The sequence below is a fragment of the Alosa sapidissima genome, chromosome 2, assembly GCF_018492685.1.
Source record: "Alosa sapidissima isolate fAloSap1 chromosome 2, fAloSap1.pri, whole genome shotgun sequence".
NCBI classification, from domain to species: domain Eukaryota; kingdom Metazoa; phylum Chordata; class Actinopteri; order Clupeiformes; family Clupeidae; genus Alosa; species Alosa sapidissima.
This window is the reverse complement of record NC_055958.1, coordinates 23,197,856-23,342,034: the sequence shown is the minus strand read 5'-3', so window position 1 is coordinate 23,342,034 and position 144,179 is coordinate 23,197,856. Positions and strand designations below refer to the sequence as shown.

At 41.3% G+C, this 144,179-nt stretch overlaps 6 protein-coding genes across 24 annotated transcripts in view; 5 read left to right on the top strand and 1 right to left on the bottom strand.

The window, feature by feature from the left end:
- Window positions 1-13,500, top strand: part of LOC121685268 (GRIP and coiled-coil domain-containing protein 2) — a 23,158-nt gene extending 9,658 nt beyond the window's left edge. The window contains exons 10-23 of the mRNA XM_042065708.1: window positions 3,831-3,950; window positions 4,346-4,510; window positions 4,777-4,881; window positions 5,214-5,376; window positions 5,562-5,662; window positions 5,801-5,878; window positions 5,997-6,134; window positions 7,968-8,089; window positions 8,204-8,380; window positions 8,553-8,767; window positions 11,015-11,209; window positions 11,439-11,578; window positions 11,985-12,186; window positions 12,400-13,500. Coding sequence (XP_041921642.1) covers window positions 3,831-3,950; window positions 4,346-4,510; window positions 4,777-4,881; window positions 5,214-5,376; window positions 5,562-5,662; window positions 5,801-5,878; window positions 5,997-6,134; window positions 7,968-8,089; window positions 8,204-8,380; window positions 8,553-8,767; window positions 11,015-11,209; window positions 11,439-11,578; window positions 11,985-12,186; window positions 12,400-12,473 — 1,995 coding nt within the window. The 3' untranslated portion in view covers window positions 12,474-13,500. The remainder of the gene's footprint in view (window positions 1-3,830; window positions 3,951-4,345; window positions 4,511-4,776; window positions 4,882-5,213; window positions 5,377-5,561; window positions 5,663-5,800; window positions 5,879-5,996; window positions 6,135-7,967; window positions 8,090-8,203; window positions 8,381-8,552; window positions 8,768-11,014; window positions 11,210-11,438; window positions 11,579-11,984; window positions 12,187-12,399) is intronic.
- Window positions 13,501-14,009: 509 nt separating this feature from the next.
- On the top strand, window positions 14,010-38,916 carry LOC121685274 (LIM and senescent cell antigen-like-containing domain protein 1). Of its 14 annotated transcripts, XM_042065778.1 has the most exons (12): window positions 14,011-14,143; window positions 17,022-17,208; window positions 30,268-30,427; window positions 31,222-31,288; window positions 31,535-31,655; window positions 31,764-31,913; window positions 32,911-33,061; window positions 33,796-33,888; window positions 36,652-36,700; window positions 37,043-37,118; window positions 37,452-37,630; window positions 38,116-38,183. In XM_042065778.1, the coding sequence occupies exons 3-11, from the start codon at window positions 30,272-30,274 to the stop codon at window positions 37,588-37,590; spliced, it is 1,002 nt and encodes a 333-aa protein (XP_041921712.1). In that variant the 5' UTR covers window positions 14,011-14,143; window positions 17,022-17,208; window positions 30,268-30,271; the 3' UTR covers window positions 37,591-37,630; window positions 38,116-38,183. The 14 variants fall into 14 exon arrangements, with proteins under 14 accessions (XP_041921695.1, XP_041921712.1, XP_041921704.1 ...); XM_042065761.1 differs by lacking the exon at window positions 17,022-17,208 and having other exon boundaries at window positions 14,010-14,143; XM_042065770.1 differs by lacking the exon at window positions 14,011-14,143 and having other exon boundaries at window positions 16,949-17,208.
- Window positions 38,917-42,787: 3,871 nt separating this feature from the next.
- On the top strand, window positions 42,788-67,412 carry ranbp2 (RAN binding protein 2). 4 transcript variants are annotated; one of them, XM_042067389.1, is made up of 29 exons: window positions 42,788-42,979; window positions 43,776-43,843; window positions 44,015-44,126; window positions 44,304-44,456; window positions 44,602-44,832; window positions 45,021-45,163; window positions 45,261-45,456; window positions 45,553-45,853; window positions 46,634-46,812; window positions 47,064-47,245; window positions 47,391-47,514; window positions 48,044-48,205; window positions 48,525-48,662; window positions 48,788-48,937; window positions 49,501-49,707; window positions 49,800-49,883; window positions 53,123-53,264; window positions 54,604-54,698; window positions 54,800-56,474; window positions 56,640-59,585; window positions 61,727-61,933; window positions 62,028-62,114; window positions 62,263-62,459; window positions 65,237-65,468; window positions 65,576-65,668; window positions 65,770-65,924; window positions 66,052-66,325; window positions 66,418-66,755; window positions 66,876-67,412. In XM_042067389.1, exons 1-29 carry the CDS (start codon window positions 42,908-42,910, stop codon window positions 67,179-67,181), a joined length of 9,249 nt encoding a protein of 3,082 aa, XP_041923323.1. In that variant the 5' UTR covers window positions 42,788-42,907; the 3' UTR covers window positions 67,182-67,412. The 4 variants fall into 4 exon arrangements, with proteins under 4 accessions (XP_041923323.1, XP_041923314.1, XP_041923309.1 ...); XM_042067380.1 differs by having other exon boundaries at window positions 48,788-48,919; window positions 54,800-59,585; XM_042067375.1 differs by having other exon boundaries at window positions 54,607-54,698; window positions 54,800-59,585.
- Window positions 67,413-67,674: 262 nt separating this feature from the next.
- Window positions 67,675-87,175, top strand: LOC121703924 (coiled-coil domain-containing protein 138-like). Of its 3 annotated transcripts, XM_042084393.1 has the most exons (15): window positions 67,675-67,839; window positions 68,038-68,104; window positions 68,276-68,375; window positions 68,456-68,553; window positions 68,656-68,822; window positions 68,975-69,133; window positions 69,932-70,051; window positions 70,204-70,281; window positions 70,399-70,518; window positions 70,894-71,052; window positions 71,341-71,457; window positions 71,793-71,955; window positions 79,983-80,159; window positions 86,040-86,178; window positions 86,712-87,175. In XM_042084393.1, the coding sequence occupies exons 1-15, from the start codon at window positions 67,768-67,770 to the stop codon at window positions 86,851-86,853; spliced, it is 1,878 nt and encodes a 625-aa protein (XP_041940327.1). In that variant the 5' UTR covers window positions 67,675-67,767; the 3' UTR covers window positions 86,854-87,175. The 3 variants fall into 3 exon arrangements, with proteins under 3 accessions (XP_041940327.1, XP_041940329.1, XP_041940328.1); XM_042084395.1 differs by lacking the exons at window positions 68,038-68,104; window positions 68,276-68,375 and having other exon boundaries at window positions 67,729-67,839; XM_042084394.1 differs by lacking the exons at window positions 67,675-67,839; window positions 68,276-68,375 and having other exon boundaries at window positions 68,044-68,104.
- A 4,364-nt stretch (window positions 87,176-91,539) lies between these two features.
- Window positions 91,540-125,598, bottom strand: edar (ectodysplasin A receptor). Its single transcript, XM_042084418.1, has 12 exons — window positions 125,311-125,598; window positions 110,191-110,253; window positions 108,293-108,409; window positions 105,526-105,707; window positions 102,547-102,632; window positions 98,671-98,751; window positions 98,384-98,509; window positions 98,177-98,251; window positions 96,578-96,650; window positions 95,085-95,271; window positions 94,748-94,808; window positions 91,540-93,766 (listed from the first exon to the last, which is right to left on the bottom strand). The coding sequence occupies exons 2-12, from the start codon at window positions 110,239-110,241 to the stop codon at window positions 93,426-93,428; spliced, it is 1,380 nt and encodes a 459-aa protein (XP_041940352.1). The 5' UTR covers window positions 110,242-110,253; window positions 125,311-125,598; the 3' UTR covers window positions 91,540-93,425.
- Window positions 125,599-129,682: 4,084 nt separating this feature from the next.
- Window positions 129,683-144,179, top strand: part of LOC121702446 (E3 ubiquitin-protein ligase SH3RF3-like) — a 100,291-nt gene continuing 85,794 nt past the window's right edge. Inside the window, 1 exon segment of the mRNA XM_042084196.1 lies at window positions 129,683-130,404. Coding sequence (XP_041940130.1) covers window positions 130,042-130,404 — 363 coding nt within the window. The 5' untranslated portion in view covers window positions 129,683-130,041.

Genomic DNA, 144,179 nt, shown 5'->3' with positions numbered 1-144,179 from the left:
AGCATTTCTCAAAATATGGGTCCGCAACATGGGGACTGCTGGTCCGCGGAGTCGTGGAGTGAAATTAGGCCCGGTGTACGGTGTTCATTTTAGGACATCCTCAGACTCAGGTGTCAGACTCAGAAAAACATCGGTCATCTTCAGACAAAACTGCCTCAGCGTCAGAAAAACCAGACTCAGGTGTCAGACTCAGAAAAACATCTGTCATTTTCAGACAAAACTGCCTCAGCGTCAGAAAAACCAGACTCAGGTGTCAGACTCAGAAAAACATCTGTCATTTTCAGACAAAACTGCCTCAGCTTCAGAAAAACTTCTGTCATCTTCAAACCAATCTGCCTCAGAAAAACATCTCTAAGGAGTCAGGTCTCAGAAAAAACGCTATCAGAAAAAGTGGAGTCAGGTTGGGTCCGCAACATGGAGACTGCTGGTCCGCGGAGTTGTGGAGTGAAATTAGGCCCGGTGTACGGTGTTCATTTTAGGACATCCTCAGACTCAGGTGTCAGACTCAGAAAAACATCGGTCATCTTCAGACAAAACTGCCTCAGCGTCAGAAAAACCTGTCATCTTCAGACAAAACTGCCTCAGCGTCAGAAAAACCAGACTCAGGTGTCAGACTCAGAAAAACATCTGTCATTTTCAGACAAAACTACCTCAGCGTCAGAAAAACCAGACTCAGGTGTCAGACTCAGAAAAACATCTGTCATTTTCAGACAAAACTGCCTCAGCTTCAGAAAAACTTCTGTCATCTTCAAACCAATCTGCCTCAGAAAAACATCTCTAAGGAGTCAGGTCTCAGAAAAAACGCTGTCAGAAAAAGTGGAGTCAGGTCTCAGAAAAAACGCTGTCAGAAAAAGTGGAGTCAGGTCTCAGAAAATCAGGTCTCAGAAAAGTATTAAGTATTAAATAAAGACAAATGTGCTATGCCATGATGTAATACCATATAATACAATTTTAAAACGTTAGCAGTTGTCATTGTCATTGCACAACAATAATAGACAGACATAAAGATAGACAGGTACTTGAAATGTAATCCCCAGGGGACAATAACTGCAGCGTTGTTGAATTAATTTGATATGAGATGTTATCTTAACTTATTTAGAGAAATGTGCCTTGTTGTTGGTACCTGCTATTTCATGTATTATCATAATGGTATTATATGGTATTACATCATGACATAGCACATTTGTCTTTATGGGGGTTTGGGAATAATGATGTGATGATAATGATGCAGGTTTCTTACTGGTAGGTAGTGTACAACTGGGAAACGGTTAGCAAAAGTAAGAAATAATGGTCCAGTAGTAGGCTATAAAAATGATCAAAGTTGTATTTAGCCTATTCACTGCAGTAGACCTGCATCATTGTATGAAACATTACAAAAACATGAAACATGACATATTACATATAACTGTAAATCATCTGATCATCTAATAAAAACAGATATCTAGGCTATATATAACATTTATTTTATATTTGGCCTGCTATGAAATCATGTATTGAACAATTTAAATTTAAGCACAGCTCATCTTTAAGAAACTCAAATAGCCTAGATGCATGCTTAGCATTTTGTGATCAGGCTACTTTCACAAACTCTTAGTCAGCTGTCCTCTGATTTACCAATATCTAGGCGATATTTGTAACATTTATTTTGTATTTGGCCCGTTATGAAATCATGTGGAACAATTTAAACACATTGTAAAACTTAAAGCCCAAATTTGTAGACATCAGTGCATGTCGAAATTTACTGCAAATTCAGAACTGGATTACTCTGGAACGGCTAACTGTACAGGGGACTGCTTTACACCTTTATGTTTGGTAAGGTCTGCTGTTTATTCTGATATGTGGTTTGTCATGTGTTAAAAGAAGGGTTGGTAAAGTATTCCACCGAGATGAATGGGTAGGGAGATCATGGACGCAAAACCTTCAGTAGAATGTATGATTAAATTTAATTATATTATTTACTTTTCTCGCGAACCGTTCAACACAGCAATTATCGGCTAACATCGTTTAAAAGCTGAGAAAAAGCTCTTTCATGTGACATCACTTGTGATGTCTGTGTGATGAATAGGCTACTTCGCGAGTAGTTCAACTGAGAAGAATGGGTGAATTTGGACGCACTTTCTTGCGATGTCACTTTCTCCACTGCGTAAAAGACTAAATTAATTTGCGCTGTGAATGCTAAGATTATTTTGACAGCGTAAATAAAAAATATTATTATAATAAAAAGATTATTTTTATTCGTAAATAAAAATCGCTATTAGTAGGACACAAAGCAGAATATTGAAAGAAGGGGGCACCAAGGCCACCGTGGCCTGTAAACCTATGATTTTCAAAGGGGCTTCACGGCCAACGCAAGGGGCTACCACGGCCGTCGTGGCCGCCGTGAAATTCCTACCCTGCCAGTGACAGAATAATGTAGGCCTATACTCACCGTTCTGTATCCGTCGTCTTCTTCTGTACCCACAATAACTTTTCATTTGAGACTTTTTCGTCTGACTCAGACAGAGGTTTTTCTTATGCTGAGGCAGTTTTGTCTGAAGATGACAGAAGTTTTTCTGACGCTGATGCAGTTTTGTCTGAAGATGATAGAAGTTTTTCTGAAGCTGATGCAGTTTTGTCTGAAAATGACAGATGTTTTTCTGAGTCTGACACCTGAGTCTGTTTTTTCTGACGCTGATGCAGTTTTGTCTGAAGATGACAGAAGTTTTTCTGACGCTGAGGCTGTTTTGTCTGAAGATGACCGATGTTTTTCTGAGTCTGACACCTGAGTCTGAGGATGTCCTAAAATGAACACCGTACCGGTGCTTCATCTGATAATTTGCTGCGCAGTTGATCAAGAAACCGTGGATCGACGAAAAAAGAAAACAAACGTTTCTGCTATCGATGTCATTAAACATGGAGCCCTACAATTAAGTGGTGGTATGAGCATTCATTCAATGAAACTAATCGATAACGTTGGTATCAAAGCTCCGCTTCAACCTGTTGGAAGGCTATTTATTTATTTAACGAAACTTAATAGAACGACGTTGTTTTTTGGAACTTCCTTAGAAACAGAGCAGAGACTGTATAATACACTGTATAGCATTGAGTATTGTATAGTCAAATTTCAATATAACGTGGCCAAGAGCTATTGTAGCCTTCTTTCTGGGTACATGTAGATGAGCCCTATGACCCAAAAGTCTGCCATGACCGGGCCTCAGGTCAAAGAAGTTTGAGAAAGGCTGGTCTATATAACCTGCATCAGAATGAGGTTTGCAATGGTGCGCCTGAAGGCACGGATTGAAGACCCAGTCAGTTACGTCACGATATGCACATTTGTGTAAATTAATTCCTAGGTAATCACCATGACCAAAATTGAACTTTTTTTTTTACTTTGAATCTTGAAAAAAAAAAAATATTGACCTACCTACCGACCCATTTTTAATTTTTTTTGGCTGTTACTGCAAACAAAAATATTTTTAAGGATGGCCTTAAGGAGTACAGCCAATCTGTGGTAGTCAGTTACACTAGCACTACTTGGTATTGGCCAATGTTCAGGTTAGTTCTGATTTATTAGCCAATAAAGATCAGATATTGGAATTCTTATTAGGAGATACGTAGATGTTGGATCCCTAATTATGAGGCTTAATGCGTTGTCTGTAGTAGAAGAAATATCGTATTCCAGCAACACCTATCAATGAAAGGAATCCATGCAAGCCACACTTTAGTTCTGCAGGTTGATGCTTATTCCGCTGCTATTAAACAAACATGTATTGGTTGCCTCATTTTTGCCTCTATTCACATCCAGTCATACTGTATGGATAACATGAATACTTCATGAATTTAATTTCCAGAACCTCATGATGGATTATGATAAGCAGACTGAGCTATTGGATAAGGAGCGAGAGAAGCTTGAGGGGGCGGAGAAACAAATTGGAGATTTGACCAAACGTCTGCAAACTGCCATGCAGCAGGTATTTCTTATAACTCGACCCACAGCTCTTGTTAAGAATAAACCGAGATGGAATAAGTACCTTTTTACTTTTGTTTTACACAAGCTATGAATTTATCTTCTTGACATTGGTTAACATAATGTTTCAGACAGTGGCACAGTAGTTCCTAATTTGAGTGTTTAATACAGGAACACTATTTACAGAGTGGAATCGATGTGTTGTGTTGAATATGCCACTATATGGCTGTTATTTGATCCAAGATCTCCCTAGATAAGGACGGTTGCTGAAACGCACACCAAACATGCTCTGGTCACAAGTCTTTTTGTTTTCAGATAGTTTGTCATTTTGGTTTTCTATGGTGGCTTTTTTCTTGTGCCTTGTGCTTGTCACGTAATCTTTCCCTTTCGCTCCCTCAGCATGAGCAGTTTGAGTCGGAGAGAGAGGACTTGAAGGCTCGATTGGAGACTCTGCAGACTAACGTCAGGCAGCTGGAGGCTCAAGCTTTAGAAATGCACAAAGTCAAATGTGCACTTGAAAAGGACCTGGAGGGAGAAAGGCTCTTAAAAGAACAAAAAGTCAAGGTACCACAATAACAGTGGGGCCAGAGGGGAGATGAGTGGGACAGTCTGTGACACTGAATGCATCTTCAATTTGTCTGTGAGGGCCTCTCAAAATATAAAGCTGCTGGTGGCCCTGCATCCACTTTGTGTGTTTGTTTATTTTTCTCGGTTTTCTGGTTACTGTGCTGAAAACTTTTAAGAGTACTCTATGTAATTCCAGAAATAACATTGAATCCAAAGTAGCTTTTAAGGATTAAATACAGTAAAACTCTTTTCTTTTGCAACAGGAGCACGTGTCTGCTGTTAAGGAGGTGGAGGAGCTCCAGAGTCAGCTGCGTAGACAGAAGCAGCAGCTGCAGCAGACTGCACAGGAACTCGAGCAGCTTCGCAGGGCAAGTCCTGTTATCATAACACACACCTGCTAGTCTGTGTTGATGTTCATAATTTATAGCTTAGGTGTGCATGAACGGAATAGTTTGCAGTTTGATGTTTGGCTTTTGCAAAATAATACATGAAGTGAAATGCGTTTGTTTAGGAATAAGCAAATGCTGCGGTGAAGCATCTTATGGATTCTTTCTTTATGGACTCCCCCCTTTAAGTGCACCTGTTTATGAATGCGAATAAATCAGTTCCTTTGTAGTACTTGCAGTACACAGTTCCAAATGGCTAAATCCACAAATTACAAAAAAACGTTTTGATAAACCTCCCTCTCTGATCACCACAGGATGCTCAGCAGAGCACTCTCCTGGACATGGAAATGGCCGACTATGAGCGCCTGGTTAAAGAGCTCAACACTAAGATCACAGAGAAAGACACCAAGATTGAGGATCTGGGAAGGCAGCTACAGACCCAGAAAAAGAGAGAGGAAAGCCTGAGCGAGGAGATCGGTGAGGCAGCCTCAAATCTCAGAACTCCTCATTGATCATTTTTACTGAACAGTCTGTCATCACCTATGAAGTTTGCATTTGCCAAGAACACAGTGCAATCTGAATGGGTTATGTGACCTGGACATGAGATCAAAAGCTTTCTATAATGTGTCAGATGCATTTTACTCTGTTAATGGCTCCCCTAGAATCCCTGAAGTCCCAGGTAGACCAAGGGGAAGAGAAATCATCCAAGATGAAACAGCTGCTGGTGAAAACAAAGAAGGATTTGGCTGATGCCAAGAAAAATGTGAGTCGCTCGCTCTACTACGTAGCCCAAGCTCCCTCCACAGATCTCTCCACACCTCCATTCATGTGCTTATTATTAATGAGGTTTGATCTGTGTCACGGCCCAGTTGCACTGATGCTGATGTATGTATTGTTGCAGGAAGCTTCTCAGATGCTTTCCAATGCTGCTTTGAAGGGAGAACTGGAGGCACACCAACAACAACTGGAAGGCTATAAAGTAAAGTACAGACCACACTCCCACTTGGTTTTAGAGATTTCATCAAGACCGTTGAATCCTTCTGAACTATACAGGGACTATGGATGAGTGTTTTATGCATGCACCTGTCTGATTGCAGATTCAGTGCAGTGAGCTAACAGCTGAGCGTCACCGACTGCAGGGGCAGCTGAAGGCTTCGGCTGAGCAGCATCAGAGGACGTCAGGATCCTATCAGCTGAGACTGACCACCCTACAGGAGGAGTGCAGCACAGCTAAGGTAGTGAAGTCCAGTCCTCCCATCTGCCCTGGCCTCTCAGGTGCCTCCACAGAGTGTACAGTGGAGTAAACTGTGTTTTATCTTTTCACATAACACATGCATTTGTGAGTGGTGGAGCATCAATATTTAGATATGTGTGATGTCTTTATTTTTTTTAAAATCTTTTTCCTTTTTTTTTTAACCTTATTTCATATTTATATACGGCTGGATTAACAAACATTTTGCTACCTTGTAGGGGTGTACTAGAAATGACTACGCCTGACTTCAGCCATATTTCATATTGCAATACTTTTTCGGTTTTTCAAAAACACAATATATATCCTATACTGTAGCAGCCTAGCAGTACTGCTACACTTTAGTTGTTGCCGCTACCCATAAGAAACTGCCGCTATGCTTTCATGAGCCACCTACACTTTTGTTCTTGCACCGCATACTGCAAAAATAGGAGTTGTGGATATGCATTGTCTGCATATATTAGTTTGCATAGCCTACACTTTGTTTAGGGGTTATAGTTGTGCGCTGGGGTGTCATTGTAACTCCTGACTTCACCATGCTAGCTGGAGAAAAGTAAGCAAACTCTGTGGAGAGACATCTCAGTAGATAAATCTAATTTGTATAGCATTTTGTTGGCTTAGATTTTCTAAATGTTACTGAGAAATATGTTAACCTTTCTTGGTTCAGCTCCAGAGCTTAGATGGATCATTAGGATGCTCCAGGACTGAAAGTATCAGGGACAGAAACTTCGGGGTTTCGGCCCTTCCCTTTAACTTGCGAGCAACAGGGAGACGCAAGATACAGGTTCAGTCCGAGTAGTTGCAGCTTTATTTTAGTGGCCAACAGTTCATACTATAAGTCTGCTTCAGCAATTCTGTGTTAGTCACCAGTTTCCCTCTTCCAGCTCCTAGATTATAATCAGCTGTATTTTCTCTTCCTGTCTACCACTCACACTCTATGGACTGAGCTGTCATTAAGGAAGCCACACCACTTTTATAACAAGACACTATGAATGTTATTTTGTTGACTTGTGGTTTTGCTGCTCCTGTACCATGGAGGACAGATCTAGTATGAGTTCTGTCCATCATTGGAAAAATGTTGCCATTTTCCTCCCAGTGCCATAAGTGGCTGTGGCGTTTTGTATAGCAGATGTTTGGCTCATGGGTATGATGTCCCACCAGATCTCTCCATGAAATCTGTTTGGAACTGACCATTGGATGGACCTGTATGTTCTCTCACCCTCTTGAGTCGCATATCTCTGCTGTAAAACCCCCAGCAGGCTCGGTGGCCGCCGGCTCAACTCTCCGCCCCATTACGTGTGTGACACGCGAGTGCTCCCACTCTGAGTGCTCTGGCCTGCCTACCCCCCCCATCTCCTCTCCACTCCACAGACCGAGCCCTGCACTCAAGAGTCCTGGTGCCTTCCAAATAGCTGTATAGATTTTCCATTCCAGTGGTCTGCAAGTCGGCACCATTGCTAAATGGCTTAAACAAAACTTAATTATAGAGTGACACTCCTGAGTGATTTCCCCCACAGGCCTAATGCCTGGTGATGAATAGCGCGCTTCAGCCCAGAGAAAAAGGGAAGAGCCTGCATCACTCCCACTGCTGGGACTGCTGCAATCATTTGTATTAATTAATTGTCTGAGGATTTGACAGTGAAAAAACCCCATAAAAATAAAACATAAAAACATGTACCAGAGGTAAGACAACTCACAAGAGATACATGTTTGCAGTTTCCTTGTTTTGTGTTTGGTCATTATGATATTCATCCTGGAATAGTTCTGCTGGGGAATGGCAGTCTCATTTGCTGGTCCTCTGTGTGACTTGATCCCTCAGGCTGAACTGGCTGCAACCACATCAGAATTTGAGAGCTACAAAGTGCGTGTGCATAATGTTCTAAAGCAGCAGAAAAACAAGAGCTCGGCCCAAAATGACAGTGATGTCACTAAGCAGGAAAGGTCAGTCTTGTTACCTGTTGAGAATTTCTATGTGTGTGTGTGATTGTGTCACTTACAACATAATATAATTTTTTTTTTTTGTTTGTTTTGTACCTGTGTGTGTGTGCGCATTAGGGAGCACATGGAGAGCATGCTGGAGCAGCTGACGTCTCGGTTACAGGACACGCAGCACAACCTCCAGGCCAGCAGTGCAGAGCTGCAGCAGCTGCAGACGGAGCACGACACACTGCTGGAGCGCCACAACAAGATCCTGCAGGAGACCGTTGTCAAAGAGGCCGAACTCCGTGAGAGGTGTGTGTGTGAGAGAAAGAGAGATGCTACCTAGAGACGATGTCATTCATCCGATAAATGGGGATGTTTTTGGATAAGGAACCCCTGTTGTATAAATTTTATACGTTGATGACGTTACTGTTCCATCTTTAAGGTTCTGACGTGCTGAGGCCTTCTGTTGTGTGTCCGACAGGCTCTTGACACTGCAGTCTGAGAACATGGCTCTGAAAGCGGAGCATGCCCAGACGGTCAGTCAGCTGAGCTCGCAGGCCGACGTCCTTCGCAGCAGCTTCCGGGAGCAGTTGCGCCACGCGCAGGACGAGCATCGCGGCACGGTGGAGACGCTGCAGCAGCAGCTCGGCCGCCTGGAGAACCAGCTCTTCCAGCTGCAGAAGGAGTCCAGCGCCAGTAAGGGCCTCTCCGCCGCAGCCACAGTGGTCATATGGGTCACTCTGTCATTAGTCATATGGGCCACTCTGTCATAGTGGTCATATGGGCCACTCTGTCATTAGCCACCAAGAACATTCTCATGTGGAACACCTACATTACAACAGAGGTTGAATTGAAGCAATAAGCCCTGAGAGGCCGTAGGTTCCACTGATTTTAGAACAGCTAAGGGGCATTGTTGGGCACAATGTGCAGCGGAGTAAAACCCCTATTAGCTGGTCTAAAATCAGTGGAACCTACGGTGGAACCTCGAGTGGTTTATTGCTTTTCTAAAATGGTTACTACATTTATCTGGCAAGATTTCATAAAATAAAGACACCGCATTGAGAAATGTAACAATTTATTAATAGATAATCATTCTTCTGCCAAGAAATATACTGTATTTCCTCTATATGAATGGTTGCCAAGCAACATCGACACACAGCTACTCTTGTATGAAGTGGTAGTGCAGCACTATAGAGCGAAATGCGGTCAAGGTGTATGCTTGTGTTGGATTTTATAACATTTAACGTGATTCAGCCAATCATAATCAAGGACCGGAACTATCCGTTTTAGTATTTAGAACTATCGTAACTAAGATACTGTAGCTAGTGCTGAACCAGAAACTGTAGCTTTTGTAGACCAGGTACACATCAATCAGTTCATTCTGTTACTCTGTTGTTGCTTAACCCAGCCCAACTCAAAAGGTACAGCACTCGCAGATTTCTCAGGCAGCTACAGTTTACCGAGAGTGCAATAGCTGTCTGAATGTTTAGTTTGTGTCTGCTCACCCAGCTGTCAGAAATACAGTACCCGTCATGGCGTTTGGATTGTGTTCGCTTTGTCACAGCTGCTGTAATGTGCCAAGTTCAAGTTAGCCTGATAATTCAATAGACAGACAGGCCTGTGGAAAAGAGTTAAAGCGTGTCAACACTTGAATGAGTTATATGTCTGTGTGTGTGTTTGTGGTAACTACCTTGGGTAGTACAATCTGGTGGCTGTAATATAGGGTCTTAATTTGTGAGATCAGGGTGGTGTTTGTGTTGGGATCCGTGTGAAGCTGAGCTGCTGCTGGCGCCAACCTCGGGCTCCTTTATGTTGGCTGCTCAGGGCACAGCTGTGCAGGCGTGTGCTGGAGCGTCGAGCCCAGCTGCCGCGCTGCCTAATGATGCCCGGTGCACAGCGTCTCAGCCCCCTTCATCGCTCCGCAGCCAGGTGCTCGTTCCAGCGCGGGAGGGAGCGCCTCCAGCCTGGCGCTCTCTCTCGTCTGTAGGGACAGCGGCATCAGGGCAGGATCACTGAGCTGGAGACGGGCATAGTATTTATGCACACGCAGGGGCCGCGTCCTTTAAAACAGCACCCCACACTGTGGCAGACACGCGGTAGCCCCCTCTCAGAGCATCCATCAAATCAGGGTGCCCCTATTGACTGGCAGCTCTTGACAAACGATTTGTTCTCTTATGTCTTCATGCTTGTTTGTTTCTCCTACGTCAGCTGTCCAGCAAACAAGCAATATGCGGGAGTGTTAAATAGCTGCATTTGGGGCTGATAAATAGATGGCAGTGTGAGCTTATTTAGTCTCTGTGGAGAGTGTGCTGTTGGGGTTTTGGGCTGTGAATGACAGGCTATTGACTGGGCACCCCATGTGTGAAGGGCAATTTTGGCAAGATGCAGCAGATGTGAGAATTCCTCTTCCCACACTGCTCTCACTTAACACATCAGTCACAACATGTCCGCCTACCTTTGAATGGCTACCACACTGTTGAAAATGAGCTAGAGCTGGCACACAACAACTATACTTGCAAGACTTGCTTAGTCATTTCATCGTGTAAAACCAGAACTTAAATCCCGTTATGACTCATGTTGGTTGTTGCTAAATGATAATACATCAAATGAAATACTGTACAGTGTAATCTTGAGCATCCGATATGTCTTTTATACCACCTACGCAATGAAGAAGCACACTGTACCACAACACAAATTACACAGTAAAATCATAGTATGCTATGACTTCTGAGTTGCCCATGACTGCCCTCTGCTGGTACGTTAAAGTAAACCTCAATCTACAGGCTCAGCTATACTTTGCCTAAGAGAACCTAGAGCCAATGTTTCACTGAAATGACTTCTGTTGTGTTTGTTGAGCGATAACCCCTCCCTGCATGACAATCTCCTTAACGGCCAGTCTCCTTTTTTCTCTCTCTCTTTGTCTCTCTGTCTCCCTCCTGCCAGGCTCAACCCCCCTGCAGCAGGGTAAGAAATTGATGCAGGAGCGGAGGCCCACGGACCTGCCTCTGTTAGAGCTGCAGTCCATGGCACGAGAGGAGGGAGAGGGCATGGAGACGACCGAGACCGAGTCCGTGTCCTCTGCAGGCACACCACTGCCCTCCCTGGAGCAGCTCCTCTCCTCTCCAGATCCCAAACATGGTGAGACCCCCCCCCCCCAAAAGTCAACTTTCACCTGAATGACTTTTGTCAGAGTGTCAACAGTGGTCTATATCATCTGGTCATTTGATTATGTCACTATAATAGGAACCAGGCCATTTTGTCACTGCTACAAAAGCTATCAACTTTTGTCTATTGTTATTTGGTCGAATTTGTTCACCCCTTGATATAAAACTGGCATGGAATGAACTGAGATGTGTGCTGTGTGCAGAGCCATTTGTGTGGCAGGTGGAGCCCACGAAAGAAGAGCTGACTCAAAAACTGAACACAGCTACGCGTAGCATGGAACACGTGAATGGGCTGCTGCATGAAACCGAGGCTACAAACGCCATCCTCATGGAACAGATCACGGTAAACACACACAAACACACACTGCCTTTCTCAGTGGAAGAATAAGATCACGGTAAACACACACGGCCTTTCTCAGTGGAAGAATAAGTGAAGTACACCATGGTCATTATGAAACACTAATTAAATTGCAAAATATAAACGGATATCTATTATTGTATTATTGTGTATATACTCTCAATCACTCCAATGCACAATTGTCTCCCTGAGACACACACATCAACACCAGACATTCTCCTGTCCAGTTATAATGCTGTCTGTTAAGGCTGGATCTACCGCCCTCCCACGCCCACCATGATCCATGCCTCCTCTCACTGACCCCTCTCAGTGAGGCAGGGCTGAGTGATGGCTTGTCAGACTGCTGTTTCCACCCGCTCATGCCCCCCTCCCCTGCCTCTGCCCCCCACAGCTGCTGAAGAGCGAGGTGCGGCGACTGGAGAGGAACCAGGAGCGGGAGAAGTCGGTGGCCAACCTGGAGTACCTGAAGAACGTGCTCCTGCAGTTCATCTTCCTGCGCTCGGGCAGTGAGAGGCAGGCCCTGCTGCCCGTCATCCACACCATGCTGCAGCTCAGCCCTGAGGAGAAGAGCAAGCTAGCCGCCATCGCTCAGGGTACCACCACATCTCTGCTCACTCACATCCAAACGCCAATAAAGAAATTGGGCATCTTTGCAGAAGCATGACAGTCACTGCCGTTGTGATTGAATCTATTTCCTTGTGTAAATTTGCAAAGATACTGTATGTCAGTGTACCAGTATGTTCACCTGTTTGTTTAGTATCTTTTTGTGTTCATATAAAAATGTAAATGCTATCTGTTGTCATCAGGTGAAGAGGAAGCAGACCGGTCCCGAGGCTCTGGGTGGTCCTCCTACCTGCACAGCTGGTCTGGGATCCGATGAGAGTTGCAGCCGCCGCGGGCTCCTCTTACTGTGACCTCACCTCAGCTCGCCATCATCTTTTAAATAACTCAAAGTACAACCCATATGCCTTTTCCACAAAAATAGATCTGTTTTTATATTTTGATAAAGATTCCTTTATTGCAGTTCTACATTATTTATAAATGACTTGAATATTAGCTAGACCTTCATATAAGCTGATGGGCTCGTTATTACCCATTACTTATAGCTGACACTGTTATCCATGTTTCTTGTTTTTCCAATGTATAGCATACTGTATGTTCCTTCACTTAAATATTTTGCATCTGTGAGTCAAAAAACTGTTACTGAAACATTCACATTCCTTACCCTTTGTTGATTTTAACACTTTAACTGTAATTGATCTCAAAAGGGATAATATACTTTTTACAGGTATGGCTATTATTGTTGCACACTGTAGAATATCAAGGATATTGTGGAACTATACTGCACATTATTTTCAGTTTTCAATTTGTTTAATTTCAATATAATGATTCATATCAAGGTATCTTTATTAACTGAAATAATACATATGTTCAGACACTCAACAGAGGCTCATGAGATTATACTGAAATAAATGACCCACTGTCAAACATAACATGAGGGGGACCAAATGGAATTAAATGGGTGTTACTGCTATGATTTTCCACCTTGTATGGAAAGCTAATGGAGAGCTTAAGCTAAGGAGAAATTATTGACAAATGAATGAAATATCTTAACTGAATGTATTGCATTTTATAATATTATTGTACATAATGAGTATTGATCAGTCATGCAAGGAATATATTTAACATTTTGCTCTTGATAAATATCCGTTCAACTCGGTCAGTAGCCTGATGATGGTCTCCTCAAAAAGGGTATGAACCCGTAAAACTCCCCTCCCCTTTATAGAAAGGTTTAGAGATTTACTCGGAAATGTGCAATTTGACCACACTGATTCATTACATGCTTCAACTGCGAGTAATAAAATTGCTGTTTCGAAATAAATCTGTCCATTCATTGGTGAACTGAACCAGTCCGTCTTTGACTCTTACTTTGGTGAATGGGACATAGAATGATGCAATTAGGATTTGTGTTCTCTATTTTGGAGGAAAGACTTTATTCATCGAAGTAGAACAGTGACATTTTTTTAAAAGAGCCTTAACTGGCTGCTACTTTGTGTTCACTTCAGCCTACTATTGTCTTTCTCTTTTGATATAGTTTGCCAAATCCATCGCAGTCTGAATCCACCTCGCAGACAGTAACAGGTTAAGGCCTGTCGTGGAGTACAGATGCAAGTAAAAGCAAGTACAATCCATTCTTAGTAATTCATGGCAAGATCAAGCTTCGTCAACATGTGGGCAACTTAAAATATTTGCGGATAATGTGGACACGTCGAACCATCCCCACCTAAGACAGGCTTGCAGTGATTCCCAGCTTTTCTCGCAATGTTGAGCAAAGTTCTGCGGGGCGGGTCTATCTCGGTTGGATTAGCCAACAGTTTTGATGCAGTCAAATCCACAGGAACCGAGGTTTCTCTAGCCGTTACAGGCAGAAGGATTTAACTGTTAAATTGATAAGACTACACTTTTTAACCGACGAGCATCTTGAAAGAACGGACGGCAATCAACAAATTGTTCACTAGGGATGCTGGCTTTGGCGGAAATGACCGGCAGGTAAATGCATATTTTTGGAATGAAAGTAATCATAGTTAAAGGACGTAGCTACTGATTCGTATAATGCACTATATTTATTATTATTAGTAGTAGTAGTATTGCATTGACGTATGACGTAAATTTCCTAGTAGCCTAACTGCGTTGATAGGCTAGTGACTGTAGTGCGTCTTCTATCTTTTAAGGGCTCAACATGCTTCTGCGTCAACTCCACACCGCTGCTGCACCAACACAAAATTAGGGCTATTCCAAGGCTTTCACTGATAATTCACGTGTAAACTACATTAGCGACGATAAGCCTTCTGTTTCAAGGTTTTGTTCAATGTCCTTTTAACTCTTTTCCGAGCTCAGACCAGCAACTAGACTAGACCTAAGCCAATTTTATTTACGTATAGCCTAGGCTAAAGTCATACATTGAATGAAATGTCTGTTGCCTGCAAATGTCTTCAACCCCCAGCACCCCCAGCAGATCTAGAATAATTGCATTTTCTGAGTGCTATCGTTACAGCAACTCCCAAGGAAGTGTGGTTATTAACCCTCATATGAACACTTAGTCAAGTCAACAGAAGAGCTTTGCATGCGGTGTGTGATATGAGGAGTGGAACCTCACTGGAATAGTACAGTAAGTTGCCAGTCACAAGTGAACACACTACCTCACATTAATTTACAGTTTAATACCAAGCAGCATGCTTCCAGCCGTGCCCACTGGTTAGCACTCTGGACTTGTAACCGGAGGGTTGCTGGTTCGAGCCCCGACCAGTGGGCCGCGGCTGAAGTGCCCTTGAGCAAGGCACCTAACCCCTCACTGCTCCCCGAGCGCCGCCGTCGTAGCAGGCAGCTCACTGCGCCGGGATTAGTGTGTGCTTCACCTCACTGTGTGTTCACTGTGTGCTGTTTGTGTTTCACTAATTCACCGATTGGGTTAAATGCAGATACCAAATTTCCCTCACGGGATCAAAAAAGTGTATACTTATATATATAAACTTATATATACTTTCCATGATTGTCAGTAAATTTGAATCAACATGTTGATACAACTTTCCACACTCTTGATAGTTTGTGTCCAGATGCAGAGTTGTTGGGCATAGCCCCAAAGTAAAAAAAATCAAACAAACAAAAGACTTGCCCATCTGCCAAATATTTAGTTCAGAATATTTAGCCCTTTAGTTCATATCTGCACTGAGGTTCTATCATTTTTGGTTTCAATGTCATGTGCACATATTACATAGGCCTACTTATTAGTACCTGAAACAATTATGACACTTGACTGAAAACTTGTCCTGTTCTGGTTGCATGTTGCCAATCTAGGGGGCACCTTCTGCATATCTGCATCAGGTTTCATAAAATTACTCGGCCGAAGTTGTTGCACCCATGTAAAGAAACATGGAACCTGACTGCATATTTGAGATAAAAGTATGGAATGAGATAGCTGTCAAAATATTCGTGTCCATAGATTTGATACACGTGCGTATTTGTCTGTAAAATAAATATTTGTGAATTCTCGAATGAGTCCAGTCGTGCATAAAATATATTGTGTGTATTTTATCCATCAGAATACGGATAAAAAAAAATATGAATTCAAAAATTACAAGTACGAAATCAAACTTTACAGTTGGCTTTCTTTGGTATGAGTACAACCAGAGCCCGTTTACATATAAAAGGGTCTGAAATTGTATGGTGCCACAAGTGCCCATTTATTTAACATGAATGAATATTTGTATTTGACTATGACAGTCATGCATTATAGTTCATTTAACTCTGGTTACAAGTCCGAAGCGCTAACCAGTAGGCCACGGCTGCCCCTGTTGTATATCTGGCAGACCAGCCAAATATAGGAACCTTGCTGAGAAATTGAGTGTCTATTGATGGATGTACAATTACTGAAAGTCCAACTTAGTTACTATCAAGAATTTTGGAGTCATTTTGACTCATCTAACATTCCAGTCTTACATCAAGGCTATCACCAAGACAGCATCTTACCATCTAAGCAATATTGCTAACATTAGAATTTCATGCTTTGCAATTATTGTAAGGCCCTGTTTTCTGGTCTTCCTGATTGATGAAGTGCTATATACTGTAAATGTCCCCTAAATGCTCCCTAAATATTTATATTCAGAGTAAATTGTGTATTGAGATGATCTCTATTGCACTTTAGTTCAGTTATAGTGACCTCCACTGGGTGGAATTGGGTTTGCCCAAGATTTTTTTTAATGAGTTAACTCTCCACTGTAACACTGTTGTCTTGGAGGTGTACAGACAGGGATTGATTGTGTTATGGCATTCACTGACAGAGTTGTGACTGACATGTACTTAGGTAAAGTTGTTCTACTAATAAGTAAATTCATGTGTGTGTGTGTAACATCAGTGACACTGATTAAAGTTCAACATTGCCATCTTACCACTTACATCAGCAGTACATTACATGTTTGTATAGGTGTAACGCACATAAATCGACCCTGCTTATTTTATTGTAGCACCATCTAGTGTTCATAGTTAGTAGTACAATGTGGGATTGTGGTAGGGCCTTCTTACTCTATAAATAGCTTCTGAACTGTAGTGTGGCCATTGGAGGATTAGCACTGTATCTTCATCACATCTAACAACATCTAGTATGTGTTGTTTGTGTCAGAGGTGTTCGTGTTTGACAGATGCGATATGTTCAGTGAGTGTGCAATGGTGAACCACCAGTAAGCCACATCAGGAAGTTCAGAGAAAGAGGAAGTTATGGTCTTATAGTTAAGAGATGAAGTGTGAGATGAAACCTGCTACTTAAGAGAGCGCCTGTAGCACTAATGGGTTCATTGAGGACTATGTGACTGCTTTTCCAGACTATTTGACTGAAAACCTTATGAACACTTCTCTGATTGATCCTGTTTTTTAGGGCTTCTAATAACTTCATTATGTATGAAACCATCAACTAAGGGAAATGCCATCCCGTTGTACAGGAAGTGATGTGGCTTTTCTATTAGAGGAGCAGTGACAGACAGGCAGTCTGTAAAGTAGCTGAACAGAGAGATATGAGGACTTTACTCTTTAACTTCAGCATACAAATTCTGCATACACATTTGGTAAGATTTTCTTTACTTTTCTGTACTCATCTGCATATAATTTTAGTGTGAACAACACACACACACACACACACACACAGCTTGTCACTGATAGAGGCAAATAAGTATCTTAGACATTTCCTCTTTTAAATCATTTCTGTGCAAACATCACCTCTGACTCAAGCTGATGGAGACCATCTAAAATGTACAGATTTATGGATATTACCATTTATTTATCAAAATCTAATCTAAAAATTGTTTTTCTTGTATTTTCTTTGATTTTCTTTGATAGCCTTGCAACTTGTTCTCCTCATCCTGGAGAATCATGAATTGCTTTACAGCAATTGTGCATAGCTTACTATTTTATAAAATCGATATTACCTTGAAAGTTGACATGGCTTTTCAGAGATGACATTTGCCAGCCATGTAGGCTGCCATGTCCAGGGGGGTGGTTCTAGGCATGAGTGGTATTTATGACAGTTGTGCAATATACAAATACTCTGCAACTGCAGGGGAGCCCGGTAGCAAAAAAAGAAAGAAAATGAAACTGCATTGGATACCTCTACGGATGCTGGCAATCCATGCCCTAGAGGTGAGGTCAGTTGACTGCAGTTCATTTCAGGCTCAAAGGAGGGCAGCACATGTACTGCTAATCTCATGGATCTGCATGGTGTCCGTTAGTCACCCTGTGGCAGCCTATGTACCAATATCCGACAACAAACCCAAATACAAAACTGCTATGTGATATAAAATAATCTATGGTAGTATCTTAATGGGTTCAACTCTGCATATGTGTACATTTCTATTTAACATCAGGCATAACAATTTATGTCCACTCATTGTCATATAGTCTGTTATTACTGACAGATGCTACCTACTGCACATTGTATTTTTCATTGAGTAAACATTGATCTAGTTTAGATCAAAATATGCTTTATGTTTTACAAATTAAGTTTGTTAACCTACAGTAAATGACATTCAGTTAACCACTTTTATAATTAATCTTCCACTTTGAATGGTGATAATGTTAGGGTGAAATGTTTGCCCTCTGTTTACAAGCCCCACTGTGATGGTTCAGCTCTTTTATTCAGCCCATAAACTGATGACAGTGGCCCTTTGTTGGAGTTGTTGAGCGGGTTGCATTTTCTGTGCAGTAAACAGTGAGGCTCCACACTGTGTTGTGTGTGCACATAGAGGGGTCATGGTGTAAGTGCAGCTAGTTGAGGTGGAATTTCGGCAGGTTAAGGCAGGAGCAGACGAGAGACTGGTGCGGTGCTGACACTCCAAACACTCTTAAGGACAGACATCTCCTCAGGGCATTCATATCTCCAGAGCACTGCATGCACATACCTCACCTCCACTACCCCCCTATAAAGCTCCTGCGCCAGAGAGGAGCTCTGTGGGAGTATGTTTTACACCACTGCACTCACTATGGTGTGGCCATCAATAATATATTGTTTCTCTTCTTTCTTTTCATTGTATGTGCAACTGAATGATGGTTTGTAGAAGACATATGTTCTACTGAATAGCGTTCCTGTGCAGTTCATTTATGTGCTATTCTCTTTTGAAACTGTTTGCCAGAGCGTGCTTGAGGGTTGTACTTTTTCACTCAATCCATAATAGTTTCTATTCAGGTAGAAATCCAAGCAACATGTTTGGACTGTTCTATCTTCCATTTGATGATGAGTCTGTCATTCGTGTTGATGAGCTGTGTGGGGGTGCGGGGGCAGGGCTCCAGCTGTGAGCCAGGGCTGTGCCTCTCTCTGTTGGGTTCTGCTTCAGGTGGTTGCAGTGCAGCAGGTTCTCTGAGGAATGCGGACACTGTGGCCCTTGTACAGGCATCTCTTCATCTCTCTCTGATCCCTTGGAGGTCCTGACATGGTCAGTGATTTACACATTACTGAGATTAAACAAGGCTTGTTGAAGCATTTTACCATGGGCATTTCTTACCCTTGTTATCTACGTTTTTAGTTCATTGAATAACAGGAAGTAAGAAATGACTAAGTTGTCTTTCTGACATGTCTGATCTTTTATGCACTGTGATTCTTGGAAAGTTTTTGCTAGAAAAAAAAGAAAGAGAGAGTTTTGGGTAGTATACAAAGAGGTTAGCAGTTTTATCTTAAATATTTGCTTTTTGTGGTTGTGGCATATGTAGTTCAGTCCGAATACTTTTTTTCTTTAAGATGGCTTCGGACTGGGCTCAGTGAATGTGCATTGTGCAATGGCTCAGTCAGTTTCCTGTGTGGGTCACCCATGGGTGTGAACTTGCAGTAGTACAGCAGCATATCAGGAGTCAGCTGTGTGTTCTCTACACACATGACCCAACAGGCAGCTATGATCCGGGTGTGAAGAATGCAGTCAAAAGTTTGGAAATGTGTGCTGTTAGGGGGCCTACTTGGATTTTGGGGGCCCAAGAAGGTGTGGTTTTTTGCCAGACATTCATAAAATGGTGCTGTTAAAAATGTAGTGTTGGAAAAGACAAATGGCTATCCACTTGTTATGTGTTGTTTAAGTGTTGTTTATATGCTTTTATTAACAAGACAATTGACAGGAAATAAACATTCATCTGAGTGCACTGATAGTGTTTGGCTTTGGAAAGCCCCTCCACCCTCTTTTTTTCTCTACTCACACACACACACACACACACACACACACACACACACAAAAGCTCACACACTCGACACTATGCAACTAGTGAGATAGGGCTGCTTATCAGCCAAAGGGCAGTGGCCATCTTGGACTGAGACCTGTGGTGGGAGGCTCATTGTTCCTCCTGCTGTTTCTTTCCACTTGCGGTCGGAGTGGTGAGAGTGCGGAAACCGATATCCTATCGGGGAGAAGCGGCCCGTCACTGAGGCGTCCTGGCTCAGTGACACGGAGAACGGAAGAGGGAGTGAAACAGCGGGGACTTCGCCATGTCCGAGCACAAGGACACGGAGGGACGACTAGAACGCCACATGCTGCCCAAAGGCCCTCTGTACCTGCACCACCACAGGGCAGGCAGAGAGGGGAGGAGGGCCAAGCAGCTGATAGGTAACCTGCAGCTGAGCCACTCCCCACCGCGGGTCATTCCACAGGGTGTGTGCCCTGGAGGTGTGTGTGTAAGTGTGTGTGTTTGAGGCAGACAGGCTGGGAGGGAGGGAGTGTGGAATGTTGCAGTCTGCTGCTCGGTCAGAGAGTGAAGGGGAGCTCGCTTGGAGGGGTTTGCCCAGGTGTGATCGGTCCTCTGTTCTCTGGCCTGTCTGACTGTGACTGGGAAGCCTGTGTGGATCAGTGCACTTGGACTAGGGAGCCGTGATAGGAGCCCATACACAGGGCTGTCAGACTGGCCAAGGTGTGGCCGTCTTCTCCAGGTGGATATGAATTCGTTGCGGCTAAAGGAGCTATCGAACTCTGACCTGTACAGGCGCAGGCAGGAGAGGCCAGACAGTTATGCAGGGAGCCTTGCTCCGGAGCGGCTCAGGTGAGCTATATTCCCAGAGTATTTGCCTCTGCAGGTGTAGGAGACACTAGGTCAGGGCTGTGTTACATGCTTACTTAGAAAACCATTGAAGTCATTGTTGTTTATAATGCTGATGTGTGAGAATGTTGAGGTGAACTTCGGTCTCGAGTAATTTCATGTACACTGGCCTCAGCAGTTTACATAGTCCCCCACATTGTTGACTGCACCAGGATTTGAAGGTGAAAGGTTCCCTCGGGCATGGTGGTCGTGCGAGTGTGCGTCTTGCGGCAGTGTCTGAGCAGTGATCCTGCAGTGATTAGAGCTGCCTGAAATGCCAGGAATGCAGCGTAAGCGGCTGGAGGTGACTTTAGTGTGACGGGGCACTTTGTTGCATGTGACAGTCGAGTATAGACAGCCCCTGTGTCTCTCCTGAGGGTGACCCAGCTAAACCTTGTGATGCTTACTCAATTTGTTAGTAAGTTTGTCCTCTGATGGGAAGGTTTTTGTTTAATATTTGGATGTGTTAGAATTAGTTCATTATATGTCTGTGCCCCACATTTACTGATAGGTCTTCTTGGTTACTTCTTCAGCAACTGTAGAGACAGTACAATGCCACTTGTAATTGCCACTGGCAAAAGCAGGTACTATTCCCTGTTTTAATGTGACTTTTCTGGCACATAAAAATTATCTCCAAAATCATGGTCATGTCCACTTTCCCCGTACCTCCTCCCATGCCCTGCTTCCCTTTCTGCTTCAGAAGGAAATGGAAAAATGTGCTCAGAACTGTAATGGAGTAGAAGTGTCCACTGTAATGGAGTATTTTGTTTTGTTTTGCTGAAGGCAATGAATTGAATAAGATTTAGATCTCAATGGGACTTGCCTGGTAAAAGGATACATGTTTTTACACATTCAACGTAGTTCTTGAGAAGGATGTGAAATCTATTTGCATGTTTTTTATCCTCTTATTTCATTTTATTTGAAACCCTTTAACTGTGTTTGACCTGTGCCTCTTGTATACAAAATCATCCTGAAACCATTCTGACTCCATAACCATTCATATGTTTTTCATATTTTTTCACCAAGAACATTTTGCAATAAGACTTGATGTAGTTCCCCTTTCCACAGTTACTATAGTTACTGTTTACTTAGTTGACGGAGCATGCAGGGTTTGTTTGGCCAGGCTGTCATGTTCCTGGGCCTTACTGAAGCACTCCAGCCCCTTTGTTTACCCAAGGCCAGTTAAGATGAGTTGGTTTGTGTACAGAAACCACTGCATTGTACTGTGTGTGATGCAGGCTATCATCTGTACGTGTTAGCCTCGCCTGTTTTTTAGAGTTTGTGCACACAACTCCAGAAGGGTTCCAGTTCAGTAGTCATTCCATAGTAAAATCGCTCATTACACCTGTGCCAGAGGGTTTTTTTATGTCAGTCTGATGACATTGGTAATTGGAATTGGCAAGGTAGTGTAGAGTAGATCTTGATTCTAGATGCATTTGCTGATGGCTTCACTTCATGGCTGTCCATCACCAGCTTGGTTCTAAGGAATTCTGAGGGCACATGGGAGGGTGTACTGAAACCTGCTGTTTCCTCCACCACAGTCTGAATAGTTATATCGGAATTCATACGACTTTTAGGCCTATGTCAATCTTGTTTGACATTCGTCAGAATTTTGTACTGGCGGAAGTTATTCCAAACATTTCACTGGAACTCCAGAGAAGTTGGGAGCACGCTCACTGATTAGCGTTTATAGCATCAGTCGGTGGAAATGGAGGAGAGCTACAAAGCTAGTCAGTCAGTCAGTCAGTCAGTCAGTCAGTCAGTCAGGCTAGCTGTGTGCTGTGGGTGTGGGCTTGTTTGTTGTTGTTTTGTGCATGCGGGTCAGTTCAGACTGTCACCATTCAACTCTGGGGTATGAGTCTGATATTGGCCTCATTTGATAACAACTACAACAGCCAAAACAAAAAAAATGCGAATTTGAGCAAAAAATTAAATAAAAACGTAGCTTACGTTTTTATGTTACACATGCTTCCTTGTCACTTCATGTTTCCTTTGTCCCTTGTAATGTTCATTAGTTGTATTACTACTACTATTACTATTTTTTGTCCAAACCTCGGAAGCCAACCTGTGACCACTTCATTTTGAAGTCAGTCACTGCCTTTTGCATAGTGAATAATATGACTTTGTGATGACAGTGGAAGGGGAAGTTGTTGCTTGTTCCACCTCTGCTTGTCTCAGCACAAGATCTCATCTGAAGATCTCATGTATGGCTTAACATCTTACCTCATGCCATTTCAACTTCCCCGGAATCACCAGCTTTATTCAAAGGGTTTTGATAAGCATTCATTATAAAGCAGATTACTGTGAAGGATTTTTCGTTTCCTCGGTTTTCCAATGAATCTCAGTGGAATGAAGACACTTGGATCGGTGTTTCGTCATGTTCATGTTTTGCATTGCGTTGTGCAACTCACAACTCAAAGATGTGTAAAAAAAACAAAGACAAGCATGAGTGCTGCCAATATTTTGCTCACTTGATTTATTGAGTTTCGTAAGATGTTCTATACAGGTGTTCAGAGAAAGATGATTAAGAACAAACACTTTTAATTATATTGTATCTGAGTGTCCATACATTTCAAACTGCATACAATGTAGTTAATTAACCTTAACCCAAATAAACTTACCTGGACAATGGTTGCAATCCTTTACGTGCTTGTCCCAAAAAAAATTCTGCTTTCATTCACAATACAGCTATACAGCCCTTTTCCCTGAAATGTTACTAGGTCTTGAGCTGAGAAATCTGCTTCACTATGAATACTTCACTGCAACATCATTGCATCACCCTCACTGGTCGCTGATTAGGCCACCTCAAAAGTGGCTTAACGAAGCTTTATGCAAACAGGTTTTCCTAAATTTTTAACCGCAGCAGAAAACTGAGTTGGGTGGCGCCAGACTAATTCACACATGACCCTGTTGCTGAATATTTCAGGGATAGACTGCATGTGTGAAAACTGCTTTAGTTTAATATCTTATACATTTAAGTGGCAGGATGTCTTTTTCATACAAATGGGGTGTGCGTGTGTGTGTGTGCGTGCGTCTGCTTGCCTGCATGTGTGTGTGTGCGTGTGTATGTTCGCTTGTGAGTGTGTGTGTGGGGGTAATGGAGTGTGTGTGTGTGTGTGCATGTGCATGTGCATGGGTGCGTGTGCATGCATATGCCATATGTCAACTGTGTGTGTATGTGTGTGTCTTTATGTGCGTGTGTGTGTGTGTTTGCCTGCTTGCCTACATGTGTGTGTTTTTATGTGTGTGTGGGTGTGTTTATGTCTATGTGTGTGCGTGTGTCTTTGTGTGTGTGTGTGTTTAAGCGTGTGTGTGTTTGTGTGTGTGTGTTTATGTGTGTGTGCATGTGTCCGCGTAACTCTGTGTGCGTGTGTGTGCCCACTTGAGTGTGTGTGTGTGCCTGCATGTGTGTGCATGTATATTTATGTGCGTGTGTTTGCGTCCATATGCCATATGTCTACGTGTGTGTATGTGTGTGCGTGTGTCTTTATGTGTGTGTGTGTGTGTGTGTGTGCGTGTTTAAGCGTGTGTGTGTTTATGTGTGTGTGCATGCGTGCGTGTAACTGTGTGCGTGTGTGTGCACGCTTGACTGTGTGTGTGTGTGTGTGTGTGCGTGCCTGCATGTGTGTGCATGTATATTTATGTGCGTGTGTTTGCGTGTGTTTGCGTGTGTTCATGAGTGTGTGTGTGTGTGTGTGTGCATGAGTATAGTACAGTCACTAAATGTACACATATAGTAATTTATTGTATGGTTCTCCAAGTATTGAATTCCATGAAACTTGGCATGCATTCAGAGGGTCATAATGATCCTACATTTCAAATTCTGTGCAGTTTTGAACCTGTCAGCTAAAGATACCTGCGATTGCAATGCCTCGTTTCTGCTTTTTCATTTTTAACTAGGTGGCGCTATACATCGAATGAGTGGATATGGGATGGGTTGGCATGGCCCCTGGAGGCCAACATACAAAAAAATGGTCATCCTAGGCTCTACGGTTCTCAAGATATTCGCAGAAAACTGTGTCCGGCCATCTACAGGCCAGTTGGTGTACAGTCACTAAATGTACACATAAATTATTTTATTGTATGGCCCCCCATGAACAGAATTCCACAAAACATGGCATGCATTCAGAGGGTGTCATGATGATCCTACACATCCAATTTCGTGCAGTTTTGACCATTTCAACTAGAGATATCTGTGATTACAACACCATTCTTGCTTTTTCATTTTTAACTTGTGGCGCAATACATCAAATGAGTGGTTATGGGATGGGTTGACATGGCCCTTGAGGCCAACATACAAAAAATATGGTCCTCCTAGGTCCTACGGTTCTCGAGATTCATAGAAAACTGTGTCCGTCCTACCCTAGGAGGTCCAGTCCAGGTCCAGCTTCGCTGCGCAGCGGTCATAATAATGATTAAGTGATGCGTGGTGGAGAGAAAAGGTCTAGACCTCTACTGGTCTCAGCACACTGGTCTCAGCACAGCAGCTTCCAAATTCAGAACTCCAGACTTACATTTGCTTATTTAGCAAAAGCAAAGCAACTTATGTCAATTATATTACAAGGGCATTGTTACATTGTCCCCGGAGCAACTCAGAGTTAAGTGCCTTACTCAAGGACACAACGGTGGAAGCCAGGAATTGAACCCACACATTTTCTGGCTACTGCATGATAGCCCAGCTCCTTAACCACTATGCTACCACCGCCCTCTTATGGCCACTCCATCTGCTGAGAGCAGCCCAATGATTGTATACATCTGTGATGTCACATCTTGATGCTGTAGTCCCAGAGTAGGCTTGTAGAACGATAACAGATCAGTAAAAGTGAGTAGAGGTGCAGACTCTACTACTGGGCAATTTTGGATAAAACATTATTCATATTATTTTGGGACTACAGGGAGCTGAGTATGATGAATGAATAGTAAAGGTTGTGTCATCTGTTTCTACTTGTATGTGTACATCTTATGACCGTGTGGCACTGAGATGTTAATGGACTGATTTATTTTTACCTCATCAATATCAGTTGTCTCCAGCCATAAAGCTGAGTGGGTAGATGTAGCTCATCCTGCCGTAGCAGGGTAGTATGTCTATGGAACCGTATGCAGTTTGTTACAACTGAGCACTTTTTCGTGCAGCTTTAGTTGTTGCCAGAGTAAGATTTTTTTTTTTTGTGGAAAAGTGTTTTTATTAGGTAAATTCTAGTAAATGAGCCTGAATTACCATTAAGTCTGTGTCCAGTTCTTTTATTTACATAACATTACACCTGATATGTGTTGACTTTGATATCCCTCTAATCAGTGGCCTCCAAAGCCTACTTAAAGGCTTAGTACTTGTGCCCAAAAGAAAGCTGGGTGAATAGACCATAACACAGAGACAATAACACCATGTTTCTGTGGCTACACCTGTTGTTGTGGAATGTCAACACTGGCCAATAATAGGCCCTGCATTTATGGCAGTGCCAGCAGCTACTTCAGTAGAATCCATTTGAGTGTTAGTCAAGTTCCACAACACATAAGTTTTCTTCTCTTCTAGGCATACGGATCCATGAGGGAGACTACTTCAGATTCACTCAGAATTACTCATTTGGACTATGTCGGCTAATCATGGCTTTTACTGTGGGTGGAGATGTCTGTCTTTGGATCTGATTGCACTGTTTGCAATCAATAATTTGCTTCCTTCTCATTTCAGTTGCTATCGCCAGAATCTTTTTTAATCAAGGACGCTTGGCTCATGCACATCCTGTGTGCACACTGTTTTCTTTTTTAGTCTGCACATGTTTTGTGATTGTGTCAGTGTCTGGAACCTAGCCTGCAAATGTATGGGCCTGTTCTTACAGCCACAATAGGCAGGAGCAGGCACACAGGCAGGATGTGTCGATGCCTGTGACAGGGCAGTCACTTTCCAGAAGTAGAGGAGGGGGGAGGGGGCTGTGCAGAGCACCTACTGTGCACAGTTACATGCACACACACACACACACACACACACACACACACACACACACACGCACACACACACACACTTACACACAGTGGCAGCTGCCAGCACCTAGTTTGGAGATGAGACTACTGGGCGTCTATTTGTGGAATGATGAAAACATGCTGAAGTCTGGAATAGGAGAGTAGGTCCTCCCTCCTTTCTGTTTAAAAGTCCCCTGTGGAGCAAGATTGTACAGGGACAAAGTAGTTACACATGTTTCACTTTCATTCATCACTTTTTTTTCTAGTACTTGTCACAAATTAAATAGAGATTTCCTCGAGATTTGGAATGCTGTGCTCATATGCTTTGGTGCTGTTGAAACAAATCTTGAAACAGGATCTGTCATTTATATGAGTGCCACTGAGATGTTGAGCAGTCTCATAAACAACTGTCATTTACTTTCATGAAGCCAGTGACTTACAGTTTGGACAGCAGCTGTAATCTTTAACCATTTGCGTGTCTCTGTTGGCAGTAACATTCATGCACATTTGTTTGCAAATTAAAAAGTATATATTTTTTTATTTGTTTAATTCTTAACTTAATATATTAGCAAGTATTGCCCCACCCCTATGCACACACATACTGTAAACCTATAGTGTAAACATATACTAGGCTATATTTTGTCATGCTTCATGCTCTTTCCTCACAGTGTATTTGATTTACATCTCATCCTCAAGTGTTTTGTTTCTCAACACAACAAAAGCATTACAGATTTCACAATCCAGTCCTTGCAGCCTATGGATCCACTTGTGCTGGATGTTTTTGAGACCACAGTTTATATCCCCCAGCTGCTGAACAGTCGCTAGATTCCTCTCTAGAAGGGCCAAACACTCTCGGCGCTTCCCTTGGACGGTTGTGCTCGTGGGAATTTGCTTCACCTCTCCCATGATCTGATGTGACAAGTCACGCTCGAGAGCATGTTATCCACGCAGGTGCAGGGGTCTCGCACAAGCCCTCTTGCAGACCCTTAGAGCAGCTCTAATCATGTGGCACAGTGAACTCTCCCTGCTCCAGGCTGTGCCAAGGGGTGGGCTCTTAATTTGACAGAGTGACCTAGCCTGTAGCCATCTCTGAAGAGGGGGTGGGGGAAAGGGCAGAGCCAGCACTGGCCGAGGCAGAGAGACTAGCCGACTCCAGGATTAGGGAAGTCCCTCTCTCCCACTGTCTCAGAGTCTGGGCAGCCCTGTGCACTTCACCTGCTTGCGCTGAGGACGCGTAAGGGTCTGTTCTCTGCCGTGTGTTTGTTGTTCTAAATGGAGGTCCAGGGCAGAATGCTTCCTCCAGTGATTCCTGAGGACGGTGAGCCGCAGGTGGAGATGAATGGAGTTGGACATGTAAACGGCGGAGATGCCGAGGTGCCCATCTCCAAGTCTCAGAGGAGGCAGAGTGATGTCAAGGTGTACAAGGAGTTCTGTGACTTCTACGCACGCTTGTAAGTGTTTGACTGTTTGAGGAAAGTGTGCTGTGCCAATATGTATGCTGCACAAATGTTGAGGTTTGATTTATGATAATGGGCACTTGGTATTAAGCTGTGTGCTTTTAATGTTTTCAATGACATTAAATGTTAAATCCTGTACAAATATTTGCTGTGTAACTGAGTGACAGACTTGTGAGACTTTTTAAACAACATATCAGTGACTATTCTGTAATTAATGCCAAACAGAAATTGTCTGTTAAATGCATCTTTTTCTTTGTTGAAAAAAATAAGTAAGTCTGTCTCAAGTGTTTACTTTTTGCCAACAATGTGCATATAACAACACCCTTGTTTCACCTTGTTGAGTCTATGCTGCGCCTATCGCTGTGGCGTTCCTGCTGACAACAGTGGAATTGAAGTCAAGGTCTGTCTTTTATTTCTGTGGTGTCTTTACAGTCTGCCTCCTTTTATAGGCATCGCAGTGCAAAGCACCCTGGGTCTGGGGCCATCAGCATCTTGGCAGCATGTCTGTATGTTTATGCTACTGGTGCGTTTCGTTTGGAGCCAGATTTTGGGTGTAGCTGCCAGGGGTTTGGCGTGAAGATCGTATTTTTGGCCTGTCAGTCCACACGTCCCCTTTGTTTGCTGCTGTGGAGTCACAGCCAGGAGAGGTGGAAATGCTCTGGGGATTTGTCATTTCCTCCCAGTGTTCCCAGATCCAGGGAGTGTCTGCCATATTTATCATGTCTGATGTCACAGAAGAATGACTAGTCTGCCTGTTTGTTAATGAGTTGCACTGAGCCATGAGAGCAAGTTTACCTTCCCGCTGACAGCTGACAGAACAATGTCTTTAAGGGTCACATCCCATGAATTGCAGTGGGATACCGCTAACTACAGGGTGGTGCTCTTGGCTTTCATTATTTATATAAAGTTTGAGGTAATAGTGATCAGCTGAAAAGGCTGGAGTCATGAAGGAGGAATGTATTGTGCTAAGCATCACAGCAGCGCTGCTTTTAAATGTGCCTTCAGCCCCAGCGCTGGATGAGATGATGCAGTAGTCTTACTATGTGTTGAAATGGGAGCATGAGTAGTTTCCTGGCACCTCTTGGCTTTTACTAGAGCAGGGCCATACATGGATCTTTGGGCTACGTGTTTTAAATGCTCCATGAGATATGCTGGAATTCTGACCTTTTAAACTGACCAGCGTGTTATTCTCACACCAAACATCTGATGAAAGGCATTTTCTTTCTCTTACATGTCTTTCTTTTAAAATCCTTTATTTGACTTGATTCTAGGTTTTAGTATTAGCTGCTGCTTAGGTTTTAGTATTAGCTGCTGCTTGGTGAATTTGAGGTAGTTGTCTGTGAACAATACCCTCCGTTGCCTCCATCTGAATTTGATCAGAAAATGGCAAGTGTGTGAGATTTGGAAAGTCTCATTGTGATAAAGTTCACAGAGATTAGGTGCAAACCTACATCACTCGTATATGTTTTCACAAAGGATAAAATGAGTCATGCTCTTATTGAGCCTGGCATGCCCATTGTGTCTCCGAGTTTGATCTTGTCTTAGGAAAACTCTAAATCCCAGGCCAGAGATTGACATGTCAGGCCAATATTTGCTTCTGCAGATCAAAACAAATAACCCTAACCTTGCTTGTTTAAGAAACTTGGGTCAAACTGATATAACAGCACTATGAATTCCACACAAATGGACAAATATCCCACCCTTGTTGACAACACACGCCTTTGATTTGTTAACATAGTCAGATGGGTTTTCAATGTTTCAATATTTCTTTGAAAGACATCCAGAGGCTTCACAGAAAGTTATGACTACAGTGGTTCTAATCCTCCATCGCTCTGAATTCCTGCTCTGTTTCATTTCACAATTACCGGTATGTTTAGAGAACATGGGTCACTTTTCTCTTTTTCTCAGAAAAGCAAACCTGATGGATACCCATTCAATGCTTATTTATGTAGATTACTCAACATTCCTCTTTAGTTCACTACTGTAGGCAATGGCAACATCATGGGGGTCAAATAGCACAGACACTGATTAAATATGTGCCTGCTCTGTCTTTTAGGAAGACTTGGAGAGGTCTTTTAAGAAAAGACTGAATGTAATTGCACTGGATCACTATAGTCTCCTACCCAGCCATAGCGTGATGCTAACGGTTTCATTGTGTTGTTTCTACAGCAACATGGCAAATGCTTTGGCAAATGCCATCTGTGAGCGCTGCAAGAGTGGGTTTGCTCCGGCGGAGAAGATTGTGAACAGCAATGGGGAGCTGTACCATGAGCAGTGCTTTGTGTGCGCTCAGTGCTTCCAACAGTTCCCCCAGGGTCTCTTCTATGAGGTAGGCTTCTGCAACGAGAACAACAACAGATACAGTGAAAGCTCTACCACCGTGTACATATATGTGTCACTCACTGCATCATGAGAACTATAGGCATGTTTGGGGTTTTATCCAGTACTGAAAATATTTTATCAATAGATACATTATGCCTTATTCAATTAAGATATGCTATATTTGTGGAGAGTAACATCATTTTCATAAATTATTTCATGAAAACACCTCTGCACAAAATGGTATGTGTACACTTGGTAAATGCAGATCTAACAATCTATGCTCACTGGGGGTCACAGTAATAATCACATAATTAATATTCATTTGAATGTTTCTGCTGACCAAGCCCTCTGTCTACCGTTGGTTGCTCTGGTCCCCACGCTGAGTCAGAATTGAACACAAGAATAGCAAGGTGGCCAGCAGCCACTACTGCTAGACCCATGAGAGCATCATATCCTTTCTTGCATCTAACATCAAAGTATTGCCTTAGGAGCAGTGAGTGCACTTCCAAACCCACCAGAGGAAATAAAGTCAGTTTGTCTTTGAAGTGTGCTGTAGTGCTTATGTTCTCTCTAAGTTGAGAGATCAAACCATGTCCTTAGCCTAAAGGAGAGCTTTGACAACTAGGTGATGAATAGATATAGAGTACTGATGGCTTTGAAAAGAATAGCTGTCCCTTTGTGTTGTTCCAGTGACATCTAAACATACAGGTCAAACAATGATTATGCAATACATATGCTGTTCAGGTAGGCATCAACATTTACAAATGATCACAACCCCTCTCCCCCTTCTCTCCCCTTTAGTTTGAAGGCCGTAAATACTGTGAGCATGATTTCCAGATGCTGTTTGCTCCATGCTGTCATCAGTGTGGTGAGGAATATACATTACATTACAACCTACAGAAAAATCTGTTTCTGTATGAAGGAAGATCTATTTTAACAATGCCTATAGTTCATCCACCCTTGATATGTATTGTGTATTGTTCAGTGTTCATAACCTGTTTTAATTTATATGTAACGTATAATATTTAACAATACATTTGACAATAATCTTGTTTTCCTGGTAAAATTATTTTTATTTATTCTACACAAATGTAACAGTGCTGTATGCTTGCAGGCGAGTTCATTATTGGCCGTGTTATTAAGGCCATGAACAACAGCTGGCATCCTGAGTGTTTCTGCTGTGATATTTGCAGTGCTGTCCTAGCTGATGTAGGCTTTGTGAAGAATGCCGGAAGGTGAGTTCAGACAAGCTAACTATACAGTAGATTTGCTTTCACCTTTTTACTTAAATGAATGAATTCATTTCCATGACAAATAACTGCTCAACCCCTTTTTTTTGATAGACACTTATGCCGGCCTTGTCATAATCGAGAGAAGGCTCGTGGCCTAGGCAAGTACATTTGTCAGAAGTGTCATGCCATAATTGAAGAGCTGCCTCTGATCTTCAAGAATGATCCATACCATCCAGACCACTTCAACTGTAATAACTGTGGGTCAGTAAAAGCCTTTTCTAATGGCCACATACTTTCCCTCTTTTGCATTGTTGACATTCACCTGAAGAACTAGATGTAGCAAAATTGTATAGAAGCAACCTTAGATGTAGCAACCTAGAGTCAGTAGATGGATTGGTTATAGTGGAAATTCCACAAGTTCACAAGTTAACCTTTCATGTTCTCTTTTGGGTCATAACATCTGTCAAATGTATTACCAGGAAAACTTTGATTTAGCCAATACTTTCTTAAGACTTTTCTTAATTTTATAAAGAATTAATGTCTCTTGTGGTACTAAATTCCCCAAATTGAAAACTTACTCAGAAATATAGGCCTGTGTATCTACTATTAGAGCCAACGGAAGCAATAACTTAAGACACTTAACATATTTGAATGTTTTTTCATTGTCTACTTGTAATTTGATCGGTCATCCGTCTGCACTGTCAGTATGACGTTTTACTCATGAAAGTCAGCTGGAGTTCTTTGCCTTATAAGTGATGGAACAGTTTATGTGGTAAAGCCAGAGCACGTTCTCATATGCCAATTCCTCTCCTAAATAAGAAACAACACGAGGGGCAAGAGTTTGTATTGGCAGAGAGCTAAGTTAAACAGCATGTTACAAGACAGAAAATTCTTATTCACTGGAATCACTAGCTGTTTCTCTCACTGTAGTGGACTTTAAATGACTAAATACTGGCCTTTAAATGTAGGCTAAATGCCTGTCGTGAAATATCTTCCTGAATGACATGTAATATCTCTTTACTTTACTACATTGATATATTCAGCAATATACAACGGTTGGTGATGTCCAGCTCTGGCCTATGTTTGTGGATTCTCTGACCCAAAGCACATGACCACACTGAATTACTGAATAGCCGATATGGCTGTCTAAAACATAATTAAATTATATAGGCATGGCATAATGTGGCTTTAAACATTATAGTGCCTATTTTAAAAAATGAAGATAGTTTTGTTGAGTTGTATGTTTTTCTCTGTGTAGTAAAGAGCTGACTGCAGAGGCCCGTGAGCTCAAGGGTGAACTGTATTGCCTACCATGCCATGATAAGATGGGTGTTCCTATCTGTGGTGCCTGCCGCAGACCCATCGAGGGCCGTGTGGTGAATGCCATGGGCAAGCAGTGGCATGTGGAGGTATGTTATCTCATGTCATTCGATCACTGTTATACTTGCCAATGATAGAAGCCTTAAAATGGTCATACGATGTTATTATGAGCTTTTCTGTATGAAACCTAAATAGTATTTCAAATATGCAGTGCTTCATAATGTTCCTCAAATCAAAGCTATGTTCATCTATTTCCATCTTGTTGTGTTTCTGTTCCCATCAGTACTGTGTTCTTTTCTTCTGTCTCCTGTCCATGCTATTTCTCTCTCTCTCTTCTTTCCACTTCTCTCCACTGCTTCCATCCTCCAGCACTTTGTTTGTGCAGTGTGTGAGAGGCCCTTTCAGGGCCACCCATACTATGAGCGCAAGGGCCATGCCTATTGCGAAAGACACTTTGATATGGTGAGGTGGGGAGGGACTGTCTCTTGCCATACGCTCGTCTGCATTCTGCCTGGCTTCCTTTAAGCACAGCCCTGCTCATTGCCAACTCTTCCCCCTTAGTTTCACAGAACACCCTCTTCAGCGATGAGACTGACAGGACCAATATTAAAATATTTCTGTATTTTGTAATGAGTGATCGCCTTCTTCTGCTAGCTCAGCATAGGGGTTAGTGTTTGCTCTGAGCAGTCCTGGTATGGTGCTGTCCTCCTCTCTTTCTCCTCTGCCATCCTGTCTGCAGCTGAGTGTACGCTGCAAGTCCTAATATGACTAGTCTGAGAATGAAGGTGACCTAACCTATTGGGCTGGGCCTGTGTACTTTCAGCATTTTGTGTGCGCTAAGTGTGAAAAGCCCTTCCTGGGACACCGCCATTATGAGCGCAAGGGCCTGGCATATTGTGAGACACACTACAATCAGGTAATGTTGTAATACCATCTTAGAGGTGTCCAGAATCAAGGAACATTTTTTTTCTCTGTTGAGGGTTATTTGGGTCCCTGTCTTTCTTATAATAATTCCCAAAAAGTCTGATAATGCTGCCATGCCTATTGAGTCATTCAAATCAGAATCCAGGAAAATGGTTGCTGCACTATCTCCGAATTTTACTCAAAGTTTGTCTACATAATGTTTAAGTCCTAAAAGACCTGTAAAATATGTTTGATCAATTCCAGTGGTTTATTTTTTTTAATTTTGCCTTGGATTTTTTACACTTTAATTACATTCTTATACTTTGGTTTCTTCATTCTTGCTCCCGAGGAACTATATCTAATATAGTTAGATATAGTTAGACATTGTTACTTTGTGCTTTGTCCATACATTGAGCTAGTTCCACATACAGTAGATCTTCTCTCAGGGAGAGCTCGTCTGGAACACCATTCATAACCATTTCCCTCAGACAAGAAAAATGTCAGGCCAATCAGCGACGAGAGGGGAAGACGAAACCGTAACTTAGTGTGATAAACAAAAGCAGCAACACCTGCAAACATTAAAAAAATGTATTTATAGCAAAGGTAGACCCACATACATTGTTTCCCACATACAAAGTTAGTGCCCGTTGCGATGCAAGTGTTGGAAACGAATCCCAATCATGAATCACCAGGCTCTATTTACATCGTGAATGAGTTTGGATTTTTCTAGGCTAACCCCATATACCATTTTAGACTGACTGAAAAACACATCCTTTCTTTGTTTTACCCTTAAACCCTTTGTGCCCATTATATGTTAGTTAACATAAAATATTGTAGGCTACTTCAAGAAAAACATTGATACTAAATGTTTACAAAAACATGTTTAATGGTTCACGAAAACATGTTTGTCTTCCATCCTACAAACTTTGGGCTGGCTATGAATAATACTTTTTAAGTATAAGTATAAGTAGATACAGTAGATAGATAGATAGATAGATAGATAGATAGATATTTATTGATCCCCAGGGGAAATTCAAGGTCTCAGTAGCATACAGACAACACACACACATTCACTAACAGCAGAACAAGTAATTAAAAGTATATAATATAAAAACACAACTAAGCAATAAGGACAGTAGAAGATAAAGAATCTACTAAATATACTAAAATACAAATTATACTAACTAACACTTAATCTAAATCAATTCTAAAAACAGTATCCAAGTATGATCCCGTGAGGGAAATTTGGTCTCTGCATTTATCCCAATCCGTGAATTAGTGAAACACACTCAGCACACAGTGAACACAAAGTGAGGTGCACACACTAATCCCGGCACAGTGAGCTGCCTGCTACAACAGCGGCGCTCGGGGAGCAGTGAGGGGTTAGGTGCCTTGCTCAAGGGCACTTCAGCCGTTCCTACTGGTCGGGGTTGGAACCGGCAACCCTCCGGTTACAAGTCTGAAGCGCTAACCAGTAGGCCACGGCTGCTCCCTTTTAAGATATTATTGGCCAAACATTGCATCCCAGATAATGTGTTTTTCCAGCTTATCAAACTAAAAAACTAAAAAGTCAGGGGCTAAAAGAGTATGAAGGCCTAGGATTTGAACAGAAATATTTTACAGGACTTGGTTTTGGGACCCATTCATAATATTGACTAGCCTGGAAATCCAGACCCAAATTTATTTTAGGGTCTGGCTATGAGTAATGAAAATGGCCCAACTCAAGGGGCGGCACCAAGCATGCATTTGAAAATATCACTGCACGCAACTGGATAACACTTAGGCCTACCCTGACAATCCAGAGTTCTCGCAAGAGCAAAATTTGAATTTGCTCAGCGAGCCGTCTTCTGTTTCTCTTTTAAGGCCAAGGCTAAGTTGTTCATTGTAGCGGCCAAAGCCGTTTCAAACAACTGGTGTTCATCCGCAGCCATCTTGCAATGTTTACTGACTGATTCCGGACTTTGACGTCGCAAAACTGTCGTCATCTGTTTAGCTTGCCTCTGGCCCGCCTGTATCAGATTCACCGGTGTAATTGGTGCAGCTTGGCTCCAACGGCATGGGTAATGAGCATCATTACTGATTGCCAGAGAGACTCGCTGAGCAAATTCAAATTGTGCTCTCGCGAGAACTCTGGATTTCATGGTAGGTATACTAGGTTTGAATAAATTCGGAAATAGTGCAGCAACCTTATCTAGTTTGATGTGGAATGAACCTATTGGAACTTTGCATGTAGTGCTGAGTGCAACACTGGCTAAACATATGTAAATGTGAATGGCTAAAAGTGTGTGATATTGGTACATAGAGCACAACCAGCCATGCTTTTAGTATTGCATCTGTTAAACTGCCATTTGAAATAGAGTATGTTTTGAAAGTGCAAGCTTTTACTAGTGTAATAGCACCATCTGTTGGAAGAAATGGGCATGTGCATGTTTTTGTAGACTGAAGGACATATAGAGCCCTGATTGAAATGGCAGGCAAGGTGCAATGTCTGTCAAAAAGTTCACATCCTTGAATTATAGCTATCATGTAGCATATGGGAGTATTAAGCTGACTCATCAATGTGTTCAGTTAAAGTCTTGCCCCTGGTGTTAAATTAGCAAGTCAATTTTGCCCTGTTATTCAATTAGCTTAATAGACCTAAGACTTTGCACCTTGCCCATCATTCAAATTAGGGTCCATACGTGTCTCCATTTTCTGCCAGTACAAATGCAACTTACTGACACAATCAGACAAATTGCCAAATGCCTCATGATTTCTCTCTATATACATCTGACAGTTGTTTGGTGATGTGTGCTACCACTGCAACCGTGTAATTGAAGGAGATGGTGAGTGTTCTGGTTTACAATTCATTCGTATTGGAAATGCCTCTATGATGTGTTTTATCCATACATACATACATACATCACATCTATTCATGCTGATTTCAATTCATTCATATTGGAACTGACAACTGTATATGATGTGTTTTAATCTACATACATCCAACAGCATTGAGCATTAACCTTGTTGAGTTGTTATGTTTTTTTCTACACTTAGTCAGCAATTAGATGCAACTTCCAAAATAACTACCTCTATTGTATTCCCTGAACACTCCGCAGGCAAACATGAAACACCTAAATCTAATATTAAAACTGTTGTATGATTATTTTTTCTGGTTCCCTTTTTAGTTGTTTCTGCCTTGAATAAAGCATGGTGCGTCAACTGCTTTGCCTGCTCAACCTGCAACACCAAGTTGACCCTCAAGTAAGTTTTTAAGTCTCACGCACACACACACACACACACACATTCATAATATATGGAATAAATGTGTAAATTGCATATTATTAAGTGATCTGTATGGACTACGATGTGACGGTGGCTATCCTGTCCAATGTATGTTTCTTTTCTTTGTGGGTAATTAGCTCATTTTCTCAGCTGTTGTGCTGCATTCTCTCTCTCTGTAATTATAATAATTTCATGCCTTTCTCTCTCTCTTTCCTGTGGCTGCCCTCATCATCTTCTGCACTTCTGTGCTTTCTGCTGTTCTCCCTGTACTTCCCCTTTCTGTGTGTTGGGCCTTGGGTTGTACTCGCTCAGGGATAAGTTTGTGGAGATTGATCTGAGGCCCGTGTGTAAACACTGTTATGAGCGCATGCCAGAGGAGTTTAAGCGACGCTTGGCTAAGCGTGAGCGCGACTCCAAGGAAAAGAAAAAGAAAATGGCTACCTGTCTGTAATTACTATTTATCTTCCCTATCTGCTTCTTTCCATTCATTGGTTAGTGCCATTTCCTCTCATCTTTCTCTACCTGTGTTGCATCTTTCAGTTTGGTTGTGTTGAAGAATTTTCCATCTTTTATCATCTCCAGTGTATGTTTCTCTATTTCACACATAAGAAGTTATAACCTTAGTAATAACCTTTTTCTTTAAGCATTTTTATACATTTGAATGTTAATCTAGCCTCATTTTGGATTGCATACTCTCATCCCCCACACCTTATAGTGAAGTATGACCACTATGTATGAGTCCTCAGCCCATGATTGATTTCAGAATATTGAGGCATAACTACAAATATTAGTTGCACGGACAAACATAGTAAAAGAGTAGTAGTAGTAGTAGGAGATAGCTTTTTAAATAGCTGTGATTGTAGGCTTCAGCGTGATCTGGTATACATTTATGCCACTCTTGATAAATGTACACAAATTTACTGTTAATCAAAAATAGGTATTGTTTTTTACATACAATTTAACTGTGTTTTTACAGGAGCAAATTTGTTGAATTTGATATGAAACCGGTGTGCAAGAAGTGTTATGAGAAGTTCCCGCTGGAACTGAAGAAGCGGCTTAAGAAGCTTGCTGATACGCCTGGACGAAAGTAGACAGCAGCATGCATTTAGAGGAAATGGACACATCTGCTGTAGAGGACAGGATCTGCTTCTTTATGTTTTATGTATGGCTCATTTATTTTCACTATGACCTTTAATGAAAATGTGTGTATTATGTAATGTATTGCATTAGTTGACCTGAAATTGGAGACTACTGAAATGTTCCTCGAATACTCTCTTTTTTCATAAAGTCTAACCATTTCATGAAATGCTGTTACATGTTGGGATGAAAACATAAAGTGGAAATATAAAAAAGTAAGAATTAAGAGGAAACACTTGCTCTCTCATAAACTTTATTGAGATTATAAACAATCAAATCAGTATAAAATAATGCCTCAGGTACAATAACCAAAGTATGAATGGCTTTTTTACATTTACTCTGTCTCCTGGTTCAGTTACAAGTCACTTAAGTTTGCCATTGATGAGATTTATTTGTTAATTATAGCTTGCATTTTGTATTGTATAACAAAAACAATGCACATTCCTGTTTATGATGTGACTGATGCAACGTTCACAGCTTTCATTATCATTATTAATATTTTGCTTTTATTTATTTGCCAATATTAAAATGAAGATATGTGCCATTGCAAATAGACAACTTGTTGGCATGATTTGCCTCCTGATTTTAGCCGCATGTGACATTTAAAAACAATTGTTATCCAATAAAAAATATAATTTCACCTCCTTAGTGTCACAGATCTATTATTATTAGATTGCATGGCTTTTGCACATTTGAAGACTGGTTGCATGTTTAGTACCCTGGAGACCATGGTTCAAGGCCAGGTGGGGTGTTCTCTCCCTTTGCTACATATGGTGTCAGGAGTGGGGTGGCATGCCGTGAAGCCATCAGAAGCATGTCCAAGGTGTCAGCCATAGGAGGTACACCTAGGATAGCTCAGCCCTATGAGAGCATAGACATGTCTATGTATGAGAGACCCCTGAGATGGGTGAACGCGGGAGGTGTTGGTATAGAATGCATGTTCAACCGTAGTGACGCTACTCCGCCACACTGCACTTCCATTCCGGAAACGCATCCATGCTTCATATAGCCTAGAAATCTAGACGCGCCCCTAGCGGCAGCAAATTACATTTGCTGGCAGGGCTAGTCTAGCAACTCTCCGTTGGCTTGTGAGCTGCGGAAACCTTATTCCATATAGCCAAAGAGGTCTAAGATTTTTTTAAATTATGCATGATTTACTTTTTTTTTATAAAATTCGTAGGCTGATGCCTGGCAGCAACAATTGTGTTTAAATGTAGGTTTTTGCTTCAGCCTCTAGCTCAGAAAGGGGCCTGCGTGCGACTGGTAGCTTGAGAGCAACGTGTTGGAGACTCATGGTGTAGGATGATGACTTTTTATTGGCAACAATATTAAACCAACCAACAATATAAATTATTAAGAAGAGCTCTTTTATGAGTTAAATTGAAGCAAAATTATACTGGCTTTTATTTGTCCGAATCTGAGGGCCGGCTATAAATAGAATCCCGGCCATAATTTGAGCATTTAAGTATGCACATGTGTTTCAGGCATAGCAAGCACTAATCTCTGACTGAAAGTGCACAGGACTTGTGCATGTGAGAGCGCTCTCTCGAGGCTGTAGACGGTAATGTTTCATGAAGGGTTCATGTCAGTTAATATAAATTAACATTTAAAAACATGTTCAATTATATAATTTTTTTCATATATAAGTCGCACCTGACTATAAGTCGCAGGACCAGCCAAACTATGAAAAAAAGTGCGACTTATAGTCCGGAAAATACGGTATACTACTTAAACGGCACAGACAATCAAAAAATCCAGTGGAAACTAGATGGCAGAAGTGTGTAGGCCAATCTGCCCACCAGCTTTTTCTACTTTGTCACCTACAGAGTTTGACAGGTACGATCTTTCAAAACGCCATGTTATTTCCCATAGACATTTGACGACCGAAGGTTGGATGGATACGGAAGTTAGGAGGCGGGACTTACTCTGGAGAGGTCTATGCAAGTCAAGAAATATTTGTGGATGTCGCCATCCTCGATTGCGATTTATGTGTGCCGGTGAATTAAAGTAGGCCTATTTACATGTGGATTTGTGTGACTTTTATGTGAAGAACGTCTCAAAAACACGCAACTTTGGAAAGCGAAGAATGCATGTGCTGGTGATCCACAAATGCAGACTCACATTTCACAAATGAAATTTTCGTTTTTTCAAATGGCATTTTATTTACAAATTGTAAATTGTAAAAATCAATATACGAGTTACAAATATGATTTTTTTTATTTGTAGATATCAAAACACACATGCAAATCAAGAAATATTTGTGGATCCCCCTCTGCGCATACAAATATTATTGAGACCTATATATCACCTAGCCAGGAGCAAAAGTATCGTCACTCGTAGAAGCAGATTCGAGCACTTGTATCAATTGACTTGTAGTCGTGCAAGAAAATCAAAGCGATCTGTAGAATTTTATTAATGAGAAATTATTTCACAGATGCACAACTTCGGATGCATTAGTTCACATTTGGGTTTACAACAGTGTTGTGCGTGAACGCGTTCATTGAACACGCTCATTTTTTCGTGAACGTTGAACTGAACGCAACACATTTTTTAATTAAGAACTTGAACGTGAATTAGTTCACATTATGTGTCATGAACGGCAGACATCACTGTAAATGAACGTTGGAATTTGTTAACTGAGTGACATCTGTTTTCTCTTTTGAAACGCAACGAGAGAAAGTTCCTCCTTCCTGTATTCTCGCTGGTGCCGCTTAAATCATGCATCACCAGACAGAAATGGTTTTTGACATGTGTGCGCAATGCATTGCGGGCAACGTAGTGTCCAGGTGAGAATAGTTGAATAGCATACTGGCTTCCGCACAACGTTACCCGTTTCTTCCAGTAGCAGCAACTGGAATCCATGCATTTCCACGGAATTATTTTTGGAATCTGATCCCTTATCATACCTGTTCATTCTTACTCGTAGCTCGACTTATTGTGAATAAATCCAAGATGGCTGCAAACGCTAAACTTCGTGAAGATACTGTCTGCATAAATCGTTTTGTAAGTAAACTACCAGTGCTTTTTCAAAGTTCTCAATGTCTCGTTTTAAATGTCAGGGCCCTCGGAAGTCTACCAATGAAGTGTGGAGATACATTGAGCCTCGTAAATGGTGTAAAACAGTGATTTATTTGCATGGCTAGCCCGATGCCGAAGCACCACCATTGAAAAAGCTGTTGGTAGCATCGGCTAACTAGCGCCAGATTTTGAAGTGCAGGGGACAAGCCGAGATGGGCTATGAGACATACGTTCACACTTGGTATCATGTTTCAACACACTTTAGGTCAATATCACACCGGAATTCTCCTTTAATGTGCTCGCCACTTTTGCACCCAATGTACCTTCATAGGACTTCTGGCTGCAGTGTAGCTGCAGCACCATAAGTAGATGCAACATATTGGGTACTGAAATATTCACAAGAATCCATAGAAATTGAATCTTTATGTTGTATTATCCAATATTAGTTGTACAGATGTATAGTTTATCTTATACACACTCATTGAACCAACAAAGTAAATGCAAAAATAGAGACTTTTTTGTAATTATTCCATATTTTGTGTAGTCAGTCTATATCAGAACACCTGACATACAATCTAAATAGTCCACAAGAAACCTCAAAGTGTTACCTTTCATTTGAGACCAGGATTATGCTTCTACACAAAGGGGTTCACGTGCAGTAAGCATTTGAGAGTCAGTATGCATTTTGGATAACAACAAGTCCTATGGGGAGTTTTCATAGGCATTTTACAAAATGCATGAGCATACCTTGGCAAATAATGGTCTAAAGCACTCATATTTTCATTCTATATTGATCTACAGCCTCACAATACCTGGTGCTAAGGCTCAGTTGTGTTTCTAAGGGATATCAAGTGACCCAGAGGGCTGAAATGTGGTCAGTTCAGAGATGCTTGTACTCACACAGTTATGTTGACTGTTTCCTACGAAAACTACAGGTTCTCAGCTTTCTATAGAGGTCCAACATTTGATGGTAGGCCCCAAAAGAGTGAACTTAATGCTCTTGTAAATAGGCACAGTGCAATTTCAGGCAAAAACTTGACATTTGTATTGAGATCTATGTGACCTAGGCCATGCTGTGTGGATTTCCACATTCCTATGAAATTAAAACAGATTAAAAACGAGAAATTTCAGAAATCGGTTAACTTGTAAAGGCTTAAGGTGAAAGCAGTTTTAAAAATAAAACTATTCATCTAGCCTACAGGATTCGCAGGAGTGGCCTCCTGTGGAGTGCCTCAGTGAAAGCTCCTTTACGTTACTGCTTAACCCCCTCTACCATCGAAGTCGTTACACCAGCGATGAAAGGACATAGCTAGATAATTATCTAGATATTTAAATACGACAGTTGTCTTATTGCATGCTAACTTGATGATAAAATAAAGAATGTAAAACAACTCATACCAAATAACGCCCTCCTGCAAGAACCATGCAGCTTTAAGAACCACAGCCAATCAAAATGACAAGAACGTCACAGCTGCCATCTTTTGAACTTGCGTCACGGGTTGACGCACTAACGTTACCCACAGCAAGGTTACATGCGACTGGACTTAATGGATGAAGTTCGACAACACACGTTGTCCCGTTTTTGGAATTGATATTGATTTCCCCTGGTAACCATGCGGCGTAGTAAGGCCGATGTGGATCGCTACATTTCTTCAGTACAAAGCGCTTCTCCTTCAGTGAAAGAGGTAAGTTAGCCGGTTCGAGTCTGCGTGGTAGGAAGCTAACTTAGCTAACAGTTACAATAACGTGGCTAGCTAGCTAATATTAACTAGCTAGTAATTTGCACCCAGGCCTTTCATTTTGTTCTTGTTTGATGGTGGAAGAAAACGTATGTAACTTAAACTCACCTGCAGGCATATGGTAACGTTAAATCACTAGGCAGCACTGTAAGTGTCTCCTGATATTCATTCGGTCTGGTTTTGGCCAAAATTCTCCTCCACTTCCTTATGGAAAACGCGGCAAACCGGTTTCTATTTTGAACATCGTGTTAGGATTGTGTCAGTGATGTTATGCACATTGTTTTGCTTGTTTGTCTATAGATTTTAATTGATTATGACTACGAATATATAACAGCTAGTCTATAAGTTACTGTCTACTTCGTTTGAGAACGATAACTGCACCCGCAACATTACCGTTAGCTACCTAAGGTTAGCTGTTACCGTGATTGCAAAGTTGTCAAGTTTATCAGCAACATTCAGTCGTGGACAGTGGCACGTGTGACTCACTTGTTGATCCCTAACTTACCTGTGTTAAATGCATAACTACAGAATACTGCCTCTTTATCCGTGACTCAACTTTACAGCTCTTTGACACAAGCTAACAACGTAATAACGTCCTACAATAATACTTAGCCTAGTTAAGTAATGTTGTAAAAGATTACTTAACGTCACTAAGATTGGATCAACTTCTATCAGTCAGTGTTTGCAATGACAAGGGAGCATCTCCTTTTTTTTTCTTTAAAATTCTTACATCTGTTTGCAGAAACCCTTGAAAGGCTTCTTGTTCGCAAAATTGTACTTCGAAGCAAAAGAATATGAGCTTGCAAAGAGGTAAGGAGAATAACGTAACATGCGGAACAACACATGGCTAGCTAACTTGTTTTTAAATAGTCTCTGAATGTTTGTACATGTTGGCTGTCACGTTTTGGTTGTTTCAAATCTGATATCCTGATTTTTTTTTATTTTAATTTTATTTTTTTTATTTATTTTTTCCCCCCAAAGACATGTATCAGCCTATTTATCAGTCCAGGAGAGAGATCCCAAAGCGCACAAATTCCTTGGTCAGCTCTATGAACGTGACGGTGATGTCAACAAAGCAGTGGGCTGCTATAAGGTTTGCATTCTATAAGAATGCTGCTGCAAGCAGCAGGCTACATCCATCATTCTTTGTCAACCATTTGTCTTGCTTCATGTAGTGCAACAACTATTTTCAATATGGAACAATGTTTGGGTAGATGGCACTAAGAAACAATTCTGTTTTAAGAATCCAATGCTGATCCTTTGTTTACAGCGCTCAGTCGATCTTAACCCAGCTCAGCGAGATCTTGTACTTAAAGTGGCGGAGCTGTTGTGCAGTAAAGATGAACGAGACAGCCGAGCAGAATTTTGGGTTGAAAAGGCATCCAAGCTTATGCCTGGCAGCCCTGCTGTTTTTAAGCTAAAGGTCAGTCATTTCTCATAAGAGTATAATATTGATGGCTCATATTGTGATTTAGGTCTTGAAGGCTGAATCACACATTGACATGAAAGTGCTATGATGCAACAAGTGATTCTTTATACAAGTCATGCTTAATTCTGCCCGTGAACAGGAGAAGCTGCTGAGCAGACAAGGACAGCAGGGCTGGAACCAGCTGTTTGATCTCTTGCAGTCGGAGCTACAGTTGCGTCCAGGAGATGCTCATGTGAATATAAAACTTGTTGAGTTGCACTGCTCCGACGGAAGGTTGGAGGAAGCCGTCAAGCATTGCTTGTCTGTTGAGAAGGCAGGAGTCCTTTGTAACAGCTTGGACTGGTACACCACTGTTGTGTGTACATTGCAGGTTTGTTGCAGTTCCTCTTCATTTATTGTAATTAATGTAATTTAAGTGTGTATCAGTTCATTAGTGTAGATTTCTGTCCTCTTTTGAGGTTGCGTCTCTGATGTGTGTTGAACCATTTTGCATTTAATTGTATACACTGTAAGGCTGAGATGGAGGCCTTTTATTTTTCTTTTGGAATTGTTCTGCAGGACTACCTAAGCCAACCAAGTGTGTCCATAAATGACAAGTCTTGCCGCAAGTTTCAAAAGGAGCTTCTCCTGGCCCACTGTAATCTGTTGAGATGTACACTTTCTGAGAAGGGAGTTGCACTGTGCGCAGAAGCCTTGCAGAAGTATGTGGATTTAATTTTACTGCAGAAATATATAAAATCGTAGAAAACATTTCTCCATAAGTAGCATGATGTCTAATTGGTCTTCCCTTATTTTCAGTTTTGATCATGCAATGCAGTCTCTGAAGAACACTGCCACCAACACTACAGATGAGCTTGCAGAGATGTTCACTGAGCTAAAGGGTCACTTGTACCTTTATGCTGGAACGTTGTTACTAAAGATGGCCCTAGACCGTGAACAACAATGGAGAGCTGTGGTGGACTTGGCTGCCCTTTGTTACCTCTTGGCATATCAGGTGAGACCTGCAGGGTTCTTGGTTATATTAAAAAAAGAGCTTTTTTACATACATTAACTGACAGTATTGTAAATTCTACACACTGTGTTTCCTCAGGTTCCTAGACCAAAGATAAAAAGTTCTAAAGGTGACCACCCCCCTCAGCACCCACTGGAACTTCTAGCTTGTGACCGACAGAGCCAGGCTGGCCACATGCTGCTGAATCTGAGTCAGGATGTTGACCAGCTTGTGAAGGATGTTGTTGAAGCATTTGGAAACAGAAGTGGCCAGGGGACCCTTTTTGACATGCTGTTTGGTGCCGAAGCCCCAGCTTCTCTGTCCTTCATTGGCAATGACGACATCCGTTCCATCAGTGCCCAAGCTCCTGAGATTGCAGATCTCATCAAAGCTGATAATGGTGAGTTATTCACATACTGATTTTTATGTTAAGTAAGGGATAGAGTACAGAACACCGGTCAATATCAGAAAATAAATCCCGACAGGGCGAACAGGACTTGCTTCGTCCTGAAGGGACTTATTTTCCGATAACGACCGGTGTTCTATACAATCCCGCTTATTACACGGCTACTTGCCAAAACGAAAAAAACTCTGCATGATATGACTCTTTACATTTCTTTGTTACCGTTTCATCGTGGCTTTTGCTGAGAAACAAATAGTTTGCAACACACGCTGAGCTTGAATCCAACATTCTTTAGAACATAGCTGATTAGATAGATAGATAGATAGATAGATAGATAGATACTTTATTGATACCCAGGGGAAATTTAAGGAAGGATTAACCGCCTGCTTTTACGTTTGAATGAAGTTCCATTGTAAGAAGTGACCGGACTACTTGCGTAGTGATATGAAAGACGTGAATAAAAAGCACAAAACCCATTTTCCTTGACAGTGGTCTGTTATTCTTAGCAACAGTCTGTTATCGAGAAATATCAGACCTCCAAAGGTTGGGAAGGTCCATTCAAGTGAATGGAACATTCTGCAGCATTATCAAGAGCTGTGTAATAATGTTTCATACACACATTAGACATGCATTTGACAAGCATGTGAAATGAACTATATAGAGTTACAACACATTTTTTCTCTATTGTGGTTATAGAGCATAAATTATTTGTGTATTTGAGCACTGATTGTGTGCAGTGTAGCCTGGGAAACATTGTCCTTGAACTCATGTAAACAGGTGCAATTCTATGCGGCGGAGACTTGCAGCGTCTTACCTGGCTGGGATTGCAGTGGTATTTTATGGCTCAAAGACCGGCTCTTCGAGAATGGCTGAAGCAGCTTTTTCCTCGCCTCACCCTTGAAACCTCCAAGCTGGATACAAACACACCAGAGTCTATCTGTCTGCTTGACTTGGAGGTGAATTGTCTTAATATATGATCACAGGACAGTTTCCTGCACACGGGTTAAGCCTAGTCATAGGATAAACGCAAGCTTTGAAATCTCTTTTGGAGAAAAAAGCAGTTATTCCACAAAAGGAATTAATCCATGTGCGGGAAATTGGCCACAGTACTTTTAACAATCCCACTCTGTGTGGTTGTAACGGTAAATAACCTAGGCAATGAAAATGAGTGCATGATAATTTTGTTGTATTCAATCTGATGTTGCAGGTCTTTCTGTCTGGAGTGGTGTTTACGAGTCACACTCAACTTCAAGAGACTGCCAAGATCTCTGCCAGCTCACAGCTACATGAGCCCAGATGCTTGCCCTTGCAGGTCATGAAGCTTTTGTCCACAGACAGACAAAGACAGTGGTGGGACGCCGTGTACACACTCATCCATAAAAAGGCCCTGTGAGTCACCTAGTCTTCAAGTAGATGAGATTGAATTAAAGAATGTTCAGAGAAGAATCAAACAAACACACATATTGGCGTCATGAGTTTATTTCACATTGTATTCACTACCCTCAAAGTCTTATTATTGTGCTTATCCTTGTAGACCTGGAACATCAGCAAAACTGCGAATGGTTGTTCAACACGGATTAAGCACTCTTCGAGCTGGGGAGAAACATGGTTTGCAGCCAGCACTGCTCATACACTGGGCCCAACACCTCAGCGAAACGGTACACCTGCTGCTGCCCGTCTGTAGAACACTAACGCGTGCTGTCACACAACTTGATCCGCACTGCCATTTGTTACTTTTCTATATAGACTTAGAAGTCTTCAGTTACTCAAAGCCTCAAATTGTACAGATGGTAAAGTAATTACCACACATGCAGGCCAAAGCCCTGTGGTCCAAAGTCCTCTTGTTCGCTATTGTTACTCTACATGTTTGTAGTTATTGGAGATTGGCAAAAATAATCCAGGGTACTTCTGATATTTTAGTTTAACCTATCTTACTGTATCCGATCTAGTCTGATTTGTAAATAAATAAAGGACATCTCTCATTTACAACATGAACTGTTCCTGTGAAGGTGTTTGCCTGGTCTTAGAAAACCTGCATACAATGACCACTTAAGTAATTTTATGCAGGCTTTGATTCAGTCTATTTACATATTTACTTTACTACTCTGTTGTGGTGGTGTACTACTTAACGATTATTAGAGATCTGTCTAATGAGTCATGCTATTATGATGTAATGTCATTTTTCAGGGTGTTGGTGTAAACTCTTACTATGACCAGAAAGACTACACTAGCCGTAGTGTGCACTATTGGAAAGTGGTGCTCACTCTCCTGGAAAAGGTTAAAAAGCGAAGAGGCATCCCTGAACCTCTTGATCCACTGTTCCTGCATTTTCCCAGTAAAGACATACAGGTAATTGAATTGTTGACATGCTCCTGTTGTTACTGCTGTAAACGTCAGTGTTGAAAGGACTGAAGGGACATTGTTGGTACAGATAAGAAAACATAAAAACATATATTTTTTGGGATGCATTGTAGTGTCCTTGTGTTCATTGTTAAGGCTTTTGAAACTTTTTTACTTTTCATAAAAATAATTGTCTTGATGAAGGATGTTTTTCTGTAATAAATAACCACAAAAACACTGCTTTATTGTACTGCATTATATTATAAACATAACATAAATGTTCCATCATAAAATGAAATATAAATGTCTTATCAACTTGCAATTGTAGGTTTTGGAGGTTAAAGGCTATGAAGAAGAAGCCATGATTGCCTTTGCTACACTTCTAGATATTGAGGGCAAAACCGAAGAGGCAATTGCCACTCTTGAGGGTATTAATAGCATCTCCTCTAATTGGCAACTTGCAAGGGTATGTTTTTTTTATTTTTTATTATTCATTGTTTAAGATTATTGTTCACCTGTAGCCTGTTATTTTGCTGAACTCTAATGGTGTTTATTTTGGCATATGGGTTCGTATTTCATTTGCCAATACAGATATTTCAGAGACTTTCAGAGGAGGCTGGTAATGGTGTTGAGGAAACACAAGATCGTTGTATGACATTCCTGAAGAAGTTCCGGAAGCATCTGATGAAAATTTACAATGCCAATGCAACTGAAGTTGACAAGGTTTGGACTGTTGTGAAGGTTGGCTTTATTGCTTTATTGTTGCCTTTGTTGATTTATTGATTGAAGCGTGGGATAGTGAGATGGGTTGGGATCGGGAAATAATCTGGTTGCACCACAGCACCCTCAGAATTATTATTGTATCTTGAATTACCATACTGCTGCACAGATATATGGGTTGCGTTCGTAAATTCAATCTGACACTCTGAAAATAGAATAATGTTCTGAAGAGACAGTTAAAAAGTTTCAGAGTGTGCGTGCTTGGAGTGCTCAGAGTGGCAATTTGTGAACGCACCATGATTGGTCATATTCACTCATTTGTTTCAAGTCAAGTGGCATACTACTAGCTTGGCTTTTCCTTCAGCCACCAGGATATGGACTAAACAGTGACCACTGGGTTTTTAACACATTAATAATAATACTTATTATATTAGGCAATATTTAGCCTTCATTTCCAATTACATACTCAATCAGTATCATCTGAAAGCATATTTTCCCCTCTTTTGATAGTTTGGGCCAGAAACAAACTGGAACAAACATACTAGACTATTTCAGTATTTGTGAATGTGTATATTTTTCTGAAGCTTCCAGTATCAATGGAGGAAGTTATGGACCTGCTAGAAGAAGTAAATCAACAGCTGGGTGAAAATGGTGATGTCATGGATGAGGACGAAAGCCGTCCCCTCCACTCTAGCCCACACCAACTCTCAGAACCAGCCGCTGCAAGTTCACAGATAAAATTCTCTCCATCACCATCAAAGAATATATCTTCTCCTTCCAGGAGACACATGGTATGTTCTCGGATTAACTATTCTGTGGGTAGATATTAAAATCAGTACATTACACAGATTTTATTATTTTAAAATTATGTTTATTTTTTAAGTTCTCTCCGAAGACGCCACCTCATTGGGCAGAGGACCAGAAATCTCTTCTTCAAATGCTGTGTCAGACAGTTGAAGCACTAAAAGTAAGTTAAGTAAGGGTTGTAGGGGTGTGAATCTCACATGTAAAATACGATACGATTCGCATCTAGATACATGGGCACGATTCGATACAAGAAAAGATGCATGTTAATAAAAAACGATTCAGTACAATTCGATGCGATTCGATTTGGTGCAGTTCAAGAATGAAAAGCATTCTGAAAGATTTTTTTATCATTTGCTCAAGGTGCACATTCATTTTATATTATCAATTATCATGGTTGTCAATTAGGCAAAAAAAAAATGTGTGAATATGATTATCTAAACTGAGGTTTGTATCATATACTGTATTGAAAATGAAAAAATAATAGTCTACATTTCAGTCAAACACAGTAGCCAAATACAACATAAAAATACATTTTTAGAGACTTTATAGATTTTATAGAGTTATATCTGATTGCTTTCAAGGAGCTGTAGCCTATTGTTGAGGTAAGACAATACCGAAATAAAATAAAACAGTGCTTAAGACACTCTTGGCCTTTTCTCATATAGCCTACAAGAATAAAATAGGCCTACATGTCCATGAACTCTCTGGGCTTATTTTGTTCCAACGGTAAACCTAATATGCAGAAACCTATAATGCCACAAGTCTGAGTGAATATGAACAAAATAATAATAATTTGTGTTTGTTTTAGCAGCAAGGGCCAAATTATTCTTTAACATTAAGGAAATCCCTTCATCAAACGTAAGGCTACTCTACAGACTATCATTGCTTTTTAGGAATGCTATAGTAAGTGTAACTTTGAAAAACAAAAGAGTAAAATTGTCAAACAAACGACCGAGTGCGAGTTGTCACGTGCTTATGTTGCAGTAGATGTATGGGTAATGAGGTCCTTTGACAATTTTGGGCAATGAATGTAGCCAAAAACGAACTGCATTACCCACAAATCCATGCCACGTGTAGCTTCAAAACAGGAAGTGGGATGAATGCGCTGCTTGCAACGTAAATGAGAGTGAGCGAGCAGAAAAGGTTGTGAACCGATTCGTAACAAGTCGATTTAGCGACCGGTTCATTTCAGTTTTATTCCGATACGGGGCTTCACATATCGATGTAGCCGTATCTTACACGTTAAAAACGGATACCGATAATATCGGTTAATCTTTACACCCCTAAAGGGTTGGATAATGTATTGTCCAAAACAGTAGCCTACACTAGCGAACTCGGAAAGGCATAACCACAAGCCTAATTAAAATTAAATTACTCGCATTTGCGTTCATACCGCACTCATCATATCTAATTTGCATATCATGATGTCACTGAATGGCAACCACCTTAAATGATGCACCTCTCAGTAAATACTGGCTGTTGAACATACTTGAACAGATTCCCATAACAAATGAAAAAGAAAACAGTAAATCAACATTAGTAAACTATTACTATAACCACAAAGCCTATATACTAGCCTATACCATAAAAGCCTAGGGAGTCAAATCTGATCCTGTTTCAGGTAACTTTGTAATTCTTTAGAGCCCTATTTTTACTACTCCTGCTGTCTGTACATCACGTTTACCACTGCCACCTCCAGCTATGTTGGACAAAGGGTCGAAATAAACATTGTATGCTTGGTGGACAATGTCGTACATAAAGACGCACCTTCATTCACAGACGTGACTGTCAGTGAAGAGACGATCGATTGTCATGCTTAATGGTGTTTTATGCCCCCAACGTTGTCTTCCAGGCAGCGTTGCCACCGCTGACTTAAAGGCACCTAATCCTAACCCTAACCCTAACCGTAACCCATGCCTAACCCTAGTGCCTTCCAGGCAGTGCCACCTTGAAGACAACGTGAAATGGAGGACGAATACAAATACTGCGCCATGCAGCAGCCAGCAGGAGGTTCACAGTAGCGCAACGCAGTAACCAGCGGTAGATGTAATGTTTCGGCGCGCAGCATCAGGCACGAATGGGCTAGTATCTACACCCACAATGGCAGCAGAGCTTAAGCGCCAATTTAAGATAACCTTCTCCTACGTAATATGGCGCGTTTGTGGGCGGGAGAGGCATATTTAGGACCCTGCTTAAAATGGGTACACTTTCTTCTGAAATATTGTCCATAGGTTTTGTAACATATTCATTTGTACATATACATTTGTAAAAAAAAAAAAAAAATGTCTAACATTTTCATACAAGATATAAATTCAGTTTTGAAATTAACCAGCAAGTTGATCTTTAAGCCTTAAAGGTGTAGGTTTTTGAACGTTCTAAGTTCCGCAACAATTGAAGGTTCTAAAATTCTATGTTGAATTCAATGAACCCAGATATTCTTTAGAATGTTCATTTCTCAACATTCCCGTCACACCGGTGTGACGGTACTCCTTTAAGGGTTAAGCCCTAGCAAACAAGTAAGGGATAACGGCCGCCCAGGTGTCCCGTTATTCGGAATGAGGTGGAGGTAAAAATCTCCATGACTCACAGCGTAACTAGAAAGTTGCTAGGTCAGTAATGGCCTATAGAGGGCCGCTCACTCAATGGCAGAAATGCCATTTGTCATGTTATGAGGTTATGTGCCATCAAAATGATTTTGGAAACGTTATGTTAAGGTCAAAAAAATGTTAAGGGTGCCTTTATATATACCAGGGGTATACAGCGAAACCGCTGTTATTTCTTGCTTTCTGACCGCGATAAGAAAACATCCATACTGTCCCAGCCCTAATGGCAACTCTTTGAAACCGCTGTGAAAAGTAAACAAAAGATGGTGGATGATACTTGTAACGGCTGCTGAAATGTGATTTGTTTGAAATGAGTTGCTTACATTTGTCAAAATCTAGCGCGAAATAAACACCGCACTATCTGATTATACCGTTATTGTAACCATTGATTAAGTCTGGTTTGATGCTACGTATGTTAAATCAAATGGCCTAGGTCTATAAGAAATATTTAAAATATATTTTAAGCTTTTATTTTAGATACAGTTTAGTGGGGCCATTGATTTCGTTCATAGACATTTATATGCTAATGATATTGATGAAGGAGTGTTTATAAGGCGGAGACCCAAAACCATTTGATTGTGCACAATTTCGAGAATTTGTGATTTATAAATGGCACATCTGGTAGAGTAGCATAGCACATTTATTTTTGCATACGTTCGCCTTCTCAGTCATATGTGCGATCATTTGAGAAATTATCTAAGATCAAATGAAGGATGGTTTATATGCAACACTTAAATGAGGCTCCAGGTCTTTACATTGTCAGCTCATGACTAGATGTTTTTCCTCCCCATCACAGAATGAAGTTCATGACTTGAGACTCAACTCCTCTGATACAGCCGCCTCCCCACATCACAGGGTTTATGGTGAAGGATATAGTGCTGAAACCCTACAAGAGTCTTTTCCAGCTGCACAAACATTCCATGGTGCCCCTCTTACAGGTAAATATTGTTGTATTTTTGTAGGTTGAAATTGAGATTTTGAATAATTTTTGTGTTGGTAGGAATGGAGTAACCATGACATACCAGTGTCCTTTATCCCATGATTGTATGCAGTTTGTAGTTGGCTCATTTTGATCAATGCTTGATTGATGCATCTCTGATATTAGGTCGATTCAGAATGTCCAAGGTCAATAGTAGTATGAATAATGGAAAAAAGGAAATAAGGAACTTGCAGATAATCAAGACAGGTATATCCAAACAATTTGGGACATTCCCAAAATCCAAGTAGTTGTCCCAAATCCCGAGTCCTGCCCTAATTGTCCCGAAAATTATACTAGAGCAGAGTCTCAAGTAGTTCTTGTCTGATCGAACATTAACAACTATTCATGGTGGTTGGCTGCTCATTGCCTGCAGCAATCCTGTATCTTAAAAAAGAAAAAATTGATTTTTTAACACAAGTCGAGCAACGAGTAAGAATGAACAGGTATGATAAGGGATCAGATTCCAAAAATAATTCAGTGGAAATGCATGGATTCCAGTTTCTTCCAGTAGCAGCAACTGGAATCCATGCATTTCCACTGAATTATTTTTGGCCCGATGCCGAAGTTGCTCGACTTATCGTGACTAAATTCAAGATGGCTGCAAACGCTAAACTTCGTGAAGATACTGTCTGTATAAATCGTCTTGTAAGTAAACTACCAGTGCTTTTTCAAAGTTCTCAATGTCTCGTTTTAAATGTCAGGGCCCTCGGAAGTCTACCAATGAAGTGTGGAGATACATTGAGCCTTGTAAATGGGTGTAAAACAGTGATTTATTTGCATGGCTAGCCCGATGCCGAAGCACCACTATTGAAAAAGCTGTTGGTAGCATCGGCTAACTAGCGCCAGATTTTGGAGTGCAGGGGACAAGCCGAGATGGGCTATGAGACATACGTTCACACTCGGTATCATGTTTCAACACACTTTAGGTCAATATCACACCGGAATTCTCCTTGAAGACACCATTTTACCGTATTACAAGAACTTAGAGAGGAAAGGCTGCTGGCTTTGTAGTGTACCTGAATACCAACTCTGTTTACCGGTCATAATTTACCTATAGGTTGATGATGCTGCAGTCATCACCCATTTGTCTTCAAAATACATGTGCACACATACTTAACAAGCATACAGTAACAGTTGACTCTCATACCTATATAAAATGTCTAAATTAGTAAAACTTGTTAACTAACTTGTTAATATGTACGAAGTAAAATTATTGTACCACCAAATGTGAACAATATTTATCTTTTGAAATCATATTCTACACAGAAATGTCTACTAAATGCATTTTTCATTTGCAGTAGCCACCACAGCTCCCAATGTGTACTACAATCAGTCTCCTGCTTACAACACGCAGTTTCTTCTACGTCCTGCTGCAAACGTTACACCAACAAAGGTATGTGTCCATGGTTTATGGATGGTGAAAAGTATTTTTTTTCCCCCTGGTAATGTACATTTTAATGATTATAATTATATGTATGTGTGTTTTTTCCCTAGGCACCAGTGTATGGAATCAACCGTCTGCCACCTCAGCAACATATGTATGCCTATCAGCAGCCCACACATACTCCACCGCTGCAGACAACACCAGCATGTGTTTATCCTCAAGACTTTGGGGCACCACTTCGCTTTGAGTCACCAGCAACAAGTTTACTCTCCCCATACAGTGAAGAATACTACAGCCACAGTGTTCCTCCTCCTACAACCAATCCACCTCTGCCAGAGCCTGGATACTTCACCAAACCATCTGTTGTCTCTGCTTCCCAGCCTCCAAAGACCAGTGAAGGAAAAACTTTGGACTTTGGAAAGATAAGCTTTGGTCAGCCTGCTGAACCCTCCAAAGTGCCAGCCTTTGGCACCCAGTCAACATCTACAATGCCATCTGCTGCCTTCAAATTCAATTCTAATTTTAAATCTAATGATGGTGACTTCACATTCTCATCCAGTCAGGTGAAAAACAGCGAAAGTCTCTTGGGACTTTTGACATCAGACATGCCTAGGAATGATGGACAATCAGAATCAAAACCCACAACTCAAGACCAGACACAGAGTCAAAGTGGGGTGTTTACATTTGGCAGTCAAAATGTATCTGGGTTTTCTTTTGCTGATGCTGCACAAAACAAGACCGGTTTATTTGACAAACCTGAACAAACATTTAGCTTCTCGGAGCTTGGCAAGTCAGTGACTGTGGAGCAAGAGGATAAAGCTGGAGAGAGTGATAATGATAGCACACATGTTGAAGAGGATGAAGATGGACCACATTTTGAGCCCATTGTACCTTTACCTGATAAAGTAGATGTTAAAACTGGCGAAGAGGAGGAAGAGGAGATGTTCTGCAACAGGGCTAAGCTATTCCGATTTGACACAGAGGCAAAGGAATGGAAAGAGAGAGGAATTGGGAGCATCAAAATTTTGAAGCACAAGACATCAGGCAAAGTACGTTTGCTAATGAGGAGGGAGCAGGTCCTTAAGATCTGCGCCAACCATTACATCACTGCTGACATGGTTTTAAAGCCAAATGCTGGATCTGATAAGTCCTGGGTTTGGTATGCTATGGACTATGCAGACGAAATGCCAAAGACTGAACAACTCGCAATTCGTTTTAAAACATCAGATGAGGCTGCCCTCTTCAAGGCAAAATTTGAGGAGGCACAAAAAGTCTTACCAAAATCACCACAAAAACAAGATAAGCTGGACGGAAGCAAAGAAACTGAAATGGCACCAGCGAAAGGGTTGGATCTCAAAGCCCAGTTTGCTAAAAAAGATGGTGAATGGGACTGTGATGTGTGCTGTGTTCGGAATGCCTCTTCAGCTAAGCATTGTGCTGCTTGTCAGACTCCTAACCCTAACTGTGCAAAAACTGAAGAACCATCTGAAGAACCGAAAGGATTTCCTCCAGTTATCACATCAGCAGGTGGGTTTACCTTTGGCATTACCGGAGAGGCTGCAAAAGACACTAGCACTTTATCTAAAGGATTTTCTTCCTTTGGGTCACAGATACCAGTTTCATTTAAGTTTGGAACCAGCTCCTCGTCGACATCAGCATCCATAAGTGATCCTTCTGGGGCCACGTCAACTACTTCATTTGGGGCTGATTTTGGGGCTAACACAACAAACAAAACTACAGCAGATGCCTCAACAAAGTCTTCATTTTCATTTGGAACTGGATTTGGTGCTCAGTTTGCTAAGAAGGAAGGAGAATGGGACTGTCCTACTTGTTGTGTAAGAAATCCGGCCTCTTCAAGTAGCTGTGCTTCATGTCAAACTCAGAACCCATCAAGCAAAGGTGATGAAGGAGCACCGAAAGCCTCCTCATTTGCATTTGGAACTGGATTTGGTGCTCAGTTTGCCAAGAAGGAAGGAGAATGGGACTGTCCTACTTGTTGTGTAAGAAATCCGGCCTCTTCAAGTAGCTGTGCTTCATGTCAAACTCCGAACCCATCAAGCAAAGGTGATGAAGGAGCACCGAAAGCCTCCTCATTTGCATTTGGAACTGGATTTGGTGCTCAGTTCGCCAAGAAGGAAGGAGAGTGGGACTGTCCTACTTGTTGTGTAAGAAATCCGGCCTCTTCAAGTAGCTGTGCTTCATGTCAAACTCCGAACCCATCAAGCAAAGGTGATGAAGGAGCACCGAAAGCCTCCTCATTTGCATTTGGAACTGGATTTGGTGCTCAATTTGCTAAGAAGAAAGGGGAATGGGACTGTCCTACTTGTTGTGTAAGAAATCCAGCCTCTTCACGTAGTTGTGCTTCATGTCAAACTCAGAACCCATCAAGCAAAGGTGATGAAGGAGCACCAGAAGCCTCCTCCAGTGTTTCAGGTTTTGGCTCCCAATTTGCCAAGCAGGATGGACAGTGGGACTGTGACCAGTGTCTTGTCAGAAATGAGCCAACGTCTTCAAATTGCATCTCCTGCCAAGCCCCTGGTCCTGTTAAGCCATCTCAAGGTGGATTAGCAGCTATGTTTGGAAAGAAAGATGGACAGTGGGATTGTGATGCCTGTTTGGTAAGAAATGAGGGCTACGCCAGCCAGTGTGTCTCTTGCCAGACACCCAATCCCAGCGCAAAAAGCTCAACTACTTCGGGATTTTCAAGCTCCTCCCTCAGCTTTAACCCTAGAGCTCCAACCAAAATCAGCCAACCCACTGGTACAGGATTTACAAGCAGTGGTCCCTTCCAATTTGGTCCGAGTAAAGAGCCAAGCGCCCCCAGCAGCACAGGTTTCTCCTTTTCAATCCCAACTGGTGGCTTTAAGTTTGGCAGCCAGGAGCCTGCTAAGGAAACAAAAGCCACTGAGAGTGAAACTGCTTCTGTTGGTTCTGCATCGATGTTTCTGAAAAACATTGCAGAACAGCATAGAGAAAAAGAAGAGAGATCCACATTGACATCTTCTGATGAGAAATCTGAACAAGATGAAAATCCCCTCTTCCACCCCAAGCCCAACTCATTCAGCTTTGCAGACCTGGCAAAATCTAAAGAAGGCTTCCAGTTTGGCCAAGAAGATCCCAGTTTCAAAGGGTTTGCGGGAGCAGGTGAACAACTTTTCTCTGTCCCTCAGTCAAACCAGAAAGAAGACGCCTCTGCAGATCAAGATGAAGAGGATATGTATAAGACTGATGAGAATGATGACATTCAGTTTGAGCCAGTGGTGCAGATGCCTGAAAGAGTAGAACTTGTCACCGGTGAAGAGGATGAGGAGGTTCTTTACTGTCATCGTGTGAAACTGTTCAGATTTGACCCTGAAATAAGTCAATGGAAAGAGAGAGGAGTTGGCAACCTTAAGCTTCTGAAGAACTCTGTGAATGGAAGGTTGAGGGTCCTTATGAGGAGAGAGCAAGTCTTGAAGGTTTGTGCAAATCACTGGATCACTACAACAATGAATCTAAAGCCTCTCGCTGGATCAGACCGTGCTTGGATGTGGCTTGCGAATGACTTTGCTGATGGAGATGCGAAGTTGGAGCAACTTGCTGCCAAATTCAAAACACCAGAGCTGGCAGAAGATTTCAAATTAAAGTTTGATGAGTGTCAAAAGCTTCTGTTGAACATTCCTCTTCAGACACCCCATAAACTGGTTGATACCGGTAGAACAGCACATCTGATTCAGAAAGCAGAAGAAATGAAATCTGGTCTTAAAGACCTTAAATCTTTCTTGACTGATGACAAAAAGATCAAAGATGATGAGTGTAAAGACATTACATCAACTAGTAATGCGTCTGGGCTGTTCATCAAACCTCATGCTGAGACTACTGGTCCCACTTTGGAATGGGACAATTATGATTTACGAGAGGAAGCTCTTGATGACAGTGCAGACACATCTGTTTATGCCTCCCCATTAGCTAGCAGTCCTATTCGTAAGAATTTGTTCCGCTTTGGGGAATCCACTGATGGGTTTAATTTCAGCTTCCAACCTGTTCTTAGTCCTGCAAAGTCACCAGCCAAAGTAAATCAGAGCAGAGTGTCTGTTGGGACAGATGATGAGCAAGACACAACTCAAGAGGAAGAGCGGGATGGTCAGTACTTTGAGCCTGTTGTGCCATTACCTGACCTTGTGGAGATATCAACTGGGGAAGAAAATGAGCAAGTGGTTTTCAGCCACAGGGCCAAGTTGTACCGGTATGACAAAGACCTGAGCCAGTGGAAGGAGCGTGGTATTGGAGACCTTAAAATTCTACAGAGTTATGACACCAAACGAGTGAGGCTTATCATGAGACGGGATCAAGTTCTTAAACTGTGTGCAAACCATTGGATAACCAGCATAATGAACCTTGAGCCAATGAAGGGTGCTGATGAAAAGGCTTGGATCTGGAGTGCTTTCGATTTTACTGAAGGAGAAGGCAAAGTGGAGCAGTTGGCAGTCCGGTTCAAGCTACAAGACACTGCCAAAGCTTTCAAAGAAATATTTGATGAAGCAAAGGTTGCTCAGGATAAAGAGATCCTCGTCACACCAGTGTCCTCAAGGGAAGGTCCATCACAAGAGACTATATGTGGTAAAGCTGCTATAGCTGTTCTTGAAGAGACCACACGTGAACGCACTGACTTGTCTTCTGAGACATTCTATACACCAGAAAACAAAACTGCCACTTCACCCAGTCCTATGGCTGTCTCCAAAACTGTGGTTTCTCCACCTAAATTTGTCTTTGGTACAGATTCAGTCCAGAAAATATTTGGGAGCCCCCCTGCAAAAGATGTATCATCTGGCATACCCACGGAACCCAAAGAAAAAGCTCCAAGCACATCAGCCTCCAGTCAGCCAGCCATACCTGCATTCAAGGTCCCTGAAGGAGGTAAGCACCTCTGGATTAACATGACTAGTGAATGTTTTCAAATGTCTTGCAAAAACACTACCATCGTATTTTACCTTTGAGCTGTTTTGAAATCTGTCAGTATTAACATAGGCCTTTGAGATTGTCTACATTTTTCACACATACATTGCAGAGGGTTTGCTTTTTCCATTCTTTTAAGCAGTTCAGAACATTGCACTTGAATGGGATTTGAAATTCAAAAATCCTGTATACACATAGTGCTTCTCTTGGGGGAAACTACATGGTGATAAGCGAAAAAATTAAATATAGAGCATGATACTGAATGCTCACACAAACATGTAATATGGTCAACAATCATGTCCCAAAACAACTAACGCTTCGATTAATTTAATCTAATAGTCACTCTAGGCCTAGTTTTTTTCACCCAACCACCATTATTTTCTAGGATTGGATTTTAGGCTTTTCAAAGATAACCCTATGGCTTTTTGGACCAGCACATCATCCACCCAGTTTGAACCCCAAGGTATTCTGTCACTGCACTGTTGTGTGTGCTGTGACTCATCACCCAACGAGCAGTCACCCTCTGGCCACTGCTGCCAGTTAACCTGGTTGTATGGTGTGGAAACATGCATTTTTGCATTGAATCTAACCTGTTGCATGTCCATTGTTTCAAACCTGGCAGACTACTAGGCATGCACCATAAGGTTTTATTTAGTTGTTATTATGGCTGTAATAATTGTTGTTGTGTCAGGCACCAGATAGTATTTTTCTGAATAACTATGCCATGGAAGTAGGGTCTAGATGTTGTTCATGCCAAGCAATTTTCGCGCTGTTGAAATGGGACACCCACAGTTTCCATGGCAGTGGAATCTGCTGTGCACAGAACCATAAGGTCAGGCACATATTTAGTACAGGATGGCTAGCAACAGCAGTGTGACGTACTGCACATGTGAACTGGGTATGGAACCATATTTCTGACATACTGCACATGTGAACTGGGTATGGAACCACATTTGTGACGTACTGCACATGTGAACTGGGTATGGAACCACATTTGTGACGTACTGCACATGTGAACTGGGTATGGAACCACATTTGTGAAACAACTTCTTGCATGACTCTAAACCACAACATATGGAATTGTCCCAGGCTTAGTGCAAATGTCCTCAAGTAAAATGTTTGTTTTTTTAAAGAGCAAAGCTCATTGATAGTCAGTTTGGAATATTTTTCTTCTCAGCAGTTGTAGGTTACAAAATGTAATTGTTGTTTGTACAAGGGAAAACCTTACTGCTCTTTGAAGTTAAATGCATGTCATTTGTTTCAAAGCATTTGCATGCCTCAATATTTGTGTGGAGCTAACCTTTTGTGATTTGACCCCTGGATCAAAGCTTAGAGCAAGCAGTCTTTGGCATCCATTTTTCAGAATTTCAGAATACTACATTTTTGAGAGTGAGGAATAAAGAATTGCGCTACCAAGAATATTGTTTTGAAACCATGTGAAATTTATAATGTTTCTGAAATACAGAATAAATGTCCCAACTCCCCATAAGTCATACCAGAAGATCTCTGTAACCTCTTTATTACGTGAAAAGTTTCCATTTAGATAATTATATATGACCGATTGGTGCCCCTGCAGCGTCCGTCTTATCAATTATTATTCTCTTGTAATTCACACAATATTTGATCCTTTATTACTCCTGTAATACTAACTAGTTAACTATTGTTTAAAAGTCCTGTCAGAACTATTTATTTGTGGACATGTAGTCACATGCAAAAAAGTGCACAAATAAAAAAGGACAATACCACCATGAAATGTTGAAGTTTATACTTCAAATTTGGTCTACACAAACCTTTTAACTTTAGCCATTGCAAAGAGACTCCCATTACATTCTCTATAATATTGCAGTATTCCAGTTTTAGACAGAAGTATCCTTGTTTCTTTCATCCTCACTGTGTGGCCTGTTCTGAAATTCTTTTTAAAACAATACTGCATTCCCTCACACATTTAATTTGATTATTTATGCATTTGATTATGTAATTTTCACTTATCTTGGTTGTACTTACCTAATTTTGTTCACTCACATTTGTTACAACAGACTGTTGGCTTTTAGCTTGAACTGCATTATAATCCTTTGTTCTTAATTCATTTTTATTTACTGAAGCTGGCGCACAAACAAAGAAAGATGAAGCCATCTCAAGTGCTAGTACCGGTGCGGCGGATGACCGGGCAGACTCTGAGGAAATTGAAATTGTGTATGTGCGTGAGCCCACAAGGGGGCAGGCAGAGCTTGCCCGACAGTTGATGCTTCCCCTCACATTCTTCTGTTATAAGAATGAGCCAGGGTACATCAGTGACGACGATGAGTGTGGTACGTCAGATTTTCATACATCAAATGTGTTTTGATTGCACTATTCACTTCGGTAGGCAAAATTTATACTACTTTCACTCCATCCATTGTGCAGATGAAGATTTTGAGACTGCTGTGAGAAACCTCAAAGGAAAGTTGTATCCTGATCAACTGGAAGAAAGATCTGGAGCAGCAAGCAGTGGTAGATTGAATGCTCTGAATTAAAATGAAACTGTTGAACTGTTAAACTGTTGAATTAAACTCTGTTACCATTACGTCTTCTGTAGTTCATGCAGGCTGTTTGTTTGAGTCAGTGATAGTCCTTGACTAATGGTGTGCTATTTTGTCAGATGGTACATCCCATGATGTCAAAGATCCTGAGTGCACGATAATCTGGGAGAAAAAACCAACCCCAGAGGAAGAGAGGAAAGCCAAGAGCCTACAGCTTCCCTCAACCTTTTTCTGTGGAGTGGGCAGTGACTCGGACACTGAGAAGGATAAGGCTGAAGACTATGAAACCGAGGTCCGGAAAGTGCAAGAAGCTCTGGTGGGTCTAACAAGTGCAGTATGCACAACCCCACACAATTGATCAACGACCTGCGTTTCCATGCACACCATATTCCGGTTTTATTCAGAAAAATAATGGTAGTATTCCGATTGCGCACGAGTCATGTAAACACCTTATTCCAGCTGCCATAACCCAAACAATATGCTGAGTAACATGTAAACGGGAATATTCTGTTTCTGTTACACATGTCGCATATATGCGAGACCGTATGGAACAGGTATTCCATGCTTTACTAAAACCTAGTAGAGTATAGTCTACATGTATCTGCACTCGTCTATTATTTGAACTCCTAGGCAAAGTGAAACTAACTTCACCGTGGTGTCATAGTCAACGACAACAGTTATACACAGTTAATTACTTTCACTATTGACTGACAATGGGTTACCATCAAAAACATAATCCTGAAAGAACACTTACCCCAATAATGTTCGAATGACTGAATAAAAAAACTAAGGACATTTATTCTGCAGAGGAGTTGCTGCTAACATGACAGTGCTGCTCGTGACCGTGCGTCTTCAGCTGTGCTTCATATGCGCCTTTCGCTTTAGACCAGGTTTTTCTTGGTCAGTGGCGTAATGACTCTTAGATGGTGTAAAATAGCGATTTTTAGATAACGCGCCAGACCACACCTCAAGCCTATGGTACGGTCCCGTGTCTGCGTCCCGCGCACGCGGCACTGGTGAGCGCGTGACGAGAATTGCGTCATTTTTACAGCATGCGTCGCGTCTTTGAGTCGACCGAAATTTAAGACTGTGCGTCAAAGTGACGTGTAGACTGCGCGTGTGTGAAACGGAACTGCTGTAAACACTTCCCTCCAGTAGGTGGACCACATAGAAGAACAACACTTAAACCTAGAAACAAACCTAGACAGAAGAAGACTTGTTTGGTTACCATAACGACGATGGAACAGAGCGCCTGTCCTCAGCTTGCCTGGCTTTGAGTTACGTGAGACACCACGACATGGAGTCAACTTCGACCGATGTAAAGCCACAATCCACAGATACATTCTTTAACATTATATTTAACGGTCACTTTACCATCTATGGTGTAGAACCCAAAGTATTTCAAGACACCACATTTTAGATGAGTTGGGGACGTAATTATCTGTCTGCTGGCCGTTCTGTGCATTACCTTTGATTGTCGAAACAGGGTGGCTGCATGGGCTCATTGTGGCTACTGGCTATTATATTGGCTTGATTTGGTCATGAGCCCTGGATCATATAGCACTGAATGAGATGGCAAACAATAAAATAAAACTAATCATAGACTGTAGAAATGCGCTACACAGCACTAAAAACCGAATAGTTTATAGTTCGACTACGGATATTTCACGTCATGTTCGAATAAAAAGTGACAGCCCTACTCCCTGCATAGAGAGCTGACATGACTTCGGATTAAATGCATCTTTAAAAAATGAGCGTATGCTGAAATCAAATCGCGAAACCCAGAGCCATATAAAGATATCTATCAAAGATTCTAGAACAGAGCTTTAGAATCTTTGGAATCAATCTACAACGCTCAGGCGAAACCCAGTAACACTTGCTGATCGAGATGCATTCTCGCCTGTTCCGTATATAATGCGTTATCAATAGTGATTATAATAATAAAGGGAATGTAGCCTACCTCTCCCAGGTGCAATCATTATCACCTAGCCTACTCCTGAACAATGCTGAACTCAAATCTCGAAACTCGCCTGTCAACACCAGATAATGCGTTATCATAATAATAATTGAAGAGGCTACTTCTCGCTCTAAATACACCCATTATCACAGTGAGACATTATACATTATGAACACAAATAGTTACTTCAAAACTTTTATTGACACGTCATATTTACAGGTTTTTGGTTCATACTTTTTGGTATGAGGCAGGTGTGAAGACTCTACAAATTTAATTGAGGACATCTGTACGCACAACTCTTTCTTACCATGACACTGCTGTGTTTAGAAAAATGTCTTTACTTTGCTGTGTGTGTTCTGGTGGATGATAAATGGAGCGATGCGATGGGCCAGCTTATCAAACTTCCCAGCAGACAGGCGAACGTACTCGTGGTGCTTTTTCCTTCATCAGCTCTTCCTTCGTTTAGTGCTAGCACATCCCAAGTTCTTCTTTTCTTCAGGCGTTTCAGGCTTCTTTGGTGGTTGTGTCCTACTTTCAGGCTCGACGTACCGCCCCCAGTTGGTGGGGCAGAGTATCACAGTTAATCCGTAGTGCGCAGGCGCTAACCGTAACGATTTAACGCGCATTCAGGACAGCAGAAATTGGAGTATGCTTCACGTCCACGGCAAAAATGACGCACGTCTTGGACACGCGCAAATGTGACTCAGGACCATGCCAGAGCCTTCAGGTCGTTAATTGCCACACCCCTGAGCACATTGTTCAATAAAAGAGATGTGCATGGCGAAAATTTGAGTGTAAGATAAGAATACACTTTGCGTCGTGATAAGAGTACGCTTTGCGCTCGGTCAAAATAGGGCCCTGAGTGTTCATATAATGAGTCCAGATATATGGGTGCAGCACCATCTATTGATCAAGGTTATGTATGGCAACAAAGAATCAAGGTAGCTGGGCAAATCACAGGGCTTAGTTTTCAACCACTGTGCCTGAAATCAGGTGTGTGCTAGGCCATTTAAGATTTGAAAATGCCCAGTTATATATGACTGCTTAAAAATTCAGTAGACTTAAATCCGCTTTCCCCTCTGATTTCTACTTTTTGTTTGTGTTGTATTTTTACTAATAAGCCACATTTTACCCAGGATGAGCAGAAAACTGAAGATGCAGAGTCCTTTGAGGCTACAGGGTCAGGCACAAGTGAGGTCAAGACGGTGTCAGAACCTTCATCCATGCCAGAACCTTCATCCATGCCAGAACCTTCATCTATGCCAGAACCCTCATCTGAAGAACCAGCTGATGGTGCTAGCAGTGGCAGCTGTCCCATTGACCTTTCTACGAGAAAGAGCACAGAATGTTATTCCAGTGGAAGTCAAGGTAATTTGAAAAGGTGTTCTTTCCTATTGATGCTTCATATAGGAATGTCATAGTGGAGCCCAGTTTGCATATTCTTGATATATGGATTCTATTTTATTCCAATACAGATCCTCCAAATGCATTTGGTTTTGACTCAATGGGAGGATTCTCATTTGCCGATTTGGCTAAGAGCTCTGACGATTTTGCTTTTGGGTCAAAAGGTTTGGAAAGATGGAACTTTTATGACTCTTTGGGTACTTTCTGACATGGTTATCCCCTTGCAAGAGTTCATTTTGTCATGAGTGTTTTGTCTTTAAAACAGATTCGGAATTCTCCTGGGCAAATGCTGGGGCCTCTGTGTTTGGCACAGTTGTAAAACCAGAGTCCAAAAATGATGGAGAAGGGGAGGGAAGTGATGATGATGAGACATCAAACAATGTAGAAATCCACTTTGAGCCAATCGTGTCATTGCCAGAGGTATCTTTTCTCCCTTACCTTTTTCTACAATTTTTTTTTTGCCTTTTTCAACTTCACAAAATTGGTTATTGTTTGTTTCTGCAGTCAACAGCCTGGAAATACAATAAATATCATTGGTCTCCCTCAGGTTGAAGTCAAGTCTGGTGAAGAAGATGAAGAGATCTTGTTTAAGGAGCGCACCAAGTTGTATCGCTGGGATCGCGACTTGAACCAGTGGAAAGAACGAGGGGTGGGTGACATCAAAATTCTGTTCCACCCTGTCAAAAAGTACTACCGCGTGATCATGAGACGAGAGCAGGTGCTGAAGGTGTGTGCCAACCACACAATCACAGAATTTATTGAGCTGAAGCCTATGAACACCTCTGCCAATGCCTTGGTTTGGACAGCCACAGACTATGCAGGTTTGTGATATGCACAATGCTCCTGTATTAATATTTCAATTGTGTGTGATTGAGTTAAATCCAAAGTTTCTTTCCCCGATCTTTTTTAACAGAGGGAGACGGTAAAGTTGAGCAACTTGCTGCCAAGTTTAAGACTCCAGAGCTAGCTGAATCCTTCAGGAAAACATTCACAGACTGTCAGGCTCGCATGTCCCAGGTAGATGACTCCTCCCAGTTGTCCAAAGCCCAAGAGCATTCAAAAGAGAGCAATCCGCTGGTGTACTTCACCGTTGCTGTTGACGACCAGCCTATTGGAACGATTACCATGGAGCTGTTCTCTCACATTGTACCGAAAACAGCAGAAAACTTCAGGGCCCTGTGTACTGGCGAAAAAGGCTTTGGATTCCGCAACTCTATTTTCCATAGAGTCATCCCAGACTTTATGTGTCAGGTGAGTAGCACTGCAGTATTAAATGATCTTAACTTGTAAGCTAAGCCTTCTGTGGGGGGGGGAAATATGTTAATCGTTTTATTGTGTGTGTATGATTTGCATGCATTATTTTCATATCAGGGCGGCGATATTACCAATCAGGATGGCACTGGAGGACGATCCATTTATGGAGGCAAGTTTGAGGATGAGAACTTTGATGTCAGGCACACAGGACCAGGCTTGTTATCCATGGCAAATCGAGGGAGGGACACCAACAATTCCCAGTTTTTCATCACCCTGAAGAAAGCAGAGCACTTGGATTTCAAACATGTTGCATTTGGCTTTGTAAAAGATGGCATGGACATTGTGAAACAGATGGGAGAACTTGGCACAAAGACCGGGAGGCCCAGCAAAACAATTGTCATTACTGATTGTGGACAACTGTAGTATGTTCCTTTTAAGGAATGTTGCACTTGCTCTTTCTTCTAAATTTCCTAGAGGACTTTCCTTCTCTAATTCCTGATCTGCATATGTGTGTATAATATACATGTTGTTAACCTTTTTTAAAAAAAATAAATAGCATGTCCTAATAAAGTTAAACACTGGCAGTAAATCTGTCATCATGTTTTGTATAATTATGTTCTTTTCATTTCATTAAAGAATGAGTGGTTGACTGAAGTTGTGGTGTTTTCTGTCACAATGTTGCATACAACATATATTAAATGTTTATTGTTTTCATTCACAATGTTGCATACAACATAATTAAATGTTTATAAGTGTTCCATTCTTGTCTGAATATGAGCTGAATGGTCAAAATGGTATATAGGAGATGATACAAGCAACTAATTTGTATGCAGTTTTTGTTGGTGGCTTCAGAGAATGTCTGGTAGCTTCTAAATATGATCCTTCGTGACCTGGAAGTTTAATAAACATGCTTCCGGGTGAAAGTCAACTGAAGCGGTCGGTTTAAAAACAACCACTACCTAATGCCAAAGATTGGCGGAGCTGCTTCGTCGCGGTTAATCATTTCAATATGAACCAGTCATCCGACATTGATGCCAAAGTGGAAATACTGAAGAAGAAGTATCTTGAAAAGACACCACTGGTATTAACTAACTTGGTACAATCTTGTTGACACGCATTTTCTGTTGATGTTGGTGGCTAACGTTAGCAAGCTATCAAAAGTTAGGCAGCCTAATGAAAGCAATTATCAACAGCCTGGAATATTAAATTAGAAATGAGATATTTAGTAAATTAACAGAACGGAGAATAGCGACTTAATGATGTTCATATTATTGTTTAGACTGACGCTGCTGAAACCACAGACCACAAATCAACACATAACGTTGCCGAAAAAGTTATGAACACGGGTGAGTTGATGTAACGTTTTGTTCCAAAGCAGTGCAAACAATGCAACACTGCAATGGGGGATAAGCATTATAGCATAAGGTGTTAACGTTTGGATTTGTTGTCTGTGGCCTACGAAATTAAACTGCTTTTTACGTTACGTTAACCATTTCTGTTTCACGTTTTCCTGAAAGCGTGGAAGTCTCCAACCAGTCGTTGTTACTACCGCGAGATCAAATCCCACAATAAAAATTTGCAAGAGCTCTTGAAAGCTGTCACACATTTTCCACTGCGGTCAGTATGTAGCTAACCATAGTCTATGCTGTGCCAAAATCGCATTGTGTAGCATAACAACCACACACCTCCATTCTCAGGCTCGACAGTGAACGCGGTTTGGATGAAAGCGATGATGTCTTGAATATTGAATGCACTCACTCCATGTCAGAGCCCAACATCCAGTGTACAGAGACCGGTATGCAGCTTCTTTAGTGATTTGTATTTATCAGAATGATATTACTTTGCATAAGATACAATAACATGTACTCCGATTTAAGAATTCAACTGTTTTCTTCAGATGTGACCCTACCCTCCAACTTTAGGGCATTTTCAAGTCCCTCTGAGACAGAGCATTTGGACGAAAGACCTAAAAGTCAAAGACAGCCCTCCCCATATAGTCACTCATCTGCATTAGGTCTCGGACATGTCTACCAAGAGCTATTGGAGATTTATGAAAAGTTACAAGTAAAGTACTTCCCTACTGTTTACATAAAATAGTCACTTATTGTACATTCTCTTTCTAGCCACGAGCCGCTGTTGACACACGGTAGCTGAACACAATTGTTTTCAAGAGTGTATGTATATAGCAAGCAATAGAATTGTGTGTTTTTGTTTAGGTGGAGCGGCTTAATCAGCAGCAATGGGCTGCCAAGCTCCTGAAACAAGAGCAGAAACTGGAGCAGAGGGAGAACCTGCTGCTGCAGCATCAAGAAACCCTGCACAATGTGTGCGGGGTGCAGGGGGAGGTGCATGGCCGCATCCATGCACTACAGCAGGTGGGGAGGCCCAGGGTCTGTATTGTGTAAATGATCACATGGGTCTATCATTTATAAAGGTCATGAAAGTGTAGTGATGTGCATTGAGAGGCCAAGTATAGAAATCGTGTTTTGGATTCTTCCCCATTACTTCTCACGCACTGTTTGTAATTTGACAAATTGACAGAATAATTAGTAATTGTCATGATTGGCAGTACGTTTATGTAATGGCACAGGTACATTTTGAATGTTGAATTATTTGAGTCTATTTATGATTAAATACATGTTTGAAATATTAACAGACCTATTTGATAAATCTTGTTTAGCAATTCAGGGGTGGTATAATGTCTGGGAGAGATTAGTGTAGAAGTGTTGTGCCTTAAAAAAATGTACATGCACATGCTGAATAGACCATTGGTGACTGTGGAGACTGATAATGTTAAGAAGGAATAATTTAGAGCCTAAGCTAAGTTTTTGGAAGCTCTGAATTCTGTGAACATTAGATCCGTTGTAATTGCTTGTGGCTGAATACATGCCTGTGCCTGTGGACAATGTGAATGTTTTCCACACACCAAATAGCCAATTTGTGTTTTCACCATTTGTGGTTGTCTTTTCTCATAAATTTGGTCGCATACCAAAGACAAGAATAAATGTGCACTTTACTTAAATATGTCCTTTGTTACTACAATTTAATTCTGTTTCCCCTATTGTGATCAGGGGGTTTCCTTTATTCACTGGCTGAAATATATGTTGTACATTCATTTACTCCTCTCTTCTGCTTGTTGTAAACATTGAATTACCATAACTTATTTTCATCAGCAACATCAAATAGAGTTTGAGCAATTGAACTTTGCTCTTAAAGAGAAGACAAAAGAGAGTAAGAGGCTCAAATCAAGCTTCGTCACCATCAAAGATTTAAATGAATCCATGAAAAAACAGGTAACTTTCAGAGTTCAGTTTGTTTGTGACCTCTTCATTGTTAATACTCATTATGTATACTTTTGATACATTCTAATCAAGTGTTTGTGCACACCAAAACCTTTATTTTCCCCTCTCTGCTTGTTGTCAAACACCAATGTGTATGTGTGTAGCTAACAGATCTTGGTGAACAGAAAAAGAAATTAGAGGACCAGTTAAAGAAAGTACAAGCCCGTCTACAGAACCTTCAGGTGAGATGTAAAGGTGATTTCTTGAGATGTAAAGGTGATTTCTTGGTGTGTGTGTGTGTGTGTGTTAGTATACAGAGAGGGAGGCAGACACACTCAAATCTCTGTTGTTTTCAATAGAGAAAGTATGACTATGCTGTGGCACATAAAGGACAGGGAAATGTTTGTCCAAAAATTGAACTGAAACCCTCCAGACCTGATAAAACTGATAAAACTGTGCCTGCTGTGAAACTGGCAAAGGTAAGTGGCTCTTTTTGCAGACCCATAGTAATAATTTTCTTTTTTATCAGTACAATAGATTAACAAAGCAATCCTATATTCTTTTTGTGTAACATTTTGTAATTTGATTACAAAGAATTAGCCTGAAATTCAATAGGAGGTCGTGATAACTGAGTCCATGTGAGGATAATTATTGCAATCAGCAGTGTTTTCTGTAATTATGATATATTGCATCAGTCAGTCAAATTGTTTTCCCTCTGAGGAACACCACACCCCATCAAGCCAGAGAAAGGCATGGCATGGCATGGCAGCAACCACATGTAGAAAAATCTGCTAATTAACGGACCACCAATGACAACAACAGTTCTGAGCTGTTCTGAATTGCACTTCCTGCAGATACCGGGCAGCAGCACCTCTGGGAAGCTTCTGGCCCTCCTTCTGGACTGGGTTTTGGACAGCCAGCTGGTCCAGACTGTTGAGGGGGATGGCAAGAGCAGTCCTTTCCTACTTGATATGCCTCCCTCGGCCACTTCCCTCCACGAGAGGTGTGCAAAGGTTTGTCTGCTGGATTATATTCCCCTACATGGTGGAGATAAGATTGCCAGCATCTATTTTACCTGATACAATGAGTGCAGAGGCTCTTCATGTCATGGCATGCTGCAGTCATAGATGGCCTTTGTTTTCAGCCTGAGACAGTATATCATTAGCTTTATTCTGCCCATCCATATGCATGGAACAGTGTTTTCCTGGATTGTGATGGTGGATTTTATTTAATTTCATGGTCTGGTGGATACGCATACAGGTTGCCATCCTCTTAAACCTCTCATTTGTTCTTCCTCACAGACTTTGCCAGTGCTTACCGAACAACTTCAACAGGCTACAGAGACCCACTCACCCTTACAGCTGCTCCTACTTAAAGTCAGCTACTGGTCTTTGAGGCAGTTGGATCAGAGTTCCCAGGTGCTGTCACTGTGCTGAGACTAAAGCCACGTTCCCATAGTTCCCATATATTTGTTCACACGATTTGCTTGTCATCTGTCGCTTCAAAAGTTGAAATTATTTTAAGTGTGTTGCTTTAATCATTGAATTACATTAACGTTACATCGTCTCTTGTTACTATTAGCTGTGAAAAGCTTACATGTATCCTAACAACTCTGAGGAAGCCTTCTAATAATGGCATGGTGTTTAAGTTTCAGAGCATAATGGCTTTTCACTAGTAAAGCCACATGCTGTGCACTACAAAAAGGCCGTAGTCCATAGTATCAGGTACGACGTATTGCACATTTTCCCACCAGACCCCATTGACCTCCACCTTGCGGAGATTAGGAGAGGAAATGACCAAAGGCTCTCTGGACCCAAGTGTTCCCAGCAAGAGCAGGCCCTGTCCTCTGTTCAAAACCCCATGCCTTCACACAAGGTTCCTGTCAACGCTGATCATCCTCAAAACCATCTCTCAGGGTAAGAAGAATGAATGATTTGTAATGCATATGCACCATATAAAAGCTAGCCTGGAAATCCAGACCCAAATCCCAAAGATTAGGGGGCTGGCTACGAGTAATGAAAATGACCCAACTCAAGGGGCGGCACCAAACATGGATTTGAAAATATCACTGCATGGAATTGGATAACACTACGACCAATGTTTCCGGATTTCGACGTCGCAGTGCTGACGTTATCTGTTTAGCTCGCCTCTGGCCTATATCTGAGCATTATTACTCATCGCCAGAGTCGCTCGCTGAGCAAATTCAAACTATTGCGAGAATTCTGAATGCTGTATGTCGTATAGAAACTGTAGACACCTCTATTGATTGCTGTTGGATCTTGAGCAGCTGAACCATATTGAATAAGCCTGTCAGAATGGCTGGATATCAGAGTGGGGTATACAGTGCATACAGAAAGTTTTCAGACCTTTTCAAGTTTTCCACATTTTAGAATTTAAAAAGTAAGGAATTTCCGTTGCCTACCAAAGGAGTTTGTCAAGTCTGAAGTATCACTTCAATGCAAAGCAATCCAGAGGTACAAGTTAGAACACCTCTTGATGATAATAATGCTAGCCACCAGCCTTGTCAAAGTTAACTTTACAAAAGTATTGTTTACTTAGCCTACCCTATGACCGACTAACTAACTAACTGACAAACTCCCCCTGCTAAACCGACTACATTTGTTGCACACTTGAAACAAAATGTATTCACAAGCATATTGAAGGTGGTTACATCTATTTTCATTCTAATAACTTCACATTACATTTCCGCTCTTTGTCTCGTTTTTTCCTACTGTTTAGTTTCATCTTTTTCTACTCAACTATTTTAACTGCTATTTCTTATCTTAGACTGCTACCTACTGAATAGAAAAGGCAACAACTTAGTAATTATGTGAATAAAAATGTATAACCTGTTTGAATGGCCAAAAAAAGGACAAATAATGAGCGGTATACCACACATTACCTTGGTGTTGGGCACTGCACATGTCATTGACAGTGAGTGGAAACTTCAGTCATTTGCATTCATCATGCTAAAAATCTGACACCAGGCATTACGTTGATGCTTGCGTCAAAGTAAAAATTATAATAAAAGAGAGAGATGTTGAACTTTAAAGTCTATAATGTTGGTTTGGCTCTTCATTGATTCATCTGCCAATTCTTTTTTTTTTTTTAAATATGTTCATAGCAAAAATGGATGCATGTGATTAATTTAGATGAATTATTCACAGAGTATATAACTAATTCGATTATTTTTTTTAATAGCTTGACAGCCCTAGTTGTGACAATTGCAATATGCATAACTGGCATATTGTCATACAGAGAAATTGATCTGCACCACGCCCCTTTTTTGGGGAAAGCGAGCTAGCATCATATCATTGATTCCAATGAGAGAGACAGCTAGCAGTCCCACATGACATCTGGTCATTAATTCACAGGACATTCAATCCTTTTACTAACACAACGGTTATGAAGAAATATGTAACTGACTCATGCCGAACTATGTACATTAACAACCTAATTTGCTTCCAAAACCCCAGTGTTGAGGATGAATTTAGCTCGTAGCTAACACTTAAAACAACCATACGCTCCAATGTAAAACCATAAGCTTGCTAACTGTAGAACTTGAGTATAACAGCCAATTATCTCACCTTGTTGTAGGAAATACATACGTATTTCATAAAATTAAGGTGTGACTTTACGTGTCATAATGTCAATTAAACATTAAAGTTAAGCTTGCCAAATCTAGTTTAACAGTTACTCGACGGTAGCTCATTTGTGACACTCCTGTTAATAAACTGGAAAGAGCAAAAAAATAGGAATGTAATGGTCGCCTAAATCCCACAGACACACAAATAACTCACAGCAATGTTATTTTGTGCTTTTTATTCACTTTTGCTCAAATATTTAATAAGTGTAAGCCCTTTTCACTCCCCACGTCCATGCAGCTCCATAGATTTTGATTCAATCCAAGTGGTCTGCTATCCCTGAAAAGGGGGCGGGGACGTGTGGCAAATTCAAAGTTCCTGGATGGGCTCTGATGCATCCTACAGGGTTCCTACACAGTATGGAAAACCTGAAAAGTATGGAATTTGATTTTTAGTAATTTCCAGGTCTGGATAAGTATGAAAAAAAAGAAACAAGGGTATGGAGAAATATTTGTGTTTCCAGACTATTGCATCTACAGTACTAATCACTTCACTCAGGTTATAATGAACCATTCCTACTGTTGTGTAGCTTAACTGTCAGTCCACATCATCAAGATACAATTGAATGGGGGTCCTCAGAAAAAAATCTCTCCCACAAGGGGACCCTGGTACCAAAACCAAATCGAGAACCCCTGTTCTATCCAAGTGCCCTACACCATTGTGCACTGGTTTGTTTGCGTAGCTCTGCTATTTTCGGCTAAAACACTGGTAGACTTTTTTGATTTTGTAAAAGATACCAAGACATGGATACTGCATTATCTGATAAACTGTTATTGCAAACAAATAATATTGTTTACGGTGATTTCTGAGGCCTCTGCCAGCAGTGCACTAGTCTCCAACATATGTAGGCTATGCTTGTATCTACAGAGAACTAAAAATGTGAGTGCACCTTCCAACACAGCACTTCCCCGAACAAAAAGTATCTGCCTACCAAGTTAATAATAAACATTATTATACAGCTCTTCACAATGCTAGTAGAACGCTCCATTGACAATGTCTAGAATATGGACAGAAAGATGTACCGAGAAGTTTGAAAATTTGAGTATGGAAAAAGTATGAAATTTTGAAATGGAAAATGTGTAGGAACCCTGATCTTACTTCTATCAGTGGTCCTTGAGATGCTTCTACAACTTGATTCGAGTCCACCTGTGCCTAAATTAATTCATTTGACATTATTAGGAAAGGCACACATGTCTATAAGTATAAGGTCTATATAAGAACCTTACAAAAGGACAACCATCAGTGCAGCTCAGTGCCTGGTTTCCTCCACACACGCCGTAGGGAATTGTGGCCAAATAGTCAAATCATAGTTAGTCCACACCAGGATTTTGTTTCTCATGGTCTGAGAGTTCAGGTACTTTTTTGCAAACTTCCAGTGGGCAGTCATGTGCCTTTTAGTGAGGAATGGTTTCCGACGGGCCACTCATCATAAAGACCTGATCGGTGGTGTGCTGCACTGATGGTTGTCCTTCTGTAAGGTTCTTCCATCTTCAGAAAGAAACTCTGGATTTCATAGTGACCTTTAGGTTTGGGTGGGCGGCTAGATCTAGGAAGTCTGATGGAGGGTACTGTGCTTTTGGGCCCTTTCAATGCTGCAGAAATGTTCTTGTATCCTTCCCTAGATCTGTGTCTTGACATAGTCCTCTCTCGCAGGTCTATAGACAATTTTCTCAACCTTGTGGCTTGATTTTTACTCTGACATACATCATCAACTGTGAGACCTTATATAGACAGGTGTGTGCCATTCCTAATAATGTCCAATTAATTAATTTAGCCACAGGTGGACTCTCAATAGTCCTTGAGATGCTTCTACAACTTGATTGAAGTAGGATGCACCAGAGCTCAACTGCAAGTGCCATACCAAAGGGTCTGAATACTTATATAAATGAACTGAAATATGTCAGTCTTTAATTTTTAATATATTTTCATTCCATTTTAAGATGAGTCTGAAACATAACAAAATGTGGAAAAATTGAAATGGTCTGAAAACTTTCTGTATGCACTGTATGCATGGGTCTTCCTTCATTCCCTCGGGATAAATTGCATCTAGTTAACTAGCTAGTTGGCTCATATGTGTATGTCATTGAATGCCTTCCATGAAATAACTTTCACAGAAATGTAATAAACTAGATATACCGCAAAGTGGTACGAAATATGACCACCGCTCAGTCCTGCACATTCTCTCCGCAAAAATAAATCACGCTTGTCAATTTATCTCCATCTCCTACTCCATCCCCTACTCTTTCAACTTTTGTTTTAAGGGGAGGAGGGTGAGGAGAGCATTGCAATAATCAACCCTGCAGGATATGAAGGCATGGACTAGTTTTTCTAAATGAGTCATTCCGTGTCAAATCAGACAAAATCCAAGAAAATGGTTGCAGCACCGACTCCTCAAAGTCTACACAATGTTTAGGTTCCATAACTAAAACCTGTAAAATATTTTTGATCAATTCTATTGTTTTCATAGTCTTTTTGCCCTTGATTGTTTACACTCTCTCAAAGGCCTTATCTTGGAGGCCATGTTTGGACATTCATATCTTAAAAGTATAATGATGAATTTTATTTTTTATTACTGAAATATAAAATGCGTATATAAAAAAGAGCATTTTCGCTAATCTTTTTCTGCAGTAACTGACTAATTCAATGTATTAAATACCGGTAATTAACTAGTCAGATAATTAAAATAACTACAAATCCAGGCTTTTGTCATTGCCATCAAAGCTTTTTGCTTGTTTATTATCATGATAATTTATATTTGTCGAGGAATAGTAAGTCAAAAGTAAAATAAAAGTTGTCTCATAATAAGGGCATGCGTTTGAAACATTTTGTTAAAAAATGAAGTTGAAAGGTTGTATCAAAACACAAATAAATTTGGAAAGACCCCAAATCAGAAAAAGTTGGGATGTTGTGTAAAATGCAAATAAAAACAGAATGTGACAATATACAAATCTCATAAACCCATATTTAGCAGCAAAAGGGACATAGACAACATGTCAAATGTTGAAAATGATCATTTGGACTATTTCATGGAAAATATATGCTCATTTTGAATTTGATGTCAGCAAAAAAGTCACCTCTTTATTTAACAAAATTCTATTAATGTTTAAGAACTGAGGAGAATGAAATGTTGTCTCATTACATACAATGAGAGGTCTGGAAACGGGTCTGGAGGTCCAAAAGACCACCGCCATCCAATTTGTCTTTCAGCTCTCTCCCTTGCAAAGATTTCTCTGGATTCTCTGAATGTTTTAATGATATAATTATGTCCTGTAGATGATGAACTCCCCAAATGCTTCACAATTTCATGTTAAGAAACATTACAATGACATCATTTGTGTACACAGAGTGATGATGAATACCCGTCTTTACTTCTTTACTTCTAAGAGGACCCTGCCCTTTCTGGGATGCTGTTTTTCATACCCAATCGTGTTGCCAGTTACCCAAATTAGTTGTGAAACATTCCTCCTTTTTGTTTTCTTTATCATTACACAACTTTTCCAGCCTTTTGTTACCCCGTCCCAATTTTTTTTAAAACATGTTGCTGGTATCAAATTCAAAATTAACATATATTTTCCATGAAATAGTCAAATTTGTCATGTGTCATTTTTGCAACTAAATATGAGTTTTTAGTTTGCAGATTATTACAATCGTCCCAACTTTTTTGGATTTGGGGTTGTAATAAAACATATCTCTGTACATTAGAAGTATAGGTTAAATATATTCATGGCATGTATTTTCATGTAATAATGTCTCAATGCTCACTTGACTGCTATATTTTGGAGTAGTTATGTAAACAAATCAGTAAAGGTATGTTTCACCGTCTTGACCCCCAAGACCAGATGTGCTATGCAGACATCTACAGCAGATGGCAATGTTGTGGTTTTCCAGTCATTTCAAGAGAGTTGCAGCCTAGAGTCGAGGAGCTCTGAATTTGCCGAAACTTTTGTCAGCCTCCAGCCTAATTTTTTTTCCCCCTATAATTTCAGAACATTCTTGTCAACAATGGCAAACCATGCTGCAATACTCTGTACAGTTTTATCCACAAAACCTTTGATCTGAAGTCCAGTCCTGCCACTCAAGTACATAACTTTCTAATGGATTTCACTTGCCTTTCTGGCTCACCCATACTTTAGATTGACAGAAAATCCTATTGTGGATAATTATGACCGCCGTGCAGCGAAGCAGCGGTCATATAGGTTTAGTCAGAGTTTTTTTTCTTCCGGATTTTTTTTAATTCATTTTTTTTTAGTAATTTTGTGTCAACGATTCCCGGGACACTGAAAGACCGGGATTTACGAAACTTCTTGGGCATGTAGCCCCACAAGGATGACAAGGAACTATTGACGGACTGGACCCCCCGAAAGGAGGGTAGGGTGAACACAGTTTTCTGTGAATATTTTGAGAACTATAGGGCCTAAGAAGACCACATTTTTTTAGTATGTTGGTCTCAAGGGGCCATGTCAACCCATCTCATTACTCATTTGATGTATAGTGCCACCTAGTTAAAAATAAAAAAGCAAAAATCAGGTGTAATCACATGTAACAATTGGAGGTATAGGATCATTCTGACACCCTCTGAATGCATGCCAAGTTTCGTAGAATTCCATTCATGGGGAATACAATACAATAAATAATTCTATGTGTAAATTTAGTGACTGTACACCAACTGGCCTCTAGATGGCCGGGCACAGTTTTTTGCAAATATCTAGAGAACCTTAGGGCCTAGGATGACCATTTTTTTCATCCAGGGGCCATGTCAACCCATCCCATATCCACTCATTTGATGTACTGTAGCGCCACCTAGTTCAAAATGAAAAAGCAGAAACGAGGCATTGTAATTGCTGGTATCTTTGGCTGACCGGTTCAAAACTGAACAGCATTTGAAGTGTAGGATCATTATGACACCTTCTGGCATGGGACGTTTCGTGGAATTCCGTTCATGGGGGACCATACAATAAATTACTATATGTGTACATTTAGTGACTTTAAACTACGCATTCACACACACACGCACTCATGAACGCGCAAACACAGATACATACACACACAGACACACACATAAGCGCACACACACAAGCACAAGCACAGACAGACACACACACACACATAAAAACACACACATAAACACACACACACACCCCATTACTCCCACACACCCACTCAAAAGCAAATACACACACACACACACTCATGAACACACGCAAACACAGATACATACACACACATACTGTACACACAAGCACAGACACACACACACATAAACACGTGCACACACACACATAAAAACACACACATGCAGGCACACGTGCACACACACATAAACACACACACACACCCCATTACCCCCACACACCCACTCAAAAGCAAATACACACACATAAAACACACACGTATGCAGGCAAGCAGAACCCCCCCAAACACACACACACACACACACACAGAAGCACACATAAAAGGAAACGCACACATACATACTCATTTACATACACAAAAGTTGCAACAGTAGTGGATGGAGTCCCGCCCTAGTTAATATAATGTTCTCTTTAATCCTCTATATCACATTTAATGGCCACCATTTTATACAGGGAAAATTGCTGTTCCTAAAATCATGAGCAGAATCTTATGGTGCTGGCTGGGTTAGGTGAATCATGAGCAGAATCTTATGGTGCTGGCAGGGTTCGATAAATCATTGAGCTCACAGACATTTGGGTCCCATGTGGGAAGCATCAGGACCCTCAGAATTCATAGTCTTTTTTTTGTCTGTAGGGTGCTAGAGGCATGGTAGAACAGAATATATCACTCACTCAGTTTTGCACTTATTGAGTGTCAAGCAATTGTAATCACTTTTGTTTTGTGGCACAAAAGAAAACCAGCGTGACTTTAAATGCTCTGGTAAGCCATATCTGAAGATGTGGTTTGTGGAGTGCTGGAAGCTTAACTATTCCCATCATGTGAAAGGTGCAGATTCCCTCCCACTCACTCAAAGGTGAAGTGCCTGCTGCCAGTGTTCACACATTCTAGTGCTAGAAAGCAGGAAACAATCTTGTCATATGAAACATGCTGTGCTCTCTCTTTCTTTCTTTCTTTCTTTCTTTCTTTCTTTCTTTCTCACTCACTCTCTCACGCTCTCTCTCTCTCTCTCTCTCTCTATCTATCTATCATTCACACATTCTCACAGAAAGTTCAGTCCGTGCTTGACCTGGACCCATGGCTTATTGCCAGACCTCTCACTTAATCTCTCTCTCTCTCTTTCTCTTTCTCTCCCACATGACCCCTTGGCTTTGCGTTTGGTGTGTCAGTGGACACGCTGGCGCAGGCTCTGGAGGCTCTGCTGGTGGAGCTGAGGACTGAGGAGGGCCAGGCTCTGTTCCTGCACTACCAGGCCCTGCCCGTGGTCTCGGCGCTCCTCAGGGGGGGAAGCCCCGGCCTGCTGGCCTCTGCGCTGGACATTCTCATGCTCATGTGTGGAGAGTCCTGTAAGTTTCTGCAGTTGCACCAACACAAATGTGCACATATCCACACACAAATTTAGACACGAAAGATGTGATGAACAGTTAAATAACCATGAATTCTTATAAAAGTCTTTCAACTCTTCTACTGAACATGAAGAATTTTGTTCAATATGATAATAGCTGTCTAGTTATAGGCGGTGAGTGCTTACTGCCATTCAAGAAAATACAGTAGAAGGACTAACACATTTGTCTTATCTTGTTTTGATTACATGTTAAGTGGAAATAGGCAATAATGAATAGGCATTCACCCAGGGCTCTGCAGCGCCTGTCTCGGTTGTGTATGTTTACATTTGTGTCTCTGCTTTGGTTTGTGGTAGTGTAACCACTGAGTGCTGTGGCATTTCCATTCAGATTAATTCACTGGTAGTTACTTTTCCACATGCAGACACATCTCCTTTCAATTTTATGTCCTTGTTTATCCTTTTACTTCATACTGAAACACGCCCTGTGAACAGAGAAGACTGAAAAGAGACTAAACAATTGGAGATAATGAACATTAAACCTCCCACAAACTCCTTGGCCATGCCTTATATCTCCTTATACCCTAATTCCGTGTCATGGTAAATGTCCGGTCATCTCTCTTCTCTTTCCATTACTGTCTTGTTTAGGAGTGGCAGTAGATTTGTGTACACCCAGTAATTGCCTCTACAGTAAAAGGCACAAGTATTTATATTGTAGATCTGACATTAATGGCCAATTTCAGTTTGGATGGCGTGTTGTTTGGTTTAGCTGTCATTTGTGGTTGGCAGCATTAGATGCATCTGACTGAAAGGTAAAGCCATGGGGCTGCCACTCTTCTTCCATTGCAGGAAGTCATCTGCTGATCCCTGCTTACATTGAACACTGTCAGAGGATCACATTTCTCTAGCCCGTGATTGTTTTTCAAAGCTTCCAACCCTCAAGAGATGCACATCAGTAATGGACTCTGTGCCCACACACACTCAGATCTGCAGGGCACCCTCGTATGAATCTATGATTAAAGAGTTGTAGTGTGCGGATGATGATGGCGGCAGGGGAGAGCCACGGGGTCTGCTGGAATGCTGTGCACAGAAGTGTGTCTCGGCCAAGCGTCTCCATCCACACATGCTTGCTGCCTCCCAACAGAGCGTAAATTCACCAAAGATTTGGAGGGGAAACCGCACTCAGGCTCAAACTGGCCACAAAAAAAGCCCAGTACCAGTCTGGCCTTGGTAATTTAATTTTTCAGGACCTTTTTGAGTCTTGATTATTTGCCCTGCTCTGTTCCCTTCTGTAAGTTAAGATAAAAGCTCTTTGCTCACTGCACTCTATCAGATGTCTAAGACATGTCCGGTTGGTGTCAGTGGGAGTGAGGGGGAGATGGAGGAAACGGGTTCCTTTCCTGAGGTGCAGCTTGTAACGATTGGCTTTTAAACACTGGCAGTAGCGCACTTAATAGTCATTAAAAGCTGCTAATTAGCACAGCGGGCAGAACCGCTGCTGGGCGCTGACGGTGTGCAGAGCCCGGAGACGCAGAGACCCTGACTGCTCAGGGGAGCAGGAGGCTCAGGCACCTACTAGTGATTTATGGATGAGGGGGGAGAATGCAGGAGACGAGGCTGGGCAATTAAAGCGCTTTGTGGATGGAGTGATTAGGGCTCTCTGGGGGGAAAGGCAGCTGAAGCAGAGCGGCGGTGACTTGTGGCGGGGGGGGGGGGCCGGGGGGAGTTCACACCTGAAGGTCATCTCGGCGGGGCTGTCCGACGTGGGCCCTGCACAGCGTCTCGTGTCTGCAGCACTGGGGCGCCCTCAGTGACTCTCACGCTGCACTTAATCCACTCCATGTGTCTTGCCTCGGCACAGGGGCCCACTGAGAGGAGCCACTCAAAAAGAACGAGGCCCTTAAATCAACACGGACAAAGTGCATTCAGCAACGGATGGACAGCGTTTGAAGTTCTCAGACCCCCACCCCCTCCTCTGAGACTCACCTGTGAAGATGTGAGGGAGCCACATGTGTGAGGACCACATGCGTGTCCGAGGGGAGCACATGTTCAGAGAACACGCTTACACTTCAGCCTCCAGACCACAACACCGGAGATTGCAGGCAGCGGAGGCTGTGGTGGCTGTGGTGTGTCACTGGCGTCTGTACAGCAGTGGGCTGTGGGCCAGGTAGACAGGGAGCCTCCAAGGACCCCACCGTTGAAGCATTTTTGGAGTTTCTTGTGGAGTTTCACTAGCATGCTCGATTAAGTTCTAATTTATTGGATTGGTTTGTGCTTCCATAGTTGGTTGGCACATCCAGTCATTGAGGTTGGCAGGTGGGGGAAATCAGTGTGCACACAGATATTGAGCACAGGGACTCCAGTGTTCAGGTCATTACGCTATTTGCATGTGTCCTCTCTCTTCAAGTCAAGTCAAGTTTATTTATATAGTGCATTTCATTCGAGGTCATTCAATGTGCTTTACATAAACAAAACCATACAATAATAACAAATAAAAGCATAGAAGGGCTTAGTCAAAGAATAGTTCAAAAGGTAAAGATCATATTAAAAATAAATATAATATAATTATATATAAAAAATAAAACACACAAGGTAAAATCATTTAAAAATAAATAATAATTAATAAGCAAAAAAGTAATAGTAGTAAAGTAGTAAAAAAGCAATAAAAGACAAGGTAGAATAATTATCAAGGCAGATTTAGAATTTGTAATTCAGTGCAGTTAGCAGAAAGCATCTGAGAACAGTTGGGTCTTAAGTCTAGATTTAAAGGTGCCATGTGTAAGAATTGAGGTAAAAATATCCAAAAAATGAGCTACACGCATCAAAAGAATGAGAAGAAATAAGGGCGATGATGTCATTAAAAAAAAGACAAGGTATAGTGCTGAAGACCTATCAACCTGATTTAGCATGCTAAATTACTAGCCACAGGCCGACAAGTGTCATAATACCAGTTTCGGCCATGGGAGGCAGTATGCAGGTAACATAACTGCCAGCCAAACTGCAATACACGTGTCTCGGTTGTTACTCTAGGGTTACTCACTTTCTGGAGGTATACTGCCCCATCTTTTATAGAATGTGGAGTATGAATTGATTTTTTGGCAGACATTACACATGGCACCTTTAAAACTGGCTACAGTTGGGGCCTTTTTGATGTCATCCGAAAGTTGGTTCCAGAGCTGAGCCGCATAGCAGCTAAAAGCTGCTTCACCATGTTTAGTTCTAACAGTAGGTTTTACTAACAGGTTTTTCACCTGGGACCTGAGAGGATGAGAAGGTGTGTACTGCTGAAGCATGTATTTAGGTCCTGCTCCATTTACTGATTTATAAACAAGCAAACCTCCAGCAATCCAGCAATCCTCCTCCAGCTCGTGCCTCGCAAATCGTTCAAAGCTCAACATCATCGAGGGTGTCTCATTTGTCTAATTGCTACCAGAGGAGGTGAGGAGAGAGGAGAAAGGGCCGCTACGCGAGGAAGCAGAGGTGCATCCTACGGGGAAGCGTTTTTAGTCGGAATGTGCCATCGTTGGACCAAGCTGTGAAATGTTCTCTCTCATTCCTGCACCTCTGTCAACTTTCAGTTTAAAACAATTTTGTAGCAATTTATTAGCGACAATAAATTACTATAAGTATTACCTCATTATCAGGGTCAATTCAGTGGGAATACTCAATGTTCATATGATATTTTTAGGCTTTGGTGTATCAATTTTCTGGTAAGTCAAAATTCTCTGCCATTTGTGTCTGGTCTGTTTATTCTAGCCTAATTGACGTCTCTTATAAAAATGAGCAGGACATCTCACTTCTCATATCTGTCTCTCTTTGATTCCAACATCCTCCTTACATTCCTTCCTCATTTCCTTCACAAAATGAATTTGAAGGAGGGGTTAGGACAGGAGGAAGGAAGGAAGGGACGATGGACAAATAGCATAATGACCTGGACCCTTGAAAGTACTGTACTGTCAGCGAAGCTGGATGGCATCACATTTCAGTGTTTCCCACATAATTGAATTCCATTTGTGGTGGTAGGTTTGCAGAATGCAATGGTTGTGATGCAAATTTAAGCACAATTTAGCCAGTCGACTTTTATGCCAACAATTGCAGGATTGTTAATGTTTTCTTTAAACATGCAGGTAGGTTTGTTGAGAGACAAGGAGGGGCTGTGCAAAGGTACACATAGCTCTACAATGAATGAATTCCATCCAATTTAAATAGTACAGCATGGAAAATCATTGTGTGGTGGTCAGTGGTGATATTGTGGTGGGCCGCCACAAATAAGTCAATGTATGGGAAACACTGCATTTGTTGAAATTTGAACCAAACATCAACAAAACACCAGAGAGTGAACTCACCAATTCACCCATTCCCAAAATTCCTATTCCATTTCCCTTTTCCCTACACTCCCGTCCCCTCCTTTCGGTGATTGGCTGAAACAATTTGGTTGTTATGTTTGCTTGCAGCTGTTCTGTTCGAGGGACAGGCTTGCTCCACTTTGTTTCTTTCCCATTCATGGAGCCAATGAGTGTTTTTTTTACAGTGTACTCACAGAATGGAGAACTACTGGATTGTGATGAGATGTGACAAAAAGTGTTACGGGTTAGAAATCGCTTTGAATCGCTGAGGCTACCTTTAACATCACAGTACTGAACTGCCTCGACCTCTTGGCCTCTCATTGAATTGGTAGAGTCAGACAAAATGGAGCCCCGCTTAGAGGAGGCCAAGCCTAACTGTGTCAGGATGAAATCTTGTTTGAATTCTGTCATTGTGTAGTTATTTTTGTCCTCTGAAAGGATCTGATCAACATCTGTTTTCATGTTTCAGTTAGCTACCCTGAGATTAAAGCTGCCTATCTATCCAAATTAAAAGCAGGGTTTGGTATCGTTTGGTGAATATGGAAACCAGGCATTTACTGGATGCTCATATTCACAAGCCTTCAGGAGATTCATTTATTGTTTTATATTGTATTATTTATTATCAGCATTGATTACAGATTAAATGAATGACTAAGTACAACTTTGCAGTACAATAACTGAAAAGTCTTTTTTGTTATTTGTGGCACTTCTTGGTGATTGTAATTAATTCATTTTCGTGGGTAGTTTGTATAAAAAGGCACTAATGGATGAAAAGGTATTTGTTTTGTTATTCCTTACAGCTACTGAAAATGAATCTAACATTTTCTCTGACAACGAGAAGGAAAGTGTATCTTAAACCTCATTTCTAATACACCTTTGTTCATGTGTCACTGTTAATCATATTTAATTTTATATAGAGAGAGACTTTGAGTATATAGAAAATTGACTATTGAGAATATGAAAATATGGAAGTATAAACAAGGTGGATGACATTCCCTCACTAATACTATTTAGGCTAACACTATTGTTTCCAACTGTTGCAAAATTGCTCATGACTGCAACCTACATCCACAGGTCCCACAGGCGCAAAGGCTGTTGAATGCAAGTCGGTAGAGATGGGTTTTTTACGTAAGGATTTAAAAACAGTCACAGATGATGCTGATTTGAAGTCATGTGGTAAACTATTCCAGAGGCGTGGTGCATGGACACTGAAGGCATGGTCACCTTTGTAGTTTTGCTTTCATTTTCTGCTCACTGAAGCAAATGCACTCAGAAATGCCCGACATAAAGAACACACTGTATGGGACGCAGAGGAGGCATGACTGAATTCTGACATTGCCTTAACAGTTCATTTTCTGTAGGCCTAAATCAATTTATATTTCTAAGCAACAAAAAAAAAACATCCATTACCTTAAACCTCGCATGTGGAGATAACCATATTGGCACCTGAAAGTGCCTATGGTAAAGCTCTCGTAGCTGTAATCCTGCTGGAATAGTTCTGCAGGGCCCTCACCCCACCTCCCTCTTGCTCCGGTCAGGGATGCAGACTCGGTTCCTGGAGGCCTGCAGCACTGAGGATTTCTTCCGCACAGCATCGCTGCTGCTGCGCAACCCTCGGCTGGAGCTGCCACTGCTGGAGAAGGTCACCATGCTGCTGCAGAGACTCTCGGCCATCAGGTGAGCGCTGCTCCCCTCACACAGCGGCCTCCTGGGCCGCACTGCACGCAGGCCTCGCATACCACCAGCAAATGGCACACTGCATTCATTATGTGCCTAATGTTTTCCTTAAACTGCCAATTAGACCAATGCGAATTGATTTACTGTAGTCATAGTAGGTTTGGTAAAAAGGAAATGCGCTGATCTATTAGCTGTGTTGTTCTCAGACCCTTTGTTAGCCATCATTAGCAAAGATCACAGCAGAGTTTTTGGATCTGCAATGACTAAAGTGAGAGAGAGAAAGAAAAAAAAAACTCCAGTTTGCTTCCTCTCAGTCCATCTGGTGGGTTGTTCTGCTCCAGCGCTGTCTTGTGTTTCATCCGAGGGATAAACTAAAAGTCATGCGCCAGTAGACCATAATGCATGCGATCAGCTCTGAGGAATGTGACCAATTGTTTCTCTTGTTTATTTATTTTCTTTTTTAAGTGGTATGTAATCGTGCACTTGCGCAGCAACACGGCACAAGAGAGTAAAACTCCTCTGTCATTTTGCAGGAAAAACAAGCGGCTGTTTGAGGCATTCTCACTCCACCTCGTGCTGCAAGAGAAGTACAGAACTGTTGACCCATTGCACACCTTTCTGCGCATCAATCTCAGCTCCATCCTCTTCAATCTGGGCATGTTGACACGGCCGTAGACTTGCAGCCTTTCCCCCAGCTTGTTCTGGCACTGATCTTGGGAGATTTCTTTTCCTTTCAGTCACATGGCCCAGTCTTTGCATCTTAACATTATGAAGACATATGGCATTAAGTTATGTTTGTAAATGTTTTTTAAAACTTTGTTGTAACAATATTAACTGAAATTTCTTTGAGGCATTGACAATTTTCCACAACTGCTGTCGCTACAATTTGCTGTAGGTCCTGTGGCCTTGTCCTATCCCAATCATGTGTTTACGTGTGTGTGTTTTGTATTTATTTTTCATAGGCCCTGTGCTAATTAAAGCCTTCAAGAGAAACTTGCCTCTCTTTCCACGTCAAGTTTATATTTCCATAAATCTTGAGTGTTTGGACACAGACCGAAAGAGTGCCAAACATCACAGGCAACAGATTTATTTTCAGCTTCAAATGTTAAACCGTAATCCAGTTCAAACTACTTTGGTTTTAATTTATTTTTGACTTTAAATGAGATGCAGACAATTGCCCCTATCTCTCCTGGAATCTCCTATTTACTGGAAAGCAACATCTGTCAGCATACGTCCTTTGCTTTCAGTTTGTGTGTAACCATCTAAGGAAATCTTTGGTGAGAGTGCACAGGCACACTGACCATAGGCATACTGAAGTCAGAACAGAAGATGGATTACTGCTCGTGTTCATCTTTCACTGCCTTCACAGCTTTGTCAATTCAGCCTTCCCCTCATTTAACAAAATGATGAATGCCAGGGGAGGTTGAATAGATTAAAGGTGTTGAGCCCTTCACTTTTGTTGAATAATTCTCATTATAGCATATCTCACTGTGAGATACTCACACACGCGGACGGTACACACACACACACACAGACACACACACATACACACAGATGTGGAGCTGGCAGATGGAGTGGAGTTCCATACTTAGACCTCAGCATGTGTGCACCTGCTTTAAGTCCCATTGTATCCCTTTATGTTGTAGTAGACCATCTCCTACAGAAACCAGGGGGAAATCAACATGCTATGTAAGGACTGTGGAGTAAGAACATGCAGGTTTATCTGCACATCTACATTCATTACAAAAGCATTGTGCTGACGAAAGAAGTGGAAATGTCTTAAAGCATGTTAATTATTCCTGATGTACCATGGCGCCTTGTTTGACTGAAGCTGTTTGACAGGTCATGTTTTAGAAATAGAAAGGTTTCAGTAGTGTAATGACTAGGGTAATGAAGTCCTACAGTATATTCAGTGAGCCTTCATTTTCATTTTTGAACTTGCCATGATTGAAGAGATTGTAATTGGGTGTCAGTCAGGACGTGATGTGAAGGATTTAACAACGTAAAAAAAATGTTCTTCTCCAAGAGAGACTGGTGCCTAGAAATGAAGTATTGACAGCTATATTGGCCAAACACAATACCTGTTCCCTTAAGCATTTACTATAAAGTGAATGAAAATATTTGAGTGAAAAACTCATTTTCCACACACTGGGTTTGTAGAAGGTTGTTTTGATGAGTCTTGCCTGAGGATCATCTTTTTGCTGTTTTTGTTGTTTTAGTGCAGCCAGTCCTTCCCTCAGCGTGGAGAGAAACTACTGGAGCTCCTGCAGCGTCCACCTCCTCTGGGTGTGTGTGGTGGGTGTGTGTGTGAGCTGGGTGTGGGTGTGAGCTGGGTGTATGTGGTGGTTGTGTGTGTGAGCTGGGAGTGTGTGTGTGAGCTGGGAGCGTGTGTGTGAGCTGGGTGTGTGTGTGAGCCGGGTGTGTGTGGTGGTTGTGTGTGTGTGAGCCAGGTGTGTGTGGTGGCTGTGGAGCTGCAGGCCTCCCCCTCCTCACCTCCACTCTGCAGTTCATCTGTCTCACTCATCGTGGCACAGGCATTTATTTCACTATGCCCATTGCCCACCCCAAGGTTCCAAGTGCCTGTGAATTTTCCAGTAAACTGCCAGCGGTTGATTTATTTATTTTCATTACTTGACATACTTAAAGGTTTGGAAATATATATCTGGTCTGTTTCTTGCACATTTATATACTGTAAGGCATCAGAAATGGGCTGTGGTTTTGATAATTTATGTTTGGGTATTTCAGTTGACCTTAATCGCAGTGGAAACAATTTATCATCCCCCCTGGTTCAGTTTTTTTGGCTAGTGGTCATTAACATTTTGTTTACATTTCGGAAGAAGTGGTTATGCTTTAACAGATATAAAATGAAGCAATCATGTCGAATGTTGGAAACCACTAAATCTATATATGTATGAATGTTTGTATTCATAAGTCTTTTATGGTGTTTAAAGCAAAAAACTGCACACATTTTTTTTTTATTTGTGGGCTGTTTTAGTTCAGGTGAAATCAGGACTGAAAGGAAATAGTTTGTTTTCTGAATGTCGTGTTCAGAATGGGAGTCCCTTTCCCTTGACTACGATGCTTTACTCAGATTTTGTTGCATGTCGTAGAGGACGTTGTCTATTGAAGGGGGTGACCCACTCCAACCCAGCCTTTCATCTCTGCCTCCTGTGGATCTCTGTTAAGATAGTAAAGCAGACTGACTCATCTGGCTGATCTCACACCACAATGCCTGCACTACGCGGGTGTAATGGGGAAGTAGGTACCCGTGACTTCATGGCATATTTAGTTCTATCACTAACAAGCTTCTTCAGCCATTGTTTTTATTTATTGCTTAAATGATACTACATACCTTGGCTGAGGATATGTAAACTGTTTCCCATATTTGAAAATGATTGATGACCTCCACGGCAGGAAACTTGTTTGAGCATGTTTTCATGTTTTATCTGTTAATATTTTCACATAATTTCTATTACTTTGATCCACTCCTCAGCAGCACATGAGGTTGCAGTTGCACCTTAAACTGTTTCTGCATATTAGACACTCAACGCCAAACATAATTGTTTTGCTTTGTGAAGAATTAAGTGTGCATTATGCAGAGCAGAATCTGTCAAAACAGTATCTTAGACATTAGGTTTCTCAATGCAGCATTGACGCAATTGGCAGCATATGACTGGACAAGCTTCGCTTCAGATGCAAGTTCGACTTTCCAACAATACAGAAAGATTTTCCTGGCGCCATCATCTAGTACCCAACACACCTGAGGGTCAGCTCCACTGCTGTGTGATAGACTCTGTGTCTGGAGCTGGACATGGTGAAGGTGCCTGGCATAAGGGCATGGGAGCAACTGCACTGCTGCCATCTTTTCACACACACCACACACACACACACATACACACACACACACTGACAGAGTAAGATAGGAGCTCCCAGCCCTGGGGTGTCCAACTGTGTGCTCAGTGCAAATGCCAAGCCCTAATGACAAGCTCCCACAATGAGGCCTCAGGTGCCTGTCAACTCTCGGTGCCTTTAAAGCTCGGGATTATCTTCAAAAAAAAAGAGACAAAAATCCTGCAGCGTTTGAAATTTGAAGAAAGCCAACAGTGCCCAGTGCTATCAGATTTGACTCTCTTTTCTTGAACGCTGGGGAAGATCACAGGCCGGGCTTTAGTGATGTATTTCATTATTTATTTACAACCCTCCTCTTGACATGCGTGACCTTCAGGCGTGTGGAGGGAGAGTAAGCTGAGATCTGATGTAGTGCCGCATGTGACGTCTGTAAATGATATGCAGTGAGAGAGACCCATCATGAAGCTCAAATTGGGACTCGGATTGTGGAGGCTTCTAGCACAGTAGCCCATGAGCCCAGGGTTGTCTGTGTGGAGTTGACTGGCCGTCCTGCGCTGCTTGTTCTCTGCTGCGGGTCTGCTTTTAATGAGCCTCTCCTCGTGAGGACTGGCCCTCCGTGCTCAGAGCTGCTTGAGTGCAGCTTGTGGCTCTTTGAAGCGCATTTTAACATTGGAACCTCTCAAGTCACTTTTTTTCTTCAAAAAGTCCTGTCAGAATATTTCTCCTCTCTTGAATACATTAATGACAAATATAATAAATGTTCGATTTACTCTGTGTGTGTGCGTGGATTTGAGTGAATGCGCGCTGTGGTGGGAGATTGCATGTCCCATGCTGCCTAGTACCCAACCTGTCATCAGAAATCAATAAATAACTTTCCCTGCAGTACATAGTGCTTTCAGTCAAAAGGGCTCAAGACCTCCCGTGATTTTCAATGAGAGCCACCCAACCACAGAGCCCGCTTTGTTTTAGGACTCCATTCCTTCACTCTCGAAGATCCTGTCATCTGAAATTGATCAAGTAACTGTAAAACAAAGCTCAAATGCCTGAGCGCTGACGGGCAGATGCTGAAGAAGCTGCCTGATGCCTAATGGGCATGTGAGATGACGGGGTTCAAACAGTATCAGGGCTGCGCACGGCCCGGTGGGATTCCTTCTCCTGTGCCTCTGCTGTGTGTGAAGGGAATGAGAGTGTTCAGTTCACTCTGCACCACACACATGCAAACAGATTGAACTCAATATGGGCCATATTAATCATGCCCTGTGGTCACCCTGCAGTACCTACGCCATGTTGTCATCAAACCCCTCAGCCGAGCGGGGGTGGGGGGGGGGGGGGACTAGGCAATAGAGGGAGAGAACTTGGTTGGGCAGATCAGCGCGGCTGCAGTCATGACGTTTTAAACAAACAAATGGGGGGGATTAATTCAGCTTTTTAGAACATGGAAAAAAAATATCACAGTTGCGATAAGAAGTTAAGTTAAATAACTGAAAAAAGTTTTCATTTCTAATACTTCTTTATTGCGATGCATATGTACAGTAATAAGTTATATATACACTTACATCTTGTATTGTACATCTGGTATTGTTTTGCTTCTGTATGTCTTAAAATCTACTCTGTAGGAAAAATATGTTGAGGTAAGTGAACCTGTTATGTACACATTAACCAAGCACAACCAAATTTCTGTCATTCACTGATAGCTGTCCACTCCTCTTTTACATGGTGAAACAAGAAATGTTTGGCAGTGAATACATATTAAAAGCTAAAGATTGTACATGCAGATCAGTTCCTTAATACCACCGGAGTCCTGCTCCTCTTGAAATGAATGTTTTGGTAACACCTGAAAACTGGGTCTTAGTGTAAACACAGTACTGCAAAGACTATGGCCACACTTTCACATATTTGTTCTAGACGAAAGACAAAAGACAAACCGTTTCTGTTTGTAACACACACTAGCTAACAGTTATGTATAACTGTACTTATCAGACCAGTTACTAAATTGTGTATCGGAATTATATTCATATAATTAACATTTTCATAATAGATACAAAGTAAGAATTACAACAAATTCAACTGAATTTGTAAAATTCAATGGATTGTCTGATTATGAAGAATATGCATTACAATGGGACTTCTCTATGATGCTTGGAGCAAACAATAAACCAATAAGCACAAAAATGAAAACAGTTCTCAAACGGGGCACAACCATGTTCCAACATTGCATTAAGTTAAGAGCACTTGTCATTTACAGCTTATTTAGAATTCACTGCCTCGAATGTATAAAAGTGAGCTAGTAGGGCCTACTGTACACTGGTCAACAGGCACGTTGCGGTCATGCCCGTTTCACTCCCACCTCAGGCATAGTTAAGTGCTTCAGCGGCTGCCTCTCTGTTATATTGGCCACTTTTATGGCTTTTCCATTTGGTCTTATTAGTTAATTGGGTGCTGGAAATCACAGGCACTTTGTAAACCACCAATTTCGGCCAATTATAACCAGCAGCGGCAACAAACCGCAGGAGGTGAAGGCTCAGGCTTACGAGGGATACGGCTTCTCCCTCTCGCCTCCCCTCCATCAGTCAAGCTCTTTATGACGAGACCCTAAACCCGTGAATAACAGGATAGTGAGCCACATAAATGTAATGTAAGAGTTCTATGTGCATAGACATCTGGTAGACTTATAACTGTCTAGCTTTGGGAGAGAGCTGTGGGAGAGTGTGAGTGAGACCAAGACTTCAAGTGAAGCTGATACACCTTCATGTGAAGCTAACAGACCTCTAACAGTAAAGCTTATGAGAAAGGCTGTGGTGGTCTTGGCACTATGTGTGTGTAACACGTAACGTGTGGCACTTCCATTATATATAGAAGCTGTTTTTAGAGCCTTCTTTCCTCTGAACCCTGTGAAATGATCAAAAAGACATGCAACACTGCCTGTTTGAAACTCAATCACTTCACTGGAGCATCCTGCGTTTGCAGAGTTTGCAGGGCATTCTGTTGTTTGCCTGTTCTTTCACCCAATCATGAGGATAATAGAAACCAACTTGTGGCTTGTGGGAGACATAAAACAACCAAAACAAGAGAAAAAGAAACAACTGACAACTTTAAAAAGTAAAAAGAAAAATACGAAATAAAAAAATTTAAAAATCCGAACCGGACTTCATGATTTATCTCAGGCCCAGGCTGTTCGTAGTCCCTAATGAGTTCAGTAACTGTTGGTTCCAGCCTGCTGTGCAGTGTGAGTCAGAGAGGGAAAACAACAGGCAGGCAACGTGTGAGGGACGAGGCTCCGTATGCACGCCTGTCCCTCTGTGTCTCTGCCAGGGGGGGCCTGCTGCTATTCTTCATGTGAAGCGGAGCTGTTAAAGAGGTGGGGGGGGGGGGGGGGTTGGTGGGGAGAGAGGAGGTGCTTAAACACTGGCACAGCGGGACGTCAGAGCGGGGCCCACGGAAATGTGGGGCACCCCCTCCAGACCGCCAAGCAGGTCTATGCACAGCGACTCCACCGCGTCCAAGCGCTCGATCTGCACCAGCTTGGTGAGCAGGTCGGGGATGCTGTAGCCAGCTGTGCTGATGCGGTCAAACAGCTGCATGCCGTCCGTCATGCCCCCGATCTCGTCTCGCTTCAGGCCGAAGCTCTCGGCCAGGTGACGCCACGTCTTCACCACCGCCTTGTCTGTGTTGTAGGTGGAGCTAAGCATGCGGCTGGTCTTCTCCAGGCAGTCGAAGGGCAGCTCCGTGGGACTCTGACCTGGCAGGGCAGGAGGGAGAGGCTCTGGTCACGGTGTGTATAAGTATAATATACTCTTTTGATCCCGTGAGGGAAATTTGGTCTCTACATTTATTCCAATCCGTGAATTAGTGAAACACACTCAGCACACAGTGAGGTGAAGCACACACAAATCCTGGCGCAGTGAGCTGCCTGCTACAACAGCGGCACTCGGGGAACAGTGAGGGGTTAGGTGCCTTGCTCAAGGGCACTTCAGCCGTGCCTACTGGTCGGAGTTCGAACAGGCTTTCACATATGGTGACTGGGGCCATGAGTTAAGCTCAGTGTTAGATTCGTTATGCGACTTTTTATTGCCAGACCCCAGGTAGGACAATCGAACATGAACATATTGTAAGATTATAAGATTACAACATTAACATTATATTATTACGTCTATTATAACACAGTGACTTTTACTTGTTTGGAATTGTATAGAAATGTAAGAGATATGAATACACGCTGTGTGATACTAACATAATAAATACAACCCTTTGAAAATTTGTAAAAGATTTGTTTCCATTTCTTCTCCGATTTTAAAAGGGTAGAGCTACTTCTGATCTATGCCAGTGCAGAAGGAATTAATTTTGTTGTTATAACAGAGAGTAGAAAGGAACACAAACATAAGCCATGGCAGTGGAAAAGCTCATATCCAAACAGCTTGCCTCATTTGGTCAGTGTTAATGTATTCAAGAAAGATACAAGATGTCTGACAGATGTACTGAGATCAGTTTTGGTGGAAGTGCCTCTTCCACAGCTCCAGATGCAGCTAGGCGTGCTCACTCAGTGACCCAGGAAAGCACAGACTTATTGCACATGAGCTCAGTTTTATGCAAACATTTTCTACGTTAAGCTACCAGGTTAGCGCTGTACGCATGATATTGTTCAAGCACGCCATTCATGGGGACTGTAGGGGCACAAAGCACTTGTCTGTTTAGGCTGCAGTTAGTGAGAAAAATCACTTACCCTCAGCAACACTGCAGGCCTTTGTGTAGAGATCCAAGATTTTTTTCCTTCGACTCTGAATCTGCAGGTACAGTGACAAACAAGAAGTCAGCCTGAGTCAGGAAATATGACCTCTCTGTCTCCACTGACTTATGAATATTAAAACATGATAGCTTACACCTTAAAGAATGACGTAGAAGCTGAGAACAGAGAAAAGGAAATTTAAGCCGTCAAATGTATTACTCAATCCATCTGAACTCAGCCCCTTTCTAACACTCATGGATACACCAAAGGGCATGTATTCCGCCCACATGACCTATGACCTGGATGTGAATGGCATATGGCCTGAGAGGCTCACCCCAGTGGCCTTGTTGTTGTTGTTGTTGTTGCAGATGGTGCTGGCTGAGCAGGTCTTGTCTCGGGTGAGGTGGACCAGCGAGAGCAGGCACAGGTCAGAGGCGCCCTGCTTCTCCTGAGCCGCCTCCTCGTCGCTGTCAATGCTGCGGCTCAACAGCTGCTCATTCTCAGACGAGGCGTCGTTCTCACTGAGGACAACAGAGCACAGGACTTAGAACATGGAGTTAGACAGGTAGGCCTACAGTATGTTTACTGTTTAGGAACAACGTCTTGTTTATCTGTAAAAGCACAACCAATATGATCATTTGTAATATGTTATCTTGTGATGTTTGGTAGATATTTACCAATGGTTCCTGATTTTTAACATCACCACCTTAAGTAACCTCACTTAGGCATATTACACAGCGTGCAGAACAATTGCCCCCTCTGACTATTTCAGGTAAAAGCACCTTGTTGACAAAGGGTGCACAGAGATGCTCACAGAATGTCATTGTTTCTAAGACATATAATACCTGCTCTGACTTGGCAACCACCACACTGAATTAGCACATCCTCTGGCATGCGCTGCTTAGCCACACTATTTACCCTAACTGCTGGGGGATGGGGATTCACCATCATAGTGGAGTTCCTCTTACCCCGCTACAGTTTCCCAGCAGGAGTATGGCAACAGACCCGCATTTATCTAGTTAGTGCAGTAGGCTAAACTAGTTTATAAATATGATTAAAACACGTAGCATACACCTGCACTCAGCATGTAAGACTATACTGATGTGTGTGTCTAGCCCCCATGAGCATTCATCTGTTCTCATGCCTAGCCTGTAACAGAGAATAAACCCTCATTGTCTGGTTGAAGATGGGTCAAGCAGAGAAGCTGGTTTCAACTTCTCCTGAGACAGGTGAAAAAAAAGAAAGAAAGGGTTTAGGGCAAAGAACTGTCATCCTCCAAAGCAGTGCTGTTTTCACCTGGTGGTTTGGCGGAGACGGCTCATAATTATAACTCCCTCGATTATGTTTGTGTAAATGAACATCTCGCCCTGAAACCCAGGCTTCAGGGCGCGTTTGTGCTCAACTACCTCATCCCTCCCAAAGCCACATAATGTTTCCAGTAAAAAAAAAGACTCGAAGTGAACTTGGTTTTCCATGCCATGCTCATTCAAGGGGGTACACACATACAAAACCATTCCAGAACTGCCTACGCCATGAAAAGAGCCAGCAGCTACACTCAACTGCTAGAACTTGCCCTGTGGTGACTTAATTACCGGCAGATCCTGAGCAGAAAATCAGATAAAAATCATGTCTTTGAGGCCTTCGTTCAAGTTTCAACAGAGTCTGCATGTTCTGTCTTTGTTGTCACATTTAGACTTACTCCTGAAGTATGGAGAAAAATGTAAATATATAGTAAACCATTAATAGTTGTTTAATTAACTATCTATTTAGAGGCTTTTCAAATGAGACATGTAATGCAGTATGCATGCATCACAGTGCAGTTCTTACCTTTTCACTGCCTTAGGAGGAGTCGGTTTGAGCTTGTCAAATTCATCCTTTTCTGAAAATATGACAACATTTTCTGGGAAAAAAAGAACAAAGAAAATAACAAAATGAAATGTATTGTAATTCAAAACAGGCCAGCTTAACATTAACAATTGTAAACTCCAAATGTTTACAGTAAATGTTCTCATGTGCACTGTTCTCTTTCTCCATCTCCTCACAGAAGAGCTCCCAACCAAACAACACCAGTCACTAGCCCTGCTCTGTTATGATAAATAAATGAGTTCAGGAAATAGTAACTATGATGTCTCTCTGAATGAATGTCATAGGTCTAATCCTCCTCTTAGGCTGTGATGAGAAACAAGTCCACCACCTATGAAGATAGTAATGAGATGTTTTGTTGGACTGGCTCAAAGGAGCCTGGCCCACACTGGTAGAATGGTTTGAAGTGCATTCACTGGAGAAATCAGTTCAATGTGCTCTCAGCTATAGAGCTACTGTCCATCAAACTGAGTCTTGACGTAGGAACTTAATCAGGTGCTTTCAAAAACAAGACAGCTGGTCGTGCATGCACAAGATTCTGTCAGTAAACTATTAGCCTTTCTCAATGCATTTTAGTGACAAAAAAAACTCTGAAACTCACAGTTAATGCTGCCACTGACATAACACACTTGAGGGTGGGCTTTTATGAAAACGAAACATCAAAAACATTTCAGTATCATAGTGCAGCTGGAGGATCCCTGTGGCCTATTCTCCTCCCTGCTGAGCCAGGATGGAATTATCCAAACACCTCTGAATCACCTCTCTTAAGAACCAAGCCAGGTGGAAGAGAAGATCTGACAACATGAAGTTTGCATCAGGGTCTATAATTGGACCTAAACCTGCAAGCTGACAACAGGGACTCTGTATAACTAATATAGTTTGACAAGCGTGGGAGAAATGATTGATGTTGTGCTCCGTCCTGATGAAAAGTGAATTCCTCTGCAGCAGTACATGTTAATACACTTGCCAACTTGCCAACCTCCAGCCATGTGTGAATAGTGCATCGGAGGCAGCTGATAACTATTACATGGTTCTAAAGCGGCCATTCAGACCTCAGGGATGGCAAACATGGTCCTGCCAATGAGTTATCACCTAAGTTTTACTCCAAGCAGGTCTCATCAAAACAAGTAGTTATCAGTTTATGCTGTGCTCTATTAGACAGTGGCACATACTGTATGTGTGCTCTGCTGTGCAGCAGCATTTTCATAATCAAAAAGGTAGATGTTGAATGCATCTAAAATACCCAAACTTAATGATCAATTGCACTTTAGCAGCAACTGTCAGTGTCAGGTTCCAGGCACTCTAAATCTGAGTCTATTACACTGAGTCTGAACATCTATAGCCTACAGCTACAGGTAAAACCTTAACTAAACATTCCAAGAGGTCTTGCTCACCTCACAAGAGGTATGTAGACCACAAAACTGTCAGAAAACACCAAAGAATGGAAGTGCAGAACATTTGCTATGTTTCCTCAGTCAACCGACAACACACTGGCTATCACATTTTTAAGTCTGAACTATATTTCATCTGGAGCCTTTCGCCTTTTCCAGAAAAGCCTCATACCTTGGACTTCCTTCTTTTCCTCCTGTTTGTTTGTCTGTGCTTCTACGGTTTTCACCATCTGGCCAGAGCAGCAGGCTGCAGACGGACAAACACAGATCCCATGTAGTTATGCTGTTTCTCAAGACACTCTGTTTACACTGGGAAAGACTTTGGGAGGGGTATCATATGGAAGTACATATACAGGACATGCTGTGATCTCTGTCTTACCTTGTCCACTGGGCTTGGCTTTGAGGATATAGAACATGATGATCAGCACTATGGCGATGGCCATGATGAAGATGGTTGACATGGCAATGATGAGGGCTGTTGCTAGGTGATCCTGCCCAGTTGGACCTATCGCAAGAGGACACAAAATACACACACATTCATGCAGCTGATTGACATTCTCATGGCTTTTTTAAACAATGGCTTCTGTAATACATGCTGAATTAATTTAGGTGTTTTTTAAAAGAACAGTGAGTTGGTATGACTTAGTCTATACAGCACAGGGTTACCTTTCTCTGGGTGTGGAAAAATGGTAGTACTACTTGAAGACACGCTGGGACCTTGTCCTGCTTGTTTGGTTGTGCGAATGCCTGCAACACAAAACACACAGTGTCATAAAACCATGAAGGCCTCCACATGAACCAACTGTCCCCATCATTAGGAACTCTCCCTCCACTGTGGCCAGAGAGAAGGGGGCACTTTACAGGCCCCCAGCTCACAAAGACCTCCAAAATGCCAAGCATATTACACATGTCCATAAAATCTGATTCAATGGTTAGCGGGGAACAATATTGAAATGTCAGTGAATTTGCCTGGCCTTTTGTCATTTTTATATTTGGACATTTATGGATCATAAATTTTAAATTTCATTTAGTTTTACTATAAATTAAGTCATCTCCTGTGGGACTGCTGGCTTCCTCATGCTCCACTGCTGCAATAAACATGACTGTCTTTTAGTGTTTGTTTCATTTAGCTCAATGGGATGTGATAGGTACTGTTTGATAAATTGTGTTTTGCTCCAAGTAATTTTATGTCTTCATTATAGCACAGCACGTCACTAGAGTAAACAGCTTGTGTAACAGCCGGGATCATGCCAGCCATCTGTGCTGACCATTTAAAATTGTTGGTGCTTGGTACATTTATTTGAGCAAACTTTAATTTGAGTTCAGGTGTTGACACTTGAAATGCAGCACACAATGTCCCACTTAGACTTCAGAAACGTACATGCATAGGGCTCTCAACAAAAGGACAAACAGGGACTGCTTACAGACCTTCAGTCTGTAAAATGTCACTTAGCACTTCATAACAGATTTAAGGGAACGGGAGAAGAAGGTGAAAGACAGAGTGGTTATAATTATTCATTCACCAAAGACAGCTTTTGTTTAACATTGCTAAGAATGTTGCGCATAAAAGAACATTCTGCAGCCTTTCCACCAAAAACAATTGTTAGTCACTGTGTGTATATACTACAAAATGTATGAGATAATTTGTTTGGACGTGAATATTTGTGCATGCATGTGTTTGTGTGCATATATACTGTATATGTGTGTGTGTGCGTGCGTGTGTGTCACTAAAATTATCTCCTGGACATCAACTCTTAGTTGTACTAGCTGGCATTGTAGGCTGAAAGCTGTGAGTTAGTGAGACAAATGAAAGGGAATGACACAGCAGTGGCTACTTTGAGCAGGCAGGTAAAGCTGATCTAGACAACAGCACAATGTCAGCTAAGGCATATCTACGGTTATGAAAACACTTCATAAAAGAAACAACATTTTGTATGGCGATGTTGCACATTAAAAACATTCTGAGACCAGTCCGTGTTTTGCACATCTTGAAGGCTAATTTGGCACATGAGTGATGTTGAGCTATTCCAAATCTGAAGAAGTCATTGTGGCTTCCTCTATCCACAGGCCATTCACTATTAGCAATTATTAATTTCATCCAACATCAAACTGCCTTATGAATTCTGTCTGTCAACAAACCTAGCCAAGACTGCTTAAAGATGTTTGGATAAGGGATACAGTGGTAAAAAAAAAATAGTTAAAAGTTGTGTTGGTAACAAAAAATATAAGTTAATAGTTGTGTTTATTTTGTTTTAAGAAGCAGTTGGATCATGTCACAAGCTTTTGCATTTGCCTATATTGTCATTCATGTAGCATTTTGCAATGGTACACATCCATACTTAAACTAAGTGCAGAAGGACATTTGGTTTTCAAGAGCATTAGAAAATTGAACAATATACTTAACTAGCACATTTGGGTTTCTATTTTGCATTTGGGTTGATTAAAGATCCTCTACACAATGTAATGTTTGGTGATGCCGTCTAGGCCGGGGTAGTAAATTAAGCTATGGTTTTAACAAATCCCACTACAGCTAATTCAATTTGTCCTGTGACAAAGAATGCCTTGCCATTTTCTTTACTGTTCAAAGCAAGTCAAACGGTCCTTTGATTTCACTTCAATGTGATACTAAGTGACTGCCCTGAAAACAGAGAACACTACAAATGTGGCATGGCCACAATGAAGCACAGTCTTATTGAAATCACCTGTGGCCATGTCACAGGCTGGGAGGTCTGGAATATATTTAGAAGCGTGCTGGACAGAAACTCTGCGACTCACTAGAGAAGTAATATTGCAAGCTGCAGCATGTTAATAATCTTTTTATGCCCTCCATACTTTTAATTATTAGACAACAACTATGCTGTGAACTAGTATAATTTGCAGATTGCCTGGCAAGTGCTAGCCTGTCTTCACACATAACAAGTAACTCCATGTTTTGCTCTACATAGTTTTGACCTTGGTATTTTTGAGGCCCCCGCTCAATGTCTGTAATTAAAATCTAACTCCACTTGCCGTCATCGCCTCAATCATCTCAAAGCCGAAAAACAATTAATGATGTGTTGAAAAATCCTCCTTTTCCATATTCACAGATGAACTCGTCACCTTGTCTCGTAAGAAAAATGGTATTCTATGGTTTTGTGGGAGAATCATTAAGGTTACACCGCAAGTATCAATCACATCCTTGTACAAAACAACTTGTCAATAAATGGTTGGGTTTGATTGATGGAGTTTTCCTGAACGATCGTAAGTATGTCATTTGAGACCAAGAAAGAAAAAAAGATTCTTGCGGAGGTTGATGAGGCCACGACAATGTAAAACTTTCTGCATCTGTAAGCTCTTCATCTCCATCTGACATCCTTTACTAGTCCTACACGTTCACACAGACCCTGCCTGCTATTTGCCTGACTTCCAATTGCACGCAAATGAGACATGATGGAGACACCCATGATTCTCTAGCTGAGCACAGTTCCATTTCAGTTACCTCCTTCACTGATTGTTCTTCAAGTAACAGACAGCATCCCCCATTGACACATACAGTATTCTTAAACAGCAGAGGGAGGAGTGTAAGAATAATATAAATCACAGAGAGATATGAATACATCAACTCTTGTGATCTTCGTAGTGGAGGAAGGTAGCACACGTTGCTGGGATCAAGTTGCTCCTACTGGCGTTGCCGACTCTGAACCACTGGGGCTTTTGCTGCTCTTAAAGAGTGCTTCCCCTAGGAAACAGACCTCTGCTCTGTGGCACTGCAGTCTGCGGGTTTGTTCCATGGACTCAGCTCGTCAGGTATGCAATGTAATCAGCAAGTCAGCGATGCTATGAATAATGTGCCAAACGCCAAACTGGTGCCAAAAAAAAGAAAATAAATCTCTGAATATTCATCAACCTCTAACATCACTGCTGATGGACTCCAGGCAGGCCCAAGTCCCTTTCTGCACATTTTACTGATGAGCTACTATCGGTGTCTTAGAAGACTTTTTTTTTATTCTGGTGATGATTTCAGACGTTGGTTGAGTGCTTCTGGCTCTGAGGGATTTCTGGCACGAGCCTGGCTCTAGCAGGCTGTGTGTGGCCAAGCCCATCTCTCTCTTTCTCTGGGATGAGAAGGAGAGCTCGGCACATACATCCAGGCAAATGGAACCGTTTACCATAATTGAGTATTTCTGCACCAGCAGAAAAGAAAAGAGGCATAGAGTATGTGTGTATGTTCCTGATAAAGGGGTGAGTGGGAGTGAACTATTAGTGTGGAGAGAAAAGTGAAAAAAAAAGACAAAACATCCAAATCTAGAACATTTCTCAGAGGAACAGTCCAGCATACTGGTATATATGTTGAGGGGTTATAGAAATAGCGGAAGATAGAAATATGATCATTTCTGAACTAGATTTGCTGTCATGAAAATGGATGTAGCTCATTATGAATGTGGAGTGGTGAAGCTCTTCTGAAAGCTAAATGTGAGACATACCACAGGAACGCTGTGTCATTAAAAAAGTATGTGACTTCATTTGATGACTAGCAAGAGTTTGGTGTGGGCTCATTCTTACACTCTTTAGTGTTCTTCGGGGCATTCTGACAGGAATGACACACCATCCCATAGATATTCCGTGGTCTGCTCTCCAAAATGTAGTACCTGCAAGAAAAAAAAATGCTTCATTAAAAGCGATCTTTTGACAGAAAATATATGTATTTGTCTTATGTGTCACTGAAATGAGAACACGTTTGAAATATTTTCTATTATCATATGCCCATATACAGGTCGGTCTCAAACAATTAGGATATCGTGGAAAAGTTAATCTGACTAAAAGTATTAGTCAGATTAGTTCATTTCTTTTCAAAAGGTAGACATTTCTGTATTATAACCTCCTTATTATAATATTTTAAGATACTCATTTTTGGTTTCTGTGAGCTGTTAGTCATAATCATCAAGATTACAATAAAAAATGGCTTGAAATATTTCATTTTATATCTATTGAATCTAGAATATATGAAAGATTCCACTTTTTGAACTAAATGTGGGGGGGGGTTCCAGAGACCCACCTGAATGCAATTTTCTATATTTTACCTCTGCTTATTGGTGTAATCTCAGTATTCCTGATCTTCCACAAGTTCATACTCCCTATGTTCACCTCTGCTTATTGGTGTAATCCCTGTATTCCTGATCTTCTGCAAGTTCATACTCCCTATATGTTCACCTCTGCTTATTGGTGTAATCTCAGTATTCCTGATCTGCAGCAAGTTCATACTCCCTGTGTCCCCACACAAAAATCTTTGTTAGTTACTTGCTGCAGTCCTCTGATGAGCATCTGCTATGTTGGCCTTCCATCAATAAGAGGTAACAGTCAAGACTTTTTCTTCTTTGATTCCTCGTTGATGGAATGATATACTCTTCGCAATAGTTTTGGGATCTTCAAAGAAGACTTATCTGTTGACCTTGACATAATGATGGTGGTGTGGGCCCGACCCAGTACCATTCCCACTGGCAAGAGGCTAGTATGGGAGAGAGCTTTGAAAGCAGTAACAGGGCCTACACACCCACCCAGACTGAACTGTCAGAGCCTAGGAACTCCATCTAACAGGATCAGTTTTTTTGCTTGTTGATCTCTGGTGTTCCTTAAATGCTACCCAAGCGTCTTCTTTATTTTGTTTTGAGGAAGTACTTCAGCAGAATGTGAATCAGGATATACTATTCTTTATTTCAGAGAAGAAGAAAAAATGGCTCTCCAACAGTTAGGGTCAAAAAGTTAATGCCTTTAATCCTGGTCTCATAAAAAAAAATGGGAAGGAATAATTTATAGCATCAAATCCGTCTGCCCTCAGAGGCATACTGTAAGTAAAGCTCGGGCAATTAATCACACGCCAGCAACTTGTTCCTGTCCTGCTTCCAATATGCTAGGCCTGTTCGGATTTCCTCTCCAGCCATGCTTTCCTTCCCAGTCACAGTGAGATCAGACTGATTAAACGTAAAACAATGACATTTGAAAAATTTTCAGAATCCAAAGACACAGCTCAAAAGCACCACTAAGAAGACACAGCTCAAAAGCGCCACGAAGAAGTCTTATTGAAAACACAAGCTGGAGTTGCCAGAACCTACTGGTACTCATGAGAAAATGTGCTATTGCTCACAGGGTTCAAATGAACATTGCACATACAGTAGTATGGAATGAAGGAATTCATTTTTCCACTACTTCATACACACGCTCAGATACACATGTGCACGCACACACACACACACACACACACACACACACACACACACACACACACACACAGACACACACATACGCACACACAATGTTTACTTTCACTAATGTGCAGGTTTACTAGAATGAATGTAATACCACAGCCAAAAGTCAAATACCCGCACTGACCAACAGCCACTCAACTCAATTCCCAAAAGAGCTGTGTGTGACCACTACAGAGCCTCAAGTTCCGGGCTACTGTCCTGAGGTCTCACAGGCATACCGCTTCACAAACATGTCTGAAAATGGCACATATTGTGTGTTTAGATGAGGGGAGAAAAGAAAAAAAAAACATTTGTTTGCTTATATAGAGGGCTAAAATGGGAACACATGTCATGAGCATTCTTTTGAAGTCAGGTCATGTTAGGGCTTTAAAATGAAAAGAGATTTATTCAATATCCTGTGATATCCAAAATCTGTGTTTGTATACTATGGGTCAGAGTAACTTGACGAGAATATAGTCAACGAAATTGCACTGACTTGATTGATCTAAAGACAAACATTTTGTCACTCAAAAACAAATATAGGCTTAATCAGTGCAGAACTTGGACAAGGCCTTGGAATGGTATATTAAATGCACCCAATAACGTCCCTTTTTAAAAAGCAGTGTTTTGTATATTTACATGAGAGGGAATTGAAAGCAGACCCCCATTTTAAGTGGGTACAGCTACAGAGGCCTTTCACATGCTGGGTCCATATCCAATGGGTGAGGAGACTCATGGAGGCTAGCGGTGGTGGGGGTGGGGGGGGATCAGAGGCTTTATTCAGCCCTACAACAAAATGGCAGATGGGTAGTTTGGATGGTGTTGTGGCCAGTCACTCCACGGCCACCTCTGTCACTTGGCTGGTGAGCTGGACCCTGGTGAAGTGGTGCTCACAGCAGAGCAACTCTCAATCTGTTTGTGCTTTTGTGACAGAGCTCTCCATGCACATCTCTGTACGGATCTGTGCCTTTGTTCAAAATCCTATTATTTTCTAGAACTTGTTGATCCCTGGCATTTCCACCATTGGCAAATCTGGCAACAATTTTCAAATGTGACTTATTTTTCATAGCACCAGTATGCGTACAGTAATCAATTCTGACATTTGAAAAAACAGTAAAAAGTAATTATGGGCACAGCCTGCAATAGTGTGTGGTGTACAGTATGTACTTGGTGTAGTGTGTTGTGTGGCTTGGCTGGTGGTGTAGAGTATGGTGTAGTGGTGTGTGTGATATGGTGTGGCTTGGCTGGTGGTGTAGAGTATGGTGTAGTGGTGTGGGCATGACGTGGCTTGGCTGCTCACCCTGGTAGGCAGGGTCCACACTCCGCATCGCTTTCGGGCGTCCCTGGGATCATCACGGTGGCTCGATACAGAGCGTCACAGTCTTTGTGTCTCCGGCAGATCTCGTACTTGCCCTTTGAGAACTTCCCCGTCGGACACGGAACACAGTCATAGTCCTCATCCTTGATGCCATAACCACAGTTCTAAAAGGAGAAACAAATAAATATGAGCTCGACTTGTACCTTACAAAACGTCATGGAAGCATTATCCAATGAATATACATCTTCATTCAACTTTGTAAATAATATATCTAAACAAGCCAAAGCAAGTACAAGGAATAAACTACCAGTGCGGCTAAATCCTGTTTTCTTACTCCATGTCACTGGTAGCGTCACTAATTGAAAGCTCCCTGTTCACCAGATGATAATGAATAGAAAATGCCAGGGCATGGCCACAGAGTGAAGCATCGCACCCCCGGCCCCCCAGACTGGTGCCTCCATTCCTCATTGACAGCTCACACAAGCACTGCAGCTCTGCCGATTGAATCCAGACAGCTGACTCACAACATAATTACTCCCAAGGCTCGTTGTGCCCTTAATAAATTAGTCCCCAGCAAGAGAAACACAGTTTTCCTTTTTCTCAATTCCTAAAGGACAACCTTAGAAACTTAACACAGAACTTCTATGACCTAACCGTCTGAAGTATACTAAAACTACTACTCTATTCTATGAAGTATATTCTAAATGAGTTAAGAGCTAAATAATTATATAATAATGCAATGTATTTTTAAACAACTGACAGATTTTTTTTGTTCTTTTTGTCATTAATAAAAATCATGTGCTTGTTGTTGTATTTTAAGTATTTAGTTGTCCCATTTTGTTGTTTCCCCCTTGAAACAAGCAGGAGTGCAATCAACCTGATGTACTCCTTTTGAGGATTTTGAAATGAATTGGTCACAGCAGTCATTTTTTGAGCATAGGCATTGGAGGGTCTTGTATGAGTTTCCATATGGCTCTGTTTAAGATAACTCCTCTTCATTTTGTCTGAAAGCCCTTTGACTCCAACCCCCAACATCAATTTCCTCCAACTCGGTGGATGCAGGGAGCCCCGCGATGTACAACAAGCTGGGAGTTAGGACAACAAAACATATTCAGAAGGAGACAGAGCTTTTATCTGGCTTTATTAAAACAAGACTATCCTCTCTGATTCACTGCCTCACAAGCATTATTGAATTGTACAAAAATCCAATATGCCAGGGATTTCAGCCTTCTTTTGCCTTTTATTTTCCCTGCCTCTCTTTGTAATATTCTGATTTTCCGATACAAAATAACCTGCATGAACTTAAAAGTATAATTCAGTTACAGTCTTAAAGGACTGGGGGTTGTTGACTTGTTGATAATACTCAGTCACATTTGAATGCGTGTCTTTTCTAAAAAAAAAAAAAAACATTGCCAGATAAGAGTCCATCTGAATGACATTATTATGAAAGCTTTTTGTCATTTCTCCACTGGTGAGGATAAAGCTACATCATTCGCTGTTCTCTTTCCCTCCTGAGAGAGCCTGTGTGGCTGCCAGGGTCGCTGCTGATACATGCTGCCCTCTCCAGCAGGGGGAGGGGACCGGCCTCGTCCCACACGGACGCGCAGCTCCGCGCCTTCCAGCGCTCCTCACATGGGATATCAATCATCCTGGCTCTGCCATAAGCTTCACCGCTAGGTGGATGCACTCTGACTATCAAACATCTTTCATCTCAAGGGAGTCTTTGATGTTACTACTGTGTTTGATTTTTTTACTCCCTTCAAAACTGAGGCAGACAGCTTTTGACTTGGCGATATGGGCAGGGGTTGGTTGACTTTTCAGATCAAGTGTGCCGTTTGATGTGTGGTGTACATGCTACACCAGGGAGCACTTAGACAGGTTAGAATTAAACCACTCTTTAATGAAAAGGAGATGAGGAGATCACAGATTATTTCAATTACAGGTTGGATATATTGCATTTAAAGTAGTGAGAAGGATACCGGTACTTGCAATTTCTCTGGAGGAATCTGTTTTTATGTACAATTGTCTTCCAAATGAATCACATATTCAGGCATGTCTCGTTTGCCTTTAAGTTTTGTTGTTGACTCTTTAGATTTATGTTTCATGTGTCTCTTCCACAGAGCCACACAGTCAGTCCTGTGTCTCCTTATTAAAATCATTTTATGATGAATAGACGTCAGCAGACTGGTGCTAAATGGTTTGGAATAATGGGTGGAATAGCGAGTTAGCTGAGGATTTTGTGTATTTTCTTTGGCCACATAGTAAGATTTGTGGTGAACCTCACAGTACGAGGTGTACCATGCTGTTAAGACCACCAGACACAGTTAATGGAGGCTGCTCTGGACTGAGCAATTACAGAGATAAAACTGGGATAATGATGATAGTTTTCACTGCATTTGCTCGGCCACTTGGAATGTACTGTTGCAACATGTAAACTTGCACTGGTTTTACCATCATGTTGCAATGCATTGCTACAGCAGGTAAACTGAGCCTGGGTGGTCCACTGGAGAAAGCATGCTGTGGGTGTCGGTCAGCTCACTCAATCTCACTGTATCATTTCCATCACTTCGACACATGCAAACTCATTCACACAAGCACGCTTCATGCCGTTTAGCACTTCTAAGTCACGCTTGACTGCAGGTCTTGAGTGAGGTGTATAAACGACCTGTTTTTGACATTTATTCACGTCGTTATGACTAATGGAAAAGGCATATGCAGTTAGCACGTAGTAGGTGGTGGTCATGCTCACCATGTAGGGCTCCTGTCCAGGTTGGCATGGAGGGCAGGGCTGGCAGCTAGTCTGATTGAAGAACTCATTCTCCCCACAGTTGGCATACTCAGCACTGAGCACAGGGAATGTGGAGACCTGGAGAGGGACATGTCACCATTAACATAGCAAAGTAGACATCCCCTGTCACTAGTTAGGAAAGAAACGTTCTGCTATTTGCTTTTTTCCCCTCTCAAACACACACATACACACACACACCTATACATACATAAACACACACACACACACACTCAACAGAAGACATGTAACTGACAGACATATTACAAATTAAGAATGAGGGGGCCCATCAATCATCAGACAGCAGGAGCATAGACTACAAAAAAATAACGCTCTTGTGAGCACTGCTGCAATGGAATTGTCCTAATAAACACAACAAGGCCATCCCCAGTACATGCAGGCAGACAGTGGATTAAACGCCTTAAAAGAGTTTGCTAGTGATTTACGGCGAGCCTGTTGGTCTGTGTGGAGCCTAGGCTGGCGAGGCTCGAGCTAACCCAGAGCAGCTGGCCAGCCCACTGGAGCCGGCAGAGGGGAACAGGGCTCGGAGGCCACGGCCTTCAGAGAGGGGAGGCCGCACAGACAACAAAGTCACACAGGGCGCCAGGAAGCCACACACCACAGCTTCAAAAAACACTCACTTGCCTTTACCCCCCACCCTAATACATACACACACACACACACTCACACACACACACACACACACACACACACCACACACACCACACACACACACACACACACACACACACACACACACACACACACACACACACACACACCACACACACACACACACACTCAGACACACAGAGTCAGACACAAATGCATGACATATTCCGGATGGTAAGGGATGTCCATGCCAGCAGCCAGGGGAAAACAATTAAACTCCCTCAAGGGTTTGTCAGTTCACACTAGTTAGCAGTGCAGTCTTCAGAGGAGGACATATGACTCACCTATATCTTGGCAGCCATCTCAAGATCAAAAGCAGTTAGATTTTGTCTCATGGTAATTTACAACTCCCAAGCATGGCTAACAGAATCAACTAGTGTGTGTGTTTGAAGGGAAATGGTGAAATAGCCAAATCCACAAATAACAAACTCAATTCGCCTCAACTCACGCTTGGTTAGCTTGCTCCATAAACACAGTAATCTACATCCAGATAGATAAATCACAGAATATCTGTTAGAACAAAGGACAATAAATTGAGTTTGCGTTTCTGTAAAAGATAAACAAAAAGCAACCGAGGACACCAAAACAGCTGTCCAAAACAAATACCGTGGATCAAAGAAAGAGAAAAAAGAAGTGTATTGCCAGCATCAATAAGGTGTTGAATTGAATGCATGAGGCACTCTCATAGACCATCACCAAATGCTTGTGTGGCATGACTTCAGGTTTACTGGCATGGCAGTTACTGGACTGTGGACTGAACTTGTGATTGACTGAATAATACCCCAATTCAATTTGGCTGATGAACAGCAGCCTGATATACACCTAACCTCCAGTAATCCTTGTGCTTTTGGAGAAGGAATTAGAAGGGTATAATTAAGACAGTGCAAGCTAAATTAACTCCTGGGAGTGCCGCCAAGAACGATTGTGCAAGTTCACATGTTTAATAAAAGGTGAGGGGAGCAGGAGACAGATTAAACAGCTCACTTATTGTGCAAGTTCACATGTTTAATAAAAGGTGAGGGGAACGCAGGAGACAGATTAAACAGCTCACTTATTGCGGCATTAAGAAAGTCTTTGTTGTTGGGGGCTTTGCCAACCGTAGTATTTAGCCGCGCCAGTGTTCTTGCCCCAGGTAGACGGCTGATAGTGCTGATGGAGGCTGGAAAGCAGAGATTTACTCAAAAACTCACCAAGAGCAGGGACAGCAAACACCACTCTGTTTGTCCACCTTTCTGGACCATCTTGTCTTGCTCCTGGAAAGAAAGACAGAAAGAGTGAGTGAGAGAAAGAGAGACAGAGAGAGAGAGCATGATTAAGGCTGATTGCTTAGCCTTGCTGTGACTGGCAGTTGCTCATGTGTCTACACGTTCTGTCTCCACCTCATGCCCAAGAGTAGCAGTGGCTCACACACACACACAGTGTCAGAGAAATATTCTGACCCTCAGCCAGGACTACAACATACAGCCTGCTCAATTTAGCATCCAAAGGTAGACATGTCTGACTTGGAAGAGCTATATATCATTCCATCTCTCAGCAGTTACAAGTGCTTTCTTAGCCAAGAGGAAAAAGCCTCATCTTCCACTGTGGCAGTGTTCAGAGCAAAATTGCACTGACTAACTCAGTCAGAACTACATCATATGCAAGCATATATGCAGACAATCCATTGTGCATGATGGTATAGGGTTGTGATCATATAAAACTTGGATTTTAGATATCACATAATAGTTATTCATTGTTAATTACAGTGCATGAAAATGCACTGTTCTGTTATCCGAAGTCTTCTTCTTATTACAGTGCATGAAAATGCACTGTACTGTTCTTCCTAGGCTTCTTCTTATTACAGTGCATGAAAATGCACTGTACTGTTCTTCCTAGGCTTCTTATTCTTATTCTTATTCTTCCGCTAACGCATTTAATGCAGCTTCAACCGTTTAACGTAGAAACTTCATTCAAACTATGTTACGTAGGTCTTACTTGGGACATGGGTGCTATGTATTTTTCAGCTTTGTAACTTTTATACTTTTTAAACTATTAATTAAAAACTAATCAAAATTTCCCCATTGACTTAACATTATGATTATGACATCACAATACGGCCGTTAAGCAATTAGAATCCTATGGCAGGTGTTCGGGCCACCTGGACCAACTGCCAGTCTCAGGCTTTAAGCATACAAACTGGCCCTATTAAGACTACACATCCTGTTCAACTGCTTCCTCTGCCAAAAACTGTTTCAAAATAAAAGTCCTCACTATAATATTTTACTGTTAAACAATTTAACCCTTTAAACTACTGAACTTTTTAACTGTTCAGCCATTGTAACTGTTACTTGTCATCAACTATGACTCCTACCCACTGTAGCTAGTTAGCTAAGTTAGCTAAGTAGCATGGTTAGCATGCTAGCATAGTTAGCATGCTAATTAGCATTTTTAGCAAAACTGCTTAAAATGATTAGCTAAGTTAGCTAAGTCACATGGTTAGCATAGTTAGCATGCTAGCATGTTAGCATGTTAGCATGCTAGTTAGCATTTTTAGCAAAACTGCTAAAAATGATTAGCTAAGTTAGCTAAGTCACATGGTTAGCATAGTTAGCATGTTAGCATGCTAGTTAGCATTTTTAGCAAAACTGCTTAAAATGATTAGCTAAGTTAGCTAAGTCACATGGTTAGCATGCTAGTTAGCATTTTTAGCAAAACTGCTTAAAATGATGAGCTAAGTCAGCTAAGTAACATGGTTACCATACTTAGCATTTTAACATTGTTAACATGCTAGTTAGCATAGTAACTTGGTTAACATTATTATCTTTGTTAACATAGTTAGCATAACTGCTAGCAAACATTAGAGCCATTCCAAGTGTCAGTTATCGTCAACTATCTACCTAAATAATTTAACCATTTAAAGTATCCACTTATTTAACCGTTCAATCATTCCAACTATATTAAACATCATCTACCTAGCAAATGATTTAACCTTTTAAACTATCCACTTATTTAACTGTTCAGTCATTCCAACTATATTAAACCTCATCTACCTAGCAACCAATATAGTTTGTTTTTACTCTGTATGATATTTTACATCATATTTTTGCATTTTCATGCACTGTATTTCCTTCAGGAAATGCTTTTCTAGTTCTTCTTCTTCTTCTAACGCATTTAATGCAGCTTCAACCGTTTAACGTAGAAACTTCATTCAAACTATGTTACGTAGGTCTTACTTGGGACATGGGTGCTATGTATTTTTCAGCTTTGTAACTTTTATACTTTTTAAACTATTAATTAAAAACTAGTCAAAATTTCCCCATAGACTTAACATGGGCTGATGACATCACAATAGAGCCGTTAAGCAATTAGAATCCTATGGCAGGTGTTCGGGCCACCTGGACCAACTGCCAGTCTCAGGCTTTAAGCATACAAACTGGCCCCATTAAGACTACACATCCTGTTCAACTGCTTCCTCTGCCAAAAACTGTTTCAAAATAAAAGTCCTCACTACAATATTTCACTGTTAAACAATGTAACCCTTTAAACTACTGAACTTTTTAACTGTTCAGCCATTGTAACTGTTACTTGTCATCAACTATGACTCCTACCCACTGTAGCTAGTTAGCATGGTTAGCATAGTTAGCATGTTAGCATGCTAGCATGTTAGCATTTTTAGCAAAACTGTTAAAAATGATTAGCTAAGTTAGCTAAGTAACATGGTTAGCATAGTTAGCATGCTAGCATGTTAGCATGCTAGTTAGCATTTTTAGCAAAACTGCTAAAAATGATTAGCTAAGTTAGCTAAGTAACGTGGTTAGCATAGTTAGCATGCTAGCGTGTTAGCATGCTAGTTAGCATTTTTAGCAAAACTGTTAAAAATGATTTGCTAAGTTAGCTAAGTAACGTGGTTAGCATAGTTAGCATGCTAGCGTGTTAGCAAGCTAGTTAGCATTTTTAGCAAAACTATTAAAAATGATTAGCTAAGTTAGCTAAGTAACGTGGTTAGCATAGTTAGCATGCTAGCGTGTTAGCAAGCTAGTTAGCATTTTTAGCAAAACTATTAAAAATGATTAGCTAAGTTAGCTAAGTAACATAGTTAGCATGCTACCATAGTTAGCATGCTAGCATGCTAATTAGCATTTTTAGCAAAAAAACTTGGTTAACATTATTATCTTTGATAACATAGTAGCATAACTGCTAGCAAACATTAGGGCCATTCCAACTGTCAGTTATCGTCAATTATCTACCTAAATAATTTAACTATTTAAATTATCCACCTATTTAACCGTTCAATCATTCCAACTATATTAAACCTTATCTACCAAGCAAATCATTTAACTATATAAACTATCCACCTATTTAACTGTTCAGTCATTCCAACTATATTAAACCTCATCTACCTAGTTCAGTCATTCCAACTACATTAAACCTCATCTACCTAGTTCAGTCATTTGAACTATATTAAACCTCATCATGTTGGTTGCCAATTAGCACATAATCTGTTTTAACAATATATTTCACACCATATGTTTTGCATTTTCATGCACTGGTAATTCCCTGGAATTGCGTTTTCTAGTTCTTATTACAGTGCATGAAAATGCACTGTACTGTTCTTCCTAGGCTTCTTATTCTTATTCTTATTCTTCCGCTAACGCATTTAATGCAGCTTCAACCGTTTAACGTAGAAACTTCATTCAAACTATGTTACGTAGGTCTTACTTGGGACATGGGTGCTATGTATTTTTCAGCTTTGTAACTTTTATACTTTTTAAACTATTAATTAAAAACTAATCAAAATTTCCCCATTGACTTAACATTATGATTATGACATCACAATACGGCCGTTAAGCAATTAGAATCCTATGGCAGGTGTTCGGGCCACCTGCCAGTCTCAGGCTTTAAGCATACAAACTGGCCCTATTAAGACTACACATCCTGTTCAACTGCTTCCTCTGCCAAAAACTGTTTCAAAATAAAAGTCCTCACTATAATATTTTACTGTTAAACAATTTAACCCTTTAAACTACTGAACTTTTTAACTGTTCAGCCATTGTAACTGTTACTTGTCATCAACTATGACTCCTACCCACTGTAGCTAGTTAGCTAAGTTAGCTAAGTCACATGGTTAGCATAGTTAGCATGCTAGCATGTTAGCATGCTAGTTAGCATTTTTAGCAAAACTGCTAAAAATGATTAGCTAAGTTAGCTAAGTCACATGGTTAGCATAGTTAGCATGCTAGCATGTTAGTATGCTAGTTAGCATTTTTAGCAAAACTGCTAAAAATGATTAGCTAAGTAAGCTAAATCACATGGTTAGCATAGTTAGCATGCTAGCATGTTAGCATGCTAGTTAGCATTTTTAGCAAAACTGCTTAAAATGATGAGCTAAGTCAGCTAAGTAACATGGTTAACATACTTAGCATTTTAACATTGTTAGCATGCTAGTTAGCATAGTAACTTGGTTAACATTATTATCTTTGTTAACATAGTTAGCATAACTGCTAGCAAACATTAGAGCCATTCCAAGTGTCAGTTATCGTCAACTATCTACCTAAATAATTTAACCATTTAAACTATCCACTTATTTAACCGTTCAATCATTCCAACTATATTAAACCTTATCTACCAAGTAAATCATTTACCTATATAAACTATCCACCTATTTAACTGTTGAGTCATTCCAACTATATTAAACCTCATCTACCTAGCAACCAATATAGTTTGTTTTTACTCTGTATGATATTTGACATCATATTTTTTGCATTTTCATGCACTGTATTTCCTTCAGGAAATGCTTTTCTAGTTCTTATTATTCTTCTTCTTCTAACGCACTTAATGCAGCTTCAACCGTTTAACGTAGAAACTTCATTCAAACTATGTTACGTAGGTCTTACTTAGGACATGGGTGCTATGTATTTTTCAGCTTTGTAACTTTTATACTTTTTAAACTATTAATAAAAACTATCAAAATTTCCCCATTGACTTAACATTATGATTATGACATCACAATACGGCCGTTAAGCAATTAGAATCCTATGGCAGGTGTTCGGGCCACCTGGACCAACTGCCAGTCTCAGGCTTTAAGCATACAAACTGGCCCTATTAAGACTACACATCCTGTTCAACTGCTTCCTCTGCCAAAAACTGTTTCAAAATAAAAGTCCTCTCTATAATATTTTACTGTTAAACAATTTAACCCTTTAAACTACTAACTGTTCGGCCATTGTAACTGTTACTTGTCATCAACTATGACTCCTACCCACTGTAGCTAGTTAGCTAAGTTAGCTAAGTCACGTGGTTAGCATAATTAGCATGCTAGCATGTTAGCATGCTAGTTAGCATTTTTAGCAAAACTGCTAAAAATGATTAGTTAAGTTAGCTAAGTAACGTGGTTAGCATAGTTAGCATGCTAGCATGTTAGCATGCTAGTTAGCATTTTTAACAAAACTGCTAAAAATGATTAGCTAAGTTAGCTAAGTAACGTGGTTAGCATAGTTAGCATGCTAGCATGTTAGCATGCTAGTTAGCATTTTTAGCAAAACTGCTAAAAATGATTAGCAAAGTTAGCTAAGTAACATGGTTAACATAGTTAGCATGCTAGCATGTTAGCATGCTAGTTAGCATAGTTAGCAAAACTGTTAAAAATGATTAGCTAAGTTAGCTAAGTAACATAGTTAGCATGCTAGCAGTTAACATGCTAATTAGCATTTTTAGCAAAAAAACTTGGTTAACATTATTATCTTTGATAACATAGTAGCATAACTACTAGCAAACATTAGGGCCATTCCAACTGTTAGTTATCATCAATTATCTACCTAAATAATTTAACTATTTAAATGATCCACCTATTTAACCGTTCAATCATTTCAACTATATTAAACCTTATCTACCAAGCAAATCATTTAACTATATAAACTATCCACCTATTTAACTGTTCAGTCATTCCAACTATATTAAACCTCATCTACCTAGTTCAGTCATTCCAACTATATTAAACCTCATCTACCTAGCAAATAATTTAACCATTTAAACTATCCACTTATTTAACTGTCCAGTCATTCCAACTATATTAAACTTTGTCTACCTAGCAAATAATTTAACCATTTAAACTATCCACTTATTTAACTGTTCAGTCATTCCAACTATATTAAACCTCATCTACCTAGTTCAGTCATTTGAACTATATTAAACCTCATCATGTTGGTTGCCAATTAGCACATCATCTGTTTTAACAATATATTTCACACCATATGTTTTGCATTTTCATGCACTGGTAATTCCCTGGAATTGCGTTTTCTAGTTATTATTATTCTTCCCACCAAATTTCTGCGTCTAATTCAGCTTCAACCGTTTAACGTAGAAACTTCGTTCAAACTTTGTAACGTAGGTCTTGAAAAGGAGACTTGAGGAATGTATTTTTCACTTTTGTAAACTTTTTGAGATATTAATAAAAACAAGCTTATTTTTCCCTATAGACTTTGTATGGGGACTATGACATCATAATGGGCTAATTAACTTGATTTGCACCTGTATCAACTTCCAGCTGCTCAACTAGGTCCCATCAAAAAGCTAGTTAAACTGATTGCACCTGTATCAACTGATTTCTGCTTAACTAGGCCAACTCTCTGTGTCTCTCCATTCTACAAGGATATAAGGCACATTCCATCCAACTTTCTATCCATTCATCCTCTTCAAACCATTCACTCATCCACCCATTAAACTATCCATCAACATCCATTAAACAATCTGCCTATCAACATCCATTCAACTTTCTGTCTATCAACATCCATTACACTATCTATATTCAACTTTTAAACTATATATTCTGCTTTAAGCATACAATCTGGCTCTCTTAAGACTACTATTTCCTCTGCCCACAACTGTTTCAAAATAAATGTCCTCACTACAATAATTCACTATTAAATATTACTATTCACTATTAAATAATTTAACTATTTAAACTACTCAACTATTTAACTGTTCAGCCATTTCAACGGTCAGTTGTTATCAACTATGACTCCTGCCAACTGTTTCCAAATAAAAGTTTGTTTGGCATTTTATGTTAATATACAGTATGTTTATATTTTCATGCACTGGTAATTTCCTCGAAATTACATTTTCTAGTTAATCTTGTTGCTTCTGCATGTTTGCCATTTATATGGCAAAGAAAACACAGTAAGGTTCTTTTTTTCTTGCTTGCAAAGAAAACACAGTAAGATTCTTTTTTTCTTGCTTACATTCACAGCTTTTCTGAACGATGGAATTTATTGCAAGTTTTTTTAACAGACAGTACTGACAAAAACAAATATCCAATCACCTGATCATTACCCTTTCCTTCATCCTAACCCTCTGGAATTTGATTTATCACACCCTTATGCACTATTGTCATATTTATGGAAATGCAATAAATGTGGAGGAGTTAATAGATTTAATGATGTTGATGGCAACACAGTATGACAGCAGTGAGGGAGTGTGCTGCAGGTCCAACTCCTGACTCCACCCCTCAGCACTCCCTACCTACATGAGACTAGCTTTTATTGGCCCGCTCCCAGAGCTGCAATAACACACTGCTCATATTTCTTTCATTACAGTATAAATAATGTCGTCACCTTAATTGAAAAGAGATGGCTGGATGAAAATGGGCCGCCACTTTTTATGCAAAAACTACATCTTCATTCTCAAGTCAAGCATGATCAGAGATCCATTTTTCAAAACGTCCTGGATTTAGTCATCAAACGTAAACAACCTTACAATCCTACGTGCAAAATAAACTGCTGGATAACAGGTGGTATGATTTCCAAATGCATTACAAAACATTAAACTGAATCCAAATGATGATGAGTTGAATGTTTTACCCTTTGTGTTTGTGCACCAACAATATAGCTGAGCCATCTAATGTGTCTGACCCTCCTAATTGAAGTGTTCTCAGAAGGAACTTGTTGCTGGTGGTAACTGAGAGAGCATAATTACCCACATTTCCCCAGAGGGGTGCTGGGAGATGGGGAGACCATGGGGCAAGCTGAGGCACCCCCACCCTATGTACCAATCCACATAAATAGTGGGGGCTGGGAGTTGGGTAGTGTTGGCAGGCACTGGCACACAACGAGCACGGGCTGTAACTAAAGCAATAAATTACGCTGGATCTCCCCGCAGTCACGGCGGGACCCTAGATGCCTTGTTTTGCTGCTGTGTTTACGTGGTTGACAGCTGATAGGTGAGACCTGCAGCTACACTGAAAGTGTTGGGCCACACAGCCAGGATCTCTGGCCTGAGGAGGATGCACAAGGATTCATGGTGCGTTAACAATGCCTTTTTTCCCATTTGCTGGTTTTTGGTTGGCATTTAAGGTTGTCTGTAATCTGTAATCATTAGGGACAAATGTAGGCAAATGTAGTGCAATATTGCCTGTTAAAAAGCTATGCTTTCCAAAACTAAGGAGGGTGCACAATCTAATGCAATCCACCCCATCAGCCAGGAGACAGAGGCAATGTGGAACTTATTATAGAATAGCAGTGTAGCAGTGGTTTGTCTAACAAAAGAATGTCTGTAATTTTGCCAAAAACACACAAATAAAATATCCCTGGTCTGGGCATAAACAAGTGTCTGTAAATAGCGTGTCTGCAGGCAGGTGATACAAGGTGAAGGCAGTGGGCATAGAAACAGCAAATTAATTGGTCATCATTATGAGGTTCTGGCTTTGGTTGAGGCTTAGCATCCCCCAGGTGAAGAGTGTGCATCCAAGAGTCATGTACTAGCTTTTTGGAACTCCACCTGTCACGCCTGGCATAATGTCCTGTAGGTCTGTGCCAGCCTATAGCACAGAGGCGGCAGATCCTACAGACCACATTGAGGCTGCGCTCAACAGTTCTGAGTTTACTATGCTGTTGACTATGTTGTTGCCCTAATCACAATGAGTTTGTGAGGCTGTTATATTTAGCAGGTTCAACACAACTGAATATAAAATGATATATGAAAGGTATTAGTGTTTCACTGAAGATTAAATCTGAGGATGTGGCTGTACTTTCTGTAAAGTGGAAAAGCTGAGCCCTGAAGGAAATGCTCTGTATGTGGGGAATGGGAGAGGTCTCTGAACAAAGGTGGGACACTACGCCATGGGTGGCACCCATCTGATAATCTGCTGTGTCAACCTGCTGAACCTTCTCAAGTTCAAACACACAGTTGACACTTGAGTCGTTCTGGCATTATAAGCAGTTTGACACTTATTTCTTCTGGGTGTGCATCCTTCCTTTCCATGGCCATCATGTGCATCACACCATGAGCTATTCATGGCCACGCATCAATCATAGCCAGCAAAGACTTTTTTGCTCCTTGACCGGCAGCTGCAAAAAATGACTGCAGTGTTTCCAGCTTTCTTCACATAGTCACAGGGTGCAACTTCAAAGCGACAGGAGGTTAAACTGATCTGAGCTGAAGATGGACTGCTTAAAGGCAGGCAGGTGACTGATCCACACAAGAGCTCCTAATGATGGGGTGACTCACCCTCCAACACAATGGAAATTACTCTGAGGTGGGCTCATTAACTCACTGTGCACAGAAGAGCCGAGACAGACACCTTTTGTTATAGTACAAACATATATACATAAAGAAATGAATATGTAACATGAGTTCCTAAGTATTGCATTTGTTAAGTGACTAGGATAAGTAAGCAAATGAATACAGTGAGTGAGTGATAACATTTTTGTTTATTTAGATGTAGCAGTTGGACAGAATCACATAATCCATGTGTTCCTGATGTCCATGTAAATCCATGTTAAAGATATACAATCAAAATTCTATGTAGCCTTGGCATGTGATATCTGTACAAAATGTATGTACAAGTATGTATATTTTGCCATGTTAAAGGGAAATAAAATAAAACTATAGGCAGCATATGTTTCTGCCATTTCTTTTTGCTTTTTAAATCAAATTTATGTTGTGGACCAAAGTCTTGTCTTGTGCAAATGTGCAATGCTGTGCATGAACGTGTGCATGCGATTTCTACTGTAACTATGATAAACAACTGCACTGTTGCTGTGAATCTCTATAAGACAGTGAGCCACTGTAATTATTGTTTCTGAGTAAATTTCTCATGGAGTCTCTTTGACAGATAATTGCCACAGATGCAAGAAACAACAGGCTCACCGGAGTTACTGGCTCAGTATGGCTTCAGCCATATATTCAAAATGTTCTCATTTACTCCGATTCAAAGCTTAAAGTACTTTGTGAGTTGATGTGAATGCAGGTACTTTGCTAAAGCATGAAACACCTCCATTTATTAGAATATTTTTTGTTTAGCGATCCATAAAAAGTGAACATGTCTGTTTCAATTTCATACGGGTCCCACAGATACCTTAACCCTCTTTGGATAATAGAGGCTGGCACACCCGCATAAGCACTGTTTTGCTCTTCGGAAGAAAGTCTGTGCAGTAAGCAGAATTCAGTAAGCAAGATAAAAAGCCCATTGTATGTCATCACTTCATCCTCAGCAATGATTCCAAAGAATGAACAAAGAACAGATATTTATCTGGCTGCTTTGACCAAAACTATATAAATTATGGGTTGGAGGCTCAAATCAGTCAGTAAACTTACAGGGAAACAAAACAAAATGTATGCGGGATAGTTATTTTTTTATCCCTATCACTTCTCAGTGTAATTGATGTGAAAATCATTGAGGCGTTGTATGTGGGCTGATATCCGACAGAGACGGGTCATGTCCCCCATGCACGTCCGCCTCAGGTTTGATCCTGTTAATTGCAGCCCGGCTCCCCGCGCAGAAACCTGGCTTCTGAACTGAAATGAGCTTTAATTGTGCGAATCCTTGTGGAGAGCGACCACAACCGGTCCTGCTGAAAGAGTTTGTCTACTGGAGACCCTTTGGCGCTACGAGTCGGCAAGAAAAAAGGGAGAGAGGAAGGGAGAGACAGAGACAAAAAAGTGAACTTTTGAAAAAAACAAGACTTCTTTTTTACAGGAAGTGAAGCGACTGCCAAATGACTGTGCCCCTGAGCCTCTCTCTCATTATCAGACTAAACGAACACACACGCCCAAGCACTTTCATCAGATTCCAACAGCAGCTCTTTACACTGCAGACCCGGCTCTCTGAGGCTGGAATGCGCCACGGTATGTTTGAAGAGCAGACTTACTTCTGACACCTCTGCCTGCACAGACCCTGTTGGGACTTGCCTCTTTTGAAAGTCAACCGCAGACTCCCAGCCTCAGGTTATTAATCTTATAACGACCACATAATCTAAGATAAATACACAGAGTATCATTATCCTTATCATTAACAAGACTGAAATATCTATTCCTTGGGGAGGGATTAAGGAAAAGATATTATTACCCCTGCTGTAATCAGGGGGGTTCACTGTCCAATTGGATTAGGAGGAAGGAAATTTATGTCCACTCTGTCCTCTGCCACAGTTAGTTTGGTTAATTGTATGATGTCCTTTGACCATAACCATGATGATCTCTTACCTAAGTTATTAGGTGATGACAGGTAACCCCTTGGGTTGTGAAGTGAGGAACTAACCTTAATCATCCCAAAGAAAGCTCAATGGAAAACTCATATAGAACATGTGGCAGACACCATAACACACCAAGACAAACAAGCAATTACTGTTAAATAAAAGCCCATTAATGTCACTATTAAGCCTGATTGAAGACATCATGGAAATTCCCGGTCCATGAGGCCAGTCAGAGCAAAAGTCATTTCCACCAAAACGGAAGGAAAAGGACATGAGAAAACAACGCTCTTCACATCTTGCTGTAAGCAGTGTTTGCATCCTCTGTGTTGACAGCACTCAAGAGTGGGAGTGCTTTTGTCTGTCTCACACTTTGGGATGAGTCTGAGAACATCTCCTGAGTGCTGACACTGAGTGGCAGTTCCAGCCTGATTAAATCAAGCCGTGATGGCAAAGAAAGACTGATTGAGCCTCTTCGTCTCCATATCTCTAACTGACTGGAAGCAGATGTTCTTTGTCATCAACAGGATTGGACGGAAATGAGTCTTAATTCCCTGAAGTTTAGCGTTCAAAACTTATATTTATTCCCTTTTATGCTAATTACTTTCTGCCTGATTTGGACACTGCTTTTCAAAATGCACTGATCAGAGCAGAAATCAGGAGGGCAAAAAAAAAAAAAAGTCCAGTATTTCATTTCTAATGACAATTAAACAAACAGCATAATTAAGTGAGGTTCTTGTAATCTTGGCAGCCCTATGTTCCCACTGGAGAAAATGTCTGTTTTCCATTGACTGTCTCCTCCTTTCAAGATAAATCAATCATGACTTTAACCTCAAGGACAAACCAGAGGCAGGATTACCGGGGCATCTCGCTTATGTGGATGAATAGCGAGGAACCATTCTGCCTCCTGGACAGGGAATCCCTAGGCGCAATGCAATCAAATAAATAAAAAAGTACCAAAAAAGTTTACCACATTAAATGTCAGTGTATTGTGTTTACCAGCAAAGTGTCATCAGTTTATAATCATTAATTGTATTTCATTTAGACCTTGTGGACCCACTGCTCCAAAATGGAATTTAGCCTAATTTACTAGAAGTGAGGTGGAAAACAAGTATGCTAATTCAGTCACAGGCTGAACTAACTGGCAGAGAAAAACAAACAGCCAACTTTTAACACATATTGCCATCAAGGAAATGCCATAACAACTCACTTTTTTGATGATTTATCAGCAGTACACTTAATTGACGAACTTCCACATTTTGGTGCCAGAGGGAACATGACTGGTAGACAGAAGGCCCTTGGTTTTCCATACCACCTCATTGTAAGATGAGTTGTCACATTGTATCAATTTATCATTTATATATAATTAAAAATATTAAATATTGTTGCTTTCACACTATAATAAAAATGAAAACATGAAAAAAATAAATTATCCCTAAATAACTTCCATGGATATAGGCACATTTAAATGGACATTATTCATTAAGGCTAAAAATCTGAAAAGACTCTGAGAATGTCTGGGAATGTATGCCCTTAATGCTCTTTCCCTTGGGGCCTCAAGTGAAGTTGATTGCAGTGTCAAAATGAGCCGAATTACTTAACTGCGAGGCCCACCACGTCAAGATATAATCTGTGAATGCACATGCATGTGAAAGCTTTGGATCAACATGTGTGTCTCCTGTCTTTACATGTAAGCAAATGTGGCCTTGTCACATATGGTTTGTCAAATGTTGTACAGTGTGCGTTTCATATATTATGATTTCAAATGCATGTGTGTTACATCCTAAACCATATCGCCTATGTATAATGTAATATTATATGAGGTGTTTATGTAATAAAGTGACACCACTCCAAAATCAGCACCTCACAACCACTGGTATTCTACAGATAATACATAGCCTTTAAATAAATACAAAATAATATTGAATAGAATAACTCTGGTTTTGGCATACTGATCATGATTGGTCCACATTAAAGTATCACAATGAAGACATGGCCAGTTACAGAACAAAATCACTACAGTATATCTTACTTTCATGTGTTCACTGAATTAAGAGAGCTAATCTACAACTGAACCAAAACAAACTGTCTAATAGCTATCTGTTGATTGAGAAGAAGTAAATGTTTATGTTTATGTTAACATCAAAGAGTGGAGTGGGCACTTAAGAAAGCTAATTATTTAATATGTAGAAAAAAAACTTTAACAAACACAGTTCTTTATGTTTGAGATGCTTTGCTGTGGGTCTATGGTCTGTCTCTGCTCCTTTGGTTTACCGTGGGGCCAAATCTCTCTTCATCTTTTGATTGCTTTAATTACAGAGTCTCTGTCAGCTTTGTTCTCAGAGCGCCATAAAAACAAATGTAAAGTGCACATGAAAAGAAGACATGGAGCCTCTCCCACCTTGAACTACTGCTTGTGTCAATACAGTCTTTGATTCCCTTCTTCAGACAGCAGCATTAAGCACACGTCTGTCTTTCATCGGCTCCTTGTGGCTGATCTCACAGACTCCTGATAGCTTGTTCAGCCCTAAACTCCTGCATAGGTGTTTACTTTGTACCTTAGTCTCCAGCAGCAATGCTAATGCATGGACAGAATGGAGGAGACACAATGTCTGAAGGAAGTTACGTGGGATGCTTCTGTCTGTCTGGCACTGCGAGGCCTCTACAGACATAGACTAGGCCTATGATATCTGTTATGCATCCCACATTTTTGATAATCTTTTAGCCCTGATTCAACACAATCACTCTTCAATCATTCATAAAACTATGCTTGTTAGGGATGTTATTCTAGGTACCTGAGAGACCCATTTCCTTCCTAATTAAATTAAATTCTGATAAAACATGCATCAAAGTTTAGGCTGGAGATGCTTTCTGTCTGATTTTAACATAGTGAGACCATGACGCCAGCTACATCCTAACTTTTAACATCCACTAGGTCTTCAAGTGATTTCATGACTGAGAGTCTACCTAATGCATCGATGAAAGGCCATTCACTCTTATCTTTTGATACGGACACATTCTGATACTAAATCATAGCTTTATATAGGGCAGCCTAAAATGTTCCTGCACGGGAGCTTCGAGCTCGCTGAGGTGGAAAGAAAGGATTTATTTCCACCCTCAGCAGTAGTAGTTCAAAGCCAGAGGAGACATCAGAAGACCGGCAAGAACGTGCATGTTTTGGCTCCACTGTCTCCAAGCAGGACTTTCCCCCAGGTCTTCGCTCAATGAGACGCACAGGCGGCACCAGAAAAATACTTACGCATTGGATTCAGACGAAAGCCACACATTACGCCTGCTCTCATCACCAGCTGATAGTTACGGAAATGCAACTGCGATTTTAATTAAGGTGCGTGAATTAGATGAGGGGGCATGGCCAGAATTTCAACAGCACCATCCCCGAACCCTACTGTTTACGAGGAGCATGCAAGTAGCGGTGGTGCAATCAGCGGTACCCTTCATAGCCAGGGATGAACACTGAACGCAAGCCGTAGAAACCTGGAAGCAAAGCGCACTGACTAGTTTTGATCACTTAAATCTTCACCAGTCAATACAACGACTGAGATATCAATAATAAAAAAAAGCTCACTTTGTTTAATCAACACAACCACTTCCCAAAAGCTCCGAAACCAACTCAACAATCCACGGCTGTCATGTTATTTTAAAGGAAAAGTATGAGTCCACACCTAAAATTCGACTACATTTCCAGCATTTTGTTTTGTCGTGTTTGTTGAAAGCTAACCATGAGCAGATACGTCTACATCATATAGAATTACGTCTAAGTAAGTGTGTCTGCCACTTAAATGATCTAGGAATTTCCCTGTCTTGAAACAATCCCATAGCATTCCAGAAAAATGCGCTGTGCCGCCTTACCTGCAGGCAGGAGTTGCATACAGTAGAGATCTCCAGAGGACAGAAGGCGATTTGTGTTTGTATTCTTCACAACGACTCTTCAAATGGCACAACGATGTATATAAATTTAAATTCGGACAGTTACAACCATTTAACGAATATTGTGTTAACTGCGTAATCCTCTCCCAAAGTCACTGACTCCTTTTTGGTGAAGTGCATGGTTACTGAAAGTGAGGCTCCTCCTCGATAAAAAGTCGAGGATGTTCTCCGCCCAAAACGTGGACAAAATTAACCTGACTCAGGTGCACAAAACAGCACTACTGAATTGCACCACTAGTGAAGCCCGCCACCTAATGGCTATCACGGAAGATGTGTTTGCACTCGAATTTACCCTCGCCAGTATGCAATGTGCAAGAGGTTGCACATCATTTTATATAGCCACATTTTCACCTACCAGATTGACTATCAGATCTTAAAAACAGTTCCTGTTTGGGTGTCAGCTTTTTGTACTTGGCTTTTTTCAGCAAATACCTACATCCTTTCATCATAGTTCATTATCCTCTCATAACTCTGTTTAAAAAAACCTTCAAAGCCTTTCTATGGTATGATTTCTCTCACACTGCTATAGCACACTGCTGATATCCAAATGCATTTTGTGGACATGTTTGGCATAGTAATATTAACGTTGCAAACATGCCATTAAAGGAAAAACCCTTTAAAGAAGAAGACACATGACATGAAAGTGAAAAATCGGTATGTGGATAATTTTGTGTTTCTTTGCCTGTAGATTTGCTTTAAGCGTCTTGATCCCTTTGGTTGAAATTCAAAACAGGTGTGCCATGGACGCCTTTCGCTTGGATTGGACATACAGTAGTTCTGGACTTTCCCCAGGGTAAGGAAGTGACCAGTTGAGCCCAGGGAAACAAGGTTGTTTGTAGCGCCTTCCTTCTGACTGGTGCTATTTCTCATCCGCAGGAAGAAAAAAAACAGATAAAAGGCACTTTGAAACCCTTGAAACCTTCCAATTTCAACCACTGGCAACCTTACAAGATAAATCTCACACCATTGATCCCAATAATTATAATAAAATGGTTTCTTCCTGTGGGTTGAAGATGAAGAGAAATAGTGAAAAAGGTATGAAATCCCAGCACCGTTCTTTCATTGTCTCTCTTGCTTTTGTCTCTGTGCTATTGAAATTGACATGTATTGACATGACTCGAACAGAAACTGTTTTATGTAGGCTACTATTCGAATTATTCAGATTAGGGCCTAAAGAGTCCTCCTTTTTACTTTACAAGTTCATCACCTAAGATAAAACCAAAGGCATTAGATATTTATAGGAAAACTGTTTCCATAGCTGTCAAAGGTTCCATGTTTTCATTAGTAATTGTATAACTGTTTAAAGTAGCCAACTAGTTTTCTTCCACCATGCTCTTCAGCAAATAAATGGTTGCCATGGCAATTGCAACATCAGCTAACCTAGGCCTACTTCCAAAGGCCGAAGGACATGTGCTGATCTACAAAGCATACTCAGCACTGTCAAATACATACTGAACACTGTTTGCTACGTTCACATTTGGGTTAATTACTGTAAGTTGAATAAGATATCATGATAATATAGCACAGAGCTTCTCTTTAAACATATCTTTGATATCAAAATATGTTATGACATATATAACTAGTTGTACCACATAGCAGTACAAAATATGACCGCCGCTCAGTCCTGTACATTCACGCTTGTCAATTTGTCTCCATCTCCTACTCCATCCCCTACTCTTGCAACTTTTGTGTATGCTTGTACTGTATGTGCGTGCCTGAGTGTGTGTGCGTCCGTGCGTGTGTGAGTGTGTGTGTGTGTGTGAGTGTGTGCCTGCCTGTGTGTATATGTTTATGTGTGTGTTTGTGTGTGTGTGTGTGTGTGTGTCTGTGCATGTGTGCGTGTGCGTCTGTGCGTGTGTATGTGTGCATGTGCGTGTGTGTGTGTGTGTGTGTGTGTGTGTGTTTATATGTGTGTGTCTGTGTGTGAGAGAAAGAGTGTGTGTGAGAGTCCTGCCTTGTAGCTCCTCTCCTCATCATCCTCAACCAGCAATCCTTCGCTCAACACCACCATCTACAGGCCGATGGGTGTATAGTCACATAAATGAGTGATTATGGGCTAGGTTGATGCAGGCCCTTGAGACCAACATACCATAAAAATCTTGTCATCCTCGGTGCCACAGTTCTGGTAGGCTACGCTAGCAGCAGTCATAATCAAGACCACATTGGTTCATATGATTTTAGTTTAAAATGTAGGCCTACAGATGTGATCAGTAATTAAGATTAGGATCTCATCAGCTTGTGAGAACTATTTAACTTTGTTGTGTGTGAGTGTTTTAGATTAGAAAAGGTACAAGACACATAAGACCAACGCCCACTGGCGGCGATATTCACGTCTATGGATTTGACACTCAAGAGATAGAACAATTTTCTAAACTTTAGCATTGACACGTGTCAGACGCTGCCAGTCAGGCTTTGCTACATTAAAAGTAATGGATTTCTAAACTTTGATGTCACTTAACGCCCGTCAGACACCGCCAGTGGGCGTTGGCCTATAGAATTAGAATAACAGATAGACATCAAACAAAGCGAAAGCATAACATTCACAGAAATGTCAATGTTATAAAGGCATATACTGATAACAAGATCCCAATTTAAAATCACAGTGTGGATGCATTGATACATTAATTTAGTGTTTAGATAATGCAGCGATTCAGTGTGAATTAATGACCTGCATGAATCAAATGTAAACCTAAACCCAACTCATACTGGGCTGTCTAGATCCCAGAGAAGGCTTCTGTTCCATGTGGGTGGCAGTGGGTGGATTGAGTCTGCCCTTGCCAAGGCAGGATGTCATATCTCTATGACTTAATAGTCTTTATATGTACAGCATTCCCCGTAACTACTTAGTTGGCCTCCGCTCCATTGTGTGTATGGCATGGAACTGTAATTTACAGTGATGACTGACTGTGTGAACTAAACATGTTTTAACAGGCAGACACCACTCCAACCAGTTCAAGAGTGGGTGGTTTGGTCCATGAAAGCTGTAATTACTACTTTGCATTTGAATATGGATACAGTAATTAGTGTTTACTACACAGAACTGGGTCATTTTAATATGTAGGCTAAATGTTTACAGTAATTCAATTGAATGTATATGTTTGGGGGAAAACACACTTTTCCACTGAATATGTCAGCTACAGTAGTAAATAAAATACAATAAAAATTGGGGAAAGATTATCAAATACAAATATTCTTTGCTTTCATGTGTGTAGGCCTATTTTTTAATAGTTGCTGTCCTATGGTCTATTGCTACTGAGACCTTGAATTTCCCCTCAATCAATAAAGTATATATCTATCTATCTATCTATCTATCTATCTATCTGTCTATCTATCTATCTATCTATCTATCTATCTAGCCTCCTGTCGTGAGGCTGTAATGGAGATAATCCTCAGCAGAGGGCAGTAGTTACATATTCATTCATTTGACATGAGAGAAACAGTCGGAGGTTTTAATTTCAAATACTTTTAAACCTACTATAAAATAACATAATGATATAACCTAGTTAATTAAAATATATAATTAAATCATATATAATTAATGTTAATGTTGATTTAATGTTTGAGGTGTTTCTTGATTGTCTAGACATTCCATGAAAGACAGAAAGTAGGCTGATTTTAAGGAATACTGTTTCACGTATTCAGGGATAGGTTACTTTATCTCCCAAGGCATTTCCAATTTTTATCTGCCCCTGGCGCCGTGAACTGGAAACAAACTTAGTGGCTCGGACCAATACCTCCATGGCTCGGACCGAGCATGGTGGGGAGGGCAGTTTGATTGGCTGTTGAAATCATAATATCATCGACCTTTCACCAATTGGCCTAGGCCTCAGTGCGCCAGAGTAGACATATGAGAATGAATGTTATGTGTGTGTGATGAATAAATGAATGCATATATAAATGAACACTGTATGAAACTTCAGCAAACAAATGCATTACATTTCAAATCGAGATAATGACAAAAAAAATCTGATATTCAACGTGTTGCCTTGAAATAAATCGACACAATTAGCCTTTACCAAGTTTCTAGTCTGTTGCCACTTGTGAGTCTATAGTGTCGATTGAAAAAACAAAACCCATCATCTATTTTTTTTTTTGCAATTTGGCTATGAAGTCATCTTTGATAGGCCTCGATTTAACGCGCCTTAATTCAAAACACCATGGGAAATCACCTATGGTGCTTTCAGTAGACCGCACGTCATTTTCAAACGCGCTGCGGGAAACGACTAAAGGAAAGAGGCCATTTAATTCGCTCCGTTCAGCCATATATGTACAGTCGCTCTCCTATCACAGTCCGTCATAGAGCCTGTCACGAGTCATTGCTATTGCCTTCCGACGGGAGTGTCGACTGTAGACTGCTGCGCCGAGGAGTATTCAATATATTTCTAGAACAAGCAGGAGAGCGTCGTTATGATTCACTCCTAGTTGAAGCTTCGTAGTTGGCCGTGCGTGCGCGGTGCGCGAGTTCTCTGCGCTGATGTAGAGTGTGTGACCTCACTTTTTGCACAGCTGTGTGAGAAACAGCTAACGCCAGAGCCCCAGTCGGGGGAGTTACCTCATGTTACCGAGCAGCCAGTATGTATTGCACGGTCTCTGCAACATTCTGTGTAGATCAAGAGAAATCGTCTGAAGTAGGCAACATTATTACAGACTAAAATGGACGAGTCGTCGCTTCTGGATCTACTAGAATGCTCTGTGTGTTTGGAACGACTGGACACAACCGCCAAAGTATTGCCCTGCCAGCATACCTTCTGCCGCCGTTGCCTCGAAAACATCGTGAGTTCCCGCAACGAGTTGCGCTGCCCTGAGTGCCGTATACTGGTAGATTGTGGGGTAGATGATTTACCAGCCAACATACTCTTGGTACGGCTTTTGGACGGAATTAAACAGCGTCCGAGGAATGGAGGAAGACCCTCTCTCACCGGGATATCGCTCGGATGTGCAGCCGGCATCTCTGCTTCTCCTCCCGGAACGGCCATCCGAGACTTACCCATTGCCACACGGAGCTCTCCAGTTAAGGTTTGTCGGAAATGCCATACGTTACGCCCATAGCATATCACAAATGCACTTTACACTAATTGCTGTTCAAATTTCTTCTGTAAAACATTGAGCTAGACCTGTTGTTAAACGGGCTGTCTAAAAAGGTGATTTTAGGCTTGACACAGAATGTTACCAACCTGTATCAATCAAGCTCTCAAGCTAGAGGATCTTCCAAAGCGTCTTCATCGGTGTTGGATAGAATGTTTGATAACTTCGATTGTCTACTACAGTGCAATAACAGCCCACCTCTGTCTTCATGCTGTATTGAACATTTGCACAGAGCATACTACTTCCCATCAACTCAAACTGCTGACATGTTTTGTTTAGTTCGGGTAAAGAAGAAAGATGCCTTGGTTGTCTTTTGGACTTTAATTAACCTGGCATGCAGAACCATACCATACCATACCATACCACTAGGTCATGAGTGTCTTGGTCATTCAAAAGAAGCTGGTATGCTTTGCCCTAGGTTTCCCATAAAATTGATTTTTTCAGTCCAAAGATTCATGATGAATACCGTAGCTCCATTAGGCCTAAGTGATGTAGACATTAGTTGTTACATTGTTGATTTTAACTGAGTAGGCTATGTAACTGGCCGTATAATTATTTTAGTTTGTTCTATGTGTTCCTTTTCAAAATGTCCTATAAATGGATAACCAATAGGCTACTACCAGTACTCATTACACTGAAACCTTAGGGTGAGGTTAGTGGAATCTGTCGACAGCAGACAGTGAAGCTGCTTGTGAACATCCACATTCCATGGTTGCCATGGTCCCTGGATGCTATGGTCCCTGGATGCTTGTCCCAGGCTGCTGCAGCAGGTCTGGACTGGAGGCTGCCCAGTCATTGTTTGCTTAGCCCTTTGTGAGAGGCGGCGTCACTGGACCCCAGCGGCGGGCAACACTTCCCCTACCTCAGTTCTCCCCAAGGACTCTGTGCTAGTGATGAAAGTGTGAACTAATGTGCTGTTACAGCCCGCTCAGGCAGGGGAGAAACTGTGCTGACACAGCTAAGGGGGCTGGGGGGGATGTGGGGAGTGGGTGGGGCAAGGGGGTCTTGACACCACTGGCCCACTGTTTCAGGCATAGGCAGTCATGCAGACAGCAAGCCATTGATAACACACATACACACACAAACTGCTGCTGATGCTGCAAAATTACTGTCACAGTATAGATTGAGATTTTTGTTTATCATCGGTGGAAATGCAGTTGTGGTTGGGCCATCTGTCTATCCCTGGCTAGCTGGAAAGATGACAAAAGCTTGTAGCAGTTGAGAACACTGTGTATGTGATCTCTCCTTCATTCATCTAATTTGTTTACTGAGCACACATCACATGCTGTCAGTGAGATAGAGCAATGGAGAGAAAGAGAGTTAGGGAGTGAGTAAGTGTAAGGGATTGGGAGACGGAAAGTGATGAGAGAGAACATCTCCATTCATGTATGCACTTAGTGAGCCTTGTAATACTGCTTCTCTAACCAGCAGCCAAAACAGCTTTTCTTTTCAATTGTTCTCACAGCAGAGATGGAAGAACAGGAATGGAATCACACTGCGATAAGTGGCTGAAGCCGACCATTGAATGCTCTGACCAGTCCACATAGTAATTCTGGTCTGTGCGATTGCCATGTTATTCTTTGCAGACGACTGCTTCACATCCCAGCACATTTCACTGAATGAAATACACTCGGTTTCTTTTCTTCCTGAAAACAAATCAGTAATGATGACAGAATCAAAGATGGCCTGAGCCCCAAGAGGTGGGGTGTGATGTGTGTGAGCTTGCGTCATAAGGAAAAATCTAATTCAAAAGCAATGTCTGCGGTGTCTTGATGGGAAAAGGTTGCTAGGAAAAAAACTTGAATTTGACCATAACACAGCATGAGTCAATATATTACCCCATGACAGCACAACATTAATATAGTTTAGTAAAGGAAACAGGATGGGCACTATTTCCACCCCTGTACCATTGGAGAAATGATTCCACCATTTTTGTGAGTTATGAGGTGGACAAAGAATGATTTCACCACCTATTGTGTAAGCGGTTGAAGCTCTACATATTAATTAAAACAGTAGGAGCCTATCCAGCTGTTAGTTTTACATTGTTTTCAAGGAGAGGGGCTTCTGTGCCTGCCCAAAGACATACTATATGTCTCTTGTCCTGCCTTGTATTTTTAGGCCATTAAAATGTTATTTAAACTGTGATTGCAGCATCAAGCAAGAAGGTGGCCGTGAAATTCTTAGTGGCTACCGGCACTGGCGTCAGCTCTCTGTCACTGGGTCTTAAGTGTCTTCTGCCTACCGTCTTGGCACTCTGTCTTGTTAGTAACCCCCAGTGTATCAGTGTATTGATGGAGAACAGCCCCTCTCCTCTCCACACCACTCCATTCCGTTGTTTTTCCGGATGTGGAGCTCAGAACTCTCACGATGCAAAGAAGCGGTGTTAACTGAAGAATGCATCACCACGGAGACAACAACAGAAAAATCATCCTTAACAATAGCAATAACGCCCCTCTTTCCTACGCACAAACAAATGACAGGAATGTGGTTGACATGACTGGCTTTTCAAACAGGAGCCCTGAGAGTGAGGTGGAATGTTCTCAAGACCTTGGTCAACATGGCCTGCTCTGCTTCTCTCCCACTGGTTTTGTCATGCTTGACAGAGCTCTGCTGTGAGATGTTTCCTGTGATTGCCTGTTTCATTGGCGAAGCGCATTCTTCATTTGTCATTTGGAAGTAAACAATGCCTTACTAAAATAAAACTTGGCCGGATCTCGAGAGAGGGACGGCGCCCAATTAAATGGCCACTGGGTCGTGCCAGGGCTGTAAAAAGGGGGCCTTTCCACTGGTTACTGGCTATGTGGGAATAGGAATGATGGCTCGTGGAGATTAAGTAACCACAGCCCGTATTGTGTTCCTGCCTGACTGTAGACCTCGAGATATTCTCACTAGAAAACAACATACAAACAGAGACCTAACTATGACTCTACTGTGCGTCATCATGAAACTTTTTTGGTGTTCTTTTATGCCGCATTGATGAGCCGTAGGCATTTACGGAATGATAAAAGCCCACAATTCATACAAAAACTTCTATTCATCCAATTTCAAGCAATAGCAATAATTTACCTTTGCCAAATATGTGGAGTTTTTCTTTCTCTGTTTGCACATGTCATGTACATGAGAAAAAATATCTAGTCAATCAATCATGTCTTGCTTGCCAGGCGATGGGAAGAAATTCAGTGAAATTTTGAAGAATCAGCTTGAAGTGATGCAGCCAGACCCAATACATTTAGTATAGACATTTTCCAATGAGTGTGTTCATGCTCTTGTGTTAAATAGGGATAGTGTTGTTATAATTACTGCATCCAAGCAACAGATCTGAGAACTGTGTGGTGATTGAGAGCTGCAGTGTTCATTGTTAGCTTTAATCAGAATGGATTAGAGTTTTTAATAGTTATTAAGTGTTGCCTTGCCTTCACAACAAACTTCATAGAGATTATCTTGTCCATTCACTGGAGTAATTCAATTGGGCGTACAGCAGAGTGGAAACACTGGCTAATGAAAGTAGTGAGTCGCTCTTGATGTCTTGCATTATCCCTTCACACATAGCGAGAGAGAGAGAGACAGAGACAGAGACAGAGAAAGCACTGGAGAGAGACACTGATGAGGAGAAGTGTGGCTCTTGCTGTGCCTGATTTGGAGCACTTATCTGTGCAGTGGGAAGACCAGCTCCTGCATGTGGAAATGGAATGAAATGGTGAGTGTGTTTGTGTGTATGTGTTTGTGTGTTTTTCTCCGATGGAGACTGTGGAGTTTTTCAATATTCATAAATGGAATATGTAATATTCTACTATTAATTAGGCCGTAGGTTGTTTGCATTGAAGATCCAGGTAAAAACAATCCAGTGCTAATGTACACATTGCATACATGGTTCTATGCGTTTCACAAGTCCAATTAGGATTCATGTGTGTTTGCATATCAGGAACTGAAAGTCACATGCCTCGCTAGCATAGGAACCAACATCACACCAGCGGTTGTCCTTTTTTCATTTGTAATTGTTGTTGCCACTTTTTGACATTCCTCTCTGGTTTCATCCAGTAACCCTAGTTAAAGGGACACCGGGCAAGCCTGATGCTTTTTCTCTACGAAACTCCCCCTCGCTCGGTCTGAAGCTTTTTCTTTGCATCTTCCATCAAGGGTTTTGGCTGCTTCTTCGCCGGCTCTGCCATTATACACACGTTTGCAACGATCGCTAGCGTTTCGTTAGCCTGCCTCTGTGCTGTGGATGCAGGATGTAAACTGATCCTGCTTCGGTCGGCAGGTACGATACACTGAACTTGCAAGCGGGATATTCTTCCTACAGGCAGTAGGGGCGGGGGGCGAGAGAGTCTTCATTAGCCCTGTGAGTCATTTAACCATATAGGCCTACTGACTTACAAAGATGAGTAATTAACACGAAAACGTTGCCTGGTGTCCCTTTAACTGAGGGTAGCTATGGGTCCATTTGATTTTGTTTAGATTAGTGCTGTGGTAACAGACAGAACTCATTAGTGTAGACTGTTCAGGTTTCCTCAGTGCCCAACACCTATTTTCCAAATTATTTATTTTCCAAGATTTGTTTATTTTCCAATATTAAACAATATTAAAGGCGCTCTAAGCGATGCTGGGTAACATCACTTCTGTTCTGAAAGCTAGCTCGCTACTTCTTCTCACTTCATCACCCTCCCTCCAATGCAATTGAAACTCCCGTGCAATTGAAACGCACATCTCGTTGGTGATTTGCTGGAACAGTTTGTTATGTTTTTATGGGTAAGGTTTGCCCAAGTTGTTTTGTGGCTGTTTTTGGAGCCTGGATTGTCCACAGAGATCGCATTTTTTTTACAGTGTATTCAGGACACAGGCAGCTAGCGGATGGTAAGGTGACGTTTGCTGTAAGTGAAAAACAAATTTTAGCCTAAAAAACGTATGACATCGCTTAGAGCACCTTTAAACAATAACTTATCAGAAAACTGCATTTAAGTCCGTGACGATACAATACATTTAGTATTAGTTGTTTAGAGGTTAAACAGAAATGAGGCATTTGCTGCCTTTTTGCTTGTTCAATATGAAATAAGGTTTGGGAATTTCATTTATTTGGCTATTATTCCTTGGTTATTTTAGGTGGGGGAGATGCACAAGGACAGGGACTGCCTGGGGTCACAAAAACTCCCAGTTTTGCTTGCCTCTCATTCCCCTTGAGTGTAGGGGGTTAACCCACTCTCACACCACCCTATTGTTCTTATGGAAATGAGGGGTGAGAAGTTACTAACCGATGCTACTGTCAAAATGAGCAATCACAAAATGATATAATTCATCCCTAGGGGAAAGAGCATTATCCATCTGCCATTCGATTTTTGGTGGGGAAGGCTTGGCTTGGAACCAATGTTTTCATCTTTTCAGACATTATTGCTGCAGTGCTCTGTAGTGTGGTCCTTGGCCAGTATGTTTAAAGGAAAGTATGCAACTTGTGTGCTGCAAATGATAACATGGAAAATTTGTCTTGATTTAATTTTTTGTCCTGTTGTATGCTTCATTTCCTGTCTGAGATGGTTTAACTGTTGAATACATCATAGCCTCCATCCTCCTTTCCAACAGTGAATTTGCGATTGATTTGGATCATCGCTGTCCTTTTCCATTGAAATGGGAACATTTTCAGTTATTGCATACAGTATACAACTTCTGTTACCTAACCATGACTCCTCATTCTCTCAGGCTCTCTATCACCCTATTTAAGTCTGTTATTATTTTTACGAGTGCCTTTGGCATTGGACCTCATGCTTTCATTTCAAGTCCTTAGGAGGGAAAGTGTTCTGTAGCCAGCGCTCTCTCTCTCCCTCCTCAGTCTTTCCCCTGCTGGAGGGTTTTGGTGTAGTTGGACGGCACAGTGTTTACCCGGGGGTTCAGAGTCGGCCCGTAGCCTGTGGAAAAATCTGACAGGATAAGAGCTTGTCGTACGTCTAATGGCTTCAACAGAACGTCATCTGCCGGCAGGCCAACGCTGGTTGCTGGTCAGTGGCTCCTCCTGGAGCTTGAGTCAGGGCTGGGGTGGACAGAAGGGCCAGGAGGATGGTCTGGAGAAGTGCATGGGAGGCCTGTTTTGGATCTTGCTGTCTTGCCCATGTGTACAGGTGGGGGGGGGGGGGGGGGTCTTCAGCAGGAAAGGGAAATCGGTTTTATGGAAGAAGAATTGCAAGGAAATGAAGCAATGACAGTGAAGGAGCAGTTTGTGAAAGTGTGGAAAGTATTTCTTCCCAGAATTCTACAGGTCTCATGGGAAATGAAATAAGGATGCATATGGTCTGAATTAACAGTAGTTGGCTTTTGTTGTGGCCTTTGTAGTTCCTTAAAATTGTGACCAAGGTAAAGTAAATAACTAAGATTAAACATGCATTAGACCCTTTGTGTTTTGATCATTTTTCTAATCTCCTCTAATTTAAGTCATTATTTGTGTCCCCAGTCACCATACAACTATTTCAGACATCACTACATGAGTGAATAGACAGGAAACCAGGAAACCTAGTCTACATGAGAAGTGTTTTTCTACTTTTAGTCATCTGAAAGGAGCTACTTTTGGTGAAAAAGAGGAATATTTAAGAAAGAGAAGAAAATGTTTGACCCAGTTAGTCATAGAGTTCCTCTGGACTTTGTCGTTTGAGTCTGAAATATTTGGGGGTTATGTTCTTCCTGTTGGCAATTATCTGTGTGGAGAGCCAAAGTGAATCATTTCCTGTGTCTGACTGAACTCTGATTTTCTCCTGGACTGTTTAGTCTAGTGGAGGAGAGGGAGAACCTGTGCCTGCACAGCCACAGGGGGAGAGAGAGCCGAGCCAAGAGCTACAGCCCCTGGAAGACAGGAGCATCCCTCTGCCACAGCACCCAAAGTGTGAAGGCGATGTGCAGTCCACACATGCTTTTTTAGAAAGATAAAATGGTACAGCATAGTATGCCTAACAATATTATTTGTATTATATTATTGTTAGCCATTTATTAGGGTATTTTTGGTGGTAAACAATAACCATTATTTCTGGTAGAGTTATTTGAGGCAGGGTGAAGTGACGGTTTCTGCATCTAGTTTTTGAGCCACCAGTGGTCATGGTGTTAAAAGGGCTCACCAATCTTATTCTTGTGGGAAACTCTGCCTTCTTATTTTCAAGGGTGTCCTAAATCTAGCATTTCATTGTGGGGGCCCAATAATGACTGTTGACACACTAACTAGAGGGTAGATATATTTAGGAGCTACACTGTGTGAGAGTGACCTCCAGCATGTCAGCACATCTTTCTGTCTCTGTCTCTGAGGTCTATTTTGTGATCGCTCCTGGCACCAACCTGTCTGTTAGTCTTCCTGTTTTGAGCTTGGCTTGGCCCTCTCCAAGTGTCACTGCACAGAAGGTTTGGAATGTGGAACCCCACTGTTAGACCGTCAACATCTTAATTGAACAGTTTCTTTGGAATGAGTGATCCTTGATTTTTATCCACCTACTATTGACTTCTGTATGGAAATGACACATTCTGGAGGAATGCTGTTTGCAGGCTGTCTGAGGTATGTGTTTGTGGGTGCTGTTAAGATTATGCTGAAGTCTATTAGTGGGACACATTTAACTGCCTCAGCTCTGTGGCTGTGGTAGTGTCATGAGAAGCCAAAGCACAGCGAGTAATTACACATTCAGTACTCAAGGGAATTCATAGTGTGCTGCACTATGAAAGTGCTTGATAGCCTGGTGGTCTTTTTGAACAAACACTCAAGACAGTTAAGATGGGCCATGGGTATGTAGGCTCTCTCTGTGTGTGTGCTCATAGTTATTGGAATAATACTTGGAAACATACTTGCTACATTTTATTTATTGGAAACATACTTAGATTAATAGATGGGTCAGGGGAACATATTGTTTCCACATTTTAAATGTCTTTTTAAAAGAAAAATAATAATAATTTTAGGATTTTGCGCTGTTGGAGGGTAACTAGTATATAAGTATAAGTATACTTATACTTATACTTATATACTTACTTATCCCTCACATATGTCATATTCCATAACGCCTCCATGATGTAATGTGTTGGGTAAATTTGAAACTATTTAGTTACTGGTATGATACATCCCAGGCAAACCCTTCAACATGCCTCTTGGGTTGACCTGTCACACACTAGAGGAAGTGGAGTAAAAGGGCATCCATTATAGTAGCCTGTCCAAAACAAACCTGCTGTGTCAAAACTGGAGTGCTGCATGTTTCCAAGAACTGCCCTAGACGCCGTACACTGCTGAGAGTATTTAGCTTGGACAGGAACACAGAACTGCTGGAAGTCCTTCCTGTGATGTGAGAAACACATTGTTTGAAGCACAGTTCCTCACTGGAGATGTTATGCAGAGGTCCTGGCTCTCCGTGCTCTTCTGTAAATGTACCAACAGAGCGAGGAGGACCCGAGGTCAATGATATAATATCAAATTAATGTCTGTGATGAGCTTCCAAGTACCTGCCTGCCTCCTTTTATGTCACAGAGAGAGTTACGACTCCCAGAACACAGCTTGGGCTCACTTTGTATGGACTTCATTGATTAAAAAATGATTTAAAAGTTCCCCTTTCTCCCTCTTTGAATTTATTGTGTCATAATAACTTCATCTTGCCTCACCCAGTAATATGAGCTCTAGCATTGTGAAGGGCAATTTGTACAATAGCTCCTGATTAACTGCAAATCCCTTTGGGCCACAGTGTACTTGTGTCTGTATCCAGTGTAGGTGTCAGCTCAAGGAATCATAGCATTTTGTTGTGGTGTTCTCCCATTGGCTATCATCCCACATGCCTAAAGTTGCCTTCAGTTTCTCTTGATGTTGTTGTTGGCTGTGTGGCAACTGCAGACTTCTGTAAGGGCCTTCTAGACTCAGCACCTGCCGGAGGTCCTGGAACAGGTGGGTCTGTGCCAGGAACAAACAGCCCAGCAGCAATTAAGACTTCTCTCAAGGGTGAGGGGACTACTGCTGTTGTCCTTTTGTTAGCTGCTCCACTTGGCTGGCCCAAGTGTTAGACAGCCCATCTCAAGTTTGTGGAATACATTTTTGTTATCCAGACAGAAATGAAAATTGCACTGCTGTCCACTGGCAAGACAGGAAGAGAGTATGCTTCGGTTTAGTTTTTGTGGTTTTCAAAGCTGTCCGTTGGTGAGAGATTCTGTTGTGCTTTGAGCTAATAAAACAAGCCCAGCTCTTGTCTTTCATCTTGTCTCGTCTAGACCTGTAGTTGGTGTACAGTGTTCTTATGGAAACACATGTCATGATGTTTATTAAATGGGTCATTCTGTGTCAAATCAGATTGAATCCAGGAAAAAAGTTGCTGTCGTCTCAGATTTTGCTCACATAGTTTGTCTACATAATTGTCCCAAAATGAAGACCTGTTAAATATGTTTTGTTCAATTCCAATGTTTTCATATTTTCTTTGCCTTTGGATTTTGTATGGTAAAAATGCCTTATCTCGGCAGTCATATTTGTACATAAATATCTTAAATCAGGGGTTCTTAACTGGTCTGGCTTTGGGACCCACAATTTCCCATGTTCATGAAGTCACAACCCATATATATTTTATAGCATTCAAGACAACAGATTTGGTGAGCTACATGCTAAGAAAGGCGAAGTGCCTGTAGGCCTATTTGTTTGGAACATGCTGTTTGGCATTACATTTGTGAAGTCTCCAACTCCTGATGTCACCTTAAAGTACTTGACCGGTCTGTCTTTGACAGGTGTACTTTATTATGAGGCTTTTTCACTCATGTTCCAGCAATTGTGAACATCGCACACTGTGGATTCTGCACCATTTCGTCTCAATTTAAGTCTATTTGAAATGGGCGATTTCTTCTCTTTTTTTAACCACGACCCGCGACCCACCCAGAATGGTTCCGCGACCCACTTTTGGGTCCCGACCCACCAGTTAAGAACCACTGTCTTAAAACATATTATTCCTAGCCTGTCCAAACAATAGGCCTACTTCATTAATATGGTGCCAGTATGTGAGGTATTCACACTCATGGACTGGAGAAATTGAGGATGTTGAGCACAAATGTTGCATAATGTGTGGATAGATACACTTAGTTAGTTACATTGTTATACCTCTGTTTTTTATTGTTACTCCAGAGGAAATCTATCTACAGTAATTATCTATGATACAACACTGATTTCCACATAGATTTCCAAGTTCCTTAGCTTTACTGTTACCTGCCCCAGCATCATCCCATGTTTTGTACAGATTTGTTTATCTTACACGCACCCATGATCAACACTTCAACACCACACTTCAACACACACACACACACAAACACACACACACACACACACAGGCATGCACATTTGTACAACCAAAGGCTCATTCACACACTCCTCCCTCAGAGACACAAAGGCATCCCTCTCTAAAAATAGGTGTTTAGCCTCTGTGGTTTGTTTAGAAGCCTGAGTCAGCTGCTTCTTTTGGAAGATTACAGACATATGAAAATGAAAGACCCCGTTTGGGCATTCTTGCCTCCGGTAATTCACAAAAACACTTTTTGTTGCTGGCTTGCCTTTTCCCGCTCGGATAGTTCTCAGACCAAATTGGCTGGAACTCTGACTTTTCCTCACGTGGCCGTGTTGGCGGTGAGAGACAGTGCGTACCCCATGTAACCTGAGCTAGCTGCACACAGTGCACACAACAAGTCTGTCTATCATTATCTTCTGACACACTGCGTCTCGGAAAGTGCATGGAAAGGTTCCCAGGCTGAGAGTTACAAGGCGGATCATTGTTGAGGGTGACATCTAGTCATGGCTGAGGTCTTTGGATAAGGACCTGACTGACCGAGTGCATCTCACATTTGGTGGCGTGTGACATCCATTGGGAGCGAGGGCCTGCGGAAGCAGGTGTCCATGGAAACTCTGGGAATAGTGACGTCATGTGGCTGGGGGGAGAAGCTGAGAGTGCAGCTGTCCCATGTGAGTGATGTCAGTAAGCAGCTGGGGAGGAGAGGTGTGCTGGCCAAATCGCACACCACAGTTATGACACCATGACATGATCGTTACGCAGCCAAACCCACCGACTCATGGTTGGGGTGTCATCAGTAACGGCTGTCTGTATCAGCAGTTGAGTTGGAAATCTGGCAGAGGGAGATGCATGATATGCTTTGCTGTGATTTCAGCTTCCCTTCATTTCTGAAGCATGTGCAAGTTGAAACTCAGTCGACTCAATATCTGACAAGAGGACCCTAAACAAACTGATCAACTGATCTTGGACAATGAATGTCATCCGCTCTACAGCACTATCAAAAACCAAAAGAGCTTGATCAGCTGGAGACTTCGCTCACTGCCATGCACAACTGAAAGGCTGAGGAAGTCATTTGTCCCCAGGGCCATTGAACTGTTCAATGCCTCACTAAAGGGAAGAGGAGAGATAGACTTCTCTGCTTAGTCTGTCTGCCTCTCCACCCTCTCCATGTCCATGTTTTTTGAGTACTGACTGCCCACTACTGCTTACTAATGTTTTAGTACTGTTTTACTATTGTACACAGCCTAATGCTTTCACTACTGTTTTACTGCTACACTGTTACCTCAACCTGTTCTTGCACTGAAATAGTTTTTTATTTTACCTGGTCTACATTACACTTTACTCTCCTATTTGTCTATATTATTTATGCTGGTCTCTAGACCTTACTGTTGCACTGTTGGGCTAATGTTGGACTACTTTTTGCACCTTCACCATGACACCCACTCTCTTGAGCACCTTGCCAGGCACACACAACTAAGGACTATGGTTGGACTACTGTTTGCACCTTCACCATGACACTCACTCCCTTTAGCACCTCACCAGTCCTGGCGCTGTCACTACAAGAGTCTTATGCTTGATCACCCTCAAGCACATTGGACTTTCTTAATTTAACTTATATAGTGTATTTAGTATTTAGTTTTGTTAGTTTCTTATCTTATCTTCTACTGTCTTTATTGTACAGTGGAGTTTAGTTATATGTTTATACTATACTAATGTTTACCATTTCTGTTGTAAGTGCATGTTGTGTGTTATGTCTGTATGCTACTGAGACCCTTGAATTTCCCCTTGAGGATCAATAAAGTATCTATCTATCTATCTATCTATCTATCTATCTATCTATCTATCAATTGACTCAACGGTAATCATTGTTCACACCATTCTGATTTGCCTCCGTTCGTAGCTGACAGTTATTTGTCTGGTGAGTCTGTGGCAGGTAACCAAATACAGCATTTCTTTTTCAACATTTCCAAAAGTCAGTTGCTTGTCACACCCACTGAGTTGGTGAAAGAAGAGTGGAGAGGAATGGTAATAAGCGCAGAGTCAATAGAAACAGTCAACACCACTCAATAGCTGAATGAATGGGCAAAAACAGGAAGAGCTGAAAGATTGCAAATACCTTGGGGCTTATGATGGAGGAGCTCCACAGAAATGATAGCAAGCCACAAGACCAGCATTTGGAGAAGCAATACCAACAGCTTCCTTGCAAATATATAATATGTACTAGTCACTGGTAATTATACTGAACGCAGAATCCTGGTGTGAGTGCTACAGAAATATGGTCTTCATCTTATACATTTAACATAGGACAGCAGAATATGGAAGACAGGTCATTTCAACTGCAAAAGAGGCAAGCAGAGAACATCTTTGCTAGATAACATGAAGGACTGGACTTTTTGCATCTACCCAACTTGCTCAAGATCAAGAGCTGTGGTGTTTCCTGTATCCACCAGAGCACCTAATGGCCCTCAAGGTCACGAGTGAGTGAGTGAGAGAGAAGTGATGAAAAAAACCCATCATATTGCCACAGTCTGCTTTTAGTCATGGACTGACTGTAATAATGAGAGTTGCCTGGCAACAAGAGTAAGCTCATAGACTGGTGTACTAGGCTGAAATAGACATGCATTCTCAAATTGCCAAGACTGCATTAAGACTACTGAAGAATGTCAATCATGCATCCCCTGCCACAAATATTCAAGTGAAAGAAAGATATACTGTATGTTATTTGTTCTGCGCTCCTATTCACAAAATGGATCACAGTCTTCATTGTGCTTCCACGGAGCTTATTAACAGTCACAGACAATTTGAGACCAAGATTAAAAACATGAAACAAACAACAAATGTTTAAGCTATCACTGAATGATGTGTGCACTTTCAGCACTGCCTCAGTTACAGCACTGACCATCTTTATTAGGGAGTGAGGAAGAGATCATGATGGTGCCTGTCTCTTTCCTGGGACACAGGCAGTGCTAAAAACGTATTCACCTGCCCTACTGGCTTGGGATCAAAACACAACAATTTGACCAGTCATAACCTTTCAGTCATTCATTCATTCACAACTTATGGTTTCAACAGAGGCTCTTTCTGATGTTACATTAAACTATGCATGAAATGATCAGCAGTGTGTTCCAAGCCACTGAGTCAAAAGGAGGAATGCATGGTTTTTACATACAGACAAGTATGTGAGCTGTATAAAATAATGACTTGGAAATTGTAATCAAGCATCATTCACAGCAAGTGAACACATGACGCCAATAAACAGTCGACTCCATTTGCAACCCTTCATCCAGTTAACTATGTGGCTTCTGGTTTTCATGCACATCGACATAGAGACCAGTAATTATGGTTGATTTGTGTTTAGAGTGAAATTATGACACTTCTAATTGATCCTGTAATAGTAAGTTTTACTCTATAGATGAGTTCCTGCTGGAGCTTAGTTGGCTTACTTTACAGTGT

Bases quoted from the DNA above. Each gene is read 5' to 3' on its own strand.
- edar (XM_042084418.1), bottom strand. From the start codon at position 110,241: ATGGTCCAGAAAGGTGGACAAACAGAGTGGTGTTTGCTGTCCCTGCTC. The intron at 98,752-102,546 runs GTAAGAATGAGC...TTTGTGTTGCAG, and splicing joins CCCGAAGAACACTAAAGAGT to GCATTCGCACAACCAAACAA. The intron at 98,252-98,383 runs GTAAGACAGAGA...GTCCGTCTGCAG, and splicing joins AGCCAAGCCCAGTGGACAAG to CCTGCTGCTCTGGCCAGATG.
- ranbp2 (XM_042067367.1), top strand. From the start codon at position 42,908: ATGCGGCGTAGTAAGGCCGATGTGGATCGCTACATTTCTTCAGTACAA. The intron at 48,938-49,500 runs GTTGGCTTTATT...ATTTTTCTGAAG, and splicing joins AGGTTTGGACTGTTGTGAAG to CTTCCAGTATCAATGGAGGA. The intron at 62,460-65,236 runs GTGGGTCTAACA...CATTTTACCCAG, and splicing joins GGAAAGTGCAAGAAGCTCTG to GATGAGCAGAAAACTGAAGA.
- LOC121703924 (XM_042084393.1), top strand. From the start codon at position 67,768: ATGAACCAGTCATCCGACATTGATGCCAAAGTGGAAATACTGAAGAAG. The intron at 68,105-68,275 runs GTGAGTTGATGT...TTTTCCTGAAAG, and splicing joins CGAAAAAGTTATGAACACGG to CGTGGAAGTCTCCAACCAGT. The intron at 70,282-70,398 runs GTGAGATGTAAA...TGTTTTCAATAG, and splicing joins CCCGTCTACAGAACCTTCAG to AGAAAGTATGACTATGCTGT.
- LOC121685274 (XM_042065807.1), top strand. From the start codon at position 27,914: ATGGAGGTCCAGGGCAGAATGCTTCCTCCAGTGATTCCTGAGGACGGT. The intron at 30,428-31,221 runs GTAGGCTTCTGC...TCTCCCCTTTAG, and splicing joins CCCAGGGTCTCTTCTATGAG to TTTGAAGGCCGTAAATACTG. The intron at 37,587-38,115 runs GTAATTACTATT...GTGTTTTTACAG, and splicing joins AAGAAAATGGCTACCTGTCT to GAGCAAATTTGTTGAATTTG.